The sequence below is a fragment of the Podarcis muralis genome, chromosome 1 (genome assembly GCF_964188315.1).
Source record: "Podarcis muralis chromosome 1, rPodMur119.hap1.1, whole genome shotgun sequence".
In the NCBI taxonomy this organism is placed as follows: domain Eukaryota; kingdom Metazoa; phylum Chordata; class Lepidosauria; order Squamata; family Lacertidae; genus Podarcis; species Podarcis muralis.
The window spans coordinates 62,183,284-62,327,462 of record NC_135655.1 but is presented as its reverse complement, the minus strand read 5'-3'; the positions used below and the strand labels follow the sequence as shown (position 1 = coordinate 62,327,462).

Genomic DNA, 144,179 nt, shown 5'->3' with positions numbered 1-144,179 from the left:
ACTTCTGTCCCACACTGGTTTCTATCTTGTCCTTCAGTGCAGTATGAAAGTAGCTATTTTGAAAAAATCTTTTTATGAAAGTACGGTAGTTATTTTTACTCCTGGATCAGGATAAATTGCCTCAGCCAATCACCCATTCCCACCACCCTTCTGAGTAATACCCCTCCCCACCCTCTCACTATATATAAGGGTCTGGTGACTTCTGTTTCAGTGTATGTGAAGAAGTGTGCATGCACATGAAAGCTCATACCAATAACAAACTTAGTTGGTATACCAATAACAAACTTAGTTGGTCTCTAAGGTGCTACTGAAGAGTTTATTTATTTATTTATTTTGTTTTGTTTTGACATGTAGCATAATTAAACTATGGATTTTGCTAGCTTGGATGTCTTAGAAAGTTGATTAGACAAAATCATGGAGGATAAAGCTATGACAGAGGCAATATGCCAGAGTTCCTCATCCACCTAGAGATGGTTCCATGCGCATTATATTGATTGATTGATTTGATTTATATACCGCCCTATACCCGGCAGTCTCAGGGCGGTTCACAGAACAATATCAACATGAAAACCCCAATATATATAATCAAAATAAAAACAACAACCCAATAACACACACATCCTTTATGGTCAAGATACAGGAGCAGATCACCCGTATTGACTTTGTTTTCCTTTCCCAAGTGTTAGGATGAGTGCAGCTGGTTTCTGCACCAGACAGAATGCCAAATACACCCATTTGTCCCATGATTTCTCTCTTTCCCCAGTGTTTGATCAAAACCCCTCAAATGTGAATTTGCCTTACGAAATATAATTTGTCATTCAACATTCTGTAAAGCTGTGTGCATTTCCAGTGTACTATCTTCATGCCTTTCCTTAGCAGGAGTCTGGTTCAGAACTGAAAGAGTCCTTGGAAAATGGGCAGCACTTCTTCCAACTTTTTCCAGTGGAAAACCTCTCTGCCTTTAATGGCCTGCAACAGACTCAAATGCAGGCGAGGGGAGGGAGGCAATTTCCTGACCATTGGTCCCCACAGTTCAATCTTGTGAGGAATGTTGAAACCCTGCTGAAAGTTGCTGCCATAGAAATCTGTATATTGACATGGCAGGACTCATTAAAAGGGCTTACTTACACTTCTGTTTCAGAGTGACTTGAATACAAAAGAATAGCAATGATGCTGATTATAATAGAGCTCTGTAAATAAATCCCTGCCCTGTCGTGTGTGTCTGGATTCTGTCACCGGTGATAGCCTCTCATTTTCATGACCACTAACATTCACAAAGGTTTGATGCAAATAGCATTGCTGCATTTAGTGGGCTGGGATCAGCCCAAAATTCATGGCTGTTGTGAAGTGGGGAGAGGGGGGAGCCTTTACACACACACACAATTTTATGTCATTAGAAGATTTAAATGATGAAGGAGTCCTCAGTGTTTTCCTTTGGCCAGTTACAGAGTAGATATTGATACTAATTGACTAGCTAATTAAGCTAAACTTTTCTCTCCCTCCGAAGGAAAATAGTTAATCAAATGAGATTCAAAGAATGAACGGAGGCCACACATATCGTTAACATGTCTGGATATTTCTGGGTATGGCATTTCTTAAATTTCTCTAAATTACATTATGGTTGGGTAGAGAGAGTGGTAGGAAAGAAGGGAAGCACACTACCTCCATCCATAAGCTCCAGGAAATATTTAACAATGCACTATTTCTATGAGAGGGACGCGGGTGGCGCTGTGGGTAAAAGCTTCAGTGCCTAGGACTTGCCGATCGAAAGGTTGGCGGTTCGAATCCCCACGGTGGGGTGCACTCCCGTCGTTCGGTCCCAGCACCTGCCAACCTAGCAGTTCGAAAGCACCCCCGGGTGCAAGTAGATAAATAGGGACCGCTTACTAGCGGGAAGGTAAACGGCGTTCCATGTGCTGCGCTGGCTCGCCAGATGCAGCTTGTCACGCTGGCCACGTGACCCAGAAGTGTCTGCGGACAGCGCTGGCTCCTGGCCTCTAGAGTGAGATGAGCACACAACCCTAGAGTCTGGCAAGACTGGCCCGTACGGGCAGGGGTACCTTTACCTTTACCTATTTCTATGAGTGGAGGAGAAAAGGAAGGGGGTAGTATTCAACACTAGTCCTACTCAGAGTAGATCCACTGAAGTTAATGGCTATTACTAACTTGGGTTTGTTAATTCAGTGGGTCTACTCTGAAAAGGACCTTGTTGAATGCAGCCCAAGGTGTTTCTTAGAGAATTTGCTTGTTTACCCTCTTCAGTGACCTGCAATGCATTGGTGTGTATCCTGTTTTCCAAATCTGCTGACCACCTGCAGCAACACCCCTGGCATTTTTTATACTAAGACAAGCTTTTTGCTAATTCAGTGTCCTGGATAAATTTAGGCAACATACAAAATTGCTAGGCAAACATCTAGTACTCTCCCAACAAGCCAATATAGCCAGACTCTGGAACACCACATGTCTGCATTTATAGACCATAATTAGTCTTTTTTTCTTTCTTTTCTTCTTCTGCTGAGGTAATTGGAAAAGAGGAAACTCTTGGAATTAAACCACTACCACCTCTCCTGGCTCTCACACTCATATGTTATTGGCAATGTTTGTCAGAATATAGTTTTCCAGATTATTTCCTTCAAGAGGAAAGGACTAATAGAAGGTATACATCTGTTGAGAAGGAAGCAGATGATCTTTCTGCCTCTGAATCATGACCATAGCAGGAGGGGTGCACTTCGCTTCACCTCTTCACCAACCCCCAACCTATCCACTGTTTTATCACTGCTTCCCTTCTCATGGCTTTAAAATTTCTGTCAGAGTCTTGAATATGGAGTTAAGAACGTAAGAGTCCTGCTGAATCGGGTCAAAGGCCCATCTAGTCCAGCTTCCTGTTCTCACGGTTTCCTACCAGATGCTTATAGGAAGTCCACAAGCAGGATATGAGCACAACCGCATTCTCTCCTCCTGTGATTCCCAACAACTAGAATTCAGAGGTGTGCTGCCTCAGACAGTAGAACATAGCCATTGTGGCTGGTTCTCTGAGAGGAAAGAGTTGTGATTCTGATGCCATAGTCACAACAGTGTGTGCTGAAATTCTAACTGCGCCATATATTTCAGATGGTGACCTTCAGCACATCTCTCTGTGCCGTGGTCAACTATGAAATGACTGAAACAGCTGCACCATATGTTATGGAGTCATAGTCAGGCCTGGGCCAGCCTAGTTATTGTGGTTCCTGTGGGGAGGAAATAGAAATTGGGTGTGGCGACAGGTTCAAGCCAAAAGACACTCTCTCTGCCCTAAAATATATGATAGCAGATGTAAGAAAAATGTTCCTTCCAACCTAATCTTCTGCGTACAACAGGAGCCACACGCTGTGCCTGGGGTGGTCTCCAAGGTCTGAGTTAACCATCAGATCACGTCTTGTAATGTAATCCTGGACTCTGCCACAGGCTCCAGCTGTGCATGTATTTCCCATAAGCAGGGTGTCATAATTCATAAGCTAATAACTAATGAAACTGCCCTGCATTTGTTCAAGGGAGATTTCCAAGCAACACATTGTATAATGCCTCTGTCCAGCCATTGGTGGAATGTAGCCCCCCCCCCCCGCAAAGGGACAACAGCAGCTGTTTGAGCACAGCATCGCACCAGCTTCCAACAGGAAGTGGAGATACACAGCACTTCCAATAAGAGAAGAAACCAGACTGGAAAGATCTGATTAGAGTTAACTGGAAGCGGGTCAAAACAGCTGGAAGAAAATGCCTGCATTTGTGGAAGAAACTTCTCCCCACCTTAGGGATCTCAATATGTGATCTTAGTTTCAGAGGGCACACATTGATGGTCTACTCTCTCAAGGACATATATATATATATATGACATGTACTTTGTACATTCTCATGCAGGATAGGACCCTTCCTCTTTCCCACCTGCCTGCTGCTGGGTGTGATGCTCTGACTATTCTATTGGTCTAGAAGAAAACAGCATCGTGAGCATACTTGAATTTGACCATCCACACCGTATATTATCACTCCTGCTCAGGCATCATCAACCTGGTGCCTTCAAGGTGGTTTGGATAGCACATTCTGGCTGGGGTTGATGGGAGCTATAGTTGAAAGCACATGGCGGCCACCAGGTTGCCCAAGGCTGCCCGAGTTGATCTTAGTAGCACAGCCATGGAGCTTGTGCTCTCACAGGAGTTTTGATCTACTAACTGGGTGAGTTGAAATACTTGGTGCTTAAAGGTAAAGGTAAAGGGACCCCTGACCGTTAGGTCCAGTCGCGGATGACTCTGGGGTTGCGGCACTCATCTCGCTTTACTGGCTGAGGGAGCAGCCGTTTGTCTGCAGACAGCTTCCAGGTCATGTGGCCAGCATGGCTAAGCTGCTTCTGGTGAACCAGAGCAGTGCACGGAAACATCGTTTACCTTCCTGCTGGAGCAGTACCTATTTATCTACTTGCACTTTGATGTGCTTTTGAACTGCTAGGTTGGCAGGAGCAGGGACCGAGTAACGGGAGCTCACCCCCTCACGGGGATTAGAATCGCCGACCTTCTGATCAGTAAGCCCTAGGCTCTGTGGTTTAACTACCATAAATCTTGGTGTTGCGCTCCATCTTAATTGATTTGTTGAATACTCCTGGCCACCAGCTTCTCTTCATAGGACCACGGATGGCTTTCAAACCAGATGGCAATATAAGACATGATACAGTTGAAAGAGTTCACTGTCTCCTAAATTCCAGCAAAGGCTCTTAAAGAATCCAAAACTGAACACTGTGATCCCTCTCTGTGGGTTTCAACAGGCTGTTGATCTATCGGATAATACATTCATGGAGCTGAAAACAAGTATTTATGCAATGAGGTCGAACCAAATGAAATTTATTATCACTCCCCAAGATTACTCATTTCCCCAAACTTCTGTCCTTTGACGCACACTAGCTCATCCTAACTCCCCATTTTCCTGCCGCCTTGTCCTCAAATTAACAAACAACCTTCTTTTCTTAACTCTTTTTCTTGCGTCACATGTTACTCCTAAAAAAAAAAAAAAGGCCCAATTTTGTTTCAAAGTGCCAAAGCTGTGATGCTGGCATTAGTTCAGGATCAGAGATACAGTTGGGTTAAGACTCTGCATTTCCTAAACTCTCTTATGTAATAGCAATCACTCTTCAACCTGAGGCAGCTCTTCTTCAGCGCTCTGAAAAATGTATAGCTTGAGCCAGTAACATTTGTAATCTCTGGGAATCATGTGGGTGAATGGTACTATCCCAAAGTGAGCTCATTCTGCAAACTGTGCTCTCCTGGATAAAATGCACTTATTGCCACACTTGCAATTGCTGGCTTAGAGTCACTTTGCATATTGCTCTTTTTTTCTTTTTAATATGTAAACTTCATATGTTTTAAGTGTACTCCTAAAAATGTGAAATGCAAATATACATACATTATACATCATTACGGAGCAGCGAGTGGCTCCAGTGCCCTGTTGTCATTTTATAGTAAATCCAACTTGGCCTGTGCAGAATGTGTGAAATAGCACAGAGTCTTCTGTTCTGATAGGTTATATTTCTAAAAAAATCAGAGTGCTAAATCCTGGTGTATAAGAAGGTGAGAGGAGATTTTTTTTACCTTGCGGGCTGTTATGTACTGAAGTTCTCACCCTGGGCCAGCAGGGGGATACTGTAGATAGTTTTCACTCAGGTCAACACATGCAAATAAGGGATTGAAAGTGACATTCAGTGATTGGATAGTTACAGAAAGTTGTTACAGTTGCATTGTAGTGGAGCTCTATATAAGCAGGCTGGCTGAACCCTTCAGTTCAGTTCAGTTCAGGCCTGTGAATAAACAAGAGCTGTTTGAAGAATCACTGTGTTGTCTGATATGTTCACCCATAACTTAAACCGGGCTGCATTCATTCATCCTTGGCCAACCCTGGCTTTGGAAACAGCAGTTCAGTCACCTTCAGTTCCCACCACCCACCTACTTTAGAATTTCATCCTTAAATTTTCAAAATACTACCTATTTGCACACCTTTTAATTGACCTGATATCTGCTATTTACTTTATTTAGTAAAAATTTGGTAGGCGTGGACAGAATGCAGAATTAGTAGAGTCTATAAGAAAACAACTATCAGATATACAGAACTCAGAAGCCACCCCCTCGAATGCTGAAGCTTTCAGAAGCCCTTTTCAATACATTATCTGATGAAACACCACAATAACGATGGGTCAGCCAACTTCCAATCTGTGTCAATTTAATTTGCATTTATTCATAACTTTGTTCCATCCCATTCCGCCTGTTTTAATTGGTGGATTAAAAAAACCCTCTACGAAAATGTGCATTTAAATATGTATTCTTAAATGCATGTTTAAACACAAAACATGCATTTAAATGCTATTTTATCCATTTGTGCATTTCTAAAGGTATTTTATGCTAAAATATGTTTTCCAAAAATCAAAGCAGGGCTTCTGCTGAAGGGGTTCATGAGATGTATCCTGGCTGCAATTCCTGTCTGAAACCCTGCAGAACCCTGCAGAATCGGAATAGGCAGTACAGTACTGAGCTGGATTGACCACATGTCTGGCTTGATATTGATTGATTGATTGTCTCATAAATTAAATTGATGAAATGAAATGAAATAATTATCTATATGGCATTCAAGGTTTCTTTAAAAAGACAGCTTCATGTGTTCAAGAGAGAGAGAGAGAGAGTTGATGCATTGACTATTGACTACTAAGGAACTCAGGAACTTGACAGGAGGCCTGGATGCAGCCCTCCCAGACTTCAGCCAGCTTCTGACAAGGTATCAGATAATGGAGAGATACATGCAATTCCTATTGCAAGTAAGCAGCCCCATCAGAGAATCTACCAGAGCCAAACAATTGCGCAGATTCTCCATTGTATTTTCCTATTTACACAGTGCTAATTTATTTGACTGGGGCCTTCTGTGGACAATTAATTGTGGGGAAAGTGCTAACATGTTAGCTCCCCTCCAATATTCTATACTGCTGCAATGGATTTCCTGCCTTTTCGCAGTCAAGGGAAGCTCAGTACTGTGTCTTTAATTAGTAAACAGAAGAAATTAGTCTTAAATGGAAATTAGCTCCTCGCATGCTGCTGTTTTACCTTTCAACCCCTGTATGTGTTTTTCTTTGGTCTTCTTCTTCTTTATATGGAACTCTAGTCAGTTAGCACCAGATTAGTGGTAATTTTATTAACTGCAAAACCATCCAGTTTTATTTGGATGAATCTGCCTCATTTTTCTTCCCCACATCTGCTCAGCAGCTGCAGGCACACCGTTCCCAGGGGCTTGGCCTAATTTGTAGAATTACAGGGGTTGTGCCTGGCAATAGAGAAGGTCTATTAGTGCTGCTCATGTTAAAAATTGCAAGCTTGATGCCTTCCACATGCTTCTGTTTTATTTTCGTAAGCCTATGCATGCTGGAACCATAATTAACCTTCCAGAGCAATTTCTCAATGTGCATAACTTACTTACTCATTAACAGTTGCTAGTTGCTTATAATGTTTTCTCATGAATCATGCAAATACTGTGGGTTTTATTCTTCAAAAAAATAATGTGAATGCTAAATTTCCATTCATCTGAATCGCAAGACTTGCTCAAGCATTCAAAAACTGGGTTCAGTGAATATGTATATATGTGCATGTAGGGGGGGGGGGATTTCAGTTTCAGGCTTAGCTCTTAGCATAAGATCTTGCTGGATCAGGCCAGTTGCCCATCTAGTCCAGCATCCTGTTCCCACAGTGGCCAACCAGATGCCTGTGGAAAACCAGCAAGCAGCATCAAGAACAAGAGCCATCTCTCTTTCTGCGGCTTCAGAAAGAGGCATTACTGCCTCTGCCTGTAGGGCAGGCAGAGGCAAATTCCACCCTCCAGATGTTTGGGACTACAATTCCCATCATCCCTAGCTAACAGGACCAGTGGTCAGGGATGATGGGAGTTGTAGTCCCAAAACATCTGGAGGGCCGAGTTTGCCTATGCCTGCTGTAGGGGCAGAGCAGTTACCATGGCTATGCTCTCTCCCTTATGCTCTTATCGTTTATGCTCTTCTTATCCCTTCTCCCCTTATGAATATTGAAGGCCTCAACCAAGCCCAGGTATACAGTTGTATGTGCGGGGGCTCTGTTCATGCATTCAGGTGAAGAACTGAGGTTAGGGATTAGTGCCTACCATCCCCCATGGATGTTCAAATCAATGTGTACATTGAGCAACCAAAAGTGACTCCAGTTGAGCCACTATGGGGCAAGTCCACTGAAGTGAGAGAAAGAGAGATATTAGTCATCAACAAAGTTTGCACAAGACCCATAGTCAAGGTCTGGTTGAAATGTTTTGATTCCCAAAGCATTAAATCAAAATGGTGTCCTTCCTACTAATCAACCTGGGTCAGAGTCTGCTGGGAAGTTTTCATGTGGAAGCCTAATTGAAATGAAGGGAGGTTTGCAGTATTTCTGTTGTCAAGTGGTCAAGCACTTCTCATTCTCCTGAGTATTTTTATTCTGTCTTTTCTACATATCTATTTTAGAGACTAATGTACAGAACTCTGGTTGGACACTATGAGAATAGAACAGTGGACAAGATAGGCCTTTGGCCTGATCCCCCTGTTGGCAAATGTTCTTTGATGAAGCTCAGTTGGGGAGAAATTCTCACTAGGAGTTGGAAATAATTTATTGTGCTGGATGCTAATTCACAACTGGGCATTAGTAAACAGATTGTATCTCCTGGCCTTGGGTCACATATTTACCATCTGGTTGATTATTCCATTCCATTCCGATTCTTAATTAATTTTATGTCAATATCTGTATCTGTCTATTGCCTAAATTTTAAATCAGCAGAATGGCTATTTATAGACAGATCTTCGAGGGAGGCGGGGAGAGGAAATGAATGATTGATGACTTTTTAATAACTTGCAAGCAGGACTCTTAGCCTTGGTTGTCATCTTTGTTTAACCAAGTTGATATATTATATGTGCAGAAATGAATGTGAAGTAATGGGAACAAGCCCAAACCAGTCACAAGATGTTTGGAAATGTTAATGCGTTTTGGTTTAGGCAGAAGTCTGAACAAATTAGCAGTCGTGAGAAACATCCAAAATGTGTTTGGGGAGGTGTGGGGTGTGTGGAGAGAAAGTCGCATCCTTTGATCTAAGTTATTTTAGTTCTTCCATTCCAAATACTAACTATGCAATATGAAATAAGTACAGTGGTACCTCAGGTTACATACGCTTCAGGTTACATACGCTTCAGGTTACAGACTCCGCGAACCCAGAAATATTACCTCGGGTTAAGAACTTTGCTTCAGGATAAGAACAAAAATTGTGCTTTGGCAGCGCGGCAGCAGCAGGAGGCCCCATTAGCTAAAGTGGTGCTTCAGGCTAAGGACAGTTTCAGGTTAAGAACGGACCTCCGGAACGATTTAAGTACTTAACCCGAGGTACCACTGTATTTATTCACTGTACCTGTCAGTTGCTTAAGAAACATCATTCTCTGGTCAAGTCATAATATAATAAAAACAGTTGAAAATCACAAGTCCATATAATGAAATGCAGCACAAACAATACAACAGGAAAACAGTTATGAAAATCTAAAAATCAGATAAAGTCTGAGTTAATTAAAAAAACAAAAGCAAACCACTAGTGCTTTGGTGCTTAGACCCTGCTTGCAGTTTCCCCACAGGAATCAGAACAGACCTCCAGAACGAATTAAGTTCTTAACCCGAGGTACCACTGTACTGTATAAACCCAATCCACAGCCTTGTGCTGCACTGGGATGTGTGCATGCCATGGGTGGCTTACCGTCCCTGTGGGTGACTGAGGAAATGGGAACCAAACTGGGGAGAGGGAGAGCTCTGGGCGTACTTCAGTGTGCCTGCGCTGGTGAAGGATTGTCTGATTGGGTTCACTCCATACAATAACTATAAACCTGCTGCAATAACTTTTTTCTAAAGCTAAGGCTAGTTTAAACTTGAAACAGCACCATCAACTTGAACAGAGCTATTGGGAGATGCGACCTTCGTCCTGCCAAGATTAGCACGGTTAGTTTCAGATAGATAGGGAGGTAAGAATGGGATAAAAACAGGAGCTCCAAAGTAGGGTGCTATTCGTTTCCTCAGAAGCACACTTACTGTCACTAGCCTTTCAAAAAAAGATTACAAAATATGTCAAATGCATCATCAGGTTTTAATCCTCTGTGTTTATGTTGTTCTTGTTTTTTGAATGACATTGTGGCAGCATCTCTACTTTCAGTATTTTCTCAGTAGTGTCTAAATCATGGGTACGCAAACTAAGGCCTGGGAGCTGGATGAGGCCCAATCGCCTTCTCAATCCGGCCCGCGGATGGTCCAAGAATCAGTGTGTTTTTACATGAGTAGAATGTGTGCTTTTATTTAAAATGCATCTCTGGGTTATTTGTGGGGCATAGGAATTCGTTCATTCCTCCCCCAAATATAGTCTGGTCCCCCATAAGGTCTGAGGGACAGTGGACCGGCCCCCTGATGAAAATGTTTGCTGACTCATGTGACTTCTTTGTTTGCCTTACATAAAGGAAAGGTCCAAACAATGATGATGAGACCCTGAAGCAAAGAGCATTTCCTTTGCGAGTGTTGTTCTCCAGAATTTGTGATGGATGGCAACACTGAGTTTGGGAAGGTAATCTAATCTCTACGAATAAGTAACAAGGAAAAACAGAATTGTTTGCAATTTGGCAGCATCTAACGCCAGCAATCTCTATTGTTATTGAAGGATTTCTTTCCCCCCTTCTTTCAGAGAACCCTGTTAACCAGAATAATTCAGTTTAGGAGAATCTAGTTTTCCATGTTTGTTTGTTTGTTATTTCATTCCATTTAAGAACGGCTCTGTGTGAAACACCTCAGAGTGATTTAACCATAGAAACACATATTAAACAATTTCATATATTTAATTGTGTGTGTGTGTGTGTGTGTGTGTGTATAAACAAAACATACAAAGCAGCAATTTTAAATCCATTACAGACATAGGCTGGTATAAACTTTTTATAAATGTTTGTTATAATGTAATTATTGGACTCCAACTCCCACCAGTGCCAGCTATGTTGGGCAGCAGTTGGAGATTATAGGAGCTGTAAATTTGTGGGGTGCCAGGACCTCCCTTCTAATTCCTCGGTGCCAGATACTGCTGTCTCTTTCAACATTGAATTCGCTTGAAGAGTGCTTAAAACTGTGGGGAAAATTCAGAGAAAAGCAACAATTGTCATAAAACTGATGCACAGAAATATGTTTAGATAAAGACACAAGTGTGGATAGCTTATCCAAAGGACAAGGTTGAGAAGTCATTACACAAGTACCCGAATGACATACATGATTTCGGAAGCGAACTATAGTTATGTGTAGAGAGGTTGCTTTACAAAAGTGCTGGTATGAAGTTCAGAACCACAAAAATATTCTGGAGACTGATTGCATTAAAGCTACTGTGACTAGAGAATGATGGATATCCAACCAGAGCTGAATGGTGAACAGTGTTTCCCTTTGTAGGAGTTAACTTTGGCCAGCTAGATAAGGTCAGATTTGTTAGAGGGGTAGTTGTAACAAACCACTTGAATAAGTCAGACTTTTCTCAGCTCTCTTAATGGTACCAGAAATGACTAGATCCTGCCATTAACCTCTCTACAGAACCAGATTCTGCAAGCTTGAAGCAAGCAGAGTACCTCTTAAATGCTCAGGTGCTCAGGAAATGCCAGGAAGAGCATAGAAGCAGGGAGTATATACCGGTACTGAGGCCCAGGAAAGGAGAAACAAGAAAAGGAAGAGGCATTCAAAAGGAATGAAACTAGAATGACAGAACAAGCTGTTTCAGGCCCTGACACAGCATCACAACACACTCCAGGCTCAGTCAGAATGGAACCATTAAAGACTGCCTCACCAGAACAATTTAATTTCCAGTCCTTTGGAATGTAGTCTAAGTGGATTAGGCCCTTCAACCAATTTGGAGAAGTCTCTGGTTTACATACAAAACCTAGTACTTTAATCTATTCTATCAGGGATCAGGCTGATGAAATCCTGATGTCACTTCTATGAAGTGGTAGAAGCCATTTCATGGGGAAGAAAAAAGAGGATTTATGAGGAGACTCGATGTAATCGCTGCAGTCAAAAACCCTGGGAACCTGGAATTAGCTTTATCACATCTTTTCTGACACTCGCTAAATCCTATGGTTATGGTGTTCTTTAAAAAAAATCTAATCAGAGACCATCCTGTTGTACGGCCTTCCTCAACTTGATATGCTTGGAGGGCTAATGGGAGTTATAGTCCAAATATCTGGAGGGCATCAGATAATGAAAGGCTGCTGCAGTAGGCCTCCATGAAGAAAAATTGTCACAACAATAATCACCGGATTCTGGTTTGACTCTTCAAAAGGCCATTACACAAGCTCATTAATCTAGGTTGGTCAATGAGCAACAAAGATAAATTGAAAAGGCTCTCAAGCCTAATCAACAGATGCCAGGCATAGACACTCTGCATACTGCAGTTAGAAGGTTACAAAAAACTAAACATGGACAGCCATATAAGCAAGCATGAGTGGCTTCCACTGCTTTCATCTGGCCAGAGAAGCAATTTGGCAAAAATGCACAAAGAAAAGTCACTTTGGTAGCATGTTGGTTCCTTGCTGGAGCCCACAAAGGTACAAAACAAAACTATTCTGAAGAAATTTCATTCCTAGAAGAACGCAACAAACCCTCATCTTTCATAGATGTCTTGATGAAAGAGAAACATATCAATCATCTGAGTTACCTTCAAAATAGATATAGGAACAGTTACAGCTGCACCAGAAAATTGCTACAATTTTTGGGTGGAGTCCAGCGAAGTTGCTCATGAGTTGATGACTGTACAACCCTGCCAACCACTACAGCTGATTTGACTCAAAAGCTGTGAATATAAAATAATTTCACTGGAAAGATAAATTGATAAAATATCGCCAAAGGCACAATTTTTGCACAGGAGGAGGCTTGTATTCCAGATATGGGAGCTCAAAGAACTGCCCAGACTAGTGCAGGGACTCCTCGTTCCTTGTGAAGTGGAGGCAATGAATTCTTCATACTAAGGGCATGCTTCAATTTCACACACAAAATATTAGATTTGTAGAACATCTAGATGCTAAAACCTCCTTTTGAATGAATAAAGAAAGAAAGAAAGAAAGAAAGAAAGAAAGAAAGAAAGAAAGAATTGAATACAGTTTCCATTATATTTTTGAAATGTTTTCAGAGAAAGGGAGATGTAGTAGAAAAAGTTAAGTTCTGTCAAGGTAGGTGATGTCATCAGGTAGGGACAGCTTTGTATATGGAGTTAAGTTAGTTGTAATAAAGCACTTGAACAAGTCGGACCTGTCTCAGCTCTCTTAATAATACACACTTCAGTTCAAATGAAGCTGCATTTTCTCCCCAGGATAAACAGAGTAACAGGAGGAACACAAGACTCTATATGTCCAGTATGGAGATTCCTGTTGGTTTAAAACTAGCAATTAGATATTGCAATTAGTGGAATATAAATATGGCTCTAAGACGTAATAGGCAAAAGTTAGGCAGGAAGGAACAGTGGAAAGTTTGTTGGGTTGTGAGAGGCAAATAGAATGGGTTTAGTTTATGCTCAGTCAACTATGGAAATAATGACACCCTGTTTCATCATATGTGCTTAATTTCTGAATTTGGAAGAAATCAGAGCTCCAGAATAGTGGCAGTATTTTGTAAACCAGATTGCAATATAAATTTAAAATATCAACCGGCAATCCTCCCTTGAAACAATGTAGTATGTTTTAGCAGGTAGCCATATTTAACTTTTTCAGTCATTCACCTTGGTTCTTCTCTAATTCAGTTAAAATTCCATAGATTGACCTTGATTAGGTCTGTACGGAAGGAGGTGGGCTTTCGGGTATTTGGGGCCTGAGTCACAGAGGGCTTTGGACACCAATGGGAGCACCTTGAATTGGGCCCAGAAATGAACTGGCAACAAGTATGGACTTTTTAAAGCAAAGGTTATGTGAGATCTAAATGGAACCCCAGTCAGCAATCTAGCTGCTCCATTTTGGACTGAATCATCTTCAAGGGCAGCCCCATATAGAGTGCATTACAATAATCCAATCCCAATGCTACCAGAGCATGGATTATGGTGGCCAAGTTATCTCTGTAGCTGACAAATCGGCCAGAGTTGGGGAAAATGGCACTCCTAGCCACCAAGGCCATCTGAAGAATTGTCAACAGTATTGAAAGCCACCAAGAGATCAAGGAGAACAAGCAGGGTCACACTCCCATCTCACTCCCAATAAATGACACCAACAAGGGCCACCAGGGCAGTTTCAATGCCGTGATCAGCCCTGAAGCCAAACTGGAAATGACATTCCACAGCTCAATGAATAATGTGTTAGAATTCCTGCTCCATGACTGCAGTCATGGGATTGTTGTCTATCACATGATGGTATATGTTTTGACTCCACAGAGTGGGAAGTGACGGAGACAGGATGTTTGTGTTACTGTGTTCCGTGAAGTGGGACTATTGTCCTTTGTTCTTTTTCTCTTTGCTGTCTGATGCTAGAGAGAGATGGAGCCATGTTGTAGTGCTCCGTGTGTGTTTATATGTAAATAAAGTAGATTAGCCAAAATGCTGAGTTGCTGAGGTCGGTCACGCATAATGCGCAAACTCTGCGGATCCCTAAGTGTGCCGGTGTCTGTTGGCATCGGTCGCTGTGATGTTCGGGCTGAAGAAAGCTCTTGAAGCTTCCGAACGATCGACCAGGAGGGAGGGAACATGCCAGTCGGGCATGTGTCTCTACCAGGCTCCTACTCGAGTGTAGGCCTGAGCTCCTGACAACATGAGCATAACAGTAAAATTATGTAAACATTAAATTTATGTAACCATTAAACATAGCTTCCCCAACTCTCTCTGTGCCCTCACAGTAGAGGATCAGGAGACCTATTAGAACAGTATGGGGTGAGGAAGAGAGGGGGAGCATGCTATCAGGCAAGCTGAGACAGCGAGATCCTGAATTTCAGCCATAGAAATGGGTGTTATCAACACACTGATCAAATGGGGTGTGTGCATGGGAGCTTCAGGGGGGAGAAGACAAAGTCCCATTGTATGTGCAAAAGTTTGCTCCTGTAGCACTTTATTTCACTAGTGTCTGCACTGTGGCACCATGCATGGCACCTTGGGTATGATCCAAAGTGAGATGTTTGATATGAATGGTGGATGGTCTATTAGTGGTGATCACTGTGGTGCTGATATTCGGAGTGTGTGTGTCACCCATCCATAACATACAGTTCATGGTTGAAGAACTATAATGAATCTGTATTATGACCATTTTCCTGTGATGGCTTGATAGGAATCAGTGATATGGTACTTGGGCAACACTAGTCTAGGATAATTTCTCTGCCTCTGTGGGTTTATGCCTCCACATTTTCATTGTTTTGACTAAGCTTAGAGGTTTCATTTTATGTAATACTTGATGGCACGGTGCAAGTTCTATGGAAAATAAACATAATTAAATACAATGTTATTTCTTCACTGCAGCCCACCCTTGGGTAAATTTAAACATCACTGTAAGCAATTACAAATTTTGGAATCAATTGTAGGTGGAAAAACCCCCCACCAGCAGTGGGACAAATTTGTTCCCAGTGAAAGTTTCTTCAAGTTAATGATGTCTTGGAAACTGCCTTTTGGGAGAAAAAAACACCTCAGCTTGCATGATTGATTGTGATTGTTTTATTCTATTCATCAGTTCTGGCCTGTTGCAACACCATTTATTTCAGGAAGATTTGCACTGATTAAACTTAGATCGTAAGAACAGCCTAATCAAGCTCACGATGAGTCTGAGCATGTAGAGGGAGATGTTTGACTGACCCTCCCCAGTGTAGCCTGGTGCCCGGTAAATGTGCCATTTGCCTCCCATTTGGAAGAAATGTGTTATGAGTACCACATTATTTGCTTTCTTCCCCTGCAAGCAGCAGGTTCGTAGTCTGGGGACACTTCTGGGTCCAGCATTGTTACTTGAGGCCCTTGGTGGCTAGGAGTGCCTACAGTATTTCCAATTATGGCCACAGAAATGACTTGGTCATGATATTCCATGATCTAGCAACTTCCAGGCTGGATTCTTGCAGTGCACTCTATGTGGGGCTGCCCTTAAAGACGACTTGGAAACTTCAGTTAGTAGGAGGGGATATTCTCTAGGGCAGCCCTTGAGTTGTGGAACCGCCTCCCCACAGAGGCGTTTCTGGTTTCTTCACCATACAGCACCTGGCAAATGCTGAAGAGACAACCTCTTTAGCCTGGCCTTTGACACCTAAGATGTGAGTTTTCATTGTCCACCTTATTCCTCTGTATGTAATCTAGTTTAACTGTTTTTAATCTTGAATCTTAAATTGTTGTAACCTGCCCTGGGACCTGTTGGTGAAGGGTGGGCAACAAATGTAATTATGGTAATGATGGTGCTGATAACAATAATCATATAGGGTGAATTAACAAAAAATTGTGACCCTATATCTTTCAGGAATTTCAACAAGTATAGCTTTTCTCATCCTTGTATGCAGGGTCAAAATTAGCTTCCCTATCATCTGACAGCAGCCATAGCAATGCTACTCCATCAACCCTCTTTTTTAAAGAGACCCAAGACTTTGAGTAATGCCAATTAGTTATATCTAATTTCCCATAATGCCCCTAATCTAGCATCTCTCTGAGGAATTGTGGGAAATTTAAAGGATGGCTTGATCCAGCTGTGCAGCACTGCTTAGCCTTAGAGAGTTGCCATCACAGCCAGGCCCACCTGCCCAGATTCTCTCATTGGCACAACTATTAAAGGTATGTTAGTTATTTTCTCCTTTGTATCCGATCACCTTGTGAATCACAAAACGTAAGTGAAGAGGGCAGCACCAAAAGAAGCAAAAAAAGTAGTGAGCCTTGTTCAGCAAGTACCAAGGAGACATTTTTTAATTTGGCCTGCCAACACGTTTTTATAAAATCTTGGTTGGATAAATCTGTCAATTCCAATTCTCTCAATTTCTCATTTTCCCAACCAGTATTTTAGTGCGATCACCACCAGAAATTCACCAGCATTTTATTGTGAATTTCTGCTAATAAACATATGTTTGTATGCTGTTTTGACAAAGGTATACATTTTTGCAAGCAATTTTGCTTTATTATAATGCTTTTTGTATGCTATTTTCATGAATATATTCAGTTTTATGTATGCTTTCCCTCAATATATGCAAACATTGTTTGGTTGGGGGATCTGTGTCACAAAATTTGGATGTGTGCAGGTTTTGAAGGGAGGCTGTGTTTTGGCTCTCTTTGTTTTTGAAATTGTGATTTTAGGTAGGTTTGCCTTTGAATCCAAACTGAATTTAATTCGTTCATAATCCCTAGTTAGGGATGTCTGGAAATTTGATGAGGTGGTAACATTATTACAAGGACAAAATAACACTTTGTATGATATACTCTCATGTTGTTTAAAAATATGTAAATCTGAACCCAAAACAAACCTAGAATATATAATTATTTCAATAGTAACATGAATGCATATAAAAACCTTTTGCGGAAAAAGCAAATAAACAATTGGCTACAGATTTAGAAGATGAGGATCGTCAAAGCCACATTTATATCCAGTTTATACATGATGTTCAGATGTTTCCCTTTGTAACAAATTTTATGTGCTTTGCTTCCAGAAGAAGAAATCCATGACCTTCTTGAATGGGACAGCCTACATAATGATGATCATATCCCCCCCCACAGGTATGCAGGCTTCCTTTAACTTTATGCTTTTGAGTTATTACATGGTTGGTATGACTCCTCCTCACAGGTGTTATGTTTTAAAAGAACCACACATAGTGACATCGCTCGTACTAGGTGGAGAATTATGGTGATGTCGTGGTGAGAAGTTCTCTTCAAAAGGTCTTTGCTCCTGAGCTTCCACAAGGCCACATCCCCAAACAGGTTACTTTCCAGCCAATGGCTTACTGGTGAATGTGCTTACAAAGAGTTAAAAGTGAGTAGCCCTTTTCCCCTTAAGGAAAGGGTCTGTGGTACCTGATTAGTTTATTTTTCCTGTTGAGTTTCCCCCTCTCCTATGACGCCAACTTGGCGGGGCAGGGCTCCATTGGCAGAAGGTTCATTTACAGTGGCATGCTAGCAGCTGCGCTCTGAGCTCTATTTTGGTTATGTTGTGATTGATGACTTGAATGAGAGATGTGAGGAGTGAATTAACAGCTTTAGTAAAAACACATGGGATTGTCCCTCAGTTTGCTTTTCTAGCAGAGAGCCCCGTCATGCTGTGGTGCCTATTTTGGGATCATTTTTGGTCTACTCTACCTGGGCTAGGCTCACTTTTTTCTTTTGCCTTTCTTGTTCAAGGAGCTGTCTTGGAAATGATGTGCTTGTTCCATTTTAAAAGAAAGAAAGTGGCGGGAGGATAATAAGAGTAAAATGGTCTTTTTTAAAAACCCACCTTGCAGGGAATGACTAAATACAAGGCAATTTATCAACCATGCTGGACCACAGGAAGCAGTTAGAGAGAGAAGCTGCAAGTAGGAAGCTTCTTGTCAAGGCACAGTAGCCCTAAATAGCCTCATTTGTGCTTTGCCAGTCCACAGTGGACATAACGGTGCTGCAATTGCATTTTAAGAAAATATGTGTGCATGTGCAATACAAATCAGGTTCAGGAGAAAAGATCCCAATAGAAAACCCCGGAATGCAATGGGTTGGCAACAGTATCATCCAAATTCTCTATGGGAAAACAGAGAGTGGGCAATCTCAGACAAAACACCTGGGGTGGAGCCAATCTCTGAATGAGAGAGGCTTCTCTCAGAGCAGGTAGTTTTCTCCTGTTTTCTTTCTGTTTATCTGAGGGACAAACAAGGCCCACATTCAAATTCTCACTCAGCCACGATTAGTGTGCAAGACAGGATAGCTATGAGGAGACAATGTGAAGGAAAGAATCTCTACTGCCTTGAGCTCCACAGAGGAAAGCTAGGATATAAATGCAATAAATAAATAAATCTGTGCTCTAATCTTCTGATGCCAAAGCAGATGTGGATTGGGGCTGAGGGAGCGGGGCTGGAGTGACATCATCTTGCAGGTAGGAGAATAATAGCAGAGTTAGCCAGAGTCTGTGTGTAAGTTTGGCTGGGCTGGAAGCTAGGGAGAAAGAGACTTGTTTTTCTCTGTGGGTTGAATTCAAAGCTATGGCCTTTGGGAACCTCCCTGGAAAATAATGGGGATAAAAGTTCTGTTGGGAGTGTTAATGCTGTGAGCTGTTCAATCCAGTGCTCGGGCTGTATATATGTGTAAATAAAACCATGTGTTCTAAAGACACCACAGTCTCCATTGACCTTCATTGCAAAGAAATGGAACCCTGGATAAGTGCTGGTCTCTCACTGCCCAGGTATTAGGGTGAACACAACAGTGTTAATAGTTAATAGTCTCCTAGTTCAAGAAGTTTAATCCATTGTTTTCTACATAGTGCCCTGGCGGATGGGCGGTGGTAAAACTGAGACAGAGTAGCTTACAATCCGTGAAGAGAAATGCCCTCTGGGACAAACATCTTGGGGGACTGGTGGTTTTAATCTGGAAAATAGCACTGTGGGAAAGAGTAAAATGAAACAAAGCAAATTGCTTTCTCCACCCATAGCTGCATTTCATTTAAAGAGAAAAGAATTGGGCAGTCCAGTCATGGGTCTCTCTTGTAATGTGTAGCTTGGCCCTATGTCTAAAGAAATCCTTTCATTGTTTACTTTTTTTGTTTTTTCTTGTTCTTGTTGTAAGTTTTATCTTGAAGAAAAACTCCAACCTTTGAAATGTAAAAACCTACCTACGAGCTGTGTCTGCTGATTATTAATAGTGTCCTCATTTGCCTTTTGGATTCAGGGAAATCCACAAGGTGAGACCACACTGTCTATCCAAGGCTAAACCAACTTTTCCAACTTTGGGTTATAGGGCTGAATTCTTCTGAGACTCCATTTTAAAGCAGGGGATCACAGAGTACTATCATACTGAAGACATGGAAAAAGTAAGATGGTTCACTCTATTATTTGATGACTCCAGTATCAAGTGGTAACTTCGCTCATCTGAAAGATGTGCCTTGTATGAGGAGTTCTCAAACTTTCTGTTCTCAGGGCTCATTTGAGACGGTAGGAAATTATAGAGTCATATCATTTAAAAGAGTGGCTCAGTGCAGAGCCAGTCACACAATGACAGCTGGTGGCAAAGCCAATCACAAAATGGCTTTGCAAGTGCAGATCCCAGCATGGGAAACATGGGGCAGAGCCAGTGATAAAAAGATTACATAGGGTGGAGTCAGTGATAAACGAGCAGCTGGGGCAGTCATAAAATAGGGTGCATAGGATGGAGCCAGTCATAGAATGGTGGTGTGGCAGAACTTCAACATCAGTTCAGACATAGTGCTTTTTCCCTGGAGCCAATTCACGCACTCAGCTTCAAGCCACCCAGTTTACTGTTATGTAATCAAGTAGTGCAAATCAAGTAATGGATATCATATGTGACCCAGACTAAAACCACATGCAAGGTTGGGATTTAGAACCAAGGTATAACAACAACAACAACAACAACAACAACAACAACAACAACAACAACAACAACAACAACAGATGATGATGATGATGATGATGATGATGATGATTATCTATATTCCCCCAGCCACTCTGGATGGCTTCCAACAAATTAAAACAGGTCAAAGAGATGTCCAAACCTATGTCACATTCATGCCATACATTTAAAGCACTATGATACCTCTTTAAACAGCCATGGCCTCCTCCCACAGAATTATGGACACTGTACTTTTTAAAAAATGCTGAGAATTGTTAGGAGACCCTTCCCCCCCCCAAAGGTACAGTTCCCAGAGTGTTTTGATAATCTCTCTTCAGAAGCCATTACAGAAAGTGTGGTTCTGTGGGGGGAATAGGGGTCTCCCGACAACTCTCAGCACACTTAAACTATAGCTCCCATATTTCTTTGGGGTAAGCCATGACTGTATGATAGTACATTACATGTATAGTGTGAATGTGTCCCTCCTCTAAAAAGAACTCTGTTAGATTATCACTCTAAAGCAGGAGTGGCCTTCCAGTTACTCTTTGTCTACAGCTTTCATCACAGCTGACCATGGGTCACACACTCGGGGACTGAATGGATTTGAAGTCTGACAACATGTAGAGACAGCCACAGGTTAGGCACTCCTGGTCCACAGCTTTGAGAACCTTTGCTACAGAATATGACAGTGTCCCTCTGGCTCCATATTTTAAAATTAAATATTGATCTGGCAACTCTGATCAGACCTTGCATGCCAGGCAAATGGTTCACCAGGGAGAGCTGGTAAAGAATGCCTTGAACACTTCCCACAGCCATTCCTGGAATGGATAGGGAGATGCGTAGCAATTAAAGGAATAAGAAGCCTGTTCCTGGAAGAAAACATGTTTCAAATCAAGGTTCTGTTCTCTGGTTACTATTTGTATGTTGGCAATTTCAAGTTCCAAATGTGTGCTTAACTGATATTTCCTCCCCTCAGTGCTCCTTGGCACTGTTTGAGGCACACAGAGACTTGTCCCAGAGAATGACTTAGTACTCCTTGTAAACTACCTGATGGAGAAAGAATTTTCTCATACAATGAGGAGCCAAACAGTCTGGGGAAGGTGTGTGTGTGTGTGTGTGTGTGTGTGTGTGAAGAAAGGATAGTAGGCCTTGATGTTCACTAAACTCCACAAAGTGGAAAGAGGAATGTGAGGTTATCGGCGAAGGAGAAGATATACATGTTTCCAGTGTGACCTCAGCAAATGCTGAAGCACAACAGCACACAACCTTTGTGCCTGTGGTGAGTTTGTGTGGAGACCGCTTGTTTTCCATCTGGCCTTGAAAGGAACTTGTACTAAGCAGGGTTTGTGTGCAGTTCATCACAGATGTTAGCAGTCAGATCCAGCAATCTGTGTGCAGAAGCAGGCTTCCATGCACGAATACCTTTCCAGTTGTGTCCAACATATGCAAGAGAATCTGAATAAACCCCCACACCCGTATGTATGCTGCCAAAGAGATGATTAATTTTTACAGCACTAGCTATTAATACTAATACTAATACTAATACTAATACTAATACTAATACTAATACTAATACTAATACTAATACTAATAATTTATTTTTTATACCCTGCCCATCTGGAAGCTCCCAACAAAATATTAAAAACACGTTCAAACATCAAACATTAAAAACCTCCATATACAGGGTTGCATTCAGATGTCTTCTAAAGGTCAGATAGTTGTTTATTTCCTTGACATCTGATGGGAGGGCGTTCCACATGGCAGGCGCCACTACCGCGAAGGCCCTCTGCCTGGTTCCCTGTAACCTTACATCTCACAGTGAGGTAACTGCCAGAAGGCCCTCAGAGCTGAACCTCAGTGTCTGGACAGAATGATGGGGGTGGAGACGCTCCTTCAGGTATACTGGGCTGAGGCCATTTAGGGCTTTAAAGGTCAGCACCAACACTTTGAATTGTGCTTGGAAACACACTGGGAGCCAATGGAGGTCTTTCAGGACTGGTGTTATGTGGTCTTGGTGGCTGCTCCCAGTCATCAGTCTAGCTGCCACATTCTGGATTAGTTGTAGTTTCCAGGTCACCTTCAAAGGTAGCCCCACGTAGAGCGCATCACAGTAGTCCAAGTGGGAACATAAGAATATCCCTGCTGGATGAAGCCAGTGGCCCATCTAGTCTAGCACTCTGTCACAGTGGCCAACCAGATGCCTATGGGAATCTTGCAAGCAGGAACTGAGTGCAGTTAAAACAAAAACAGATTATTAGGAAAGTGAATTTGGTGCTCATCACATTCTGTACTTGTGTGGAATTCCATAATCCAAATAAAGCTAATCATAGGAGGCATAAAAACGGTGGTCCAAAAGACATGATGAATCGCTTTTATGTTAGTGGTTAGTTCACCAAGTGCACATTTTACATCTCTAGTCTGAAAAAGAGTTCCTCTCAGCCAGGTTTTTGTGTGGACACAAGTAGCATAGGATTTGGGCAGGTTTCCTGCTGCCAATCAAATCGGTACCACTGCTAGGAGGGAGTGGCCAGCTCAGTTGCTCTGCTGGAATTCCCACCCAGTCATTTGGTCAGCTGGGCTGCCTGCTCAGTTGGATCCTGGTCTTCCCTCACCCTGTTGTGCATGCATGCAGGCGGGTGGTGGCAGCAGCAGCTGGGGGAACATGGGAAGACCCATCTGGGCTGCTTGCTTGCTCACTCTGCCAGTCAGCTTACTCGCACCACCAGTCTTCCTGTTTCACTCACCTTGCTGTTGTCACACTGAAGTTTGTGAGGCTGTAGCATAACTTTTTTCTTACAAAAATAATATATAGTAAGACAATGCACCTAAAATACTGCTTGCACAGAAATTTTTAAAAAACAACCCAATCTCTCAATCTAAAAGGCATGATACGAAAGGAAAAAGCAATGGTGTGGGAAGAGGAAAACAAATTTTCATAAAACTCAAACTGGGGTTGGCATAGCCAATTTCATTTTTTTTAAAAAAAGGAAGTTAAATTTTTACCATATATATCTGAGGGTACATCCTGAATTAATGTTATGCCTCATGAGAACGATCCTGAAAATGTTTGTGGATTTCTGACGTGAATTTCTGCTTACGCCTCCATTCTTACTTTTTAACCTTTTGCCTCTTGTGTGATTAATTGTTGACAGTCTAATAAAATATACATTAATCTACTTAGGTGACGTAGGCAAAGTTTACAAGGCAGATGAGATGACAGAATTTGGAGGACTTGCCCTGACCTTATATTCTTTTTTGTTTCGCAATCATTGAGATCAGTTCTTTCATGAAAGGAGCACTAATAAATCTTAGGCCACAATGCCATAAAGAGTTTATCTAACAAATATAATCAGAGCTATATGACAATGTTCCATCTTGCTCTCATCATAGGCTTAGCGCACAGTGCATCCTCCTACCAATTCAAGGTCTGAAATACTCTGTTCCAAGAGATTTCTCCTTAACCTTTCAAATAAAATGATGCCTCCTTTCTCGAGTTGTATACAACATTAAATCACCTGTGAAGACTGAGCAATAAAGATGCTGGAGAGATTAGGGTGACTGAGGTGGGGGAGAGACCTTATGTGCCCAAAACATGCACTGTTTGGATCCTCACTGCTGAAATGCCCTCTAGCTATGCCACTAGCTCACATGACACGAGAAGGGGCCCTAACATGCATGATAACATATGATATGACCATGGAGCTCTTTCATAGTACAGATACAGATTGGCCCAGAATCCCCCCTTGCACGAATAAGCTCTACGCACATATGTCAGTATGCCTGCGGCATCCCTTTGAGTGTGGGGGCAGAGGGCTGTGGCCAGGGGGTATGGTGGCAGGGGATGCGGCTAACCTACATGACCCAGTGATTAGCAGGGGAAATTGCTAATATCAGGCAAACCTATGTACAAAAATGTATATCGTTTAATAAATTTGCATTGAAACTGTTGAATTTTTGCAAAGATTTAAAAATAGATATACCTCAGGCACACTCCCTTTGTCCCAGCTACTTCCGGAAGTCAGTTCTTAAACCGAGGCGTGTTTTCCCTAATGCGTTTGCTAACCGGAACACTACTTCTGGTTTTGCAGAGTTCATAAACCGAATAGTTCATAAACAGGGCTGTTCTTAAACCGAGGTACCATTGTATTTGCAAACTGGTGTGGCAAATAAGGAGAAGAATGAAGTTGAGACTGGAAAAATGAGAAAGCAAGAGAAGCCAAAACTGACATACTTGTCCATCGTTCCTTCAGACTGTGGGGCAAGGGGCTGGGGTGCCATCTGTATTCTGCATTTAAAGCAGGATGTGTCTGATTTTTTTTAAAAAAGAAGATAAATAAATTGGGGTTTTACCAAATTTGGGGTTTTGTTTTTACCAAAAGGGGTAGAGCTGCCACCACCCCAACCAAATTGAAGTGCTTACTATAATTAATTGATACGTTGTTTCACCTTTTATATGGTTTTTAATTGTTTTTACATGTTGTAAGGCACTATGGAAAAATAGTATGCTTTCTTTATTTGTTTGGAAAGCTTTATGGAGACTTTCCTTAAACATTACAAAAAACAAACCAACCCCCACCTAGCATAAAAAGGAGAAGAAAAAAATGCAAAGTCCTCTCTCCTAGGTAAATCTTAACTCTTATCCCACACAGAGAGTGATGAACATACCCAGCTTTCACTTGGGAGCTTCCCTTTCTTCTTCCAGCTTCCTACCTTGGGAGATCTTAACTTCCTTGCCTCTCACACAGCACAGGGTCCTTTATTCTTTTAATGGCAGCATATACCTTCATAAAAGTAGCAGTAGTAGTAATGATAATTGGGGAAGAGGGAGTGAAGTACTCTACACCCAGGACCTTAGCATAGGGACTGGGGACCCTGTTTCATGCCAAGTGCCACAGTTCCTCATGGGAAACCTTCCAGGGGCTGCATAGCAGTAGTGGGTGTGGCCAGGCAAGCTACAGGCATTAGAACAGGTTAAATGGCTAATGGAGGGTGCAGGCCTGGGGTGTGTGGCCTGGGTAGAGTCTCTAGGGCTGGATAGAGAAACCTGCAGGGGCACATTCAGCCCTGCACCTGAGGCTCCCTACTCCTGTAGTAGCAGCTATGGTGATCCATAGTAAAAATAATGAGAAGTATGCAAATAGCAGTTGGAAGTTTAGGGGAGCCCCATTCTGGATCCATCCTATGGGAATAGCAAAGGGCTCAATCCTCTCCCCACCACTGTGGTCCAATCCTGTTTCACATTGGTGATAGTTGTGCATTGTATTGTTCTAGTTATACATTTGTGCTTTGTTTGTTTTGTTTATGCAATCAATGGAAAGTACACCGCAATGTTGTGCTGTCTGTTTCTGAAAATAAACAGCAATCATTAAAAAAGTAAATGACATAGATTTGCTTTGGAGTGATCCCGGGCTCCTAACATTTAGCCCAGACCCTCCTCTTAACAAAATACTGTACTCATTTTTAAATTAGTTTAGCTAATTTACATCCTTCAATTTTTAAGTAAACACTGGAATGATAAAATTGGCTTCCCTCCCCTTAGTATTGTTCCATCTTTGCATTGTTCAGTTTTCATCCGAAAGATCTTCTCACCATGATTCAACAAGACACGTCTTCATCATCCAGGCATCTGAATTTATTGCACTCTTATTCAGTACTGCATATGGTACTGTTTATAATAACTGCATATTAGCACGGAGGGCTACACATTTCCCATCCCCGATTTAGAGGCTCAGATGTATTTTTCCACTGCTTCCCTTTTCCACTAGATGGAGGGTGGGTGGGTGGGAGGGAGAGATGATTTGCTTGACCAAAAAAGAGGACAACTGCTGCAACCCACTGAAGGGGCTCACCTACAAAAGGAGGGGATCCACTGGATCCCACTCGTATTCTCCTGTAGACTAGTGCTTGCAGTCACCAGGGACACAGTTGGGGCAGAGTCCTGAGCCAAACTGCAGTTGTAGGAACTGGGGCAGCCGTATATGAACCACCCACAATAAGTTCACACAAACAGTGTTTTTATGTGACGTGAGTCTGATTGCAAACTCAGCCATGTTCCTATTGTGTATGCAAGGGTTCAAAGCAGCCATCAGTCCTGAGCTTCACACATACTCTTTTGTGAAAGGAGCTGCTCCATTCTCTTCACTAGTGGAAGTAGCTCTTCACATGCAGCCAGGGCCAACCCAATATATTTTCCTGCCTGAGGTAAGAATGAGATGGCATTTCTTGTTGTAACCCAGCAGATGAATCTTTCTTCAGTGCTGGCAACAGGATGGTGACCTCCACCATGCCTGAGGGTAGCAGAGTAGCTTAGGGGGCTAGGTGAGAAAAGTAGGGATTTGCCACTGCCACCCCTCTTTCCAGTTTCCACCGTCTGAGGACCTATCCATGCCACAGCCCTAATTGACTTAGGCCCCAAACATGCTTCTCTACAGGCCCTTTCTAGCATCAAGATCAGCAGAGAGGGCCCTCTTGGTAGTACCACTGCCCTCAGAAGTGTTGGGGGTAGCATTCCAGGAGAGGGCATTCAGTGTGGCTGCCCCTAAGCTACGGAATTTCTGCCCCTCAGAGGTGAATTTGGCACATTCACCTGTCATATGCACCTCTTTGCCCTGGTTTTTGACACCTGAGATGTATTTTTAAGGACCTACCCTATTCTTCTGACTGTAATTTGTTTTAAGTGGTTTTGATATTGTCCCTGGGACCTCACAGTAGAGAGTGGGCAAGAAATCTAATAAAAATGTTGATTTGTGAACTCATGTGAGGAGAGGAGTTTTGTGGGCCTATTTTTTCTCACCTGCAAGGAATCACTGGGTCTGGTTGCATTTTGTGTTGTTATTATTTTTTAAGAAAACAGATACCCTCCAATTCCTAATATATATAGTGGACTAAATGTTGGCTTGATATTATCAGCCCTGTAGCCTCCTGAGGAGGCTGGAGTTGATGTTTCTGCCTGCTTGCTTTGTGCTTTCCCAGTTTACATGCTGGGGAATAGCAACATCCTGCAACGAACATGTGCATCACATTTTCTTAATAATGAAAAAGCACTTTTAAGGCAGCTTAACATTGTGCTCTTCAGGTGTTGCTTCATGAAATCAGAGAACTGTGGTGACACATTTCCACCCCACCCTCTTCCTCACGCACTGACAAATAATTGAGCACTTCAGAATTCATCAGGCTAAAACTGTATCATTGTTTAAAGCTGTTCCATCAGTATCATAGTTCTACATTTGGAGCCAGACAGGGTTTTTTTTTAACCCCCTAATGTGACTTTTAATGGAGACTAGAACTGTTTTTTGAACCCTGCCCAATTCCATTACGATACCATGTAGTCAGTATTCAGTTCAGGTAATCAGAACATAAGAAGATCCCTACTCAGCTCGTTGTGGAATTCCTCAACTGTGGAATTCCATCCCCACAGAGGTGTATCTGACATCTTGATTACACAGTTTCTATTGCATTCTGAAGACATATCTCTTTACTTTGAGACATGTCTTTGAGATATGTATTGTGGGTCGCCACTCCAACCTCCAAGCAGTGTGAGATTCCAGAGGTTCGAGGCACTTACCGTATATACTCGAGTATAAGCTGACTTTTCAGCACATTTTTTTATGCTGAAAAAGCTCCCCTTGGCTTATACTCGAGTGAGGCGGGTGGCGGCAGAGGGACGAGCGACCTGAAAGGAGCCCTTTCAGGCTGCTCCTTCCCCCGTCTTTGCCGCTGTCGGCGGTGGCGGAGGAGGAATGAGCAGCCTGAAAGCAGCCCTTTTGGGCTGCTTGTTCTTCCTCTGCCGCTGCTGCCACCAGCAGGTTTGTGGTGTGCTGAACCGGCTTATACTCAAGTCAATAAGTTTCCCCAGTTTTTTGTGCTAAAATTAGGTGCCTCGGCTTATATTCGGGTCGGCTTATACTCGAGTATATACGGTACCCAGGATTCGTGTTTCCTTTGGAAATGAGGCACAGCAGAGACTGTGGTGTCTTTATGATATATGGCTTATTTGCACATACATACAACCTGAGCCTATGACAGAGGGGCTTCCAGCATTCCAGAAGATCATGATTCTTCCATGGCTGCTGCCTTTGGTTTGCTCTAACCCTGCTTTCTCCAGTTTTCCGCCGCTTTCAAACTAATTTTTCCTGCAGTTTACAGCATCCCAACTGCAATCCCGAAAACAACTGCCCTCCTTCCAACTCTGCCTCCCGCTCTACTTCTGAGTTGGGAGAGGGGCCCCTCCCATTTGCCCTCTGGTGCAGTGCCACTCCCTTTGTCCCAGCTAATGACCCATCTTTAGTGGGCCATCGCCAGGCTGGCTCCCGACTTGTATTTCTAACATGGTAACCTCAGCATCTGGCACCAAGGAATTAGAAGAGGAAGTCCAGGTACCCCAGGAACTTATAATGGTATTTTTAGAACCCACCCTATTTTTGTGACTGTAATTTGTTTTAAACGGTTTTAAACATTGTATCTTATGTTGTTGTAATCTACCCTGGGACCTTGTGGCGAAAGGCAAGTAATAAATTGAAATAATAATAGTCCAGCATTCTATTCTCATAGCAGCCGATCTGATGCTTATAGGAAGCAGAACTTGAGTGCAAAAGTCCTCTTTCCACTTGTGATTCAAAGGCATTCCATCTCCAACAGAACATAGCCTTATATTCCATTAATTACTCTAATATTATTTTTAAGTCCTCCAAGTGGGTGGCCATTTCTACCTCTCGTGGGAGCAAATGCCATAATTTAACGATGATGCTGATAGCTGCTCTAAAGATGGGCCTGGTGTGTCTAAACTCTTGACACCCAGGGGAACTTTCTGAATAGTGCCTACTTCTCTTCAATTATAAAATGCACCTCAGGCTTGAGTAGTAAATCCATTTGGGCATGAGAGAACAGGGTTCAGCTCCTAGCTCAGTCTGTCAACCAGTAACATTATGGCAGTGTAGTGCAGATAAGTGGATTTTATTTTTTTTGTTGAACAAAAGATTGTAGCACACCTTGCACATAAAACGTGATGGGGAAATGAGGAGCAATTATCATTTGCAATTAAACTTTACCTTCTTGGTAACACAGGTAATAAAGGAGTGTCATCTTTTCAAAAGATCTCTGCTATAGATACCGGTAACTCATCAAACTTAAAGGAGTATTATTATTATTTTTTGAAAGACCAGAGAGAAATACATAAATATGTATTTTATGAAACATCAGAGTAATCCCACTTCATACAAATATTGCACAAAAGTGGCAAAAGCTATACACCTACCTCCAATTACATGCAAAGGACATAAATCATCCAGAGAATTGCTGGTATGAAATGCTGTGGTGTATGTATTATGAAATTCTCTCCATATATAAATTCCATAGCTTCCTTTGTACTGATTATGAGAGAGAATCAAGAAATGATTTGTTATATGCATGTCTCTGCTACCACATTCGGCATGAGGAACACAAGGGAAGTCATTGGCAAGGTACATGGATGTTTCTGAATGCTAAGCAATATCAGCTGCATGTAACCTCTCACTGATTCTCTGTTTACCCACTGAGAAATGAATACTAGAGGTTGGTAATCAGGTTAATAGTGAATTGTTAACAACAGCTTCTCAGTGCTGATTTAATTTGCCCAGGAACACCTGTAATACCTGAAATCTGAGCATCTCTTCACCAAAAATGGCCTCTGGATTTCACTGCTCAGTTTGTGACGTGAGCCTGTTTGTTAACTACTTTATTTATCATGCTTATACTTGCAGTACTGAAGAAGGCCCCAACATAGCACTCATATTGGAAAATGGAGAATCAGAACTGACCTGAGGTAAGATTTCTTGTTTTTTTGTGGAAATAGTACAAAGACTGTTAATTGCCCAGTGCTGTGCAAGAAGACCTTGGGGAGCAATACTACTCTTGTGCCCATTCTGTGGTTAGCGCCAACCTATTGTTCTGTAATGGTTTCTTAGGGATGCACACTGTTAAATAATATAAAAACTTACTGTGGTTTCTTAATTTGGCTAAGCTAAAGTAGGTAGAAGTCAAGCTAAAGTTCCTCATAATTACCTCATAAAATTCATGCCGCCTTGCATGGTGTCTTTGAGTTTTGGGAATCAGCCAACGATTGTTATTAAGATTATATATTTATATATATCTTGCCTTTTTCCTTGATAGGGACTCAAGGCAGCTAAAAAAAATAGGAAAAAAGCAATAATTTAAAAAGTAAACATTAATAGAGCACAGAGTAAAAACAGCATGACACCAGCCCTTTCATTAAAAGCAGTCAGTTTCCCAGAGTCAGTTGGAATAAGAAAGTCTTTATCTGGCACCAGAAAGACAACAAGGAGGGTGCCAGTCTAACTTCTCTAGGGAGGGAATTCAAAAATCTGGGAGCAGCCACTGAATTCTGGTGACTTACACAGACACACCAAAGTTGAGCTGTTGTCTTACCTTAATTTAGCCTTGCTTTTTTAACGACTTAATAATCTTTGATGGATTAGATCAAGGGCTTGTACAGCATCCTATTCTCACAGTGGCCAATCACATGCCTATGGGAATCTCACAGAGGAAGGCATGCATCATCTCCTCCACCCCCAATTTTAAGACACTCTCTATTTTATCTAGGATTTACTACTAGTTCATTATCTCCCCGTTTCACTGAATCTATTGGAATTTATTACATTGTTTTCCCTTTGCTTTGCCTCACAGACCTTAAAAGATGAGGTGGTTCATTTTCTTAAGGCTGCTTAGTAAATATCTCAGGAAGTGTGTCTTACAATGCACTCTTATTAAAGTCTACTCAGAAGTAAGTCTCGGTTCTCATTGATATATCTCCATGCAATCACATCTCCGAATATAGTTAGGAGCAATTGTGTCAAAATAAAAAGCAGCTGTTCACTTTTGGTTGTGATAAAAGGTTTTGAAATTAACTTTCCTGCATATTTTAATTAGGAGAATAATTTAATTCCCCCCCCCCAGATCAGAACATCCATTACTATTCAATAATATTCTTAGTCCTGAAGAAACATTGCATTTTTGCATTATCTTGAGTATTCCACACTTGTTAGCACATGTACTTAAAAAAAAAGGAGTCATTTCCCATGTGAAGAAATTTACCTGGTTTGGTTGCATTCCTTTGATACAGTTCCATGCACAAATTTGGTGTATGTGTGGAGGAGGGGATACATTCTTAAAGGAACTTTAATCATCAAAGAAGACATCAATTTTGTTTCATCTAGGCATGTTCTAGCACAAGCAATTATAAGAGCTTGCATTCAGGTGAAGTTTGATCTGTTCACAAAAGTTGAAAGGAGATGGTGAAATTCAAGTGCTAAACTTTGCTGTTGGTTCATCGGTGTTTGTGTGTGACTCTGGTATCTGGTAAACAGCTGAGACATCCTTGGAAAGGTGATACATTTCAGTGTTTTTCATTGCTAGATGAGATGTCTTACCTTTGTGGAGGATTATATAAGTACGGTTACAAATTGCGATGGAGAATTTAAAGGTGTGGACAACTTCCACAGATGCCTTGTCTGGAGATGTTTGGCACCAAGGTCTCTGATTCCTTCGTTTGCTTCCATTCAGATCAATTGTACTTAAGGAGTTTTATGTGTCGTTCACAACCACTTCAGCCACTGTATGTGCTTTTAAACCAGCTCAAATGCCAATGGAACACCCCAGAGATGTAGTTCAAAGCTAGAATACACTTTGCAGTTGTCATGGAGATACCATCAAACATGGTTTCCCTGTGGTGAATCATCCTTGTCCTAGTTGTGACATACAGCGGTGAGTATTATCTGGGTCAGGCCATCTTGGCACCTTTATTTATTACATTCATATGTCACCTTTCCTCTAAGGAGCGCAAAGTGTCATACATGGCTCTCCCTCTCCCCATTTTAGACTCACAGCAATTCTTTAAGCCCAGCAGTCACTGGGAACACAGAACAGAGATATTATTTGAAAACGAAAATGCTAAAGCTGACAAATGTGTATTTACTGACCCTCCTGATGTTTTCACCACTTGGAGACAAGATCTAGGGTGCGGCCCACTGAAAACATGTCCTGCAAAAGATTTATTGAAATGAATGGAAAATATGTAGCTGAATATGCATGTTTACCCATGCAATGGCCTAGCAGCTATAGCTAATTTCAGAGTTCTCTAGGTGCTGCAAAGGGAACACAGAAATCTTGTGCATGTGGACTTTCCTCATTCTTCCAGATGGAAGTAGCTGCTGGATGCATACATCCTTGAGTGTGTTTAGTATGATCAAGTCCAGTGAAGTAAAAAGGGATCCACTTTGCATGTACCCACATTTGCATGAAGCCAACAACACACAAGAAGGAAAGAATCAGGGTTCATTTCTGGATACCTCACCCATGCATCACACCTAATTATTTTTGCCCCAAACGGCAACCTATTTTTTAATTCCTTTGTCTTTTCATTTGCGTTATCAGTTCCAGACCTCGCAGCTACCATGGAATGTAACAATGAAACTACACATGCCTCATTTAGAGATGGCGCTTTAAGATATGTGTAGTTCCCCCCCTCCTTTGTTAAAGTAACTTGAGTGCAGATACCACACCATCCCGGAGCCCTGCAGCCAAATGTTAACTTTTATTAAGTTTTATTATCTTCCTTGAGTCCCTCTTTCCCCCACCACAAATGCTTTTAGGATGAGCACATGCTAACCTTATCATGTGGTTGTACTTGGAAGGCTTAACAGGAGTATCAATCTCAGTGTCCCTAGACTGCTTGTCTTGTGTGAAGTTCTGTGCAGCATTTTCCTGTCTTATTCAAACATGAAAGATGCACTGAGCAATCACTTTTCTAACCACAAGCGGAGGTGTGTTTACATTTAAACGTGTGCTGCACTTATTCATTCTTCAGCTGGGTGAACTTTCCTGTCTTACTCATCAAAAAATGGTTCTTCTTGAAGGCACAGGGAGGGAGGAAAGTAAAGGCTAAGAGTGGTTGTTGCTTCTGCTTTTCATGTGTGCAGCCCCAAATTCCACAAATTGCTTTTCATGTATCCAGCTTTAAATTGGGGGCATGTGGAATTTAGCACTGTACATGGGATGTTCTGACACTTGGGTGGTCTGCAGGTGCTCCTTGAGAGGGCATACGTTTGGGTGCTGAGCCCATTTGCTCTTATAAGGGGATGCCTTGTACCAATGAGTTTCCATACTTTCAACCTTCTCTTAGCCCTTTCCTTGCCTGTTAATGGAGCCTTGAGTTCTGCCATGGATCCCTTACATGTTAAAGAGGGCATCATCTGGGATGCAAACTTAGTTCACAAGGGATGCTGTGCTAAGCTTATTGGGCATTTCCTTTCCTTAAGATGAACTGAGGGTGTACTTTAGGATACATACAAGTGGGATTAGCAGCAAAATATTGCAGTGCAGAGTATTCCTGGTCAAGATTTCAGCCAGCCAGCAACACCTTTTCCCAAGGATACACCATTCCACCTCTTCCTCGTTTTCTGTCTTCCCCCACAAAAGTTTGTCAACATTCTATGCTCAACGAGCATGCTCAGTCCTGTTTGAGCTGTTTTGGAGTCCCCTCCTGCCAATTATTTTGTATTTTTTAAAAGTATATTTTTTGAGGTTTTCAAGTAATTACTGACGAAAATGGTAATGGAAGAAAACAATGACATAAGCACGAGCATAAACTGAACCATGAATTAATGAAACATTTCTTTTGCAAATGGCATCATGAACGAAAACAAAAATGGATGTTGTTGGAAAGAAGTATGTGAGAAAAAATAGGCAAATTTCATGTGAAACTGAAACACCGCATGAAGATTTTGCTAGCTAGGAAACAAAAATTTGCACCAGATTTTAGAGTGTCTGGTTATCTTCTTCCTTGAGGATTTGATGAGACTGAGGATTTGTGATGATACTCCTTCTATATGATTTGAACCCACACCTCCTCCTTTGTAAGTGCTTGGGGCACAATACTTGGAGACTACACTTATCTGATTCCTGTTTAAAACCATTAACTCCCTGACTTTTTAAGGCCTTGGTTTCAGTCTGTGAGTCATACTTGTGCTGTTGATAACAAAAGAAGGTGTGAGGAAAGCTAACACCATAACCTGGGCTTGTCATCACTTCATTTGCCTCAGGTGTGTTTTGAAGAGTGTGGATCAGGTGTTGACAAGAAAGGCCATCGGGAATCTCCCAAGGAAAACTTGATTGCTGAGTAACCTAAAGCAAAGCAAATCTTCTGTGATGAAGGATTTTAAAATAACTGATGGGATAATTTAAAGCCACTTTGGTGTGCTCTGTAAGTTGCTATCAGTTCAGAATGTAATAATCTTGTTTTGGACACAGAGGTGAAGTAAAAAATACCATTCCATTGAGTGGAGAACTGAGGTCTACATTTCACCTTCAACACTACAGAGAACGCGTAACTATAAAATAACTTTAAAAGCCTTTACTGAAGCCTCCTTACTGAGTAACCTCCTCTGCCACATGACTAACTAGCAATGTAAAATGGAATATCTGGTCTCTCTATGAGCAAGGCCTTTAGTAATATGGCACTAACCCTGTGAAATGCTCTCCCATTAAATATTACAGCTTCACTGTTACCCTTCTGGTGCTTACTAAAACCTTCCCCTTCCAAGAAGCCTTTTAAGTAGTCTGCATCTTTGTATTAGAATTGCTTTTCAATGATTTAATTATTTTATTGTTTGTGTATTTGTTTCCCTGGCCTGCTTTGGGAGGAAGGCTGGAGGAGGAGGATGATTTTGAGGCATTTTGATATGTTGAGGGGTCAGTTTCTGTAGTCCAAAACTGCTTGCTTTAAGGCTGTAAAATGAACTGAATTCTTCATTAAATACAGTTGATAAAAAGTGGCTTTAATTAAACGACATGTCATGAGTTGTGTTTTCTGGGTGTGTGCTAGTGAGTGTTTAAACAGAAAGAACGAGGAAGGTGAGTGGAGGTGAAGCATAACTATTTCTTAATCTCTCAGGAATTGAAGGAATAAGCCAACCTGAAATATTATTTGAACAGCTGAAATTCTCAATTAACACAGTGAATTGTCATGCCGTTGGGTACATATAAACTAGGTTGAAGAGTTGGAAAGTTATATCCACAAAAACCTCAGCATTGCTTTGTGCAGGGGCATCTCACAGTGGTCTGAAATATGTAGAACTTTAACGTTTATAATTGAAAATCTTTTATATATGTTGATTTCTACTTTTGTGGGATGTGGAAAAAGACAGTTGATTTATACTGCTTTGGCCCTATAAACAAAGATAAGGAGATAAGGAAAAACAACAACTGAAGAGCCCTGCTGAATCAGCCGAAAGTCCCATCGTCTTCTCACACTGGCCTTCTCACGGCAACTGGCCTCTCCTTCTTCTTCTTCAGAGGCACACTGCCTCTTAGTTATAGGACACATACTTGCCACATTGTTTCTGTGTCACTGGAGTTTAGTTACACAAAGAAGTTGGATCCAACTAAAGCTGCTATTATAGCTCCCTTCCCCTTTTGATCGAAGGGAATAAAGCTAAAGCCATACCAAAATGGGCAGTCTTCAAGGTGCTACAGACTAACAGGGCTACCCAATGGGAATCTAAGCCATAGGTATTCATGGCCAACCTGGACTTAGATTTGCAGTTTACTGAGGTATCCTTCTTGCGTTATGTTCTTGATGGCATGCTAGTTACTGCAGGACAGCTCCATGAAGGATTAACGACAGAACTCCTGAACACTCAGTAGAGCATGAGACTCTTAATCTCAGGGTTGTGGGTTTGAGCCTCACATTGGACTGGGGCATTGGACTAGGTGACTCTCTCAGTCCCTTCCAACTCTACAGTTCTGTGATTCCATGACTGTAAAATATTGGTCTTTCACTTCAAGAAAATGCCAGAGGACACCTTGGGAAATGGTAATGCTTTTCATCAGTCTGTATTTAACATTCAGATAAGTAGATTTCTCTTTCCAGCAAGTTTTTCTTGAATATAAATTCTGTGAAGCAGGCTGTCCAAGGGCAGCAGAATCTCAATTCCCCCAAATCTAGAAGAGTAAAGGTTAATCTTCTTTTGAGGAGTAATCGTCTGTGTGCCATGGCTCTTTAGAGACGGAGAGTAAATTTCTTCTTGGTGTGTGGGGTGGCAATTTCAGCAATAAACAATATAAATATATTTGGTCATTTCAAAATTGTGCCACCCAGAGTTTATTTCTCTCTTTGGTGGTTTCATGACCAGTATATATCAGTTGCACATACTCCAATCTTATAGCGCCAAGTACTATAGCATGAAATAGAGAAGAAATAGTTCAAGGCTTAAGTTACAAGTAATATATGGATGATGTTTTGAAATGCAATAAAATTTTATGCTGAAAATGTGATGTGATCCTGCACTGCCTACATCTTATTACATAAACACTAGGACAAATTGTGGAATCATTATAGGGCTGGAGGGACGACGACAACAACAAAGTCCATCTGTTGCAACTCTCTACCTTAACTTGGCAGGACCACCTATCTGCTGATCTCCCACTGATCATCCTACACAATTTTCCCTGGGCTATGAGCAGCTGCACTGTTGCATGGTGCTTACAAAGGAAGGAGCTCTCATGGTGATCCATGCCACGTTACAAATAAGGCTGCAGTTTTAAAAAATGAACAATCACTGTCCCCTGTGCTTTGACAGAGTAGATCACCTGCTATGCAGCCTGCAGATGCTGCAAGAGCACCAAGCTTAATCCCTGCCCTGCTGCTGCATGCATTCCCCATGCCTCCAGGCCAACAGGTGAGAGCTTACTCTGTATTTTTCCTTTCACTATAGTATGCTCTGTGAAACTTCATAGCGTAGCAGGCTCTTTTCATTAGTTGAGCCTATGCTGTGGGATGCTAATGGTGCTCCACTTGTTGATGCTATATAGCATGGGTAGGCAAACTAAGGCCCGAGGGCTGGATCCAGCCCAATCGCCTTCTCAATCCAGCCCACAGACGGTCCAGGAATCAGCGTGTTTTTACATGAGTAGAATGTGTGCTTTTATTTAAAATGCATCTCTGGGTTATTTGTGGGGCATAGGAATTTGTTCATTCCCCCCGCCAAAAAAAATAGTCTGCCCCCCCAAAAAGGTCTGAGGGACAGTGGACCGGCCCCCTGCTGAAAAAGTTTGCTGACCCTTGCTATATAGCAAGGGTGGGCTCAGTTCTGTGTGATCTCCTGCCTAAATTCAAAAGCCCCCTCTGCAACCAATCAAATCAGACCTCTGGCAAGACTAATCGCTTCCCCTCCCAGTAGCCCACTGGGTAGAGAGGAAGAGAAAGTGAAATAAAGGTTCTGCTTGCTCTGGCCCTATCTATTGCTGTCTTTGCCCCAGAATTGACATGTAGCCCCCAACAGATTACACCAGAGGGGAGGAGGACCTTGAAAGAAAAGGAGTTTTCCACCCCTGTTGAATAGTTAGTGTGTCATTTAATATTTCTTATACTCTGTGGTGGCTGCTAGTTTTTCATGAGCTTTGAATTTGATTTATGCTATGAAATGGTTTTACGATTTATATTCAATATGATTCAAACATATTATGAATAAAAGGGTTTACTTCAGAGTAGACCCACTGAAATTGATGGAGAGGCCCTTTGATTTCAATGGGGCTACTCTGAGTACAGCTTAGTTGGGAAGCACCCAAAGATTCTAAACATTCACAATATGCACTTAGAAGTGGGGCACATGTTTGGAAAATGCTTTCTGTGCAGGGGATAGCTCTGGTGGAATAACTGAGGCGAATGTGCTCCATTCATTACTTCTGCTTTGGGAGAGCACATCAGTGTTAATAGTGCCCATGTCTATGGAATGATTGCTATGCCACCCTCTGCAAGTCATTTGTTTTCCTCCACCTACAGGACTGTCACAGTCAAAGTAGCTTACTTATCTTATCTTGTGGATTATTCCCCCTCCCTTGTATTTATTCTGTCAACTGACACCTCTCTGCTAGCCTGGCTCATGAATGGCCTTTCATTTATTTTAAAGATTTGGTACAGCAAAGAAAAATATTGTGGTCTGAGGGAATTTAAACTGTGGTTGTTTTGTTTTTAGAACCCAGCATTCAACTGTAAATCTCCCTGTGCTAACTACAGATCTAAACGGAAGAAGGGAAAATTATATACAGATTTGATTCAATGACTTTCAGATATTGGGTGATTTCCAGTGTTAGTCATGCTCAGAGAAAGCTCATTGAAATCAATGGATGTACGTAAATTGTAGCTTATTTTCAATGGTTCTGCTCTGAGTAGGACTTGCTTGTCCACCCACTTGCAGAATGGAAATCCATTTGTACAGCAGGGCTTGCCCTTTTCTCCTCTACCTGGAAATGTGCCAGAGTGCTTTTTGGGTTTGTTTTGCTGTTTTTTATTATTATTTTGCAAAGCAGACACATGAAGTGTCATAGGGTAAGCAATTCTGTTTTTCTGATTTGTCCGCTCTTAACCAGAATAACAACATTGGATGATGACTGTATGTGATTAAGTCACATGCACAGAGATTCTAGACATGTATGTTGACTCACCACCAATAAGCTCTTCTAGCATAAACACCTGTTTATAATGCTGTCCTGTGACATTTTCCACTGGGATGTTGCTTAACCAAATGCTTCAAAGTTCTCCCATTGGCTAACCCTTGTTTCAACATGCCCTTTGGAAACCAGGCATAATACAGTGAAGGTTCTGTTTGAGGTTGTGTTTGCTGTGTGTGTGGAAGGCAGAAAGGGATGCTGATAACAAGACCTTGCCTTTAACCAAAACTGCACTTCAAGCATTTGTTTGCAATGGGATCTTCAGCTAGTGGGAAAGTAAGTCAAAAGGTTTCCGGCATACCCTCCAACATTGCTCTGATGAAAATAGGGATGCCTTATTATTATTAATAATAATTTTACTATTTATACCCTGCCCATCTGACTGGGTTGCCCCAGCCATTCTGGGCTGCTTCCAACGTATACAAAAACATAATAGATCACTGAGCATTTAAAAACTTCCCCTTCAGGTGTCTTCTAAAGGTTGTATAGTTACTTATCTTCTTGGCTTGGCAGGGTCTCATAATTCCATACCCTCCAACATTTCTCTGATGAAAATAGGGGCATCCTAAGGGAACATTCCGGGATCAAATAAGAAACCAGGATGGCTTCTGTATATCCGGGATAATCCCTGGAAAATAGGGGCGCTTGGAGGGTCTGTTACAGGGGTATCTCGGGCTGCAGTGGTTTTAGAATTGGTGGGGCCTAACTCCACACATGTATCCCCTGAGTGGGTTGCCAGGCAACTGAGATGAGAAGGCTGGGCTTGGTGCATGTTTTGCATGAATCTCCAGTCTTCCTATCTTCCCTCTCTGCATTGGCAGCTGGAAGACTACTGTGAACTTCTTTATACGCCATGCTTGCCTCAAGCAAAATTTTAAAATGCAGTCTCCTTGACACTCATTTGTGGTTCAGGGTGAGATCACTCTAGGTTGGCTGACAGTTGGTCTGTGCAGTGCTCTAGTTTCTCTCAACTAGGGGTTATTTGTTTTCCCCAACATCAGGGCAGCCTGCAAAACTGTGAAACAAATCTAAGGATAAACTTGAAAAATCTAATATGTAGAACATAAACATTACATTTCTACATTGAAATTTTACCCAGTAGCACTATCCCTATACCGTTAAAGAAGTTTTCCAAATAACTCAGCATGGAATACAGAAAGAAACTTTGTGGAGCCTATGGGACCCTTCCTACAGAAAGCATACATGCTACAAAACACAGAAATTAATCCAGAAACGCTTGGGATTCAGCTGTTCTAAAAAATCCAGGGTAATATAATGTGGCTGGTTGACTTTAAACAGGCTAGTGTTGTGGTATTTCCTCCTGTAGGCACCAGCTAGGCTGTGGAAAGAGGAAAAAATTAAGAAAGAAATTTTAATGTAACATTATTACTTCTGCTTATTTAATGAGATCTGGAGTAACCAGTATTGAAGCATTGTAATAAGTTTCAGTAGTTCATAATTGAACTTAATTAGGATCCAGTGCATTTTCAGTTGACAGAGATAATGACAGAAAATTCAGTGTAATAATAAATGTAACAATATTGTATCTGGAATGATGACACACACCTCGACTTTATGCTTGAGTTTAGCTATGCTAAGTTATGTGGAGCAGAAAATTTTCCATTGCTCTGTTAATGGGGAGAAATGTCCTGTTTCATAAAATGATTGTATTTTTTCGTGTATAAGGTGAGGTTTTTTTGCTTACATTTTTTTAGTAAAAAATTGGGGGTCGTCTTATACACGGAACATGGGCATACAGGGGAGAGATTTTTTCATATTCAAAGAAATGTCTGTGATTTTGGCTTGGGCGGGCTGAGGTCCCTCCTGCCAATGTCCCCTCATTCACTTCCCTCACCCTGGCGCACTCACTGCCTTCCTTGGCTCAGTTTACTCGACGGCATGGTCTGGCACAGAGTGGGCCCTGCCTTCCCCATGCTCTGCCTCAGTGTCCTGCTTGGGAGCCTCCTGCCCATTGTTTACAAGCAGCGGCTGAATAGGAGCAGCTTCCACACCACTGTACGCTAGAAACTTTGAGGGCGATCTTGCCCCCAAATAGCTCAACAACTTTCTGCCCCCACCACCGATTGTCCGGATTTTCACTTCTAATTTAGGGTTTTGTTTTTCTTTTTAAATTCAAGAAAATAGGGGTCATCTTATACACAGGGGAGTATTACGGTAATTAGTTACTTAATGAATGGATATAACCATAGTCAAAATTGGACAGTTTCATATTTAAAATGTGCAGTAATGGCAATTGGCTACACACAAATGTCATGATAATTCTTCTTTGCACAACACATAAACTCTGGAGTTTGCTCCCAGAAGGACGTTTGGTTGACCACTGTGAGAACAAGATGCTGGACCTGATGGGCCATTGGCCTGATCCAGCAGGCTCTTCTTATGTTCTTATATCAGTCTTACTCTCTCAATCACATATGCCACCCATTTATTTGTATAAAGGAGTTACCCAGAGGGTTGAATTAAAGTCCCAAATATGTATCATTGAAATGTGCTAAATCAGATTCCAGTTTGGCCACCACCCTGATGATTTGATTCGATCCCCTGCTGCTGAAATACCCACATTGTTCTGTATACCTCATGACTGTGCTTTTGTGCATAAAATATTTACAAATGAGAACATATTTGTAATACGTACAAATTTTAAAATCACCAGGTGGAATTATTGGAGTACTGCGACATATTTTGCTTGTCGAGGTCCCCAGGTCCACCCCAATAACTCACACATCACACAGAATTTTTTCTTTAAGATTTTTGGCATAATTTTGGCCACAACTTTATTAAAATACAAATTTGTGAGTGGTTGCGTAGACATTGGTTGCGACTATCTGCCCCCACCATGGGGGACAGACTGACATTCCGCACGATGTGAAAGTCAGAATAGGGGTATACATTTGGGGGTAACGCGGAGCAGGGAGCCTGCCCTCACCCCAAATGCAACCAGGAGCTCATTGCTATGGCCCGAGCCCCCTTGACAGAGTGGACAAGCAATAGTTAGCCCCCAATTCCTTTAACGGAATCCCTTGCAGCAGCAGCATTAGAGGGGCAGGCACAGCCAATCCATGCCCCTCAACCAACCAAACCATAAACCAATGCCTAACCGCGAACCTTACAAGTTGTGACGATTTGCTACGCAGTAGGCGAAAACCAAATGGCCCTAGCCAATCAGCCAGATGGACAAAATTCCTACCAGGGCCCCGCTCCAAAGCAGACGACCCCATGACAGGCATAGCAAGGTCAATGCGAACAACCCTATTCTAGGGAGGGAGGGAGGGACGGGCAATCTGATGCATGGGCGAAAAGAGGAAGCCCTAGCCTCGTGCAAGGAGTTTTAGTATTTCTGGCTGTCAATCAACAAATGGCAACATTAACTTCTTCCCAACAACAAGGGAAGCCCCAATCGCATCAGTGGCCAACGATCAATTAGCCCGCCCCCCAACTTTGGAGTGTCCTGGCGGCCCCCACCGCAACACGTGCTCTCCATGAAGGAGAACACGCTTTGCCAGAAGGCAAAATATGCAGGACCATAGTGAGGCTACTTTCAGGCCTATCGCCTGCCTATTGCCATTTGCTTGAGGGCTTCAAATGGAAGTTATATGTCTGTAGTCTCTTAAATGTGTCCACATTATGCTCCATTGGAAAGGGAAAGAGTTCCTTTTTGAATCTAGCTATTTTCCTTTCTTATAAGATTGAGCTTGAGTAATTTTGTTGTGTTTGAGCCGCTTAAGCCAGACCAGTTAAGCAAGTTCATATTTCGCTGCTTGTCATGCTGAAAAATCTTTTTAAAAGCGAGAGATTGAATTCTGTCAAGTACGTGCTGTCATTTGATGACTGTGAGATTTTTGCATTGTGGTCCCCAAACTCCACATTATCTTGAGATGCAATATCTGACTCATACTTAACTCTTATTCAACGTTTCACCCAAATGTTGGTGTTTTACTTGAAAAACATTCCAGTTTCATATTACTCCTTGCCTGGGCCTTTTTTCCCCACCCTTGGGCTAACGCTTTCGACAACGTGAGAGTTTAAAACTTTCCAAGGTGGTCTGAGGAATCAGAAGAATTTTCAGTTTAATGCCTCAAGAAATCCCAATTATTGTGTAATTTGCCCGATGTGTTTAATGCTATATAAGGTGAAGGGCTGTAGCTTAGTGTTTGAACCACCCTGAGATCTTATGATAAAGGCCACTATATAAGTCTAATAATAAAATAAAATAAAATTGTACTTTCTATGCATGTGAAACTCAATGCCCTTCCTGTCTGAAACCCCAAAGAGCTTCTACAAGTCAATATAAACAATACTGCACTAGCTAGATGGGCCAATGGATGCTATATAAGACTGCTTCCCATGTCCCTATTACTAAGCAATGTAAATTCAGCCCCATTTCATTGTGCTATCTGGTTAGTATAAATGAATAAGAAGCCACATTTTGTGCCATTTGTGGTAAGTATATTAATAATTAGATTGGGGCTTTCATCTCATCCAGTCACTGGTGTGAATAATGTGTTTATCTCGCACCCAGCACTTGACTCTGGTGAACTTCTACAGAGCTCTGTACATGATTGCACAATTTGGGATAAGAAACTTTTGCCAAGTGACTGTTGCTGTGGTGATGGGAGAGCTGCACATGCCAGTTTCATTCTGCTGTTAAAAGTACAGGACCTCCATACTGAAAATGGCATCATAGACTTCTGATTTATTTTTAGATTAATGTTGTAATTTTATGGGTCTTGCAGAGCAGGCACATAAATATTACAGATTTCTTACACATAAGTTGCATTCTACTCAATGGGACTGTGCTGTAAAATATGGCAGTTCAGACCCCATGAGTTTATATGTTGTTATGAGAATTATAAGGTCCAAGATATAAAATAAATGTTCATAAATGTACCAGGCAAACACGTACATCAATATATAAACCGCATGTCTGAAAACAGTACAGGAAAATAGTTCTGAAACCATTTTGACTCTCCCAAATTGACCTCAAATGTTTCTCTGCAAGGAGGAAGGAAATGGGAAAACCTCCCCATTGTCTCTTTGCTCACAAATCCTGTCTTAAGGGCACATCTGTGTATCAATAGAGTGAGCCTGTGACCTGGATTCAGGAACTGAGTATTTACCATCACAAAAGAATGGCCAGACTGCCCAGGTAATGCAATCAGAGACCATTATTAGGTACCCTGGCAAACAGGATTTCTGCTGTTGACCGCCTCCTTCTGTGATGTGGTCTTGGGGTGGTGGTCTTAGACTACAGGGTGGGCAATTTCAAAAGTCTATATAAGAGCTTGCACACCAATGTTCTGGGTTCCTCCTCCCTCCTGCGTGGGGGTGTGAGACCCTGTTGCAACAGTTTAATAAAGATCGGGCTTACTAGCCGCTTTGCTTCTCAATATTCTCTGGTTGGCCTCTGTTATTTTCTCCTACCGATAGAGAACCTACATAAGGACTCTATACGGGCTCTTGGGTACCCCATAAGGGAAAGGGAGCAGTTTTTTCTTATAACAATGTGAAATTTGTATTTTTTGTCCGAACAGGCATCACCTTACACTGACTTCTTTACATTAAATTGCATTTGCCATTTGACCTCCCCATTCACAGTTTCAAGAGGTCCTTTTGGAGCTTCTCTCAATCTCTTTTTGTTTTAATGAATGGTATCATCATCAGACTTGGCCACCTCACTGCTCACTCCTTACTTCTATGCTCATTGTGTGTGCCACCAGGAGCAGAGCAATGTGATGTGATTGTTCATGCATATCTTTTGACCTGGCTGTCTGGGTATTGGGGGTAACTGATATATATTTTTTTCCTGTAATGCTTGCCTAATTTCAAGTTAATTATACATTTCCCATATTGCACAACTGTGTATGCGTCCATAGATTTTATTCCAAACATTATACAAAACACAAATGCAGTACACATGTACACACAGGGAGTTGATATTCAGCTTTCATTCACCTGCTTGCCAACACCTGTTTTGATGGAAGTGAGAAAGAGGGAGGGATTTATTGATAAAGTCGTGTTGCAAAGTTGAGCATCTCGTTTTTCTAGCTTTGCAATTGCAGCATTCTTATGTATTTATGTATGAATGAGGTGAAAAACATTCAGCCACTTAACAAAATATGACTCTGGATTGAGGCATTGATCATATAATGGTTATATACTAAATTTGCAGCAATATTTTGGGCAAAAAATAATTTTTCCTGGGGTCATAATGGAGCTTACCCTGACCTGAGCACCATTCAAAATCTTAAACAACAGCGTTAAGTAAGTGCACGGATGCCCCCCAGTGGTGAAAAAAAAAGACAAATAATGACTTCTCTCCCCTCCTCATATTTGCTAGGGTTACAAAGACCAGCTGTTTGATTTGTAGATGCTGAAAGAAGTCTTTCTAATTTTGACTGCTGTGATTGGCCACCGTCCAAAGGCAGGGGTTTTGACTTGTATTTTTTTGCAGCAGAAGTATTCGTAGACAGGGAAATTTTCCTTGGCATAAGGAAAGTTTGTTAGAAGCAAAGGAAGAGGTTTTTCTTTTTTTAAGGGAGGGAAATTAATAAGAACTGTATAGTACCCTAGGTCCCCCCCCCCCCTATTTACAGGATAAATGCCCTGTTTAGGCAGCCCTGTTTAGGGAAGCTTTTAATATCTGAAGGGCTATTGTATTTTAATATTTTGTTGGAAGCCGCCCAGAGTGGCTGGGGAAACCCAGCCAGATGGGCGGGGTATAAATAATAAATTATATTATTATTGTTGTTGTTATGGCTCTCATTTTGGCAGAATACTCACTGAGTGCTGAGGATGGTTGGTTAGGAAGCAGCTAAGAACTGAAAACAAGGCAATAGCCACTGAATATATAAGAACATACAAAGCTATATTATACCCATCTAGCTCACGGACTAGGCATTTGTTCTCCCAGCTCAATATTAACACTTACTGGTAGCAGCTACCCAATGTTTCAGACCCCTTTTACAAGCCTACCTGGATATGCCAGGATTTGAACTCAGTTGGGGAAGGTGACCTCTTCCTCCGTCCCTTATTAGCTTTGTGTGTGAGAAAGTGCAGTTTGGAACAGAGGCAAAGAGAAGACTGTGAGCTGAAGACAGCTTGTAGGGGCAGACAACCCACTGGGGATCTGATAGGAGGTTGAGAATCCATTGCCTTGTAGAAGCCTCTGTATACCCCCTCCCCCCACCAAATGTGAAATATACTCGGAGTCCTGTAGTGATTTCATGCTCTTTATTGCGGCTTGTAAAACAGTGATTGAATTGCCCCTCAAACCTCTGGCTTTTATATACATTATTTACACAATGAGTCCTGTCTGATTGGCTGATTCTGCTTCCCTCCTGGAGCCTGATTGGTCTTTTCCTGCAAGCCAATCAGCTGTTGCATTCTAGGATCCTACTTGCCTATTGTTCTAGGATCCAAGCTTAGTACATAACAAAGTGCCTGTTTCCACACAGTGGTGCCAAAATGTCTGCTTTTCAATCACGATGCATTATACTTTCCTTCTTTGTTTATGTCTCACACATCCTGTACCTTGGCACAGTGTAGCCCCTGGACTGGGAAATAATAATACTAGAAGGGCATGCAGATGTGCTTATTTGTTGACCTGTGGCGAGGATTGTGCTGTGCTTTTTTGTTTGTGTGCCTTGTTCATGTGCGTTTCAGTAGATAAAACTAGTTCTAGAGGGAAGTTTTGTTTTGAGGTCACAACTTCATATACATAGGGCTTTTCAGTTTAGAAGGCGAGTAAAGGTAAGAAAGGAAGGACATGATAGAGGTCTAGCTATAAAAATACAATTGACGTAGAGAATGCATAAGGAGGCATTTTTCTCTCCTTTGCTAGAGCCTGGGATCATCCAATGAAGTTGAATCCTGGGAGATTCAGGACAGACAAAATGAAGTAGTTCTCCAGACAATTCATAGTTAATCTATGGGATTTGCTACCACAAAAAGTAGTGATGACCAACAACCTGGGCAGCTTTAAAAGGGAATGAGACAAATTCATATCCAGAGATCTGCTGCCTTTTATGTCCCCATTCAGAATTCAAGGAACATTATTAGTGGATTTCATAGCTGTACTTACACCATCAACAGCTTATTCACCTGCACATTTTCCAACCTAATACATGTGATCACCTACCCAAAATGCCCTTCCGCTGTCTTTGTAGGACAAACAGATTAGCCTGTATGCAGGACACTGACATATGACGTCAAAAGAGAAACATTTAGAAGCCAGTGGGGAAATATTTCAGTCTTCCAAGATCCTCTGCTGCTGACCTCAAAGATACCATATTTAACCCCCCATCAAATTCAAACATTGTATTTCTGAACCAGAATCTATCAGCAAATGTAATCCATATACTATATACTCCATATATTATCCGGAGGGGGACTTTACCACTGCAATCATTCAATTAGGATACCTCAAAAATAGTAATGCAGAAACTCCCCTTCACTCAAATCATTAATTATGTGTTTCCTCTATGAATGATTACCTTCACCCTCTCCGCCAGGAATTCTAAATTGGATCAAAATGTTTTGTCACCTGTAGATTCTTGCAGTCTTGCCTGGGGACTGTAGTGAGGGGACAGTTAGCAGTTTTCTAAGCATGTCGTTGCCACGAGTTTTGTAGCCTTGATCCCTGATTGGCTGGAAAAACAAGAGGGTGCTCTTGTGCTCAAATCCTGATTGTGGGTTTCCCACAGGCATCTGGCTGGCCATTGTGAGAACAGGATGCTGAACGAAATGGGCTATTGGGGTGATCCAACATTGTTTTCACACGCTCTTAGAATGTGGAGGCATGATCAGTTTCAGTAACACTGACAACAGCACTCTTACCTGCTAGATGGCTGTTCCTGGGACATCCTCTACACATTATCCCCTGGTTCTTCCCATGATTCCCCTCTGTGTGCGCGTGTATCTCTTATCTAGTTAGCGAGAACACTTCTTGTAACTGACAAACTAAGCTCCTTGCACACAAAAGCTTATGTTCCAATAAATATGCAGGTTTCAACATATTCTATGTTGTTCTCCCAAGAAAACTAATATGGCTCAGCTCCCCATTGGAACTTGTGAATTTGTCTTGACTTCAGCGGAAGAGTCAGACCACGCACATAAGTGCAGCTCCTGTTTCAAAATGTAGAGTCATGCCCCCAAATGGGAACAGATTTCAGCCTGCTGTGTCACAAAAAGGCCCTTTGCTTGCCTCCTATGCTGAGCCTTGTAGCCTGAACATCAGAGTGGAATTATAATTGCATGGACTCATTCATTTCTCAAAGCGCACATGGCACTGTAAGTGTATTCACAGGGTGATCAATGGGCCATGAATTAATTAGAATGGGGAGGGTGGACTCTGTGGATGTAAACACAGCTGCTCTTTTCTGGGTATGAATGCAATCAGTGACTGAACAAACTTGCAGGCAAATAGACTGCTCTCGTTGTTTTCATGCTGCCTTAATTTGACTTGACAGAAAATCATCTCAAGTGTGAGCCAAGGTCAATATAGTCTCACTTCCTGAAAAGCAGCACCAAGGATGGCTCCTTCCCAATCTATTTTTGCTCCCAAGATGAGTCCTAAATGTAACACCTGAAAGTCACATTATGCGCAAGAGTCCCCACAAACAACGTGCAATGGGACATTTTTTTGCTAGTCAGCTTCCTAAGAACTGTCACCTGTGTTTGATCATTTCTTTCCCCATTTAAAGTATCTCTTGCTGCTTACCTGGCAATCCCTGCTAGCAAATGCCTAGCTTACATGATGGCTTAATTAGGCCATCTTGTCACAGTTGATCTCCCTGGCAGTGGAAAATCTGCTGGAACACTTAAAATATCTTCCCAGTTGGTGTACACCCTGAAACTAAACACATTTGCTTCAATCTGGCAGTGTGGAAGGAAACAGATTTCTGTGCATATATAATTTTTCTGGGTTGGATTTCTTACTTAGGCCACAAAGGTGGATGCTGGGCAAAACCTCACATTCAGCCTGGCCAGGAAAATATGCTCTTGAATGAAGGAGAGAGGGAATTCTCATGTATTGGAGTGAAGATGCAGCCAGATGCTGCAAAAGACCAACTGTGGATTTTGTGCAAGTAAATTCTATTGAATATCTGTGAGTGTTAGCTCATGTCACACAACTCGCACTGGGAGAATATCACAGTACAGAAGCCGTACTAGAGTTAAACTCATCACAAGTACAACCAGTCTCTGAATGGATGACCTGCTGCCAATGCACTGGGGTTGCCTGCTGGAGGGCAAAGCTGCCTGTGCAGCCTCAAGGATGAGGACTGCTGGGTAGTGTAAGCAGGCATTTAGCAGACCCTGGACTCCTTCCCTTGATGGTGACAGCCCTGGCTCACAAAAGAACAAATTGGTGGTGCTTTAACATGCTGAATTGCCTCTCCACCGTCTAGCCGGAGGTGTCAGAAACTTCCACTAAGTGACATATTTATATTGCTGGAAGCTCTCCTGTGCAAAATAATACGTTCCAGACGCAAATTATTTTTCTGCGGAGCCAAATGGGAAAACAAGAAATGGGGAACCGGGAATTCAGGGACCCAAAAGTCTTTATTTAACCTAAGATGAAGAATGTGTATAGTGTAAAATTATACTCAGCTCTCAATGAGTAGTGCTGCATAGGAGGAATATGTTATACAGTGGTACTTTGGGTTAAGACCTTAATTTGTTCTGGAGGTCTGTTCTTAACCTGAAACTGTTCTTAACCTGAAGCACCACTTTAGCTAATGGGGCCTCCTGCTGCCGCTGCTGCTGCATGATTTCTGTTCTCATCCTGAAGCAAAGTTCTTAACCCGAGGTACTATTTCTGGCTTAGTGGAGTCTGTAACCTGAAGCGTATGTAACCTGAAGCGTATGTAACCTGAGGTACCACTGTATTTATAGCACATAGGACTATACAGGGCAGGGATTGATAGCCTTTCCTGACCACACCCATCCTTTGGGGACCAGTTGGTGTTACCAAAGGTGGAGGGACATGGGTGGTGCTGTGGTCTAAACCACTTAGCCTCTTGGACTTGCCAATCAGAAAGTTGGCGGTTTGAATCCCCGCGACGGGGTGAACTCCTGTTGCTCTTCCCAGGGTGACGGGGTGAACTCCTGTTGCTCCTGCCAACCTAGCAGTTTGAAAGCACGCCAGTGCAAGTAGATAAAGTTACCGCTGCGGCGGGAAGGTAAATGGAGTTTTCATGAACTCTGGTTTCCATTACTGTGTCCCATTGCACTAGAAGCACCAGAAGCAGCTGGCTACCTGACCCAGAAAGCTGTTTGTGGACAAACACTGACTCCCTCGGTCTGAAAGTGAGATGAGTGCCGCAACCCCATAGTTGCCTTTGACTGGACTTAACCGTCCAGGGGTCATTTACTTTTACTTTTACCTTACCAAAAGTGGATGTGGCCACCCTGTGTGCACACACACCAGACACACGTATTGGACACCCCTCCCAGCTGATCAATTCAGATCACCTGGGATGTGTATGTTGCCTCCTCCCTGCACATCAAACAACTGATCTGATGACTGGGATGGGGCAGATCCATATGTTCCCAACCAAGCATTGTAATAGCTGTACACCTGATCTCACCCAGGTTCTCTGAGTCTCACCATTGTGTCATTTAGCTGGAATCCTCCTTGGCACTACTGTATATTGAGTGGTATTATAGGAGGATAGCAGAACTACTGCAATTTTGTTAAAGAGAGTTTTGGACTCCAAAGGTAATATTAACAGGGATTATCTATCATCTATCTATCTATCTATCTATCTATCTATCTATCTATCTATCTTCTATCTATCTATATCTATCTCTATCTATCATCTATCTATATCTATCTATCTATCATCTATCTATCATCTATCTATCTATCTATCTATCTATCTATCTATCTATCTATCTATCATCTATCTATCTATCATCTATCTATCTATCTATCTATCATCTATCTATCTATCATCTATCTATCTATCTATCTATCTATCTATCATCATCATCTATCTATCTATCTATCTATCTATCTATCTATCTATCTATCTATCTATCATCTATCTATCATCTATCTATCATCTCCAGGTATAAAAGCCAATTCTTTAATGGGAGCTGGTAGCCCCACTGACCCAAAACATTGCCTTGGCTACGGCCAAGGCGCATGATACCAATCTGACTTCTCTGTGACATTTCACATTTACAGGTTGCAGCACAGTGTTAAATATTGACTTTTTCAGGCTTCAGTTTAACATCTTGTTCTTCCCACAAAGCTCAAATATTGTCAGGTAAGGTAAAAGGGTAATTTCTGTTGACCTTTCTACTGAACACCCATGTTTTTAAAGTGCAGTGGTCAACACTTCTTTGTGTGTGCAAATATCTGAGTTTGTTGACATAGTGTTAGCTTGAGCCTGAGAGAGGAGAATGGAGTCTGGTGTTGACATAGTTTCAGTCGCAGGAAAAGTTCCAACCTGCAGAGATAACATTTGACAAGAAAAATGACATTAAAATAGGGTTACTTAAAAAAAAAAGTTGGACAACTAAAAGTGTGTTTTAATAAAATAACACTCCATAGGTTCCTGTAAATGCCATCTAAACAAATTCAGTGACTGAGTAAAGAGATGGAAGATGAGGCAAAGTTCAACATTTAGGTCACCTTTCTAAAATATAAAGCAGGTTTAAGCAGATAAAAGGGTTCATGTTTCCAGTCCTCTTTGTGTTGGGATAGTTCATTTTTCTTCAGCCCTTTGCTTAGGAGCCAACCTGTTTCTAACGGCTAGGCTATCAGTGTTTGCTGAGGAAGCGGGAACAGCTAAGTAAATTTTGTTTCTAAGTGACAGGATGAACAGAGGCAGAAATGGGTTGTTTGGTCTCTTTAGTACAACCAGGGCCACCCCAGTCATGAGGGAAGGTGAGGCGACTGCCTCGGGCAGTAGCACCCATGGGGACAGCCGTTCAAAAAATGCATCACCTCCTGCCACTGCCATGGTGGCAGTGACGGCTGTGGCATGCTCCTTGGAGGCTGGCTCTGCCACCTCCTTGCCCCCCCCCACCTCTACAGCAGCCTCTTGGCAAATAGGAGGTGCTGCTGGTTCCCCCTCCCTGTTCCTCATGTAGATCTTTATTCCTACCTTGTTCCTGACATAGATTTTCACTCAAGCTTTCTTCTCTGGCAGCGGGGGGTGTTTTGTGGTTTGTCTCAGGTCAGAGCTGCCAAGTTGAAGAAAATATTGGTGCGAGGCCGAACAACGATGGTGATAACAAACTATATAGCAAAAAAATGTTTTTGAACTTTTAAAATCCAAAGGTAAAGCTGTAGAAAAAAGAAAGCCACCAGTGGTGGAACGTGCTATAGAAGATCTGTTTTCAAAGGCATCAAAGTGAGGTTAAATGTGTGATTGCATTTAACTTGTCTGTTTCAGTGGTGACCTGGTGCTGTGACTTTCGAGTGTTTAGAAGTCGAGAACCATATTGAGAAGTAGTGAAAATGCACTGGATAGCCTTGGAAACTATACACAAAGGTGCAGTCACCCTGTTGATTGATTTCCTGTTTCTCCACTGCTCTGTATATGCCCTAGGCTGGATCCTTAAAACTGCAAATGGGGAAATAATTATCATTGCTAAGAGTTGTGCAGTGATTTGTATGGTGTAATCTACTTTTATGGTTCTGTAGATTAATGAGAAAATGCATTTCCTTTACTTTATTGCACAGGTTTCTATATTTTTTCTTTCTTTAATACCTTGACATTAATAGAAAACAAAGTGAAAATGGTATTACTAAATATCCCATAGTCCTAAATAACACTGTCTTTTGAAGGCCAGTGGAGATTTCCATACTAATTTCCATACTAATAGAAAATCTGGCTGATTTCAAATGTCTCAATGAGACCATGACTAAATACAGTACCTAGGATGCTCCATTTCTTTCGCCTTTGTGTGAATTTTCATTTGGTTTACATGGTGACATCCTCAAAGAAATCTGTAATGTTGTTGCCATGTTCTGAACAGCATGAGGTTTAATGAGCTGGTTCTTCTCTAGTTACCAATATTAGGGGTGTGTGAGAATATTTACTGATGTCATTTTAAGACTTGAGGGCTCTATGTAATACAATAAAGATGGAAAAATTCAGCAGCACTGTACACCCTGTGGAACTCACAACTGCTGACGTGGCTTGCCTTTATCAAGAGGCTTCCTGCATTCATATGGTATAAAGTGTTGGGATTGGAACTTAACAGGTTAAGTTATTCCCATGGTGCCACCATTCTGACATCAGTTTTCGAAGGTGGGAGGAGTTTGGGAGGAGTTTGTCAGTCTCACTCTGTGTTGTGAGGGGAAAAGAGCAGTTTTGTAATGGCTGCAAGCAGTCCTGGATTTTTCTGAGGAAATGATGAAATAAACGGCTGTAAATAGACAAACCTGTGCTCTGTGTGTTCGTCTGCAAGCTGAGCCGAGAAACATGACAGTTTTACACCGCTGTGTGAAACCCTGCTGAGACGTGACTGAGAGCTCCGCTGCGGAAGTGTGCCGGGCGGCCATAAATCGCTAATCGAGGATCGCAAATCAATTAGCGGGAGGCACGTGAGATTAAACAGTCCAATAGGTTATGGGTAACCTAAATCACCGATCGTAAAACTGTCATTGGTGGCTGCCGAAAGCTTTGATCTGCGGTGTAAAGCAGAGAAGCACGGCAGGAGAACGGGAGGCCGGAATCTGAAGCAAGCAAGCAAGCTGGAAAAACGCAGAGATTTGCCTGTGTTGCTGAATGCTGTGGAGCCAAGGAGCTGAGAGCAGCTGGAAAATCGTTTCTCCGGACGGGTGCTGGATAAGCTGTGAGTAAGCTTGGGGCCCCTTGGGAGAACGGGAAAAGATGGCGGACGGCCATGATTCATTCTCCGTGCCTTTTGAAAAACTAAACGGCAAGAATTGGGCAGAATGGAGTCGAAAGCTGAAGGCCTGGCTGGTAGCCAAGGGTCTGTGGGAGGCGGTCTTAAGGCCTCCACTGCCTCAACCAGCCGCCGGAGCTGCAGCTGCAGCAATTGCAGATGCGCATGCCTCGCAGAGGAGAAATCAGAAAGCCCTGGGAGCTATAGTGCTCAGTTTGGAGGGTTCAGAGTTGCCCCATGTGGAGGGGTTGGACACTGCGCATGAAGCTTATGCTGCTCTTGAAAGAGTGCACCACAGGACCACGGCTGGTGCAAAAATCCACACCACCAGGCGTTTGTTTGAGATGAAGCTGCGTCCAGGTGGGGACATAAGACAGCATGTTACAGAGATGCTCTCTGTGTTTAATGAACTGCGGCTGTTGCAGGTGAACTTTACAGATGAGCTGAAGGTTTATATTTTGCTCAGCTCTCTGGACAAAAGTTATGACAATCTATGTCTAACTTTGGAGTCTATGAGTCCGCAGGATTTGACTCTGGCGTACGTCACGGGACGCTTGACTGACGAACAGGAGAGACGCCTAAGGGAGGGCAAGTCTGGCGCAGGCAGCTCCGCCGGAAGCAAGGGGGGGGCCAGGCCAGATGAGAGCTCTGTTCAGGCTTTTTCCATTCGTCGGTGTTATACGTGTGGGTCCAACAGCCATCTTAAAAGAGACTGCCCACAAAGAGCGAGGACAGCTGCACAGGAAGGCTTCAAGGTCAATCAACTGAACTCTCATGGGAACCAGTCGGGTTTCCATGGCAACAGGCCTGGGAAGACAGGCAGGCGTGGAACTGAGGCTGGTGGACGTGCCAGGAGCCAGGAGGAGACTTATCAGATAACAGCTAGTCTGGCTTTGTCTGAAGACAGCTGTGGGACAGAGCTAAATTTTGTTATTGACTCTGCAGCTAACTGCAATTTGATTCCAGAGACACCAGCTGTCGAGAGGTGGAATTGCAAGGCAATTCCGGCTGGGAAAACTGTACTTTTTGCGAATGGACAGAGAGGGAATGTCAATAATTATGTAAATGTGCATGTGCTTGCTTTACAGGAGACGATGGAGTTTTGTACCGTTCCTGGGATGCACCACTGTCTTTTATCTGTGCCTTATTTACTGAAAAAGGGATTTAAGGTTTGTTTTCAGGATGATGTGTGCACAATCTCCAAAGGAGGGAGGATGCTTGCCAAGGTTAAAAAGGGGCAGAATGATCTCTTCATTCTTAAAACGCCTCTGGAGGGTGATGGGAAGGTTGAGAAAGCACAAGCACTGCGTGCTACAATTCCCAATCATGATTCATGTGTCCATGCTTGGCATACACGAACAGCTCATGGTTCTCTAGAAGAACTACAGGTGCTGCCGGAGGTTTCCAAAGGTTGTCACATCGCAGAATGTGGATATGCTATAAATTGTGAAACTTGCAAACTGGCAAAGGTAAAAGGATGCAGTTATCCAAAAGTGGAGAGGGTAACCACGAGACCTTTTGAACTGGTCCACATAGATTTGTGGGGTCCTGTAAAGGAACCAAGTCTGGGGGGGGCCAGGCATCTGCTGACGGTGCAGGATAATTTTACACAGAATACATGGACCCATGGTCTCAAATCCAAGGATGATGCAGCACAGCTGATCAAAGGATGGATTGAGGAGGTGGAACAAAGGTTTTCCACCAGAGTGCAAGCGGTGACCAGTGATAGCGGAGCCCAGTCAACAGGTTCTGCTTTGCAGAAGTTCTTTCGCAAGAAAGGGATACGTCACTCAGTGACTTCACCCAATCAGTGGGGGGTGGCAGGGCTGAGACGCCAGGCTCTGGTTCAGGCTGCACAGGTGTTGCTGAAAGATTCTGAGTTACCTCCAAGGTTTTGGCTGGAGGCAATCAAGTATGTGAGCTTCACCTGGAATCGTACTTACAATACGCTAGTAGGTGACACACCTTTTAGATTGTTGCATGGCAGGAAACCCCAGATTCATTTTTTGCGTATGTTTGGTGCAAGTGCATCTGTGCCGGTACCTACTGCTTTGCAGGGGCCAGATGGATCCAAGTTCCGGAAAATGATCTTCTGTGGGTATGAGCCAGCAGCGAGTGCATGGAGGTTCGCATTTCCATCAGGTGATCAGAGTAAGTTACTGATCAGTAAGCACGCTGAGTTCTATGAGCAGGAGAAAAGGTCAAAAACTGCTGTCCAGCGTGATCTGCTCTCAGAATGCCTATCTGATTCTGAGGAGGAAAGAGAAACAGAGGCTGATCCCGATGATGAGGACCAGGTACACGATCAGGGTTCAGAATCCGATGATGATGATCAGATCACGGGCCAAAGTCAGGAGCAAAGTCAGGAACAGGAGGAGGTATCTGTAGTTTCTCCACAAGATGTAAAAAGAACACCCAAAAGCGAGCCCAGTTCTCCTGTGAGTGTAATGGAAAGGATTCGAAAACGTTTTAAGTCAGAGGGGGAATCCCGTGATGCTGAGGACACATCTTCTGGTGGCAGTGAGTCAGAGGTAACATCTGAGTTTGTGCCCAGAAGGTCTAGTCGCTCAACAAAGGGCGTTCCACCTGAAAGATACCAGGCAACAAGTGCGTGGGCCAGATTCGCACAGTGTGATTCTGGAAGTGTTGAAGGGGTTCAACAGGTGCCTGAGAAAGATGCCGAGAAGGGGCACAAGGCAAAGGGGAAGGTGTTGAACTCAAAAAGGGTCTTGTCAGAATGGGCGGCAAAGGGGGGTGTTGGGATTGGAACTTAACAGGTTAAGTTATTCCCATGGTGCCACCATTCTGACGTCAGTTTTCGAAGGTGGGAGGAGTTTGGGAGGAGTTTGTCAGTCTCACTCTGTGTTGTGAGGGGAAAAGAGCAGTTTTGTAATGGCTGCAAGCAGTCCTGGATTTTTCTGAGGAAATGATGAAATAAACGGCTGTAAATAGACAAACCTGTGCTCTGTGTGTTCGTCTGCAAGCTGAGCCGAGAAACATGACAGTTTTACACCGCTGTGTGAAACCCTGCTGAGACGTGACTGAGAGCTCCGCTGCGGAAGTGTGCCGGGCGGCCATAAATCGCTAATCGAGGATCACAAATCAATTAGCGGGAGGCACGTGAGATTAAACAGTCCAATATAAAGAAATCACCTTTACAACTGCAAGAAGCCAGTAGGTTCAGAAACAGGCAACCAAAATGACTAAAGGGCCAGAACAAGTCTTGTGTGAGAGAAAGGTTGCAGTATTTATGGCTTTTTAGTTTGGAAAGAAAAGTGAGTAAGGGTGGACATGCTAGAGATGTATAAGGTTATGCATGGTGTTTAGAAAATGGACAAGGAGACGTCTATCTCTACTTACCTCTCGTAACACCAGATCCCAGGAACAATCAATGGAACTGACTGTTGTAATGGGAGGCAAAGCACTTGTTCACGCAGAGCATAGTCAGAATGAGGAATGTGCTCCCATTAGATGACTTTAAAAGATTAGATACATTCATGGAAGATGTCATAGGCAGGATGCGTCGGAAAACCAGTTACTGGGAGAAGTTGGGAGTGTGCTGTTGCCGTCAGGTCCTGCATGCAGGATTTCCATAGGCATCTGCTACTGTGTGTGTGTGGATGGCAGCTTGGGCCTGATGCTGACTAGTGTCAGTTGTGCAAACAACTTGGGGACCAGTTGACTCCTAGCCTGGCTCAGGTGCATCCTCAACCCACCCTCAGAATGCCCTGTTTGGGGGCTTTCCTCCAGACTGGGAGGGATACCACTAGTAGACCATCAGTCAGCAGGTGGAGGTCTGCACTGCTGGAAAGCCAGCTGAGCTGGGAGGGGTGAGCAGAGGGACAAGCTGAGCATTGATTGCAGACAAACTTACTGGAACAAAAAGAGGATAAGTCAATGCACTTCTCTGCTCCCCCCTAGAAAAGAGGTGAGAAGGAGAAATAACTTTGCTCTTAAACTGCTTTGTTCCTCTGCAGAGACAGAGGAAGGGAGTAGTTATATAGCTCTCCACTTCCTTCGACACAGTAAAAGGAGAGTTAAGCTTTCTCTAGAGTCCCTCCACAGTTTCTTCACAGGTATCCTATAAATTGTGTACAATTACCTTAGGAAGCCACTAGATGGAAACCCTTCCTTGCCGTTTACAGACCCGAAGGAAGGCAAAAGGCTAGCGCTGTATAGTACAGACAAAATACCTGGGGTTAAGATCCAGGCATGTGTAGGATATTCAAAATGTTTTTATCATCAGTATTTTGGAAGTGTATTTATGCTGACAAGCATGAGTTGCACTCCTCAGAATGCTCCATGGAGATTCAGACTAAACTTTAGGAAGAATTTGCAACTCAGTGGCATGATGGGAATAACAGAACAATTGCCACATTGAGTTCCCATTTGTGCATATACAAAATAGCATGGGAGCTGTTTGTCCGTGGTGCAATCCCAAACCCATGAGTACCATGACCATGTTGGGTATGGGGTCATTGCTTTGCGTCCCCAGTTTAAACTAAGATAGCAAAATGCTTCAGTTGCCTGGCTTGTCTAGTCATCGGGGTGTAGCAAGCAAGTTCTATGTATATTCCCATTCTGTTATTGTGATTTCACTTGAAAGAAGGGATGCATAGGGGCATAACCTGTGACTGGGTGCAGAGGTAACCAGGTGTGGGCTTTTGTGTGGAACAACTGTGAGCTCAGCTCAGTTCTGGTATCAAAACAAATTCCTGGATTCATAATTTTTTTATTTTATTCTAAGTGTATCTATTCTGCACCTGGCTCCTGCTGGTGGATGTTAAAATTCTAGTTAAAAAACAAAGGAAATGCCTCAAGCCTGACGTCTGCCCTTCCCTGGGATATAAAATATCAAGACAGCTGCTTGTGGGAAGAACTGTGTGTCAAGAGAAACTGTGTCCTTCTGATCCAGACATTGGTATTTACTCTGCTCCTGAAACAGCTACCAAATCAGAAGAGTCTGGGAATGGGGGGAGAAATTCACTTCAGTTCCCATTCAGGGGTGAATCTACCTAATTCAGAGTTTCTGAACCCCAAACCCAACCAGCCTACAAAATTCACACCATGTTGTTGCTGTCATTGTTGACTAACTGGAAATCACAAATCCATTTACCTCAGATCACTTAAATTGGCAAATGGGGGCAGGAGAGGATGTCCACAGGCAAATGCCACAGGGTAAATTTGCTTATCTATGCCATGAAGTATATGGAAAAACAGTCCTACTGCACTAACATTAGTAAGACCCACTCTGAAGGAACACCATTCTTGCAACAGGGGATATGCTGCCAAAAGCAATCCTCTTATAGATTTGGCTGAGCCACAATTTCCCTTCATGTAGCCAAGCAGCTTTCTGTTTAGAACAAATCAAAATCTTATCTCGGCAGTGCATATCTACAAGTTTAGAGGTAATCATGGAAAGCCTTTTTGCTAAAGTAGTCTTCCTCCAGAATTATCTTTATTTTAGCATCTGTGCAAGGCACGATTATAGCGAGAATGGGTTTTTGCAAGTAGGCAAGAATCCAATCGGATAACTGGTTCCAAAACTAAACTTTATTAATGCATAAACACACGACCAAGTGGTTTTCAGGAAGCTTTGGGGTTGAAAGGCTGAATCAAACTTAAGAATTTTTGGTTTTGCTGTAGGAAAGCACCATCTTAACACAGTAAACACAGGAAAGTTGACTTGCAGTTAAATGAGCAAGACCACTGGAAAATTGTTTTAATACACACAGATTAGAAAACATAAAACTGTTTGGATGGAAAATAAGAAAGGAATTAAGGGGATCGAGTAGCAATTAGAAGCCAATGTTTATGTTATGTCACATCAACTTGTGCTGTATTACATCAAACTCTAAAGTGATGCCAAAATTCAAAGCAGGAAGGAAACGCCACTATTTTGTGTTGCTTGGGGCTAAGCTTGCATTCTCAAATCCAGATTTCAGTGTAAATCTTAACTGTAACTTCAGCTCATTCTACTACGAAAAGGAGTGGGGAAATAATAGCATTTATTAAAGCCAGTCTTGAAGTTCTCACATTTAGGAGAAGTCTTTTGGGGCTGAATAGATGCCTTACACTTCTGTTGGTTGTAATCAGCCACAGCTGTACTGCCAGGTGAATTCAGGCGAGTTTGCTCAATGCCCCATCACAGCAGCGGTGTGTCAAAGAGAGCAGGGTGGCAGTGGTGCCTTCTTGGTGGAGGCACTGCAATGATCGGGGGGGGGGGTTAAGGAAGATAAGAAAGCAGTGAGGTCAGGGGAGATTTGGGTTGGCATCCTCATTTTCCTGCACATTCACATATACTTTTAGGATGTCACTATGCCACCAACACAGAGGTCCTCCAATTGTGCTGTTGTCTCGTTCCATCCGTCCTGATGAATGCAGCATCTCCTCTGTTGAGAAGGCACTGCTACTTCTGCCGCTGCTCTGTCCCCATCCTTCCACCCCCATCATGCACTGCTGCTATTCCATCAGGCTGAAAAAGACTGGGAGATGGAGAGCAATGCCATTCCACTGGCTCTGCTGAGAAACCAGCTCCTTTTGGCTCCTCCTCTCCCTCTAACTTTAAGAATTGGTACTGTTGTTTGCTTGTTTTCCTCTTCCTATATCAACCCAAAGCCATTTTGACTTTGGTGTCATGCCTTTTAGATTGATTTTATGGCAAAAGAGCAGGGCAAAAATGCTTCAAAACAATAAATGAAATAAACAGAGGAAGCGCAGCAGCAGTACTCAGTGGATCACAATGGGTTTTCATCTTTCTTTTGAGTGAAGCTGAGCTAAAATGCACCCCCTGCTTTAATTTCAGTGATTTTTCAGGGAGGGAAACTGAGGCCTTCCCAGAAGTGGCAGTGTTTCTCTCGGTGGCTGACAGAGTGTCAACAAGAGGTTGTGTGTGTGGCCAATTTACAAAAGGCAGAACCTAGAAGGGGGGACTGGATAGGGCTCTTTTTATGACAGAACCTCCGGCTGTGGGATGCCTCCATTATGAGGCCAGATGGGCGGGGTACAAATAATAAATTATTATTATTATTATTATGAAGAAGTGCAGAGCCACTGAGGAGGCTGAGATGGAGGTGGTTGCCTGCCTTTTTAGAAGTAATGGAGAAAGAGCACCAGTTGGCAGTCCAGTCAGGAATCTCCAAGCACATTACCATAGTAATGTCATAGACCCACCCCTTGCTGGGAGTATCAGTTGTTATTTGCTAGTCTGTCCATAAAAGGCTAGCTCTTCAATTCTGTTACATGTTGGGGGGAGACCACTGCAAATCAGGCCTTAAAACTAAACCAGGAGGACCACTCAGAAAACATTGGCATGTAGTGGACTAGCAATGACATCATCTGGATGTCTCTCTTTTAAAAAACCAGAGTGAACAAGGGATTGCAACTCTGGACCAATATTGGTCAACAGGGCTAGAATGAAAACAACCAGAGTCAGTACAACAAAAACAATTCACCCTAATTCTTCTAAGTCCACTTCAGTAAGAAGAGCAAGGCACAAGCTCTCAGTTTCATCCAGCAAAGAAACATTAATACGAACAGGGTTTAAAAGAATGCCAGCATCACTGATGCAATAGTGAACTACTTGAAGTGGGAAACATGGAAGAAAACAGTTGCCAGTTCTGTACGTCACAGGAATTCCATTATGGTAGCATAGCCAAATGGGAGACCAATGCAAGACATTCATTTTTCACTGTCATACTTTCTGTATGGTTTGCAGTCACTCTGTGTTTGTTTATTGTTACTATTTTAAAAGAAAAGCAGTATCAATTTGCCTTTCAGATAATCTTTTGGGACTTGATTAGAAGATAAAACGTGTTGCTCTCCATGTAGCAGAAGATAAAACGTGTTGCTCTCCATGTAGCAGAAGATAAAACGTGTTGCTCTCCATGTAGCAGGCAAAATACATATTACTGTTGTAAAAACCTGATAACTGGTGGTGGTGGTTGATACCGTTGTCACCAACACCATTTTTAGCCTGTCTTTCTGTCTGTAAGAAGTTTAGAATAATAATAAACAGTAAACTCACAATGGTTAACACAAGAAAAATCAACGTTTATTTTTCTAAAAACCCACCCAAATCAATAAAACATTTTAAAAAGTATAAAAGACAAAGCCAGATGAAAACAGTGAACAGTACCCTTCAAAAGCCCGCTGAAACAAAACAGCTTTGCTTACAGACCAGCAGTGATATAACTATGTGGACTTAAATGGGAAGGGTATTCCACAAAGTAGACACCATTACCAGAAAGCCCCCTGCCCATTCTGGTTTCTTTGGCAACATCATTGGCAAAGCATAAGCTTTCAGATGGGCTCCAATACTTGTTGCAAATTCTTCACCACTTCTGCCCGGTCATCCTAGTTGCTTCCTTGCCCGTAAACCTCTGGGGAAAATAGGAAGTTTGGCCAGGCTGTTGTCAGCAGGAAAGGCCGTTTACATGATGTTATGCTAACCACTCACGTCAACCTTGTTTTAACAGGGGAGCAAGAGCTAAGACAGCCAGGAATTCCCTGAGAACACTGAAAACCTAGTGGATCCGTTGAAGGCTACCCCACACCTGCTCAGGCTGCAAGTCCCCAGTAGTCAAACTTTCAAGGGTTACTTTCTGCTCAGAACGTTCTTTCGCAAAATTCGGAGCCTTGACATCACCACATCCCAGTCTGCATAAGCCCCTTCAAGGTGACGGGATATCTCTGTTCCTGCTTCGTAACTCTGCCGACCGTGAAGTAAACGCCAGTTGTCAAACACTACTATTTCACCTATAAATAGGAAGAAGGGTGTGTTTTAGAATACAATTAGTAGTAAACGTGTATGGAGTTTTCGAAAATGTGATAGACCAGGAGAAGTGAGAGACCAGGAGAAGGCCGGCCCAAGACATTTTGGCACCTGAGGTGAGCCTCCCTCCCTACTAGGGAAACAAGGGTGAGGGAAGATCTACATCAGGAACTGTGGGGGGAGGGAGGATAACATTGGGGTCTGCTGCCCCTGTGGATTCTGCCACCTGAAGCGGTTACCTCATGAGTGGGTCGATCCTGCTCATAGCTGACAATGTTTTGTGTTAGTGAAGCCCCATCAAGGCATTTTTTAAAATTGATGTGGCAATGCATATATAAATAATTTAAATTTGTTGGATTTTATTGCACTAGCCAAATAACATCCAAAGAAGGAAAAGAAAGGGGAACACACACACACACACACACACACACACACACACACACACACACACCAGTCGCTACATAGCTAGAGAAGAATGACAATATAGCTTTGAGCAGACCCAAGAGTAGGAATGTTGGAGAAATTCACTGCAGTTCACATTTTTAAGGTGAATTTTCCCATTTCATGGGAAAAAAATGCAATTTGGGGAAAAAAATCTCTCTTTCAAAATTCAACCTATTTTTGGGATTCAATTCTCTCAAGAGAATGTGTACAAAATTGTATATATTGGTGAAAATGACATAAAAATGCAAGAGAAATTCATTGCAAAAAATGTATGTAAGTCAAAATTGCATGCAAATGTGTATATTAGGAGAAATATGCACTAAAATGCTGGTGAATTCTGGAGAGGACTTTTTTTTAATTGCAGCCTATTGAGGAAATGCAATGAACTGCATTTAAGACTTAAAAAAAATGGGAAACAGAGAAACCACAATTGGCAGATTCTTCACTCCTGCATAAGAAAATTGCTATTCTTGCTACGGAAAGCATTTTGGCTTATTATGCAGTTACTTTACTTACCTGGTTTCATTTTGTAGATGCATTTATTATCTTTGCTGTTTAATAAATCAACATAGTCCTTGAGAGCAGCATAAAATGGCTTTACTTTCTCAGCAGGTATATCAAATACTGTGTCTCTGGTTGCATTGTTGAAGTTGATACGAACCACTTCACCTTTCTCATCCACACTGTTGATATATACATAGGGAGAAAAATGTGATGTCCTGAAACTATTTCAACAGGTTTGGTGTAAGAAAACATAATTAGTAATTATTTGAAATTGTTTTGTCTTATAAGGCTCCCATAGCAGCAGTTCTTCACTACCATGCAGTGCTTTGCTAAGGGTTATGGTAACAAAAAGCAGAATTAAAGATATAAAGATAAATTTCTCCTCCCCCCCCCAACCCCGCAACTCTCCCCACCAAAGTATATTACAACGTGATACATCTAATAGTACAGACTTTTTTTTGAAAAAGCTGCTGTTTTTTTCTTGTCCACAAGATGGCAAGCTCACTTTTTGTTACTGAAATGGTGCAAAATGATAGCTGTTGCCTGTAATTCAAGATTAAACAGCTAGGCAGTGCCATCAGTACAGGATGAGATTGGTACGGTATAATCAGATGCTACTTTGTTACTTACTCTATAATTTTTTGTTTGGACTGCATGGAGAAATCGCAGTAATCAACCCCAATATCTGTGAAGTCCACGTAGGTGGAGGTCAGGATTTGGAAGGCTTGAGGGTTTTGTTCCTTAAGCTGGTTTGCTACATGAAATCCATCCACAACTTCACTTTCTCCCCCAGTAGGAGTCTGTTTTATACAATGGAGTAACTGAATCTGTAAGAAATTAATGCCACGTTATAACAGGCACTGATCTAGAAATGTCCCCTTTCATAGTCATCAGTTTATTGTTGTGGACTACATTTTTATTTTAGGGACGCGGGTGGCGCTGTGGGTTAATCCGGACTTGCCGATCAGAAGGTCGGCGGTTCGAATCCCTGTGACAGGGTGAGCTCCCATTGCTCGGTCCCTGCTCCTGCCAACCTAGCAGTTCAAAAGCACGTCAAAGTGCAAGTAGATAAATAGGTACCGCTTTGTCGGGAAGGTAAACGGCGTTTCCGTGCGCTGCTCTGGTTCACCAGAAGCGGCTTAGTCATGCTGGCCACATGACCCAGAAGCTGTATGCCGGCTCCCTCGGCCAATAATGCGAGATGAGCGCTGCAACCCCAGAGTCATCCACGACTAGACCTTTACCTTACATTTGTATTTAAAAAAATCATTTCAACTCTGAATTAGCTTTGCTTTTGCCTATTGCAAACCACACCCTAGGCCTTCAGGATGGGCTGGACTAGATTTTTTTTTAAATTGAAAAAGGTTCTGACTCAGTACAGTTTTACACCTGTTTTCTACCAGTATTCCTCCAGTGGCAAATGGTTATAATACTTATAATGAAATCTGGATCAGGCCTAGATCATCCGTCATATGCACAGATAAGTATGTGCCATTACTTTATCTCTATTTCCTGGCAGGAGAGATGCCATTTCAGTGCAAACACAAAACAAAGCTGGCTAATAAGGGTAATGAATGGGCCTGCTGACCAATAGCCATTATACAGCTGCTTGATTCGATTTTTGCAATTGCTCCTGAAAAATGTGGGGGCAATTGTATTCAGGCAGTTGCAATTACTCTAATTAAAACTAAGACACTGGGTATGTTTATGGTGCAAAAATTATGGGGAGCTTTATAAAAGACTTTTAAGTCTAATCATACTGTAAAACATCGGGTTAAGTGAATATAAAACTGCCTAAGCACTGATTTCTGCTCACTTGATGTTCCTACAGGTAAGACTATGAATCACCTTTATCTGCAAGACTGTGGAAGGAAATCAGTGCTGTCTACCCACGACTGTGGCAGTAGCAGTTAAGGAGTAGGACTGACTGTGTGTGTCAGCTTTCATGGCTTCAATCCTTTCAAACCAGCAGGGATAGAACCCAAACCTGTACAAATTTGGGGCTTTCCCATTACTTACTAAAGTGGGGCATGATATAGAGGAAGGGGTCCAGAGGTAACAGAGCCTCGTGTTTGGTTAAGCCATGGAAAATGTAGTTCCATTTTCCCCATATCTTTAGGTGCTACTGTGAGAATGCACAGCAGCATCCAGTGACAATGGGAAAAGTAGAGCTACGTTTTCCATTGTTCCTAGTGGCCATGCTCACTACTGCTTTCCTTGTGGCAAGGAGTTCCATGGGTGTGCTTTCCTCAAGAACTGACCTTTGCTCTCGAGATATTGTGACTCAGCCTTTGGGCAGAACTTGCTGATCCAGAGACTCTAAGTCAAGAAGGTTTTTAAAAATATATTTTCCTCCTTCTGAGCCCACCCCACTGTAATCACCTTCTGTAAATTCTTCTCCAGTTCTCTCTTCGCACTCAGCTTATACTTTATTCCTCCTCCAGCTGCCAGTTTCGTTCATCCCTCCTCCCCATTCCTTTTACATTCACTTCTTCCCCCTATAACTGCTTTCCTTTCTTACCTCTTTCCTTTCGATACCCAGTTTATTGATTTATAACATTATTATTTTGCTAATAACAATGAATGGTTAATATCTATTACATTACGTCACTTTCTAATTTCCTTCAGCACTTTCTCAGGCCCTTTCTTCCACCTCAGAGGAGGGAGACCTCCCTTCCTCCCTTCCTTCCCAACTGGCTTTACTCAGCATGCAAGGAGTTCCTGGTGCTAGCATTGGCTCAGCCAAAAGACCAAAGTACAGCAGGGCAGGGCAAGCAAGCAAGTGAGGAGGCACTGGGCAGGATGTGGCCCTGAGGCCCACCTTGCAGCAGCCCAAGGTTCACTGGTGAGTCTCAGCCCACCGTCCGAAAAAGACTGTTGTGAAGGTGGGGCAGGAGAAACGATATTTTTGGAGTCACTTTGTGCTACTCTTTGCAAAACATTTTGGCGACATTTCAGAAAGCATCATAAAATTAGGCAGACTGAGAGAGCATGTAGATGGCAGATTGCTTCCAAAAATGAAAAAAAAAGACAAAACAAAACACCATTTCTATTTCCTAAAAGTATTTCTGAATTGAAAAAAGATTGTGGCTAACATCATATGGCAGTGTGTGATTCTTGGCACATGAGACAGTGAGCTAAGCTTCTCACATGAGGGATACCCCTCTGTTTCCACGCCATACCCGCTTTTACAGCATTGAAATGAATTTTCAAGGTAGCGCAGTGAAAGATCTGGCACCTCTTTAGAAGCACATGATGCTGGCCTGCTCCATTCATTAATAACATGATTGCTACAAATCGTCTGAGGGCCTTGAGCAAAAGTTTCCGACAGCATCTGTGGTCTGCACATTAATCTCCCGCCTGTGCTAATGCAGACAGAAAGGCAGAGCTTTTGTCACCATGTCATAAGTTCAGTAGGTTATTCAAGCGCTGGACAGACATGTTTTTTCCATGTTCTCCACTGAAACGCCTTTGCTTCTCGACAAATGGATGCTTTCTTGTGGGCAAGGGAATTTAAAGGCTGTCCTGCCCCCAATGCACATTTCTCAAAGCTACAGGTGAATGCTGAGTAGCCTTTGATTTAGGAGAGTTGCTTTGTCTACATGAGCCTTCCACAACCTGGTGCTGTCCAGATGTTTTGGAGTTTAACTCTCATCAGATCCCCTGGGGGACACCAGGTTGTGAAAGATTGGTCTACACCAGTGTTTCCCAAACTTGGGTCTCCTGCTGTTTTTGGTCTACAACTCCCATCATCCCTAGCTAGCAGGACCAGTGGTCAGGGATGATGGGAATTGTAGTACCAAAACAGCTGGAGACCCAAGTTTGGGGAACACTGGTCTCTACACAGAGAACTTGTTGGAATCAGTATAAGCTCCACTAGAAGGTGTATTCACACTGTTCAATTTGCACTTCTCTAGACTTATTGGCAATCAACAGGGGATTATAAGACTCTATTGAATGTTGATTGGCATGTGGCTGTGGGACCTGGTTAAGGTCACGTGAGACCACTCTAAAGATCTCTCACTTTTTCCTAGTGGGAAAGCAATGTTCAGTGATGTAGGTGCTTGTTCCTCTGAAAACTTCTCTGCAAAGTGTCACAGAGCTCCATATTCTTCTCAATCCTGTTCCAACATAGATACAGGACTACTGGCTTAGACCATATGAAGATTCAGCTGTTGAAAAGATCTTGTAGTTGTTGCTATTGTGCAATTAATACTGTCCTCATTTTACTTACAGATGTCTCCCCATCTCTCGCAGTTTGTAAGATCTACCACCCACTATGGCATCAGAACTCCAATAATACAAAGCTGAATCATAATTTATTTAGAATCTAAACTTCTGTTTTCTGAGGTTCTCATGGGTAGCCAACATAGTGACCTCCAGATGCTGGTGGACTACAGTTTTCATAAGCCCAGCAAAAATGGCCAATGCTCAGGGATGATAAGAGTTTTAGTCCCTCAACATCTGGGGGCCTCGTGCTGTCTACCCCTCTTGTAGATTGTTGAGACCCAACGGAAGCTGAATCCAGAAAGAATAACATAATGGGTGACAGGTTGTATGACGAACTGGTGGGATGGAATAGCATCTGGAAATAAACTTTGGTCACTGAGAATAAGGGAGCAGCAGCTTGATCAATAGCTAAGTGATCTTTTCAACAACTAAATTCTGCCTGAGCTTACAGGATAATGATAGGTAGAAAAGTAAATAAAAAGCATTGACAAAAACAGGTTTCAGATAAGATGGTTTTGGATAGTTCCTAGTTTTCTCCTTGCCTTACTAGACAGCAACACTGCATGTAGGAACATTGCTTCCTCTTACCCCAGGTGGAAACTGAAGAACAGGGTAATCAGTATGAAAACTCAGCTTCTCAGTTGTGTAAGCCACATTGTTCGCGTCCGCTTTGTCTTGAACTTGCCATGTGGGCCTTTATAATGAGCAAGAAAGAAAAAAGAGTGGTTGGAGAAAAACGTAATAATCTACCTGTAAATCTGGCGACTTAAAAAAATTGGTGGGTCATAAAATGTGAGTCATCATTTTTATGAGATGACTATTTTAGAACCACCGGGACAAGAGGGGAAAGGGTTAAAGCTTTTCCCCCTGCTAGCTATAATCTTGATAATTACCAATTCCCCAGCAGCTCCCATTTGCATTTACACATTCAATGTCATGTTTAGAAGAGACATTCCTCAGTCTCTCTTGCATAGAAGGGAATACTTTTTAACACTACACTTGTCGATATGCTGTTTCTGGAAGTACTTATAAATTTATTTTCATTAAGCGGTTAAAACTGTTTGATCAATCTAATCAATTGAGTGTCTAAACACCAAAGCTCTAAGCATTAAAGCATTATAAGCACTCATTTGGAGTGTCTAGATGCCCTGCATTTTTCAGTGAAATTTGTTTTGATATTGCTTGGGACATCAAAGGGCTTCTTTACAAAACTTGCCTTTCAAGATAAAACAAATGCGCCAATCATAAATATTGAGCTATATACACATCTCATTCGTTCCCCTTCGAAGTTAAGAGCAGGCTGCACAACTAATGCTCCCTATTTCCCTCTGCATTTCCAAGGATTAATGAACTAACATGAACAAGAAAGAGCGCCTTTGCTGGCAACAGGGACAGATTATACAGGGTGAAATGGTTGAAATACAAGGGAACGTAGAAGACAACAACACATTGCAATGCAGCCAAAATATGAAGCAGAGGCCAAGACTGAAAACCACATTCTCTGGTTCAAATAAACTTTGGGTGATGGAATCCCATCAATATCAAAAGCATAATACATAGATCAGACATTGTTCAGGAAGTGCCTGTCAATATACGCAACCCATGTCGTAGCTCAAGAAAATAATTTAAAAGGAATTATTTAACATATATTTGGTGTAGAGCCAATATTCAAGACATTGCCCACTGAAAACTGAGAGAGAATGTTTATTTTATATCACACCTCAAATAAATATTTATCTGTTATTATTTATCTGTTGTTATGTGTTCAAGGATTTGAGTCAGACTAAAATCTGCAAGCAGAAATTCTAGAAAGATGTGAATGGTAGTCACAAGACTATTTAAATGTCATGGGGAATGCCATATGATTGTATGGTACATTATGTACTCAAGAGAGTGTGAGCTCAATTCTGAAATATGACAACCTCAACCACATTTCCACCCTGCTCAATTTGTATTATGTCATCTGGGCTTGATGGTACGTTTGGCCTCTTTAATTAAAAAGGCTCCAAAACAATTTACTGGTTCCCAAGAAATTTAACCCTTGTGACTTGGTTGCTTCTGAGGAAAGCTATTTAAAGAGGGTGATAGCTTTCTTTTGTTTTGTTTAATCTGCTTGCATCCCGTGTGATTAATGCACTGGAACATTACACCCATGCTGGGGGATACAAAATTAAATGCAGCCCAGTACAAACTTGGAAGATTAACAGAGGAAGCTGTAACTAAGAGGCAAGGAACCCAAAGTAAAGATGCTTGAAGAAAAGAGGAACGAAGTAGTGGAGGATACAGGAATTGAAGGAGAAGGTTGGAGGACCCAAGGAGAAAGGAAAACTCCATATTAGAGGGCTGAATAATGCTGGTTCATAGTGGGTGAAACACCAAGATGTAATTATTAGGGATATTTTCTTCCAAGGCAGTTGCTTTTTCCTATATCCTAATGCTACTTATCTTGGGTGCTGTAAGTCAGGATCACTTATTGTACTTTCACCCTCTTCTGCACAGAATGAACTGGCTCTCAAGATGACCAATGATAAAGTGCAATATATAATGTGTCCCATACGTTAAAAAAAAATATAAACAGCAGAAAGACCCACAGATATGTTTTGTTTATTGCCCTATTTGTATCATTGTTTACTACCTTTTATATATGCTTCCAGAGTACACCATAGTTTATTTTTGTATCTGTGAGTCTGTTTTTTCTTGTCTAAAGATGATCAGCCAGATCTTCCTTGCAAGTATGATTTATTGTATAGCGACTTGTTTTGATTTTTGAAATTTAGGAACCCAAATCTTGGGTTTTGCTTAAGCATGCTATCAAACACAGGTCATCAACTGGTGTTGGCCTGAAAAAAGGTGAATTGCCACAGGAGCACTGCCACTGTGCAAAAGTTGTCCACGGGTCTGCTAGGCTATAAAGGCAACATTTCACAGTTTGGCTTCTATCTCTGTCCCTTTTCTTTGGCGCAGAGGGGCAAAGTCATCTCCAAGAACCAGCTTTTATTATCCACACAGGCCCCTGATTTCATCATGTGTCTGGGATTCAAGTTCTCTGGCCTAACAATTACTTGTATCTAAAGTGCTTGTAAAATTTAACTACAATTCCACAGATCGGGAGGGTATGTTTTAAAATAATTCTTTAATTTCCCCCTTTGACTTTTTTATTTTTAAAAAAGACAGTTCATTTGATCCACATTGAAATTTGGCTGTGCTAAACTTTCCCTTTCTACAAATTTGCCAGCCTAATTAAATATGCAATTTATAGATTAGCAACTGCACAGTGGGTGTGCCATTGTTGTTGTTGTTTAGTCGTTTAGTTGTGTCCGACTCTTCGTGACCCCATGGACCAGAGCACGCCAGGCACTCCTGTCTTCCACTGCCTCCCGCAGTTTAGTCAAACTCATGCTGGCAGCTTCGAGAACACTGTCCAAACATCTCGTCCTCTGTCATCCCCATCAACCCTTTCCCAGCATCAGGGTCTTTTCCAGGGAGGGATGTGCCATAGAAGAGTGCATATCCATTGTCAATGTTTGTTTAGTGGGCCACTGGGACTAATTATCTGTTCTTTTTTCATACATTCTGGAAATGGCAACATCCCAAATTTTATTTGTTGTCAGTGACCAGATAATTTCAGCCTAGCAAGACGAAGGTTTTGTTTTCCTTCAGTCATTCTCTTAGTACTTGGCTGAAACATTTACTTCCTCTCTCTTCATTAGCAAGCGACGGACTAATGAGAGAGAAGGATCTCCTCCACAATTCTCAGCATCAGAGTTGGATGGCCCTATTTCCTCCATCCACACCATACTACGCTTAGCCAACCCTGCATACACCAATACAGTATTCATGTGGCCTTGTACAAAAACATTATCGGGGGAAGCAAATCATTGCTGCTTCTGGAAGGAATGTGACTCTTCTAGCCAAGCCTTAGGAGTATTTTTCTTTCTTCTGTTTATTTTAAATAGCTTCATCCATAGAAGGGAGAGACATTTGTTGTTTATCACACTGTTAACTCTCAAAAGGAGATGCTAAAAATAAAAGAGATGTTTAGCTGGAATTGTTATTATCCAAGAGGCGAAAAACATGAAAGGTATTCTTTGGCTCCCTCTCCCCGATGTTCTGGATTTTGTGTCTAAAATAGTAAAATCTTTAACTAACAGAAATGGCAAAATTACAGATGGTAACATTCAAATGTGGCATGCCTTTTCTCCTCTGCTTTTCCCCACCCCATTTACAAGTCATCAGAGAGAATCAATCATCAGAACTGTAGATATTAATGATGGTTGTACGCTTCACAATTGTTGCTGTCTCCTCGGGAAGGGCTGCTGCTTGGCCTGTGCTAAACGGCGAGATCTCCTTGTGGTGGACAGCGAGGTCTGACAAGTCCTGACTTGAAGAAAATGTGTGTGCAATGGTGAGGATGGCTGGCGCGGTTGCGTTTGAGCAGCAAGCCACGCCCCCGCCGAGCTTCCCTATTGGGTGCCCAACCGGGGAGGGGCGTGGCGCCAGCCCTGGAGTTGAAGCAGGGGGCGGAGCGCCCCCTGCATGACGCGGGAATCGTCTCCCGCTCACAACCCCTCCCCTCCTGGGAGGAGGAAAGGCTTTGTAGAATGCTTTCCTCAGGGAGGCTGGTTTGACGCCTTTCTTACCTATCTTACAAGGGCCTGTAGATTGGCAAAAAGTAGACCATGACAACTGAATAGGCTAGGGCAGCTGCGGAGAACCTATGGCCTTTCAGATATTACTGAACTACAACTCCCAGCCTCCTGGGCCATTGGCCATGGTTACTGTGGCTGATGGGAATTGCAGTTCAGCAACATTTGGAGGGCCAAATGTTCCCCGTTCCTGGCCTAGGGTCAGAAGGCCAAATGGTTGAGACTGTTAGGGATCCACTAGTCTGAATTATGAATGTCTAAATGATAACATTTTCATGCCAAACATTTTCTAGTGTGGTAGAGAGCTTTTAGCTTAGGACAGTGTTTCACAAACTTTTCTCTCTGGGCCATTTTCAGAATAAAAATATTCTCACGACCACCGAATTTCTTCATAAGAAATACATTGGAAAACAAAAATAAGTAACTTCTATCAGTGCTTGATTTATATAATAGAACACAGCTATGTTAGAATATGATCATGGGACATCCCGAAAGTATAAATTCAGCTACATGAATTATCTGCAAACTATAATTATACATGTGTCTCTTACATGTGTACCTTAAGTATGTATACAAACTCAATGAGAGGTGTGAGCTTGCTTTTGCCAGGTAATATCATTTATATTAGGTCTAATTTGAGACAAAATCTCATCTCCTCACCAACAAAAGGAAACCTTTCTCTTTTCTGATCTTTCATATTTGTCAAAATTGAAAATCCCTGTTCATAACAATACAACATGGGGAACTATAGAAGAATAGTCAATGCTATTGAAGAGAGGCATGGATACTTTCTGGTTGTATATATATAAACTATACTCTACCACACTGAAATATTTTAAATGTTTCTTCGATTGTCCATGAATCTTCCTGCCAACTAATTGCACTAGTTGCTGGTTCAGTTCAGGACCAGGCCCCATTTAAAGCACTGTGCTGAACTTTAAAGCCCTAAACAGTTTGGGATCAGGTTACCTGAAGGACACATTTACCTGCACTCTAAGTTGAACCTTCAAGGCCCTACTTGTATTCCCTACTTGGGTAAGTGCAATCAGGTTGGTAGGCAAAAGGGACAGGACCTTTTCAGTGGTGTCCCCAGGACTGTGAGACTATATTTCAGCTAAAATTTGTAATGCCTTATCTTTGCAGGCCTTTAAATGGGCCCCTAAATTAAGGTTAACAGATGTCCCTGTTTCCCGGGGACGGTCCCCGGATTTACAAATCAGTCCCCTGACAAAATCCTATCATTCCTACTGAAGTTGAAAAGTGTCCCCGGATTCATTAAAAAATAATAATAAATAATCTGGTAACCACAGCCTAAACTGCCTTCTCTTAAATAAGGATTTCATTGGTTTGCTGCATAAATTTCCCTGAATTTCTGGAACTGCTATAAATTTGTATAATTTTATCATTCTAACCGGGTTGAACGTTTTGTGATTAGATGATAGAATGGGGGGAAACAGTACACAACAGAAACTAGGATGCAAAACCTTGCATTTCCGTCATCTCTGTAAAGTATCTTGCTAGAATCTTGTACCACTGACTATCACTATGGAGAAAAATTAATGCAAACTCATTCTGTGCCAGTGTATTGTATACTTGAAACAACTGGCTGGAAAGCTTTTGTGCCAAATAAATTTATCTGGCTACATAACTATCACTAATGCAAAGAAAATGCTGAATTGATAGTAAAAGAATAAATTAATATCTCTCTACTCCCACCCCTGGAGTGATGTCAAGCAGCAATATGGGTCATAAATTTGACAAGAGCAAGCATATGTAAAAGCTTTAACTTACCCATAAAATGTGAGGCGAAGGAATCCAATACGTTGCCCAAGTTTAAGCAGCTCTCCCTGTCTGCTGGCAGCTCCCGTTAAGAGCACGATCCCTGTCCTTTTAAGGGTGACCAGCCACTTGTATGCACTTTCATCACTGTGCAAGACCTCTTCAAAGGCCAGAGTTGGCAGCTGAAGATCAGAACCCCAGTATTGACGTTCTGTAAAAGCCACATTAAGAAAAGGGAACACATAAAGAAGTATTAATGATTATTAGATTGTTAATGAAAAGTACTAATAATAAGTACTAATTAATGAGAAGTATTAATAAGATCTACTTATTTCAGTGTTACAAACTGGAGTCTATCATTAGGACACACAAAGCTGAACAACTCCATTTAAAAGAGGACTCTTTCAACCCATCACAGTGCTGCTGCTGTAGCATTTTATTAGCCTTGCATGAAAACAATGCAGCCAATCTTTTTTTGTACGGCTTCCGAAGGGCATCTGCATCTGCCAAAGGGGAAAACGTCCCTCATTATTAATGTATAGGGGGATACTAAGTTCAAAAAGTAACCCCTGGGACATTTCCCAGGAAAGGACTTTGCTCTTTTACAGTGTGTGCAGAATGCTGCCTATTGTATAAACAGACACAAGCTTTAAAAGCAATTCTAAGAAGCCATTTGCCTCTTGCGTTATGAACCCACCCAACTAAAACCTATCCAGTCTAGCTGAAGATATTTTTCTTTGTGTGCGCAGCACTCCAAATCTGTCTTGTCTCAGATGTTTGCAAGTTGAAGGTTTTCAAGCACTAAGTTAAGAGGCAAGATGCTCCAGGTTCAGCCACTGTTACTGGAGCACGGGGAATGCAGGGGCTCAAAGAGTGGGTGTGGGGGGTACTGCTGTCTTCATGCTCTGCCTATATATGCACCCCAAAGCATATGGATTGTCATTGTTGCAGACAGGATGCTGGATTAAAAATGGACCCTTCACCTGATCAGGCAATGCTCTTTCTATGCTCCCATGGAGCAAAACCCAGGCACTTTCCCAGGGTTATTATTATTGTCTACTTTACTTTCAGCGATGCATGTGATGATCCAAGATTTCCCCTGGAATTCTTGGTTTACCATCAGATGGTTTAATTGCTGCCTGATCATGAATGGAAGAAAAGAGCCTTTACTGCAACTATCCATACAGCAGTAGCATAATGCAAGCAAAGATAGACAGACCTAACAGAAGCAAACAAGCTAATTATGAGCACACTGTGCGTGGGTGTGCCAGCACATAAGTACATACAGACCCCCCAAATGACTTGACTTCATTGGAAATTTTTCTCTATAATAAATTCAGGCAGCCAAGGAAACTTGCTAAGCATCTTTTGCCAATTACTTGATTGCTAAGCAGTTAGATTATGACAGGGGAAATATATTTCCTACTGGTCTTCAGGAGAAATGAAGGACAAATTAAGACATGGCAGGGCAGTTATAGTTGCCTTAGTCACGCACTGGGTGAAGATTAAGCCATTCTCCATTTACAGAGAAATCAAAGCTGTCTCCTCATGGTTTGTCAAGCCCAAACACCTCTTCTCTCAACCTGACTCTGATACCAGAACTGATCTTGATTGGGAGGAAAAGGCTTGCATGGCAGACTGGAGGGGAAGTATGGGGTGGGCGATTCACTCCCCTGACTTGCACTCCCACCTCCTTCTTATACATGAATAGAGAAGGCAATCAATCAATCAATCAATCAATCAATCAATCAATCTAATAATAATTTTATACTCCTCCCATCTGTCTGGGTTTCCCCAGCCACTCTGGGCTGCTTCCAACAAAAGATTAAAAATAAATTAAAACATCAGTCAGGACGATGGGGGTGGAGACGCTCCTTCAGGTATACTGGGCTGAGGTTGTTTAGGGCTTTAAAGGTCAGCACGTACTGGGAGCCAATGTAGGTCTTTCAAGACCATTTAATTTAACTATTATGGCTGTCCCCAGGGGAAATGCTGATTGGCCCAGGATGCCCCACTCACATGGAAAAGCTCTGTGAGCATACATCAGAATGCATATAGACCTCTCTCTTGCAATTACTGAATATGTATCAGACGGGGAGTGTGGCACATAACCAGGCTCATGAACACTTGCCCTGTCATATCGTGCAAAATAATAAGTATGAAAATGGTGTCTTCTGCTTCTTGTAAAAGTAAAAAAAAATAATTATTGAGTTAAACTAGTTGAAGCAGATGAAAGACTAAGGAAAAGGAAATTAATTAAAACGACCCCACTATTCATGGAAATTTCCCAAAGGATCATCTCAGAGCCGGTCACTGAAAAGATGATCCACAATGAAAAAAATGTGTTTCAAGGATGTAGGAAACTACCCTGGATTATTAAAAAGGAAAAGAAAAAACCCTTAAATGACAATGGCTGTTACTTTTGAAATAGCTATTCCAAGCTGCCATGTGGAAAAGCTAAAGGAAGGCTCCAAGAACCATCTGCTTAAAATTGCTTAAAAGTAGAACCTTTCTAATCACAAAATTAATAATTATCCCCTGGTAAAAAGTAGAGTTTGCACTGCACATACGAACACCCTGTGGAATATTATCTGCTTGTTATCATCACTATCCTCTTGCCAAGCCAAATAAGATTAAATAATTAAGGATATTCTGTGAGTTGATTCAACTAAACAACAAGGAAAGACATCATTTAACATTCCAACTGTTACTGAGAAGTTACAGTTTGTGAAGACTCAGAGTGGTGGTTTGTAACCTACTGTGAATGGCTCCTCCCACTCCCTACACCAGCTCCTACCCCTTGCTCTGGGGCAGGTAAGGCCTGACCAGCATAATCAATCACAAGATGTGGTGCACATATACCATTTGAATGGCAATACCCATCAACTGGGGTAGGAGGGCTCAAATATTTTATTGGGGGGGGGGACAAAGGGACCTTGGCCTCTAGGAGTTGGCTTCTACATTCTGGGGGCAAGGGACCTTCTCTCAGCCCTATGCCTGCCCTGGGATCTTCCCCAAACTCAGACCCAACAGCCCTCAATGCACTCAAACCACCTCCTTGGAACCTCAATCCAGTTCTCTGCCCTGCTTGCATGTTCAGAAGACAACCTACCGACAAGTGGAAAATCCACAGCTGAACTACATGGCAGGACCTTTTCTGCAGAACATTCCTAAATCTACAAATGCTGTGGCAGACAAAAATGGTCTCCAGTTCAATTATTAAACGTAGCTATTAAATTCAAGTTCTGTTTAGGAAAACAGACCAGCAGCAATAACTCTGCAGGCGTTGTTTGAGCCCACCATAAACTTAAAAGTGGTGGGTACTCAAGATTTTAAAGTTAACTTGGTTATTTATTTCACATGCTGTTTCTTGTGGCAGGTACGCATCTCAGTGTAGTCAGCAAAAGCTGCCCCGAGCCGACGACTGCAAGTAGTAAGAACAATTTTCTCCATTTGCAAGGTTTGCACTTTCCAACCACAGCTAGCATGTCTGATTCCTCTGGCTTAAGCCTGTTAGAGGGAGAGTCCAAGAAACACAACGCACACATCCTAATGTAAACCATCCACACAAACCATCTTTCTATCTGACTTTGTGTTTCTAAGAAGCTGCGGCATGACTGACAAGTTGCTGATTCCCCCCCAAAATATTCCTAAAATGAAGAAAACACAGTGTGGTCCTTGAGGAGAAATGTAATCACACCTTATTAAATTCCTTAGCAAATCTGCTCCAACACACATTTTGCTTAGTGCTGGACTCAATAAACGGTGGTTGCTTCATTATAAACAAAGAATGGCTCTTCATGAGGGGAACGGAAGGTTGCTTCCCAGATTAAGCCACTCTGACAGTAATAATTAAATTACAAAGCAAATCCAATAAAAGATAAATGCGTTTGCCTGGTGCATAAGTCCTGTGAAAATTGATGGGTTCCACTGTACACTTTATTTTCTAGTTTTTCTTGTCTTATTTTTTTGATTTGGCTCCTGAGGTCCCAGCAGCAGAACCCCATTCAATGGGATGCTTCCGCTGGTGGGAAGGGAAATTATTTTCATAGATTCCACCTTCTCCCTGCAGTTGCTTGAAGACTTACTCCAGAGCACTTGAGGACCCTCCAGAAGAGTGTGTGTGGCTACAGGGAAAAGAGGAATGAGTGAAAATCACCTCCTTCCATGAGATGGCGCCTTAGCTGGATCAAAGTCTCTTCCACAAAGCCATTGTAACAAGGAGAGTTGGTTAGGCTTAGATCTGTAGTCCTCTCTACTACTGAAAAGGGGCCAGCCCAAGACATTTTGTGGCCTGAGGTGAAGGACAAGATGGCCTCCTCTTCTAATCCATGTACAGAAGCTGACAACTGGTAGCTGAATATTACTTTAACACCGATGGCAGGTTAGCTTCCATTCTCTGCACCCGAGGGTAGCAGGCTAGTTTAGAGATGGCAGGCCTGGCTATATGGCACAAACAGCTCTGTCTTTCCACACCTCACCTTACTACTATTACCACCACCACTCTTGGGTAAAGTTGTATTCATTTTCTTGGCCATTCTTTGTTTGCAAGCGCTCTACAAAATGAAAAATTACTACCTGGAAATGAGGGAAGAAGTGGTTACATCATTATGTCCATACTGTGACATTTCTAACACTCATGTATTATTGCTTAGAATGTTTCTATAAAAGGGGGCATAGCTTTCTTGACTGGTGACTGAAAGGCTTCCACACTGAGCACTGACTATGATATACCAGGCTTTGTTCACTCATTTTTAACAGGGAATCCGCATGTTTTTCTTCTCCATTTTTCCATACTTCAGAAAATCCAACTTCATTTTTTAACTCTATGATGATGATGATGATGATGATGATAATGATAATAATAATAATAATAATAATAATAATAATTTATTTGTACCCCGCCCATCTGGCTGGGTTTCCCCAGCCACTCTGGGCGGCTTCCATAGAAACCAAATATACACTAAAACATCACACATTAAAAACTTCCCTGAACAGGGCTGCCTTAAGATGTCTTCTGAATGTCAGGTAGTTATTTACCACTTTGACATCTGATGGGAGGGCGTTCCACAGGGCGGACGCCACTACCGAGAAGACCCTCTGCCTGGTTCACTGTAGCTTTGCTTCTCGCAATGAGGGAACTGCTAGAAGGCCCTTGGCGCTGGACCTCAGCGTCCAGCAGAACGATGGGGGTGGAGACGCTCCTTCAGGTATATTGGGCCGAGGCCGTTTAGGCCTCTTGATCCGAAGTGATGACCTTTGCACTGTCATTCTGGCCTGTATTGATTCCTCTAGCCATTTTCTTCTTGGTTAACTGTTTTTCCTCTTGAGGAACCTTTAATCATTCCTTTTCCAAATAGCATTATTTTTGTATCTGCTTCATTTTTTCTGCCCCACTCCCAATGGCAGTGCAGGTATAACCATCACAGAAAGCGCATTGAAAGAAGATTGCAGAACAAAATTATATCATCCCCTCCAAAAAAGCAACAACAGCTGGGGCTGGAGAAAGGGGACTGTCCATTTGGCTGCAAAGTGTTAGAAGTCAGGAAACAGACTTACTATTCTACTTCCAGATTAAAGCAGAACAGTGATGACTGGAGGCTGCTAAATGGGTGCACATCTTGAACAAACCTCAACAACAATAAAAATCATAACAATTGAATCTGCAGCTATTTTCCAACAGCAGAGAAGAATAAAAAACACAGCTGACACAAACATCCATTGTAGCTAGTCTAAACAAAATGTCTCAACAGCATGCCTCAATGGGCCAAGCACTTCAAAATCTGGCAAATGACAAATGTTAACCAATTCCATAGACACAGGCTGAATGCAACAGAAAGTCATGATAGCACCTGAGTGGCTGACAGGGTTCATAGGAACATAAGAATTCTGCAGATATTCTTCTAGAGAATGGAAAGTCACCCTCCAGCATGGATGGAGTTAAAGATGATTATCCTTCAGATTTACAAACACTTTTATTGAAAATAACTCAGCAAATACCAGGTCAAAGCAGTATGTACAACATGCCTTTGTCTAAAATGTTGAAATAACTGGCTGTCCAAAAGAATAGCTTTGTCCCACAGAACACTATATGAGATGTAACAATATAATGCTTTCTAAATTGCTTAAACGCTTAAACATTTGTGCCTAGCTATGCACCATTCTGCCATAGGGCTTTTCTAAATGACAGACTGGATTTGACTTTACCTTTGAAACTGTTGCCAAATTATTAATGTTTAAAAAGTTTCTTATCTGCAATTCAGATAATTATATACAGAAATGAAAGAATTTACAAAAAACAAAGTCCTTATGTATGTATATGCATAGTTAATAAATACATTTGAAAGGTAATAAATAAATATATAACTTTACACTCAATGTAAACTAACAGATAAACATATCATTATATGCACATTACGATATACCCTCAATAAAGTGTATGGCTTTAATGAATTCTGTGTTATACGGTTTCAATATTGAATAAATAAGCTTCATTTTTCAATAAACTTTTTGGCTTTTTGTCTTCCTTCTCTTATCCAGTTTCACCATATAAAGCATATCTCATGCTTTAATCAGCCACAAGTCAATAGATGGTGAAGCAGAGTATTTAAACAGATGCCAAATTAAAAGGGCATTCCATCATCTGTCACCAAGAAAGATTTCTGGAATAGAGTTTGCATTTGCAAAGAAACACGCAATTATGTTAGCTTTGTTCTGCAGATTTGCATAACAAGTGGAAAATAGTGTCACATAAATATGCAGTCACCACTTATTATTGTTCCGATAATTTTTGTTGCTGTTAACTTATGAACCATCTAATGACTGGCATTGTATACCACCCAACGGCTGCGTCAACTCAGTTTTCACTTTGCTTTTTAATTTCCCCCCAAAAGATTGCTATTCTAATCCTGATTATTACCCTCTCTCATACTCAAACAGACCTGTCTATCCATCAGCCTGTGGAATTTGATCTCAACAAATTTTCCTTCCTTCAATGAAGAGAGTACATTATTCCATTAAAAAAAAAAAATCAAGAGTAGCTGCAGCTTGAAAATCTATTAAGCAGCAGCTCTAAACAGGGATTGTGTTCCATGCCAGCGTTCCCTGCTGGTAAACCACCCCATTCACATTATTCATTATTCTACCATTTCATCATGGTACATATATTGTTTCCACTACTTAACCACAATCAGTAGAATTTCCACTTTGCTACTGTAGCACAGGGTTGAAGGTTACAAATTGTGGCAATGGAGTTGCTCAGAAATGCTAAAAAGACAGGCCATGAATGCTCTGACAAGCTTACTTCTCACATCCAAAGCAGCCTTCAAATTGTTGCAGTGGGGAAAAACCTGTTTATTTTTCATACAATTTGCAGGAAACTTTAATAGCTTAGATTTCAGAAGGAAGTCCAATAGTGCTCATTCATGCCTTCAAAATTATTTTTTAGCATTGCTGATGAAAAACAGATCTATGTGCTATGAAGAAAAGGAACGCACACTTTCCAGGAGACTGCATGGACCATAGGCTTATCAATGAGCTATAACCGCTTTTCATATTTCTCAAGAATGTGTCATTCATTAGATGGACTGATAATATCAAGGTTTTCCCCTACGGACACTATCAACTTGATATTGATTGAAGTAGACATGCAAAGACTAGCATATTAAGCAGAAAAACTCTTTTACCCAGTAGTCTAACCATTAAAAAAAGAGAATGTATTGGGAGTTTTTCATATGAAGAGTGCATTCAGACATTTGATTCTCCCACTCTATTATCTTTTTAGATGCCTTTACGTTGTCCGAGTATCATATGTATGCAGTGCAGACGGTATAGACACAATATACTGTAACTTTCTTTCTATGTTTAGGTAAGCGGACAAAATTCAGTGTTGTAAGGCTGGAGAGGAAGGGCCCCACGACTCCCAAGAGACAAGAAGTGTTTGGTTCTCTCCATCTTACAAAGATAATAAAAAAAAATCTCCCTTGAACTACATAATTCAAGCTTCCATCTGTGTATAAAATCAGAGCAAAATTCCAAAAAGCTGATCCCTTTCAGCAACGATTTCCTTTCCTGGAACTCATTTCAAGAACATTGTGTTAATGCACAGGTTAACAGAGGCAGTTTATATTATTCAATTAAAACATTTATGAACAGTTTTCTTCATCTCTCTCAGGAGAAATCCAGATTTCTGAATTGTGAACAGCTCTGCCTGGGGGAATAAAATAGCTCCTGTGTTATGTATTTTCTCTGAGTCCTCCCCACCCCCATCTTTTGAGGATTGAGCAAAACAAGAATGCAGAACTGCCTCCAAATAACAGCATGGGATCTGTTTACTAATTGGAGCATAATTCTGCGTAATGTGTGTGCACGCTGCCCAGAGCAGCAGCCTTGCACTTTTCTGAGAAATTTGCTTATTTCCAGTACTAACACTATTTTATGTAGTCTGCCTAGAGGTTTTCATTGATTAAGTGATATATAAATCCTGTTACATTCATATAATGATGACATCCTAGCCAACTCTCTGTGTATAATAAAGTGCACAATGCAGTCCCTTGGTTAAATACTAGATCAAAAAGATAGGAGGAATGATCAAGTTAGATAAAATATGGGAAGCCCTTTATCACTGATATATAAAATCCTGTTGTTATTAAAAATGGATTCCAGATCGATTGAGAATGGGGTTCCCTTAGTGTATTTACTACAGAAATGGTACGAATCTCTACCTGATAGAAATAATTCTTCCCGCATTTTTGCTCTTGCTTGTTCAGAAAAACATCTCTTCTTCAACCATTCAGCCTCAAATTCACTGGTGTGGTCATCTGGCCATACAATGCATACCTTAGTCCACAAAACAGAAATAGAGACATACATTGAAAGCAGACCGGAATAATCCAACAAGCATTTTATTTGCTTTGCTGTTTTTTCTTCTTTGTTTTGTTGGATTGGGCTTTTTCCACATAATGGAAGCAACTGGCATGTGGTCTTGTTACATGTGTGCAATCCTACACATGTATAATTGGAAGGCAGTTCCAGTAATATAGCAGGCCTTTCTCTCTACTAAGTGTGCTTAGGATTGCAGCCTAATAACCTCTTTCACTCTGAAGAGTTTGTATAGTGCAATGCTATGCATGCTTATTCAAAACTAAGTCCCACTGTGTTCAGTGAGGCTTATTTCCAGGTAAGCAGCATTAAATCACTGCAACAAAATGGTTCTACACATGGAGATTAATATATTATATGAAAACAGCCTCTCTCTCTCTCTCTCTCTCTCTCTCTCTCACACACACACACACACACACACACATACACACATTACCTTTTTCTCCCTCTGTGCCAAAGTGACATTCTTGGCCCCAACATTGACATCCAGATTTTCAAGAAGCAGTTTGCGTGCTTTAGCAGAGTGCAGGAAGCACTCGGGGCACTGGCAATTGTCTCGCAGCCACACAGAAGGGTAAAGGCTCTTGCTCCCATCTTCCCAGTGGACACAAATAAACTGATTTGCCTCCAGAGCTTCCACTTTATGGATGGCTGCACTCGTGTTGAAGGCCTGAGCCGTCTGCATTGAATGCTGCCAAGGCCTCCTGCTCAGGGAGAAATGTTTTTGATGGCTGTGCTTGCCGTTTTGTGCTTGCAGCAGAGTTCGAGAACAGTCTTGGTGGACTTTGGTTCTTAACAAGTATTTAGCGATTGAAGTCCACATCTTTCCTTTTCCTTGTTTGATCTTCAGTACAGAAAGGCCTTTTCACCCTGTGAAATCTCTCTCCGGGTCAGTGCTGTAAGAATAAAGCATACTGATGAAAGGCAAGAAGGAAGAAAAGGGATTCTGTTCAAAAGAATGTTACTTCTGGTCCCTGTCATCCTTTCATTCTGGCACATAATGTCTCCATTTCCTCCAACCCCCTTGAAGTTCTGATCAAGTGTTTTTGGGGGGGGGGGGGGAAGAAAAAGAAAAAAGTTTTAGCTTTGTATTGTATGCCTCAAAATTTGGACCCCAGTAGAAGAAGTCTGACAGAACCATGGTTTTGGAGAGCAACAGATGGTGCAATACCAAACAATTTTAAAGGAAATATTATTGGCTGTTCCAAAAGAAATAACTTGCACCCACTGGTTCCTCTCCATGCCCATAATATTGGATCAGCTGACATGTCTGGCAAGTGTGGGTCCCTCAATGATCTGTTCAACCACTTTTCTCTCACAGATCTACAGATACTGCACTTGAACCTTAGAAAACGAGGCTCTGTTTACAGTGGGTGAGATTCAACTAATGAGTCGTGTCAGCCAAAGCCCTATTCTAGGACTTCTGCTTGCACAATGGGCTTTCCCCCCTCTCTTCCTCCTGTGCCCCTGAAATTGTCTTAGGGCGTGGGGTGGAGATAACTCATGGGGAGTAACACACAGGGGTAAGAGAAGGGAGATAATCTGAAATGTTTGCTCTGATCGATCAATATAGGCTTAGTACAACAATGAATTCCTCCTATTGCTGCTCAGAGGAATTATTAACCAGCAACACATTTGTCTATAGGTGCTCTCACTCCTAACACCATTAGGCAAGTTAAATTCACCCACTTGCAAAGCCACAATTAATAGTGCTTCTGTGAGCTTACAGATACACAGATAGATTCATTTTTGAGATGCGAAAGCGATCCAATCTCATGAAGCATCATCCAAGTGCTTGTGGCCAGGGTCACGGTGAACATGCCATTTCAGCCATCCCTTATGACAGCCTCTGCTGACCTGCTGCCCTCCATCTGCAGAAGGCTACAACTCCCAGCAGCTCCAGCCAGCACAGCTGGAGTCTACAACAGCTGGAGGGGAACCAGGTTGGCGCAGACTGCCTTATGAAATGGTTTAAAAGCACGGATTCGCTCAAGAAGTGGTCACAATTGACTTTATATATTCATTTATTTCATTTCATTTATGAATCACTTCCCATGAAACATCCCAAAGTGATTAGCAACAAAAACGTCAACAATAAAACACACACATCAAAACAATTCCAATTCCAATTCAGATGCAGACTGGGATAAGAAAGTCCACTTATGTTTTTCCTTGCAACACCACAACATAACCACATACTATATTATTATAGTATATTACAATTATACTACTATTATTATAGTCAATATATTAAGCATCCAGAAAACAATCCCCTTGTACACATGTCCTTCCATACGGATGAACAGGTAGTCAAAACATGCACACATAGACACTCTTCCTCCCCCTTTCATATGCACATAGACAAGGACCATGCAGATGCAGACATGCACAAAGGATGCTCTCATCCCCAAGCTGGCAACTGCAGCAGCTGCTGCTTACTTCAGGCACCTGTGGCTGACAGTCAGTAGGTTGGAGCAAGGGAAGGAGCTGACCATCTGGGCACCTCCTTGCTTTTTTCAAGAGTAGCCCAGGCTAGGAGACAACAAACACACATGGCATGCAGCAGTACGGAGCTACACACATCACTGCTGCTTCAGAGACTCCCCTGACAAAAACAATAGCAATACCTATATTGAGGGGGGAAATGAATGGAAAACAGGGCAAGGAAACCAACTTTCACTCCTCTCACCCTACAACTGGGGGATTGCAGTGGCAGCAGCAAAAGCCTCAAAACCAGTCAGGCCCATAGTTTTCCAGATGGCTGGCAACTCTCTCCTGCTGCTGGTTTCTCAATTAATAACAGATGGGGGAACACACATTTATAATGCTAGTCTGTCTAAGGTTCAAAGGAAGAACCATTTTTTCCTGGAAAAATCACAAGGTTGAACTTTCCAGTATCCCCTTACCCCAGTTAGCTGGGGTGACCAGGAGCTGCCAAAACTAAAGGATGGGGCAGGGGAGAGAGAAAAGCTTAAGAATGATGAGATCTGAAAACATAATAAATGTAAATTCCTATTGGCCTCATGGTTATGCAGCCTGTCGGAGCCAATAACTTTAATTTTTCATGCTTATCACTGCAAGCCGCAAAAGAGAACTGCTGACTGCATGTAAGTGGCATGTTGTTTACCCGCATCGTTCCATAACAGGGAAAGTATGTGCTAATATCTGCGCTCTCCCTGGGATGAAGCATTGCACCTGGTTGATTCTTTTTGCTGTTGTTCCCATCTGAAACCCTAAGCCAGCTCAGTCCAGTCATCTTCAACTTTTTGTGGCCTGAGCAAGATAGAACATGGCAGCTTCCTAGGTTCCTAATGGAGAAAATACCTTTTCACAATACCAAAACAACAACCATCTTGTGGTATGTAGGGGCCATTTTGTGTGTGCACAAGGGGTTCACTGGATCAGGGCCATTGTCTAAGATCCTCAGCTATCTTTTCACAGCAGCATAGTGCCTTGCATGTCCTTAGGTCCTGGGCAATACCCCCAAACCCACCTTTTCACTCAGCCTTGCCAAACCAATTCTCTGTTCTATCTCTGTCTCTTTTCTCCAGGCCTTTGCTTTCTCTGCTCCCCTTGTGTTTCCCAATATACTGCTTCCTTCTCCTGCAATGACTACTCAACATAACTGCCTATTTCCCCTTCCTTCTTTTAGCCTCTTGGGATCCCTGTATGCTGCTTCTCTAACCTCCCAGGCCTTCTCTACTTTCGCGTTTCGCACCTCTGCGCTTCAGTTTGTAGTGACCGAAGAATCCCAACTTCTACTGCGGGGGTGAGGAAACTTTTTCAGCTTGAATGTCACATTCCCTTCTTGGTGGACACATGCCAAAGCTGGGTGGGGCCAGAGGCTAAAGCAGGTGGAGCAATAAACGCAAATTTAATCTTTGTACAGTAGGCTAGTTTCCATACACCTACATGCCACTTTCTAGCCTCCATCCAGGGAAGCAAGAGGCATTATCAGAATTCTAGGACACACATCAGCCATACAAAAAAAACCCACACTCAAGAAGAGTGCAAAGCAAGGACAATGAAGGGTGTGGCATGGGAAGAGGGGGTGTGGTTGAAGAGACGAAGCCGGGAGAAGAGTCCCAAGGGCCTGATAGCGAGGCTTGAAGGGCCGCGTTTCCAAGCAAAAGTCTTTAAAATGCTTTGTTTCCAGACCTTTGCAATAGACTTGGACCTAGGAGTATACCACGTTTCAGCTTTTTATTTGTGGCAGAAATACCAAGGCAGGAGCATCCTTGTACATGTAACTAGTCCAAAAAATATTGACATTTTTGCAGCTGTGAAAAGGAATAAAATCCAGCTCTCTGGACCACATTTCTATTGTGTCTTCCACTGAAACTGGGCGGAGTGAACATCAAAGGAAAACCATTGATTTCTTCCAGCTGAAGAATGGCTCATCACACAGCAAGAAGATAATTTGTGACCAAATTTTATATTACATGTTTACTAGGCTATAAATTCTTAAAATATTCACTGATGCTTAGATAGTTACATTTGAAGCAGACCGCAAGTACATATTTTCATACTTTACCATAATCCTGCTTCAAATCGTTGCACAAAAATTTAAATCCTTTTAAGTGGGGCAAGCAATTAATGCTCCACCCACCTTCCTTGTCTATTTGACGCAAAACAAATGCTCAGAACAAAATTAATCTACACCAGACACAAGAACTAGCTTCAACTAATGGCAGTTTCAAATAAACCAACACATTTAATTCTCCAGCGTGGTGTAGTGGTTAAGAGCGGTAGTCTCGTAATCTGGGGAACCGGGTTCGCGTCTCCGCTCCCCCACATGCAGCTGCTGGGTGACCTTGGGCCAGTCACACTTCTTTGAAGTCTCTCAGCCCCACTCACCTCACAGAGTGTTTGTTGTGGGGGAGGAAGGGAAAGGAGAATGTTAGCCGCTTTGAGACTCCTTCGGATAGTGATAAAGTGGGATATCAAATGCAAACTCCTCTTCTTCTTCTTCTTCTTCTTCTTCTTCTTCTTCTTCTTCTTCTTTTTTATTTCCAATCCTGGTGCTGTAGCTTACTTCCAAGGACAGCTGCTTGCAGGTATGCAAAGGATGATCTTTGCAGATGAGGGATGGCTGGAGTACTACCACAAAGTTTCATTAGCAGCTCTTATTCAGGTAGCTTTGGGGGGGGCATGCCGATTTTGGAGGGGTTGTTGTTGTGTTAATCCCTTTATCCACAGTCCAAATCCTGGTCAGCTACTCACTAAAAAATAACAGTGCATTTAGCCTCAGGGTCCATAAAGAGAGAAGGAGCAGTGATGTGGAGTTGGGAATTTTTCCTGCAGAAAATTTTCCATTTCTTAAATTCATTAGTAGCAATAAATGGGTGTGAATTGCAAATGAATGGGGCTGTCAATATCTTAGTCAAGTTTGGCAGTTCTAAATTGTTTGTTTCAATTTCTTAAAATACAGTTGTATCTTGGATCCCAAACGCCTTGGTACTCGGACATTTTGGCTCCCAAACGCCACAAACCCGGAAGTGAGTGTTCTGGTTTGTGAACATTCTTTGGAACCCAAATGTCCAACAGGGCTTCTGTGGCCTCTGATTGGCTGCAGGAACTTCCTGCAGCCAATCTTAAGCCATGCTTTGGTTTCCAAACGTTTTGGAAGTCGAACAGACTTCTGGAACAGATTCCATTTGACTTCCAAGGTACAACTGTACTTTTACGGGTTAGCAAGGGGGCAAGGATCCTCTCAAATTCCTGGGTGCCAGGTTCTCCCCATAATTTCTGCAATTAGTAAATGTGGGCTTTGATCAATGGATTTAGCAAGGCCTAAAAAGATTAGTCAAACCAGCTTCCTAAGGAGCTGGGTTTAGAGACGTGCCATTCAAGAACAAAGACAGGTAATAACAAAGTCATTACCTGGACAAAAGGTGAGAGATTCAGCATCAGGCTGCCTGGATTACAGGGGGTGAGATGTCACCACAGGAAAAAGTGCCTTTTGAAGGAGACTTTTGAAACAGAGGTCGCCAGGGTAACGGGGAGAGGATGCTTGAAGCTGAAGGGAAGGAATTGTTTTCTGCAAAGGCTGCTGTGAAGGAGGAAGCAGGCAAAACATGCATGCTGGCTGAGAGAGGCTGCACCAAGAGACCAGGGGCTATGGCTGGCTGATGCTTTGGAACCAAGCTTACTGAAGCTATGAGAGGAGCAATGAGAGACACTCTTGGGGTGTGATATTCTGCAACCCCCATACCAACATTCAGGTGTAAATATATATATAAACCATATTTTTTAAAGACACTACTCTCCACTGTACCTTGATTTCCCAATGGATACACAACTCTTAGAGGGACGCGGGTGGCGCTGTGGGTAAAACCTCAGTGCCTAGGACTTGCTGATCGTATGGTCGGCGGTTCGAATCCCCGCGGCGGGGTGAGCTCCCGTCGTTCGGTCCCAGCTCTTGCCCACCTAGCAGTTCGAAAGCACCCTTAAGTGCAAGTAGATAAATAGGTACCACTTTATATCGGGAAGGTAACGGCGTTTCCGTGTGCTGCGCTGGTGCTGGCTCACCAGCTGCAGCTTCATCCCGCTGGCCACATGACCCGGAAGTGTCTTCGGATGGCGCCGGCTCAGGGCCTCTTGAGCGAGATGAGCACGCAACCCTAGAGTCGGACACGACTGGCCCATACGGGCAGGGGTACCTTTACCTTTACCTTTACCTTACACAACTCTAGTTAAGAGCCATGACCCCTGGAACCTTGCTACCACTCGACAGAGATTGGGGTGGCCTATAATGATCCATATAAAACAGACACGCTCACTGAGGTCACTCTAGAACAGGAATATCTAACCTGAAGCCTGTGCCAAACATATGGCCCCCAGTGTTTTCAGTCTCCCTCCCAAATCTGTCATTTAAAAAAGAAGTTTTAAAAAGGATTTGTTTGTTTTTTACTGTTCCAGTGGGTCGCCCACTGTGACATCCCTATGCCAAAAAGATCTTTGGGGGCTCCCAATTCCTTTTTAAACGTTTAATTGATTGCTCCTATATGTGCCCCACTGTGACAATGTGATGTCAAAAGTTTAGGAAGAAACTTGAAAAGTAGTCCTACAACTCTGCCTTTTAATACATATTTTAGCAATACCCGTGAGACTGGATTGCACATATAAACACCCAAACCACCACACCATTCAACTTCCAACATTATTATTTCGATCCCTTATGAATGATCACACAAGGTATTTTTAATACCTCTTTTGAATGATTAAAGGCTGAAAAGATAAACTTTGCAAGCTTACAGAAAAGAATGGTTGTAGCCTGAGCAATGCATCCAAGCAGTAAAGATGTTTTGCATTTTTGTTCACTGAAACACGCTCATGTAAGCATTCAGTTGATGGTATCGAAAGACAGCAGAACCAACAGGGTCACACTCTCCTTGCCTAGTTCTGGACTCTAGTTCCACCCACCAAAGCAACCAAGCCTATTTCAGTCCTAAAACCAGGCATAGCAAAATGTGCCTTAAACACAAAGAGCAGGCTGCACCTAACTAGTCCTACTAGTGGAAGCCTGCACAAGGGCATGCACTAGTGCAACAGGGTTTTCTTCCCCTTTCCTTCCCCTGCAGCCCCCACAATTGGCACAGGGTGGGGGTGGGAGAACCCCCAGCACAGCATGGGGGTGGGGTTCTGCCTGGCAAGCTGATGGAACAACTGCCATAGCACTGCATTACATTCACCCCAAAGTAAAATTAGAAGAAAGAGGACGGGGTGGGGGGGGGGCAGGGGGAGAAAGCAAGGATGCCAAGATCTGACCATTAAAGGAAGTGGGAGTTCAAAATATATGAGGTGAGATTTAAAATGTCTAGCTGAAATATGCTTTAACTACTCCTTCTTTACAAGGCAATATTTGGCACACTTGCGCTATTACAGTATTTCATACTTTTACTAGATTAAAACCATACTGACCTGGAAGACCACCTATGCCTGGGATATGTAGAAGCAACCCCGTCAAATATTCTTTTATATAAGAGATCAGAGAAGGGTCAGTTTTGTTAAAAGGATGGGTAACTTTATTACCAGTAACTCTGTAGTTAAATACAAATAAACCGAATTATTGCATTCTAGGGGATTAGCCAATTGCTGATGAGGTCAGGAAAAAGAAAAATCTCCGTATTACAAAGCCAGTTACAATTCTCTTTCATTAAAAGTTTTTGGAAGAGAAACTTAGGCTATGTACATGTTACCATTTAATTCAGATCAAGTGTGCTACCACCCCCGGTGTTTGAAGCTGAGTAAATGTAACAATATAGCCACAATCCATATGTATCCTGTAGTGTCTTGTTGCAAGGATATGGAAACAAATTAGGTAATGTACATTGGGTGAAAATGTGCTAAATACCCCGTGATCCTAGTAATATCCTGTATGGATATAATGCAAGCTCCAGCCCACTTATTCTGGAACACTAACATAGACATTGGCAGAATTCCTGCTGAGTAAAAGAGTTGTGCATCACAACCTCACTTTGTAAAGAACTCACCTTAAGCAACCTCTCGTCCTAAGAAGACACCAAACCCAGGGTCTACGAGAAATCCCTTCACATCAAAACATAACTGGCAGTAAACACATTCCATGCATTTTATTCTGATAACCATGTTTACCAAGGAATAGATGAATTCATGGTGGCTGGAAAGTTTTTAAGACCTGACACAGACAGCTTGTTCCCAGTCCTGCCCTGTCCTGCCATATTTCTACCCAATTCAGTGCTAAGGAACAGCTCTGTAAGATGCTAATGCTGTTTCAGGCACAGGAGGAAATTCTGAACTGCCACAAAAATCCAGTGTTGAGATGTTGTGGTGGGCTAGCGGTAGTGATGCCCCATCAACCGTCCTCAAAGAAGCATTTCAGAATCCTAAATTTAATTTATAAGTTGAGAGGTGCAGAGGGCTTGCTCAAATTTGATTAGAAGTCACACCTCATGACCTGGAAGCCTTGATCTCTGCTTCTCAGTAACTGAAATGATGAGATTCCTGAGAGGTGAAGAAAAGCTACTTGAAGATGTTCATTTATAGTGCAATCTTAAGTACAGGAAGCTGGCGGGACAGATACCATTTCTTAAGTCAGCATCCCTGCAGTGAAATAATTTTGATCTACACATTTCTCAAAAACCTTTCACAGATCAGTTACATGACCTGGCAAACCAGGTGAAATGTACACTGCCAAAAGGTTTTGTAAGTCTCTCCTTGTCCTGTCCACAACTCTGAAACACTAGTATTGGGGAACTTACACTGGCATGTGCTCTGGTGGCTTAAGTTCTGCTGGCTGAGACCCAGCTCAGCCAGACTGAGGGAGATACACAGTTGTATCCCTGGCGGAGTTGGGATGGGTGAGTTATGCTGGCGTAGCTGAGCCAGGACAGCTGAAGATCCACCTTTTCCAAACTTGCTCATCCTGACAGGTCTTGGGTTTGGATTGCACTGTTATTTATAATTGCATTGCATGTTCCAGGTTGGATCCATGACAATGATTCAAAACAAACACACATGAAAACAAGGCCCCGCCATTTCCCACAGCTATCATACCATATGGCTCTCTCGCACAAGGGTCATTTGGCTACCTGCATCATTGTGCAAAATGGAGAGGCGTTTACCATACACCACATATGTGCAGCATAAGCCTGAATACGGGACTCATTGTTTTAGTCTGAAAATGATTCACTTGCTTCCTATCATCTTGTTTACTGAATGCAAATATGTTCACATAGTGTGGTTCCTTATGCACCTGCACACAAGTAGCATCAAGTCTGGGACAGCCCAAAAGTTTGCGTAAGTGCAAAAAGGGGGGGGCACTGAGGAACCGAAGTGTGGAAGGGGGGATACCCAAAAGCAGAACAGAGAGTACTGAAAAAGTTTTGTATGGGCTGGCTGACTAGGACAGGGGGAATGGAAAAGGGGGGAACGTACTGGTGTGTGATAGAGGGCAAGGTTGGAAGCTGGCCAGGCCCCTGAGCATGCACACTCCATTAGCAACATTTTGCGGCACCCCATGCCTCTTCTACGGCTCCCTCTGTATATGGAGTGGATTTGTACCAGGGAAATGCCCATGGCTGCCTCAGCCCAGCCTCACCCATGGGAGGTTCCTATCTCCTCACAAGCTTTTCTGCAAGGTCTGTTGTACAAGGTTTTCCTCTACATGCAGGTCCCGATGCCCCTGAAAGAACCCAATAGTGGGGGTGGTGGGGGCTTCCACTGGTTCCCCCACCCCTTTCGCAGGAGTTAAGACTGCAAGCCCAGCTGCACTTTATTTGGGAATAGGTCCCCGTTAAATTCTGCAGGACTTGCCGCCGAGTTAACTTTCGGAGAGGACTGTGCTAGCAAGCAGTTGAGGAATAGGATCCTCCTCTCTCCGTCCCTCCCTCCCCCCACCGGCGACGAGGCCAAAAAGGAGGAGCCACCCATGAACTCTGCCCTAAAGCGCCTGCCAGAGGCGACGCAGCCACCTTCGGCCTCCCGAGCCACAGGCTGGGCTTTCCAAACAGCGCGCGCGAGCTGCGGCGGGTGGGAGGGCTCCTTACCTGCCTGGCGCTACAGCTGGGCAAAGCCGGCCAACTGGGTCCTCCCACCGCCGCCGCCTTCGGCTGAGGCAGGGAAGGAACGGCGCAGGCGGGCAAACAAGCAAGCCGCGGCAGAGGAGGCGAAGGTCAGTTCGCCGGCTCGCCTTCAAAGAGCAGCTGCAAAGGCGGTAGGCGGTGATTCAGTTGCGCGCGCGCGCACCCCTTCTCGTTTGGGAAGGTATGCGCGCCCGGGAGAGAAGCTCAAAGCGCAGGGCATGCCGGGATATATTTTTTGAGTGCTGCCCCCAGACCTGTTGCTTGGAAGGAGGTGCCGTCAGCAACGATAGAGTTAAAGATAGACACCCTTCGAGGTCGCATCCCGCGGGCCAGGAAAGCCCGCGGGCGACCGGCTGGATGATTAGAAATCTACCCGTTCCTTGACAGGGCTTTTCAGCCCCGGGGCCGCATTGCCTTCTAAGCAACCTTCCTCGGGCCATATACCAGAGGGGCAGGGTGGTGTAGTGGTTAGAGCATCGGACTAGGATCTGGGATCCCCACTCGGCCGTGGGGTGACCTTGGGCCAGTCGCTGCCTCTCTGCTTAAGCTGCCTCGCAGGGTTTGTTTGCGAGGATAAAATGGGGAAGGGGGAAACCATGAGACCACCTTGAGCTCATTGGAGAAAGAGGTAGGGTGTAAATGTAATAAATGAAGTAAAAGGGCCATTTTTATCTCTGTGCAATAGACTGGTTTTGTACCCAAACCCCTCTTTCTGGACAAGCAAGAATCCTTCTCGTTCAAGCACACAGGGATAGGGGTGTGTGGTATGTGGAGAGCCAGATAGAGAGGCTTGAGATTTGGCCTTGGGAAGGTCCCCCCTCCTTTGTACAGCAAGAGCGCCTCAACTCACTCTGGGTGGCAGTGAACAGGCCTGTGAATGTGGGGAACATAAAATGATTGCAGGGAACAGCTGCCCTCTCACTTTTCCTCTGGAAAGGGAGAATTGGGTCTGCTGTAGTGCTCAGCAGGAAAGCGCAGCTCACAACATGGAAGGCTGGTATCCCCCCACTGCTATACTTCCCAGTAGCAGAGGCAATCTCTACAACTTTCTCTTGTTATGTCTTTATACCTGTATTCAGATTGCACCATGTGTTTAACTAGATAGGATCTAAACTTCCAATGTAATTTCTATGTAGAATTGCAGAGCCTTCTAGGTTACTCACTCTAGCCCCCTGCTAGAGGAAGGTAATCCAGAACTAGAACAACCCCCACAGATGAACATCTATTCAGCTTGAAGATATATAACAACGATAACCCATAAGATCCCTAGGTTCTATTGTTCAGTTGTTTTCCACGAAGAAGTTTCTTCTAGCATTCAGCCATAATCTAGCCTAAGTTCGTATAGTAGAGCTATAGATGTGCAGAGCAAATCTTCAGTAGATGTCACAAAATTGGAAAGTGCAAAAACTGTCTTCTCTTTTTAACACAATACAGCCAAGATAAAGAAACTGGTAATTGCATGACTTTGCAATTCAGTGTTTAGCTCTTGCAAATTCATAATTCATTGCTCCTCAGACGTACACTAGGTGATTTCACAGCCAATAAGACAAACAATTATGGCTTTGCATAAGTGCAGAATTAAGGAACAGCACACTGTGGAGTTGCAAGTAGTGAAATCAAGCTCCAAGTATCAACACCGCCAAGTGTAAAGCCTATTCATCAGTGTTACACCAGAAATAATGTATGGAATATCTCCAGTGTTTTAATACTGTCAAGCCAACGTCTTTATCAAAGACTGCAACATTTTACTTGGATTTAAGAATGGGTAGTGTGATTGATGGAAACAGGAGCAGATGTAGTAGAGAACTTAAAAGACTGTTTTGTGAATTAGATTTTAACAGCCATTTTGGCAACAAGACTGGAAAATTAATTCATACTCAGTTTTGTTATGTATAGGAAATTAAATATTTGGGTTGGTAGCTCTATTCTATAAGACTCAGTGCTGTAATCTGTTCATAATATGTCTTAATTCTGTCCTGTAAGTCACATATAAAAAAGGTAACTTTATAAAAAAAGTTGACTTTACCTAAGTCATATATAGGTATAAAAGGTAACAGACCCCTGGATGGTTAGGTCCAGTCAAAGGTGACTGTGGGGTGTGGTGCTCATCTCGCTTCAGGCTGAGGGAGCCGGCATTTGTCCACAGACAGCTTTCTGGGTCATGTGGCCAGCATGACTAAACTGCTTCTGGTGCAACAAAACATGGCAGAAGCCAGAGCGCATGGAAATGCCGTTTACCTTCCCGCCACAGCGGTACATATTTTTCTATTTCCGTTGGTATGCTTTCAAACTGCTAGGTTGGTAAAAGCTGGAACAGAGCAACAGGTGCTCACCCCATCATGCGGATTTGAACTGCTGACCTTCTGATTGGCAAGCCCAAGAGGCTCAGTGGCTTAGACAACAGCACCACCTACATCCCTCTAAGTCACATATATAGATGGCAAAATGCATTGGAAAATGTGGGATAACGCTTGCTTTGATGCAACATCATCTAACCTCCCCACAACCAAATCTGAATGAAGGCTCATTAAGTAGCCATCCACTCTAGCAAATAAACCGGAATGAATGCTCAGTAATCAGGTCGTATGGAAGTGCCCTGCCTTTCTATATACCATGCTTCCTATAGCACACAGACTACACAAATTGTCTACTTATAGGGGTGGAGACAGTGATAATGAAACAGCAAGGAGGGACTTCAACCCATTCCAGTCTAATGAAGTATTGCCAGCATTTCATTTTAAATTCTCATGAAATACACTCTCAAATTGTAGTAATTAATTCGGGGGGGGGGGGGGGAATGAAAGAAAATATTTCAAAACGAATTGAGTGAGGATAGAAATCTTGGAGTTAAACATTTCTGCAGCTGCAGATGTAATTCTGAAACAAATTTAAGTCAGCAGTGTTTGCTTGATTGATACATCCTATGGAATGTATAATGGGTGTTGCATGAGATCCAAGTGGAAAAGAATCTTATCCAACTGAAATAAAGCACACTCCTTTCTAGATTACATAATAACTCAGCAAAACTATGACTCATTACCATTATCCTTCTATTTTCTGAATGCTTGTAAAATGGAACTTTAAAATAGAAATATCCAAAGTAATGTGTAATGAAAATCTGGAACTCGTTTCCTTTACAGTGCACTACGTGTTTTTGTTACTGTCACAATATCATTTTACAGAAAGGTTAATTTACTTATTCCATCCAGCCCCACGTTGGCCATCATAACAACCCAATTAAGTGGGAGTGCTTCAACATAAGGTTTTGTCCCATGTGCCTGCTACAGTTGCATGTAGCAACTATTTATTATATTTTTATACTGCTGTTTCTTCAGGGGTCTCGGGACAGTGCACATGGCTTCATGCCATGTAGTAGTAGATTAAGCAGGGACCTGGCCCTGCCATGGCTGAGCAGGGATCTGAAAACAGCATTCCCTAGTCCAGCATTCCCCAACCTTGTGTCCTCCAGATGTTTTGGGCTGCAACTGCCATTAGCCCCAGCTAGCATATGTTGAGTGGGACTGATGGGAGATGTAGTCCAAGGCATCTGGAGGGCACTAGGCTGGCGAGTACTGCTCTGGTCCCTATCTGACATGCTACATCACACTGGCTCTCATGACAACTTACCTGGCATTACTTGCCTCAGTTTCCCACTCACACATTTTCAAGCTGTGGAAATTATGAAAATTGCCACCTAGAAGCTGCATCTGTATCTGGAGTTATGTGTCACAGAGGAGCCTTAGACCATGTGACCTGTCCCATGGGAGAAATAAGTAGGCGATTAATGTTAATCGTCTGCTACACAGGGCATTTCTTAAGAATGTGCTCCTGCATGGTCACAACTGGATGGAATTTACTGTGCCGGAAAGTTCTGCTTCTAAAGGAACAAGTGCCACCCTGCTGGGACACATTTAGAAGAAAAACGTTTCATATGAAGACTTGCATGGAAAAACCATCTTACAACAACTTGGCTTTGTAATCACACCTGAGTATTGTCCACTAGTCATGCAACAGCTTTGGTAAAGCAGTCAGTTGCCATGGATGAGCAAAGGATTCATTTTGGAACATGATTATTCTTACAGTTAACCTTTTTAGAACTATTCTGTGTATGATGGATCTTGAAACTTTGAGAAAAGGTTTTTAGAAACAAGCAAAAATTGGTTAAGTGTTAGGAAAGTACCATAAGATTATGCGATCTCTGAATTATGCAGTGATTTGGCTAATAGAGATAAAGAACTTGCTAAATTATGAGATATATGTAGGTGCTGTTTCTGTATAGCTCTATTCCACACTTTTCCCTGGCTTATGTAGGACTCATATGGGAGGAATCATGCCAAAGGCATTCCCCTCAGCAATGCTAGGATGCTGGTGTGGTTCTTGCTCTGTGATCTTCCTCTTTCCAAGCAGTTTCTACATTCATGTGTTGTCACAGTAACATGGAATAGAATAAGAGATTAGTTCTTCAGGCACTTCCATGGCATGAGAATCAGATGAATAAGACAAGATTTGCAGGGAAGGTTTGCAGTATCCACAATCTAGCAAAGTGAAGCACTTATCAATCAGCTCCACTGATTTCTCTCTACCTGAAATCAATGGAACAACGGTGTTTAACTTGCCCAGAATTAATAGTTTCCATATATGAAGCAGTCTTGAAAAACACTGTCTGGTCCACAGTTTTTGGAAATGAGGTATCTCCATGTTTCAAGAAATAAATTCAGCCCCCGTTTTCTTCTTTGGTTGAATAAAGATCAAAGTAGGGAAAGAGACTGAAGAAATAGTTTTCTTTAACTGTCTTCAGGCCCAGGCACATTTTTCCTGTTTGAAAAACACCAGACATTTCTGTCAAACTTTAAGAACAGCACTCTTGCTTCATTGTTCAAGATCATAGCTTCTATTTGTACAGACTAATAATCCTTCAGAGCTGCATGAAAATGTATGTATGTATGTATGTATGTATGTATGTATGTATGCATTTAATATTTTTGTTTCAAAAGAAAGTTCAAAATTAGATGTCATGGGAAGAGTTATTAAAAAAAACCCCACCAGGAGTGACATTTAGGGGATGTTAAAATAAAGATAAGGTTCTCACATAAAACCCAGCATGAAAATACTTTACAGAGTTAATAAGATTCAGAATTTTGGTCCTCTTTTTACTGCCCAGTAAAGGATATATAATCTGTAGCACATGGTTTAGAACAAGTATCTACAACTTTTTTCAGACCGATGACGCACTTTTAACCCAGACATGCATTTTGGGATCCATTTCTTAACCTTGTAGCATATACTTGTATGGTAGTAGTGCTCCTGTTGTAACCCAACTTGGATTGGGCCACAGCCCACTGATCTACCAGTTGAAGACCAGTGGTTTACAACATATTTTACTATAACTATGTGGGGGGGGGGGAGGGTAGATAGACAGACAGACAGACAGACAGACAGACACATAGACATATATACATATGTTTGCAGTTTAGCTTTCTAAGTAGCCACCTATTCCTTTCCAGACAACCTTTCCAGGAATAGGAGTCCTTTCTAGACATCCAAGCATTTTTTAAAATGACAACAAGATTTCGTTGCATGTTAAATAACTAATCTGAGGCTAGTACCAATTTTGATGGGTCATTAATTCATTAGGACATTGCCTGTATGGTTGAGTCAGCCTTCAATATGATTTCTTGCAGCACCTGATAAAACATTCCTGCTAAAAGCCTTTCTTTCTTTTAATATGAAAATGGCTAAGCCACGAAAAAGTTGAAGTTGAACTGTTTACTGGAAAAGAGTCTTTTCAGATCCCAGAATGACTTCAGTGACAATCCAATGCATGTTTTGCTTTTAAATATGCAGACAGAGTAATATGGAAATGCACCCTCATGTGGTGGAAAACTTGAGGAACCCAATGTGTTTTGTGTGATATATGGATTTATGTGACAATAATGGGGAGCACTGAATCATTTGCAGCTTCCATAAAGACCTCTGTCCTGACTGAAAAGTGAAATCCTGTGCCTTGATAGATACGATTGCTAAGCCTCTGAGGACACTCTGCCCCCACCCCCGCTCCCCAACCTACCACCTGTAGAGCTGTGGCTGACTTGGTCATCCCATTACACAGGGTAATCAGCAGGGAGAAAAATGAAGCACCTAGATTTCCCAACAAACAAAGGATTCATCGTGTCCCCACTGATGGCAAGGGGAAGTCCCCAAGCCTCCCTTGTCTGCCACCTTGAGCATAGCAAAATGTAAAGAGTGGTAGATGGTTCGGGGCTCACATTTAAATCAAGCAGACAGATGAGGACTCAGATATAGTATAAATGATGAAAACTAGCTTTCACTATATCACAATCTTTAAACAGGACGTGACACTTATTGTCAAAAGATGTTAAAGGTGATGTTTCTCCACTAGCATTTGAACACATCTGCTTTTAAATGTGTTTTTTTTTTTAAAGCACCAATATTCAAGGTGCTGCCATCCTTGATGCCCAAATGTTAAAAGGCAACTTAGTTCTGTTTGCCAAGGGACATTTTCATATGTGAAATTTAAAAACGTCCAACCAATTTGTCCTTTAGAGACATATGTCCCGTACGATTCTGCTTGATAGCATGAAGTCAAGCGCTGTAAAGATCCCCAGCTCTTTGTTTAGAATGTTCAAAGTGCTTTGTTCCTTTGAAAGGCTGGAAAGTGCCTGTTCACTCCTGAACAGTGAAAATAAATACAGCTGCAGTGCTCACGGCATTTGTTCCAGAGTACGTTCCACTGGAAAGAATGAGATTACCCCAGAGCAAGTGCCTAGGTCTTATGTTGGCACTGACATGGTTTTAAATGGACATCAGTTGTTTTAAAAACTTCCAAAACATGAACTTCCTTGTTGTTTATGTAACATAAGACGGGGGAGGCATTAGAAATGTTCTTGAGGAAAGGCATTGGGAATTAAAGGTTGGCAACTTTCAACCATCCATTGTAGCTTGATCTGCAGACATTGGCAGCTGAGAAGGTCTCTCTGCTTTACTTTCTGTAGATCAAGTTGCTAGGGCCTTTTTTCTGGTGAGTTCACAACCTTTGTTGAGAAACAAATCCACTTTGAGTTTTATCAAATGTTGATGCTTGTGACTTCTTCACGCTGCTGATTTAAGAGGGCAAAGAGCTAATTTATTTTTCATTTCATGCACCTGTTCTTTTACAGTATGACATTTCTGTTGATCATTCATTCTGATTTGTTTGCACAAAGCCTGCATGGAGGATAAATGATGTCTGTTTACTGAGCATGCATTCTGATTTGTTTGTACAGAGGTTATACAACTTCCTGGCGATTGACTATCTTAAGCTTTCAAGTGCATGTTCCCATCAATTTCCTTACTGCAAAATTTCCCATGTTTTTAAAGTGTGTTCCTTGCACAAGAGTACATGAGCACTTTAATCCACTTTCATTGAGGAAGCCTAAATTTGTCCATATTTGATTGACACCCTCCCACAAAAGTTTGGAAGTGGTCTGAATGACAAGGACAGGAAAATTACCATTATGACATTTTCTTTGGCATGCTACTTTGCAATCTGCCATCATAGTTATATTGAGCTCTTTCCTAACTACATGTCACAGTTAGATATATTTACTGCTTCCCATTGAAGTCATTGGCATTTCCAAGAAGGTATTTGAGAGTGTGAAATTCTCTAACCTATAATGCATCTTACTGTGTTATTTTAATGGTAGCAACTGCCAAGTATGGTATCTCTACATCTCCCTTTTCTATTCTGTGTACACTTGAAAAGATTATAGACCATGGTCCTGATATCAATATGACCTAACAATGGAATGGCACTATGATCGGGTTAGCTTGGAAGCATCTGAGAGTGCCATTTTATATGGGAGATTCTGAATGTGTGCCTTTGGCATAGGAGGAAAGGGTTAAGTAGGCTGCAGAATATTGGGTTTAACTCCTATCAAGCAGCAATTTGCTAGAGAAGATCCACATGTTGTTGTTGTTTAGTCGTTTAGTCGTGTCTGACTTTTCGTGACCCCATGGACCAGAGCACGCCAGGCACTTCTGTCTTCCACTGCCTCCCGCAGTTTGGTCAAACTCATGCTGGTAGCTTCGTGAACACTATCCAAACATCTCGTCCTCTGTCGTCTCCTTCTCCTTGTGCCCTCCATCTTTCCCAGCATCAGGGTCTTTTCCAGGGAGTCTTCTCTTCTCATGAGGTGGCCAAAGTACTGGAGCCTCAGCTTCACGATCTGTCCTTCCAGTGAGCACTCAGGGCTGATTTCCTTAAGAATGGAGAGGCTTGATCTTCTTGCAGTCCATGGGACTCTCAAGAGTCTCCTCCAGCACCATAATTCATAAGATCCACATAATTCATAAGATCCACATAGAGGACCATTTTCTTGCTGTATCAAAGCTAGCCCAGCTTCCAGTATAGTTAAACCAAAAATGGTGGTCACTATTGGAATGGAAGGGTTAAACATGCACTTAAATTTCTCCTAAACATACATAGGTTTTAAGTGTGCTTGACTTTGGCTGAATAATATCAGGGGTTTCTGTAGGATTTGAATAAACTTTGGTTTTTTAAAGAAACCATTGGATGGATTCAAGCCAAGAGTTCAACATTATTTTCTTTAAATAGAATTTACAAGTTACATTTTGGCCAGAGTCCTGACACTTAAGTAAATTGACACTCATGTTTTACCACTGTTTTTCAGGAAGCTGAAAGAAAAAAGTTCATGCTCTGAGCTCTGAACTTTAAAAAAAGAAGTCTGATACTTTTATAACCAAAGGAATGGCAAAATTCATTACCATTGTAACAGAACTGTAAATGTTTGTAATCAATCAATTTTATTACAGTATACTATTATTGCAGAAGGATTAGCCAAAGGAGGCAAAGTGTAAATGGAATGCTGTACTCTAATTATAAGTGTCAGCAGAAAACTTTCAAGTGCACTTTGTCCTGGTATTCATCTTCCAAAACAAAATGTTGACTTTTGAGACAAGGTGCTCATCAGTGAACACAAATGTAGGTGGAACAGTGCTGTTTGGCAATACAGTGGTGCCTCGGGTTACATACACTTCAGGTTACATACGCTTCAGGTTACAGACTCCGCTAACCCAGAAATAGTGCTTCAGGTTAAGAACTTTGCTTCAGGATAAGAACAGAAATCGTGCTCCGGCGGCACGGCGGCAGCAGGAGGCCCCATTAGCTAAAGTGGTGCTTCAGGTTAAGAACAGTTTCAGGTTAAGAACAGGCCTCCGGAATGAATTAAGTACTTAACCTGAGGTACCCCTGTACCATCATGTCCTACTGAAACAAAGAAAACAGTAGTCATGACAAATCTAAGTTTGAGAGGTTATATCATAGGGAAAAAAGGTAAAGGACCTCTGGACAGTTAAGTCCAATCAAAGGCGACTATGGGGTGCGGCACTCATCTCACTTCAGGCCGAGGCAGCCGGCGTCCGTCTGGAGACAACTTTCCAGGTCATGTGACCAGCATGACTAAGCCGCTTCTGATGCAACTGGACACGGTGATGAGTACCAGAGTGCACGGAAATGCCGTTTACCTTCCCATGGCAGTGGTACCTATTTATTTACTTGTGTTGGTATGCTTTCGAACTGCTAGGTTGGCAGAAGCTGGGTTAGAGCAATGGGAGCTAGTGTTACTCCACACTTTCCAATTCATTTTACCATCATTTTCATTACCACAAATGATGGGTTGGGAGCAGTGGGCTTGTTTGCACTAGAGCACCAAATCCACTTTAATTTTGCAATCTGAATTTGCTGGTATGCAGTTGAATCCCAGCGCCAAAATACTGAGTCTGGAAGTGGCCTATATTTTTAAAGCACTACTTTATAAAAAAACTTTATTGGCTTGGAAACTTTTACATTCAAATTCAATTAAATCTTATGTTAAATGAAAGAAACCCCTTGATAGGTTGCTGCTCAGATTTTTGCAGTGCTGTCAAAGGGGCAAAGGAAACTTCTAGAATGACATGATTAAAATGCCCTCCAAAACAGGACTTCAACATGTTTCTTTAAATATTTATTAGAACCATACAAAGACAGTATTCCTTCTTAAATGTAGCTCATATTAACTTCGATTCTGAATTAAATAGAACAGTTGAAATTAAAATAAAATCAAAACCAATTCCCCACCATGCTCTTTTGCTATTGTCTAGGGGCACAAAGGATTCTTTTTTTAAAAAAAAAAAGCTAGCAAAAGTATGGCAACATGAAAGTTACTGGTGTATTAGAACAAAAAAACTTAACCAGGTTTAGGCTGCAATACTAAGCATGCTTACATGACAGTCTCACAAGGAAATACGTTTAAAAGGAGGAGGAGAAATATATTTAGGAGCTGATGTTGTTATAAAAGAAATAAGGTTATGGAATAAAAAGAAATGTGTCCTTACACTGTGAACAGAACAATGGGAGAAATAATCCTTATTCAGGTGGTCACACACATAGATAATTGCTGGCTCCAGCTTCTGCATGTGTTTCACACGTCCTTTGTGGGTACTGATGGTTTACAGCAGGGTGGGGAATTTTTTTCAGCCCAGGGGACACACTGCCTTCTGGGCAACCTTCCATGCGCCATGTGCCAGTGGTGGGTGGCGGCAAGATGAAAGTGGGTGGTGCCTGCGAATGCCCTTCTCCACCCAGACAAGCCAGAGGCATTATTGGAGCTCAAGGGCAACCCGCCCCTCCAGCCAAGTGAAAACACTGGGGGTCAGAAAGGGGTAGGGTCTGGGAAAAGTTCCATAGACAGAAAGTCCTTGAGGGCCACATTTGGCCCCCATGGGTGTTTCCTCATTACTGGTTTGCAGGTGACCATACAAAATGTCCTGCTTTTTTATTACAAAAGAAAGAAAAATCACAGCTTTTAGTTTGAGCTACAAACTGCTTGTTCTGGAATAATCTCAGCAAAATGCTGTTTGCGTTCCAGGCATACAACCAAAGTTGCAAATTTGCACGGTTAAGCTGATTAAGCCCAACAGACCAACTATATGGAAGAACGCAGTCCAATTTAACTGCAGCCTACTTCACGATATGACAAGATGTATAAATTATAAGCACACATACCATGGATCTTATGTCTTGCGTAAGTGTGCACAGGACTGCAACCCATGCCAATTTCACACGCTGGTTGAAGTGAGCTGTGGGCCATGCCCATATCGGAGTGAATGAGAAAACAAAAGGTAAACCAGGGCAAAATGTGTGACCACATATACACACCTCAGTGTGGATTTAAGACTCCTTGTTTTATCCACATATGGCTGTTGAATTTGTATTTAGGGGTGTGTGTTTTTAGGGGGGCAGTTTCTGGTTGAAAACAGCAATAGAAAGTCCAAATAAGAATACATTATTAAAGATACACAATGGAATACAAAATAGTTGTTAAATATTAGAATGCTTAACTTAATATGTCAAGATTTCATTTATATTTGTTGCATACCATTTACAATGTATACTTTCAAGAAATAGTAAATTTAATAAATACCACCTTGAAAAGCAAACTCTTATTAGAGGGTGTCTCATACCTCTCTAGGGTATCAGTGGAAATGAAGCTAAAGTAGGCCTGCTTCTGGATAACCCAGTATTATAATATTTTTCTCACTATGTGATTTCTTACTGCTTTGTCACATTGTTGAGGACACATAGCCAGTTTCTGCATAGGTAAGAATAGTCAGATGCCTAGGGTTATAGATTGTTGTTCAATCAAGCGGGAGCACAATGTGACCAGTGCTGCTGGTTTACACATAATGAACATGGTATGGGGCAAGCCATTGCTGGACCACTCATGCCTGCAAATTCACAAGCAATCCTTCAAGAGTCACTAGTGAAATCACAACATGTTTCAGAACTAGATGACTGAGCACTGCCCAGGTTAATTAGTTGACTTGACAATGACAGAACTTCTGATATAAGGGTTATCTTACAGTGCAATCCTATATTTTTCTGTTCAGAAGCCACCCCCATCGAGTTCAATGGGACTTAACTTCCAGGTTAAGTGGGTGGCAGTGCAATCCTAAACTCAACTCTCCTAGGGAAAAGCCCTTTACTTCTAAGCTGACATGTAAATAAATATATATAGAATTAATGGCTAACTTGAAAAGGTACTTCCAATATTTGATATTTAATGCAGTGATCTTAAAAGAGCAGAATCAGGTAAGGGCTAGTATTATGCAAGGTACTAGGAAAAGGAATAGGTGAAGGAATGAACCATGCACTGAGAGCACTGAGATGTGTTTGGTAAAGAATCCTGTGGTCTTTACAGCACCAAGCTGTTTATTCAGAAGCAAGTCTCACTGAGTCCAATGGGGCTTACTTCCAAGTAAGTATGCACAGAACCCATAGCAGGGTTTTCTTGTAGAGAGATGTAGGTAATGAAATGGCTGGAAGACTGGAATATTTTTTTTTTTGGAAGGGTAAGAGTGCCTGCAAATTCATCAATAATTTCCATCAAGCATGTGTTACATTCAGTACTATGAAAGTACAGAAGACGGAGAGTAGTATTTTAGTATCTGAACAGATGTCTTAGGAATGCCTTTTATTCCAGACAAAATAGCCCCCTTGTACACAATACATCCAGTTATTTCCAAATACCTCAGCTCTGCAGAACTGTGTCACAGGCACTGCAATTGCAGAGCACCTCTTATTGTTTAACATGGCAAGTGAAATCCCTACAGTGTGAGCAATTAGGAAACAGAACCGCTAGAGGAAAGAAGTGTGGTGGTAGTGATGATGTAGCAGCAAGGGGAAAGGATTTGCAGCAATGGAAAAGACTATTGCTACTTGGAGTCAAATTACTGCTGGGAATTCATATATCCCAGGTGGCTACACATTGAAATAGAAAGAAAGTCTTCTACTGCCCTGCTGGCTCCAGGAGCCTTACTCTCATCTATTGAAAGCCTGAGGAATTAGATTCTTATTGTTTACCTGTACAGTACCTGAAATTCCTAGTGCAAAAGAAGAGTCAACAGGATTTGTCACCTTCTTTTAGAGTGGGAATCTGACTACCTCCGTTCCATTTTATTCTTAAAGGTTACTTGGAAGCGTTCCCCTGTCTTTTTTTCAAAGGGTACAGAATTACCTGTTCTGAGCTTGGAGTAATGTTGCCAGAAAGCCCTATTTTGGTTTTAAGGACTGCCCCTTACTATGGAGCACTGCCATTCCACATAAGAGAAGAAATGTTTTTTTGAAATCTTACAGCTCCACTAGAAAACCACTCTGCGGACACCATAGCAATTACTTTTTATATTTAGATCTGGCAAGTTCGAACTCTCGATGAAGGGAAGGATGGCTCAGATTCCAATCTCTCACTGTTGCTGGCATTCCAGCTGGGCTGTCTCCCAGTGGGCAGGAAATTTACATCCTGGAGGGAGCCAAGCTAGACTCAACAGTAGCTTCCAACTACGCTAAATCCTTTTACAGAATTTAAAACAATTCTTGCACAAAAGGAAAGAGGAGGAAAAGGATGGGAGTCACTGCTTCAAGTCTGGCAGAGTTTTTCAGGCAGGCCCTAGGGTTTCGCATCTTAAAGACTGTCACTTGTATTTAAAAGTGCCTAAGACACAAATCCACATTTGATAGAACAAAACCCTTGATATCAGAATGTTCACAGCTCCAGCTCACCTAATTTTGAAAGTTTAGAGGAATGCAATCAGAAGTACACTAAGCACACAGTTGTGTATTCTGCACTGAGTAAAGGTGGAATAGGAGAAATGATGATGGCATGGGAGAGATGAGATGATGAAGCTGTTACTGCAGATATTCTCCATACTCTATGACTGGGATAAGTGTTAAATATGATAAAGAGGTGGGAATTTCCCCCTCATCTGGTGAAGATAACCCCATATTTTTTTTTAAGAGAGAGAGAAGGCTATATTCTTGCAGTCTTGTGTGATATGGATGAACACCACACCCTTGTACTTTGCCAAATAAATAGTTTCCACATTCTGGCTCCATACAACCTCTAATGAGTATTTGAATTCCTGTTTTCCCCAACACACACTGAAAGGATGGGAAACTTATTCTCTTACTTCTCTTGAGGCCTCATACAAAAGTTTGCAGCTACCTCTCTGGAAATGTTTACAAAAGATCACACCCTTCTGCTCCCGATTATGGAACCTAAAATAACTCCTTGATTTCATTCTCAGAATCACTAATCAAGATTTTAAAAAACCTCCATGTCAGCTATCAGCTGTGAAAGAGTGGAATGAAACTTCTCTTTAGCTATCCTTAATTAAGTCTGACAGGCTTACAGAAGGGGGTAAGGAGCAACAAATTCCCCAGTTGGCCAGAGAATATGAGGATTGCAACATGATTTAACAACTATAAGTTGACGGACAATTAAGACTTATGACCTGGGGTGACCCTTGCAATAGTCTTGGACAGGTCACTCAGCTTCATCTCTTCCAATATAAAAGGGGCAAACAGTGGTCTACCTCACAGGTTTGTTGTGAAAACACAACCCATGAACAACTGGCTGCAGTTGGGAGGAAGCTGAGAGCAAGGTCCAAAAGCTATTAGCAAGTCATTATCTTTTGGCCTCAGCGACTTATTTCCCTGGGTTACTGACCACAACTGGTTTCAGAGTGCCTAACTCTGCTGAATTGGGACTGATTGCAAAGTTTTCCCGTATGTCCAGGACTATCTAATAATATAAATACTAGTAAGACTCGTGGGATAGCTGTACAACCCAGTTATCCACAACTGAGCTACTCTTGGTTGTGCAGTAGTGCAGGCTTCAAAAGCTGCTGACAAGTCACACTCCAGCCTCCATATCCACATCTGGAAAATGCATGCATAAGTAATCCACCAATGGGTTTTTTTTAGCCAGCAAGGCTGCAGTTCGATATATGCCTTCATGGGAGCATGGCTGGCTGGACTCAACAGATCTTATTTCCAAGCAGGTAGGTATAGACTGCCCTGTTAATTACTTGCACCTCCTTTTTACACATTACCCTCAAAGCAGAGGATGAACACAACACAACCAGCTTGTAAGGCACCTCTCCCCCACCCACAGGATCCATGTGCATTCAACAGCTGTGTGACAGGCAGAAACCCAACAGGTGCAGTTCTTTTCACACAGAGATGTAACAGTCACCTGTTGAGTTTCTGCACGTCAGAAAGTTGGGAAGGGCACAGGAGTCTGTAAGCATTATTATTATTATTATTATTATTATTATTATTAAAAAAGCAAAACAAAACAAGTGTTCCAAGCCATTTGAGTGCCTAAGGCAGAAATGGCACCCTCGGTGGTGGCAAATAAAATAAGACAGCCCAATTAATTGCCAGCTTGCTGTCCTTTAATATAGCCCCACAACAACCTGTCCCCTGAGGAGAACCGCCGCCTCCAGGGTTCCTTTGCACTTTCAAAGTGCTACGCGGGAAGGATGATATGACTGACAAATCACAGCCGCCGTTTCGAATAGCAGGAGGGAAGGCGCGCAAATTACGCGCGCGGAGGCTTTCCGCGCCTTGCCGAGCTGTTGTGGGGCGGCGAAAGGTCCCAAGTGGAGGCGTCGTCGGCGTCCTCCTCAGCCTTTGAGGTACTCGGTCTTGAGGCGGCTGAGGCGCGTGCCGTGGCTGCGCACGGTGAGCGCGAGCAGCTCGTACTTGTCCCGGAGGCCCGCCGAGACGGCCAGCGTGTCCTTGAGGAGGGCGCGCGCGTGCACCAGCATGCCGGCGAAGTCCTCGCTGAGGCGGCTCCCCTCGCGGCTCTCCTGCTCCTGGCCCTGCCGGAACTTGTTTTCCAGCTCGCCCAGGGACTTGTCCGAGTTGGCGTAGGCGTCGCCGATCTGCGTGGCCTCGCGGCGCAGGTACTTGCCGTAGCTCTCCTCGCCGTCCAGGTCGTACGAGATGCTCTTGCGGATGCCCTCCAGCACCCGCGCCGCGTCCTCCACCTGCCGGCCCAGGACGGTGAGCTCCTCGCGCAGGGTCAGGCCGGGGGCCGCCGCCGCCGCCCGCTGCTCCTCCTCGGCCGCCCAGCAGCGCCGCCGCTCGCTCACCCTGAAGAGCAGCTGGCACTTCTCCGGGTCGTCGTTCTCCTCGTAGTCGCCGTCGGGCACGAAGTAGTGGTGCAGCGTCCCGTTGGACATCTCCGGGTACAGCGGCCCGTCGAAGTAGCCGCGGCACACGCTGCCCAAGCAGCCCAGCAGCCCCACCAGGCGAAGCCCCAGGGGCAGCCCCATCCCGGCCAAGGGGAGAGGCGGAGAAGCGGCTCCCCGACGGCGGGCGAAGGCAGACGGCGGCGCGCGGAAGATCAAGTCCTCTCGCCCTCCGCGCGGGGCTTCATTGGGTCTCGCCGTTTGGCTTCTCCTGAAAAAGATCTCTCTCGAGTCCCGCACGAGATCGTCTCTAGTCCGGGAGGTGGGAAGTTGTGTGCGCGGGGAGAGAGCGAGCGAGCGAGCCCTAGGGAGGAGTTGCTTTTTATTTCTTTCCCTCCAAGTTCCCTATGCACCTCCAGCACGTTTTCCCTCCTCCCTCCACTCTGCCTTCCAAGTAAAGAAACGTGCGAGCAAAAGCAGAGAGAGAGAGAGAGAGAGATTCTAGCTAGACCTGCCTGAAGCCGCTTGGTTTGCTACTCTTTTGCTGCTGCATCTGGATTGGTGGTGGTAACGCGGGATCTTGGCTTTTGGCCGTAGGATCTCTCTCTCTCTTTCTCTCTCCCCCTCCCTCTCAAATTACAACCACCGGTCCCGTCACTTCTGCAAAAGTCCAAATGCCAAGTTTGGAAGGAAGCCTTTAGACCTCGGTGCCATTGTTAAAGCTACAGTGTCATCCCTTGTGGAAAGCTGGACTTGGGGGGGGGGGGAGCGGTGGGAGAAATAAAGAGGTGAGGGGAGATCCCCAATTAGTTACGCTTGAAGAAGGCAAAATGCATGCCAGGCACAGCAAAAGTCTGGGAGAATGGCAGCAAGATTTCCAGCAGAAATTGCAAGCAAGCCCTGTCAACTTATTTTGAAGACAGACATCTGCAGAAACGGCAGTGTTTTGGGATGCTTGCACTAGGGTTGGGTACTGAGCACTTTGTAATGTCTTGCGCCATGCACACACCACACCACGACTGCAACCCCTTTGAGGGGAGGAGGGGTTTGTGATGTCATGAAACTGAATGAAGCAATTGCCACATGGTTCCAGATCAACATGACAGCTGCTTGTGTGACTAGGTCTCACCTGAGCCCTGCTTTTTCAAGTTTTTAATTAAAAATTAACCCTGGCCCAGGGTTTCCTTTGAAGGCACACATGGCCACCACCTTGCTGAAGCTAAGCACACACAGGTCTTTTTATTTTGCCAATATAGCTGGAAGAAAGATGTAAAAACACCACTAACTGACATTAACAATAACCGTACTCCATCAATCCTAACCAGCATATGGAATAATATGTGCAGTAGGTATTTCATCAAAGATCAGCAATTAGGAAAGGGCAGTGTGAGATCTTCAGACTACTGAGTAGTAGATGCTGAGTTCTTGTCCTTCCTTGCAGGATCTACATTTATTGTCTATCTGTTAGTTCCCACATCACAGGAAGATAATTTAAGAGTGTGCGAACAACTTCAAAAATATAAATGATTTCTCCAAAACATAGCTCACACAAACAATAATTTCTGACCAGAAAGCTGACACCACAGGACACACAGGACATGCCCACATCATGTGGCTCAAAGAGGTGTTTTTAGCATTACACTGCCAGCATCAACATAACCAGTTCCCTCTTTTAAAGGCACTGTGGAGTCCAAAATACCCAGAGCATCATTTTTTGTTGACTCAACCTTGATTTTAAATCTAAAAATGGTAAAGCAACTTCCCATGGACTGAGCTGAATGAAACATTCATTAAGTTCCTGAGCATCCAATTTACAACAATTCAACAAACATTTATAAACAGCTAATATGACTTCAGCTTTCTGCAAAGATTTAATTGTTTTCTCAAGCAATGTAGGGAATGTTGAGGCACACAAAGCTGACGATCCATAAATAGATGCTAAAAGGTATTGCAGTTGAAGAAGATACAGTGCTGGCACTCAGCACTAGTTGGTAAGTAGTATCTGGACCACAAAATGAAAAATGACAAAAATTCTCCATCTGATCCTCATGAATATATCCCACTATCAACCCACTTTTTCCACAATAAGGACTGTGTCTCTATTTTCATAGTTTTCTGCTTTGCACTCCACAATGGAAGAAAAGTGAGGTATACGTTTAAGAAAATACGTAAATAAAAAAATTATTTGCCCTATATGCAAGAAAGCACACAACACCAAAAATGAGAGTAAGGGAAGGAAAGAGCAACAGTGGTGGTGTAGTTTTAAGTGGTGTGTTATGATTGGGGAGACCCAGGTTCAAATCCCCACTTTGCCATGAGACTGTCAGCCATTGAGACCTTGAGCCATTCAGTATAATCTACCTCACAGGGTTGTTGTGAAAATAAAAAGTCAGTGGTGGAGAACCATTCCTTCTTAGGGAGGTCTATACATGAAATAAGTAAAATAAGGCAGTAACTATACATAGCTAGAAAGATCTTAATTTGTAGGTAGACTGTCATGAGAAAGTTTGGCACAAGTTGCTCAATCTAAACAGTTTGTGTTGCAGGGTTGGGAAGGTGCCATCTATATGCAACCAAATGGGTTTTAGGGGTTTAAGCTTAACCCCATTGGCTCTAGAACAACCCTAAATCATATACCCATTGATAAGTCCATGGATTTCAGTGGATCTACTCTTGAGTATGACCTAAAAGAATGCCACCCAATTATTTAATGCATGAACTTATTCTTAAGCACAAAACCAAAATGGGATGGTTTTAGAAAGACTTTAGTGGAAGGTAGTGCTACAACCAAGAAATACAAGGCACACATTGCAGATAGTTACATATCAACTTCTCCATGACCCAGTTCTCAAGGGGCATTAATAATGCTTTGCCAGTTTACATGGTCCAGAGTGGCACTGCAATTGCTGCCCAGTTGGTGCTGACATGTGACAAGGCTCTTTAATTGGTGGTTCCTGGGTTGTGGAATCCACAGTCAAATGCAGACCACCAGCCATGTATATTGGTCTCTAAAAGTTCAATGATGTTTTTGTTGTTTGCCTGGGACTGTGAAAAGAAGGTTTGCTAAGCACCTCGAAGGTTGATGAATCATAAGTTGTGCAACCTCCATAACCCATTCATTTCTAACTGATTCCTCACCCTTTGCTTGGACTTTCCAAGACTGGTTAGAATATCAAATGTAGGGAAACTCAATTAAGGACAAAGGTCAGTGACAAAGGAGCAAACAAAACCACATAGGAGTTACTCATAGAATTATAGAGTCTTAAGTAACCTCAAAGATAGTTCAGCCCAACCTCCTGCTGACACAGAAAACTCACTATGAAAATGGGTTATAGGAAACTGCATCTCTTCTACCAGGGCAAGGAACACTGGCAATACATCAATAGGAGGAGACTAGATGTGTGATGACAGGTAAACAGTGGAAGCGTTTAGGTGTCTATCAAATGGATGTTATGTGACATCAAGAACAAACTCATGGGTTAGGTGACTAGAGACTTAATTGCCAGACACACACACACACACACACACACACACACACACACTCTCTCTCTCTCTCTCTCTCTCTCTCTCTCACACACACACACACACGAAGAGATACCAATGACCGTCCCCAAAGAATTATAATTGAATTGTTACTATTCATTACCTACCAAAGCCAGCTAGTTTTTGTGTTGCCTTTTAAACTGAACTTGGACAAAGCAAGACATAGCTCTGTTCTCTTGAAAGCATGTGGAGCAAATCCTAATTCTGTTTCTGATAGCAGGCACGCTGTGGGGTTCCTTTGGCAGATGTGATGCAGAGTCCTGTTCTGTTAATAGCTGCATGGTGTGGAGATGTCTGGCTGTTGAGACATCACCCAACACCACCAAAGTGATTGCGTTCAGCACTACCAGAGTGACTGCAAGCTCAATGTGTGCTGTGATTTGAATATGTTTGGGAACTGCTAGGGCACTTCTCCTTTGACAAACAGAGCAATAGCAGAGGAGCGTGCACTTAGGAAAAGAACAGCTAAGTAGCTGGCATGCTAAGTCTGCAGTTTATACAGCAGTGTCTCAGTGTTTCTCTGTGCTCCCCATCTGTCATAGCCACCTGTTGTGTCTTGCATTCAGTTTAGATTAGGAACCTTTTCAAGACTCGGAGTGCCAAACATTTTTGCGCCAGTACGGTGGGACCCTGGATAAAGTGTCTAATCCCTATGGCAATAAAATTGCTAACTATTGCTACTACTGACTCCCATGAAGCTCTGCAGCTGCACAAATATAGACCATGGAATAATACAAAGGCCCAGTTCTTTAGCCTATTACATAAATTCATAGAACGGCACAGCAGACTCTAATAAGGAGTGGGTGGCTAAAAGTAGCTGTCATGGCATAACTGAAGGTTGTTTTTCTTTTTAGAATTCTTCATCTCCCTGATGGGGTTTCTTGGAAATAATAAGCACCTCAGAGCAAACACTCCCCTCCCCACATATAATTAATAGGTGTGCATGCAACAATATTTTTTTTTTGTAGGGGGGTGTTGCTTTATGGCTCAGATTTACAATGCAATTTCCACAGGGTTTAAAAGTAGCTGGCTTAAGTGTTTTGTGAATCACTTCCACTTCTGAGGGCATTCCCGGGAAGATCAAGTTTAAACCAGGCTCTGTTAAACCTTGACTGGCTTTGAAGAGAGCCCAATATAGATTTGCTTGCCAATGGAGACAGATGTTCATGGATGTTATTTGTACCGCTTGAGAACTTTGTGTGTGTGAAAATACTGCATATATATAAACAGAAATCTGCATATCTGATTTGGACGCTAAACACCAGCATGCAGCTGTTTGGGTATGCACAATTACATCATGCAAATGTACTTTTCTGGCACATACACAATGGAGTAGATAAGAACCAAATTTGCTCGGTTGGGGTTGGTTTGTCCCCTGTGTGACACCAGTGAAGTCGATGCCCAGCTTTTCTCCTAGGACATGATGTTGCTACTGAAGTCAGCGGAAGCTGCGTGTGCTCGTCTGCCAGGAAAAGTGACCTCATGCTTCCTTATATTTAAAACAGTTCTTCTTGACTGGAAAGATGAAAAGACTGTGTTGCTCTTCTGTCATTTGTTCATTTAGAGTCATGGTAGTTTGACAAAGACTCTCTTCAGAATAAACACTTCTGTTCCAGTGGCTGTGTTTGAATATATTTACTCTCCATAAGGTCCTAAAGGACTCACAGGCATTTAGGGCAATATTACTGTTACTATTATTACTATTACTATTATTATTATTATATTTATCAATTGCTCTTTTTTTTTAACAGAAAGGTGAACTCAAAGTGGCTTACAGAGAAACATTAAAGGTAAAGGTACCCCTGCCCACAGAGAAACATTAACACAGAGTAAAAACTTCCAAAATTGCTCACCAATAACACACATACACACACACACTCGAGAACAATTGGAGCCAAAGATTAACTTGAGACCTATCACCATTGGATCACCACAGCATTATGGGTGCCATTAGATAACATAATTAAATGCCATTTACTAAAGTAACAGAAACCTCAGATACAAGTCTTGTCAAACCATAACAATGTCTGGTTTGTTCACCTTGTAGCAGTTTCCCTTAAACTAAGGTGGGAGGGTTACATTTATGAATGTTTTTATATGAAGAACCAACCCCCCCCCCCCCATTATGATAAGGAAGAAGTCCAGGTCAAACCTTTCTATCGAGTTTTCAACAGGCAGGGAGATTTGATAGGAGATAGAATTTTAGTCACTCAGTCTCCCACTTGCAGTGATAAGTCCAGGGAAAGCTTTACCACTTGACTTTGAACATTGAGTGCCCTTCAACATCATTTCTCAGCCACCAACTCTTGTGTTCCTATGACTTCAGTGGCCAGCACTGGAGCACATCATTGGTGAGATGATCATGGAGGATATTTGTCGGGCATTCCTAGATCTATGTTTGTGTGTTTTCGATTAGCATATTTTTCTCTGTACATGCCAGCTACTGTAATGTTTGATGTCATTTGTTTGATGTCGTGTTGGTGTTGTGGAGGGTGGTGGTGTGGTGGGATGTATTGAGGCTTGGTGTTTAAAAGAATAAACGGACTCTAGAGTTTAATGTCTCCAGTTTCTAATGCAGGCTAATAGCCTAAACAGTTTCATCCTTCTTGCTTTATCTTTCTAGCCCCAGTGGCAGATGGTCTTGCTCGCTGCTGTTCAGGAGAATACTCAAGGCTTGGATAATAGAATGGATCAATCAGAAATACTATGATTTTCCCTGTTAAGATTTATTAACTATCAGGGACAGTGTGTCCCCTTTTCACTGCTTGAGGCAAAACGAGAAGTGCCACCAAACATCCCACTTCTGCTGGCATCTCTGGCACCTTTGGCAAAATCTTTTGCTTTACCCCACTTTGTGGGTGGGGCAGCCTTGTTTGCTATGGATAGACACAGTGAAACTGACACCCTCATAGAAACCATTTAAATTGTGTGGAATCATTAAACACAAGGCAAAACATAGAGCTTGACTCACTGTCAGATGGTCCAATTCACTCTGGAAAGATGAGTTAACTTAGGGAGCAATTCAAACGCAAGATCCGCTGGGATGAGTGGAGTTTGGAGTAGGTGGGCCTCTGGCTGAAAGGGGGTTAACCCCCTCTTCCAGGCTCACCCAGAGATATGCCAGGGCTTAGTCCTGAAAAAGGGGTGTTTGAGGGGAATGGTAGGGGTAGGGTTGAGGGTGGGACAGGGCAGGGTAAGAATGACCCCTATTCCTATGTTTGACTTGTTCATGTCACCTAGCAACTTAACAGAATTTACACTGGCAGAAAGGGTGGTGTAAGTCAATCTCTATTTTAAAGGCTTTTCCCTCTTCTGCTAGGCTTGGGCTGGCTTAGTCAGCAGTAGCCTCTCTCCTGAATGGAATGTAGAATGGGGTAAATTGCACTTGCATAATTTACCATAATGCTGGCTTCCTATAGTTTGGATTGCTCTAACCGCCAGCTCCTATTTCCCTGTGATTTCTGAATTTCCTCAACATCGAAATAGGCCTGGGAGTTCCTATGTTAGTCTGAGCTATCAAAACTAGTGTTTTTCTGACATGTGAAATTACAGGTTGGCTACATGCCACCAACTGTGTCTGCTCCTGGACTCATCCTTTAGACTTCCATGGGATCTTTGTGGGAGATTAACTGCTCTGGAGTTAAGTGCTTTGTGTGTGAATCATGTCCTAAGATTGAATCAGCCTATATACCATGGATATACAGACTTTTAGTAATGCTTGATTTGTTCCACATGCTTACCCACCCTGCAGCAAAGTATGCTTTCCTAATGCAGCAACATTTGTAAATCTCACGGTGCCAAGACACAATGGTACAATCTGGAATGGAATCAGTTTATAAGTGTAAAACAAAGTGCTCCACAAATCAGCTAAGTAGGGGTTCTTGGGCAAGACTTCTGGTCTCTAGTGAGAAAGTTTGAAAAGTCAGCATGGTCATGAAATCCTTGAGTGCTTCCCTTAAATTTCTAGCTCTGTCTTTAATAGACCGAAAAGTCGGTTTTAGTATATCTGCCCAAATGGGTTCATTCCGCCATTTCATTCTTGTGTGTTTTTACAACAAATTACTTTAAAATGGTATGCATTTTGCAACTGAACAACATAACCACCAAACATATGGTTTCAATGGAAAAATACTAATAGTTCTATAAAGAAAAATGACTCCCCTACTTTAAAAAATATGATAATCAAATTCAACATAGTGGAAGGTCAACAAAAGCAGGCAAAGAGATTGTACCTATGGCCAGCACTATATTTATTTTCTCAACACAGTTGATCATTCCACAGCTTTTTAATGACTATATCCAACAGTGATTTCATTCAGCACCATCAGCACTGTGTTATTCTTCTCTTCTCAAGCTTGAGTGGAATATAATGGAGAATTAAGATTTCCTGGTACAATTGACTATTTTTACAAGCTTGCACTGGGAGTTAATGCATTATATGAATTGCTTCTGTATTTGTAGACTGAAAGTTTCCATGCTGATTAGTAGCCATTTGCACCCTCTGCATCCCACATCAGAAAACAGAACTAGCGGCATTTGATGGAACAGAAAGTTAAGTCTTAAGGCATTACAGCACTTTTTATGGATTTGGCAACTTTTTTGCTATTGCAGACTTAACTGAGCTACTGTTTTGGAACACCAAACAAGAATATATTTTACAGTGAAATATCATGGGCCCTTTTCTTTGCTTAGCAAACCAAATCTGACTTCTAATAATGAAGCATGGGCCAGGTTAACTAATATATGGTTCAATGGAGGGAAAGATTCCTTTATGATGACAATAGGAAACTAGAGGATTTATATACAGTATCTGTTAATAATTCTGTAACTAACAGCATGCTACAAAGAATACATTTAAGTACTTTGAAACAATTTATACAGCTTTTAACCTTCTGAACTAGGTCTTGTAAGGACTTAGGTTTATAGCAGGGATGACTAACCTTCCAGATGTTCCTTCATTACAACTTCCACATACCTGACCAGTGGCTGTGCTGTTTGGGGCTGATGGTAGCAGGAGTCCAACAACATCTGGAGAGCCATAGGCAAGGTAAAGGTAAAGGTAAAGGTAAAGGGACCCCTGATCATTAGGTCCAGTCGTGACTGACTCTGGGGTTGTGGCACTCATCTCACTTTATTGGCTGAGGGAGCCGGCGTACAGCTTCTGGGTCATGTGGCCAGCATGACCAAGCCACTTCTGGCAAACCAGAGCAGCACACAGAAACACTGTTTACCTTCCCACTGGAGCAGTACCTATTTATCTACTTGCACTTTGACGTGCTTTCGAACTGCTAGGTTGGCAGGAGCAGGGACCGAGCAATAGGAGCTCACCCCGTCATGGGGATTCGAACCGCCAACCTTCTGATCGGCAAGACCTAGGCCCAGTGGTTTAACACACAGCGCTCCCAAGTTATTGGATCCCATTATCAAGAATTTGTCTCAGAGACTCCCATCCAGCAACCAAATCCCAAGACCATCCATCATCACCCAGTACTGCCAACTGGGCATTAGAGTCATAGCCTGTTTACCATACTCTGATGTGACATTTCATCAATATCTAGTGTGAGTCACTTGGTCTGCTTTTTCTCCTGGGATTGCTTCATTTCATCTCCACCATCCTGCATGGTTAGTAACCTGCCATGTCTGTCATTTCCATCCATTTCCCTCCTCTAGACATGACTGAGTCGCTGACTCAGTCCTCCTTCTGCCTTTCATGTTGCTCTGGTCCTGCTATTGTGTGGAGCAACAAATTGCAGTCTCTTGCTCTCTTTCTCACCTAGCACCTGTCTCTCTGAAGCAGATGCCAAGCTATTCAGAATCCAAAAAATTGGTACCACATTACCATGTGAACAGCAGGAGTAACGTTTTCCAAAATAATAATTTGATGCACGTAGCATTCCCCCTCCCTCTCTCTCATCTGTGACTCATGTGAGAAACATTTCTTATGAATCATCTGGAGATCAGTCCTGGTTTTGGCACTTGGATATCCTACACTCATTGCTCCACACGTTTCGCAGACTGTTGGCTATGTGCTTATCATGGACGGGCTATTGTAAGGTGAAGGGATACCTCAACATTTCACATTGCGTTCAGTCAAAAGTGTACATTGGCACAAAGTGCTTTGAACCACCCTGGAATCTATGGATGAAGGGTGGTATACAGATTTAATAGAATAAATAAAAAGTGAGGAAAGAACAGGTTACTTTGTACCCCTGTATCTCTTAAAGGTAAAGGTAAAGGGACCTCTGACCATTAGGTCCAGTCGTGACCGACTCTGGGGTTGCGGTGCTCATCTCGCTTTATTGGCCGAGGGAGCCGGCCTACAGCTTCTGGGTCATGTGGCCAGCATGAGTAAGCCGCTTCTGGCGAACCCGAGCAGCACACGGAAATGCCGTTTACCTTCCCACCGGAGCGGTACCTATTGATCTACTTGCACTTTGACGTGCTTTCAAACTGCTAGGTTAGCAGGAGCAGGGACCGAGCAACGGGAGCTCACCCCGTCGAGGGGATTCGAACCACCAAGCTTCTGATCGGCAAGTCCTAGGCTCTATGGTTTAACCCACAGCACCACCCGTGTCTCTTGGCCAGTGTTAATTGCTACAGTTATGTATAACACAGGAAGCTGTCTTATGAGGATTGGTCTATCTAGTTCATTATTGTCTACACGACTGGCAGCATATCCTCGGGGTTTATGGCAAGTTTTCTCTCAATTCTACTTGGAGGTGCTAGGGATGTCTGCATATCAAACATGTGCTACCACTTATCAACGTCTCTTCCTCATAATTCAGCTTCTTATTTAGAGAAGGGATTTTAAGCACATCAGTCCAATCAAAGGTCTACTATGTCGATCGATCAATCAATCAATCAATCAGGGAGCCACTGTTAGCATGTTGGACTGAGACCTGGGAAACCAGGGTTGGAATCCTCACTCAGTCACAAAGCTCACTGTGTGACCTTGGGCCTTACCTACCTCACAGAGTTGCTGTGAGTGTAAAATTGGGAAAAATATAACTATGTACACCACCTTAAGTTCCCTGGAAGAAAGGTGGGCTATAAATGTAAGAAAATACTAATAACAATAATAATAATAGGTGGATGAATAATAATTTCTTCCCGTATGTATGAAATGATGCAAATTATTTCTTATTCTTTTATTACTCATCATAAGCCATTAACATGTTCTTTTAAAAATCAATGAAACCAGCATGATGAACTTACGGAAAGTGTCTTGAAAGACTTTTTGTACTACTTGATCTGGCCTGATAAGAACACTGTTAAATCAAATCTAATTTTAGGACAGAACTATAAACAATATGCTCTACTTCTGGCCTGAGGTTTTCCTACAGACTCAGAATCTCATAGTTATCCATTTTTTAAAATGGAAAACATCTGGGCTATAAGTGATTGCAGGTGAAAAACACACAGATGGCTAACACATACCGAGACAAGGAAGCAACCCCCTTCAGGGATCATAACTTTATCTTAGTTAACTTCATTGCTTAATCAACTGCCAATTCTCTTCGCCCCTCCTCACCTTGGACAAATGTTATAAGTGGACTACAGTGGAAGATAAATGTGAAGGATGAGATATACAGTACCCAAATGCAATGCTGTCTGGGGATTCCCAGTTCTCCCCTTAAAAAACCATTTTAGTAAATAAATGTTTTACTACTTTATCTAGCTTTTTAAAAAATGCAATGTGTTTTACAGTCTTTATTTTTATTTTTTTGGTTTATTTATTCACCACTACCCTGGGTGATTTAAATAAGATAAGTCAAAACATAAAACTACTAAAATATCTTTTAAAATTTAGGTGGTTTTAAAAATGTATTTTATATTAAATTTTGTAAGGTGCCTTGGGAGGGCAAGACTCTAAGGTGGAATGTACACACATATAAAAAATGCTGTGGAATTATTATAAAAAAAAACACATTTTGAAAAATACATTGAATTTTGCATAGCTCAGTGTCACCATCTAGTGTTACATTTGTATATTGCACTTTACAACCCATTTGAAACGTTTTATTTGCAGCTGTATAGCTGAGTTCTAATAGGTCACACACACACACACACACACACACACACACACACATATAACAAGTAAATAAATAAATATGCTTGCCTTCACAACAATTCTACGAGGTTGATCAACATGATTCCCATTTTACAGACACACCAACTTTCTAGTCATGTGAATTTTGACTACGTTTGTATCAGAGACACACCTGCTGGATCATGTCTCCATCCAGCTGCGCATTTTACCTGCCTCACACCTGACATCATTTATATCAGGTGTGGGATAGGTGGGTCGTGCTCAGCCAAAATGGGCTCATGGGCCTAATCGGGAGGCCTGGGGCAGGGTCTAATGAGGCTCTCGGGTTGGAGGTTCCCTATCCTGGGGATAGATCATTATGTGACTTTTGGGTTAGCAAAAAAGTGGGAAGAGAGATACTTAACAGCAAAAAGGCCCCGTATGTGATATATATGATACCACTTTAAATAGTTACAGTTCTCCCCACAGAATCCTGGGAAGTGTACTTGTAAAGGGTCCCGAGAGTTGTTAGGAAACCCCTATTCCCATCACAGAGCTATAATTCTCAGGGTGGTTTAACAGGCGATCCCTCTTCCCATGGGACTGTGGGAATTGTAGCCCTGCAATGGGAATAAGGGTCTCCTGACAAAACTCAGTGTGCTTAACAAATGACACTTCCCAAGATTCTTTTGGGGAGGATGTCATGGCTATTTAAAGTGGTATCATAGTGCTTAAAATGTACATTGTGGATGGGGCCAAAATACAAATCTCCACACGTATGTTTCCTATGAAGTGTGGGAGGTATTAAGGACCTATTGCCAGAATCCATATACAGTGGTACCTTAGGTTAAGTACTTAATTCATTCTGGAGGTCCGTACTTAACCTGAAACTGTTCTTAACCTGAAGCACCACTTTAGCTAATGGGGCCTCCTGCTGCTGCTGCGCCGCTGGAGCATGATTTCTGTTCTTATCCTGAAGCAAAGCTCTTAACCTGAAGCACTATTTCTGGGTTAGCGGAGTCTGTAACCTGAAGCGTATGTAACCTGAGGTACCACTGTACTGTACCTCAGATAGCTGATATAGTATACTCCTGAGAAGGCCTTTTGTTTTAGCATGTAATAATTCATCATATTGGGTGGTCCAGCCAGCGTGGTGTAGTGGTTAAGAGCAGTGTACTCGTAATCTGGGGAACCGGGTTCGCGTCTCCGCTCCTCCACATGCAGCTGCTGGGTGACCTTGGGCTAGTCACACTTCTCTGAAGTCTCTCAGCCCCACTCACCTCACAGAGTGTTTGTTGTGGGAGAGGAAGGGAAAGGAGATTGTTAGCCGCTTTGAGACTCCTTAGGGTAGTGATAAAGCGGGATATCAAATCCAAACTCTTCTTCCTCTTCTTCCTCCCTCTGTGTTATTTGTTTCCTCTTCAGTTCATTCATGATCATGATTCCTCAAGTACCAGCAGCATACCAAAGAACTACTCAGCATAAAATGTGCTGCATTGGTACAGTCAAGGCTTGACCAGAAAACAGACAGCACACCTGCTCAAAGGTTAGGTGGATATGAGCATTTGTTGCCTTATTTTTTGACTCTTTTAATAAGAGACACCAGCATGCAGTTTTACACCCGGTTACACATACTTAAGTTCGCCAAGTTCAACAGAACCGAATGCATTAACTGGATACAGTGTCACAACTTTTGCATCTCTCAAGAAGGATCTGCAAATTCTTAAGAATTGCCATTTGCCAATCATCTACGGATCCCAGCAACAGGAAGGGAAGTGTTCATAAACGGGGGGGGGGGGGGGGGGGAGAGACAGATCTCTTGCTTGCTTCCTGTTGGTTTTCTCACAAATGATGGATGGAATGTATTTCCAGGCAAACTAGTAACAATTTTTGTGGTATAGCAACTTTGGCAAATAATTGCAATATTGTTCAAATAAATAAAAACCAAGTGTGGGCTGTGCAGCAGAGAATCGGATTTTTTAAAACCTTAATAACTTCTGATATTGCTCATAAATTATGAACACAATCCAGCCAAAGCTAAGCATCTTTAAATCCTACTGATTTGAAGTTAAAACATGTGCTTCGATCCAGTGAAATCAATGGGACTTTGAAGCTGGGACTTTGAAGCTGACCATGCCCTGTGCTTTTTAAAAAGCTGATTTGTCTATAACATCCCGGCTTGCTTTCCATGCAATGAATCTGTGATGTTCTCATGAAAGCTTTATTGGATCCCAAGGCACATCTGGATGCTGCAGAACTGGAGCTGGAGAGATCTAGCACAGTACCTAACTGATCCGTTAATTTGTTGTCCGCTATTTGAGCCCGCAATAAAAAAATGAAAAGGCTTATTCTGAGGCTTTGTCAGAGGCCCTGGAAAGAATACTGACTTTAAATAGAAATGTTCATCTGATTGCTGCTATCTTGGGACCAGAGGGATATACTCATCCTGTAGGCTATATATTTTGTAGCAAATAAGCTCTATTCAGCACAAATTACAAGGGAAAGAATGAGGGGGGAAGTTTGGCAACACAGAGTGTTTTGCAGATAAGGTCGGCAGTTCAAATCTGTGTGATGGGGTGGGCTACCGTTGCTCTGTCCCAGCTTCTGCCAACCTAGCAGTTCGAAAGCACACCAGTGCAAGTAGATAAATAGGTACCGCTGTGGCGGGAAGGTAAATGGAGTTTCCGTACGCTATTGTTTCTGTCACGGTGTTCCGTTGTGCCAGAAGCGGTTTACTCATGCTGGCCACATGACCCGGAAAGCTGACTGTGGACAAACACTGGCTCCCTTGGCCTGAAAGCGAGATGAGCACCACAACCCCATCCAAGGGACTTAATCATCCAAGGGTCCTTTACCTTTACCTTTTACCCTATGCAGACAAGCACATCTCAGTTCTTAGTGGACTGTTTCCCTGAAGTCCAGAATCATTATAATTATGTTGTTATGTTCAAATTTAACAAAGATAACAAATAAATTTAAAAAATAATAATGAAAAAGAAATAATAAATGAATAGCAATATATGAAAACTGATTCAGAATCTACAGGGAATGTTTCTGCAGATTTGAAATTGGGATTGATGAGCAAAAAATAATGTTTCAGGTATATTGGACTCTACAACATTTGAATAGGAAAGCACTCTCCAGTACATATACCGTATTTTTCGCTCTATAACACGCACCCGACCATAACACGCACGTAGTTTTTAGAGGAGGAAAATCCGTAGGCATGCCACCCGTAGGCATTTCCTCCATAACACGCACAGACATTTCCCCTTACTTTCTAAGAGGAAAAAAGTGAGTGTTATGGTGCAAAAAATATGGTAGATTTTGAAAGTGTAATGCTGAAAATGCCTCCTTGAGGCATCAAGATTGGGCTTGTCCAATGATGTGTTGTTTTTGGTTTGAAGTAGTCATCTGTATCAATTTTGTATTGGTGAAATCCTTGATACTTGCAGATGCTCATGTACTTTTCCATTATAGTTATATAGCAGGACAACAGAGCTGGATTTTGTAAGCCCTTATGGTCACTATGAGATTTGTACTTTGAGCCTCTGTTGCCATCTATTTGTCATTTTAGGTTATCTGTGATTGTGAGTGTTTCATGGCGTGCGGTTTTTGAAAATGGTTGTTGCAGCTTGCACAGATGATACACACATGTGTGCATTTCCAGTAGCGTTTCTTTGTTTATATTTATTTATTTGAAATTGATTAATGCAAAAATCTTTATTGAGCCATCCAAACCACATTTAAGATGGGGGCAGTCAAGGTGTTGTTGGACTACAACTCTCATCATCCCTGACCATTGGTCATGCTGGCTGGGTCTGAAGGGCATCACATTGGCAACCCCCTGATATCAGATCTCTCTCAGTCACCCAATGAATACGACACATATTATTAAAACGTTAGACCAAGAATAAACTCAAGGGACATTTAAAGATGCTCCAACACAGCTAAGGCTTAGGCAGTCAGGAAATCCTTCCTAATGTTTCACATCCTGCTCCCCCCCTCCCCCGTTGACGCTGTTTCACGCCACTTCAGTACGCTTTATGGAAGTGAGAATTATAAATCAATAAACTTTTATTGGAGCCACAGAAAACAAATTTGCTCCATCATTTATGTAACACCCCTTCAATACATAAACAACACTTGGAACAGAACTGTAAATGATATCCATTTAAGGTATTTATTTGTTGCAACCAACCTAGAGAACTTGTAGAGAAGGACGGAATGTAAGTTATAGAATAATTAGAGCAAATGACTGTTGTTACAGAAGTGAGCCGAAATTTCTTAGACTTAATTTTTTTCCCCCTCATTCCTCTCGAAAAAGAAGACAGTTTTGCAGGATTTCATCCACTGTGTGTGTGTAGACCACAATCCCCCACTCACAATGCCTTAACTCCAGATAAGAAACATTGTGGAGAATGGGAAAGTGTGGCCATGCTGCTAAGGCACTTTTTCTGCTTGGGAGGAAGGGAAGAAGCTGTGGGATGTATCCCGTTAAGCAGTTCCACTAGTGCAAAAACGTCCTCTGTCTCCCCTCTTTCTAATGCCTTTTGCATGCCCTTGAAATACGTCCTGCAGCAGCTTTAGGGGCAGGGGTGCCAACTTGAATAAAATATTGGAGGGCAGGTAAGCCCCGCCCTGCATAATTGATCACATGATGTGGTGCATGCACACCATTTGAATGACAATTTGTTTGCCCACAACTAGAATGGAAAATTTCAAAATGCCATTTATGCACAGTTCTAGTTATGATACATCTTCAGGGAAGTGGATAGCAGCTTTGAAGAGGAAACTCTTTGACTGAAGACATTTTCTTGGGCTACTTTGAAACCCAAATGAGATTAAAGAAGAGAGACACTCTCAGCAGTGACATCATCGTTAAATATGCAACCAACACATATTGCTTTGGCTCCGAGCCTCGCTATCTCCTTATGCTTTAAAAGCACAATGCATTCTCTCTTTCCAAAACATCTGCAGCTAAGACAATGGCCAGGCTGCTTTTGATGCACAGTTATTGCCTTAATAACTTCTAAGCAAATGTGAAGCATTAAGCTCAGGATGAAGGAATGTAGTCTTTTGGTGCACAAGACAACACACTGAGCACAGCAAAGTTATTAACAGCATCCCTTGAGACAATAATGAAGTGTACAAAAAGCAATTATCTGTTTGAAATAGCAGTAGTGGGGATTAGGACCTTTGCTTGCGTTTACGAGAGCTCAGCTTCTGCATTTGTTTTCCGGCCAGGACTTAACCCTGGAACAAATAATGTAAGAAAACATTCAAAGCGCGCTTAGTAACTGTGGCGTACATTCCTCTAGTAACTGCGTAACTAGAGATTGTCCGCACAGGCTGGAGGCATTTTAGACAAACCAAAGAGTTCCCAGGCCAGTGTACAGAGGGCTGGGAAGCTCCCCTTTCCATTTCAGTAGTGGGACTTCCATGTGCAATTTCCTCTGATTTGTCTAAACCTCTTTTAAAGCCATCTAGGTTGTGGCTGTCAACTAACATGCAGTAGCAGGTCTGCCACTCATTGTGTGACAGACTTCATTTTGTCTGTCCCGAATCTCTCATCTTTATTGTATGACCCTGAGTTTTCAGGGAGAAAACTCTTTTCTATCTGCAATCTAGACATTTTTTTATAAGCCCAATGTTAGGAGTCCATCTTGTGGCCATTACTCCTGTGAATCCTATGAGACTGAAGGAACAGATCATCCGCACTAATTGCTTCTCAGCATTTCTACCCTCCAGCACGTTTTCTTTTGCAGTCCAGCCTTTACTCAGGAAAGAGGGGTGGAACTGCATCACAAAGTTTAGCTGTTTTATTGGTAATATGCTGAGTCTGCTTTTTAAAAATGATGCCATGTTTTTCCAAATGGTCCGAGGAAAGGAAAAAGAATCCCACTTTGTGCAAAATACAGTGCTGTAAAATTGAACATATGGGGCACATGTGTTGTGCTTGAGTGGAGCCTACCTGCTTTTCAAGTGCTTATTTTATATTTCTCACAAACAACAGCAGGCCAGTTTATCTGATGCCATCAAAGGGGGGGGGGGGGAGAGAAGATTCCTGGCTTTATTGTGTTTGGTATTATTTACAGCATCTGTCAAAATATGCATGGAGGTTGTGCATCTGTTCATTCACCAAATCTGCTCTGTGAAACATTGGGCCTGATTGCGCTGACTCAGTTGATTTATGGTTTTTTGTTTTCGTGGTTACTAATGATGGAGGGAGAATACCATGACTGTTTATGTGATCTCGCATCCAATAATAATCCATGAGTGGATGAAACAACAAAGACCGTAATCTTTTTTGAGAAAATGAAAATTGCATACTTCAGCAGAAATTGGAAATGTTTAAAAGTTTGGCTCCTAAACTATATTAAGGATACCATCAAATGGAGATCTGTTTTTGCTCGAGATGCCCATTTTTGCATCATAATCAATTACCTGGAGAGTTATCACCCTCTAGCATTAATCCATTCTGGTAGAGGTTTGTGCTGTACAGTGGTGCCCCGCAAGACAAATGCCTCGCAAGACGAAAAACTCGCTAGACGAAAGGGTTTTCCGTTTTTTGAGTCGTTCCGCAAGACGAATTTCCCTATGGGCTTGCTTCGCAAGACGAAACGTCTTGCGAGTTCTTGCGAGTTTGTTTCCTTTTTCTTAAAGCCGCTAAGCCGTTAATAGCCGCTAAGCCGCTAAGCCGTTAATAGCCGCTAAGCCGCTAATAGCCGTGCTTCGCAAGACGAAAAAACCGCAAGACGAAGAGACTCGCGGAACGGATTAATTTCGTCTTGCGAGGCACCACTGTATTCTCTATAAGACTGGAGAGACCCATATAATGGACTTAAAAGCTGCTTCTAGCATTGTCTCTGACCATGCTTTAATATGGTCCTGTATTTCAGGAATCTATGGGCTGAATTCAGCCCAAATGTCAACATTTTTATGTCCTGTTGATTTCATTATGAGAGCTAGGCATCTGTTTAAAACTCCCATACTAAAGTCAGTAGGACCTTAGAATGTTTGCGTGGCAGTGAACACCTGAATACAGCTTGAGCCTTTAAACCTTTGGATAATGGCAAATTATGAATTGTGAGGGATTTTAATGAATCACATCGATTTCTGCTTCCTTTCTGGGTGACTAGTATATCTAAAGGCAAAGTAGGACAGATAGGCACAGCTGGCTTTATTTATTCCATAGCAACACACAGTCAATGTTTTGGAAAGTACTATATTTACTATTTAGATGGTTTGGACATACTGATGATAGCAACCAGCAACTCACAATCTGTGTAGCCCACCACTTAATACAGTTGTCTTCCAGACAGAATCCTCCTCTGAGGTAAAAAAAAGCTTCCAACAAAATACCGTATTTTTTGCTCTATAAGACTCACTTTTTCCCTCCTAAAAAATAAGGGGAAATGTGTGTGCGTCTTATGGCACGAATGCAGGCTGCGCAGCTATCCCAGAAGCCAGAACAGCAAGAGGGATTGCTGCTTTCACTGCGCAGCGATTCCTCTTGCTGTTCTTGCTTCTGAGATTCAGAATATTTTTTTTCTTGTTTTCCTCCTCCAAAAACTAGGTGCGTCTTGTGGTCTGGTGCGTCTTATAGAGCGAAAAATACGGTAATTATGCACATGTTTTCACAGAAGCTGTCTCAAATGTATTATTAATTCATTGTGATTCACCTAAACTCATAGCATATTAATATCACTGGGACCTTATGGTGATGGGCAGGCAAGAAATTAAATAAATGACTGATAAGATTAACACTGAATTCAAACACTGAATGACTTTTGCCCGTGTGGCAAGTGATCAGCAGTTTCCACAATGCTATCTCGAATCTATGGAAATGAAAGAACTGTAATACATGGAGAATATCAGGCATGGAGAGTGGTGTGGAGAAGACCCTTAAGCAGCTTCGGTGACAAAAAAAATATGTTGTACCTCCAGCTCCCAAAGAACCATTCAAACCAGGCCTTAGTGATCAGAAAAGCTGCTGGAAGAAATATACTGTGATTTGGAACTGATGATGGATTCGGAGGCAATCCTTAGTTAAGCCATTGGAGGGCGGCAGGGATAGACCATAGCTATGCATGGAGATGGGCACCCACTAAGAAAATAATCATTTTGGCTGCTTACCAGGCCATTGCATGTGTGTGTTCTGCTTTGGTAAATTCTACAAACTTTCTACAGTTTATATATGGAAATTTTGGATTTTCCTAACACCCTGCCTATAAATTTGGAAAAAAGGAAGTCTTTACACCGACTTCTATGGAAAGTATTTTATAGACGTGGTCACTGTTATATTGGCTATGAATGTGGATATCTCATGCCCCAATCTTGAAATGTTAGCCTTGGCAAAATTCCCATTTACTTTAAACCACGTTACTGCTATTACAATGGAAGCTTCAAAAAGAGATTGTCTGAAGAGGCCGTTGTAAACTTTACTGCATGCAAATTACTCTCTCTGGGTGGTTTCTACCTACACTTAAATAAGGCATTGGAGTTTCTGTCAGTTTTAAATGGCACATCAACTAGCCCCACAGATAGAAAATAAGGCAGACCTGGAATGAAGTTCCCTATTACTGAATTAGACCATGGGCATATCTAGCTCAGCTCTGTTGACATTGCCTGGCACTGACTCTCTGGGGTTTCAGGCAGAAAGAAAATAAATTTCCCTACATGGAAATACCCAGGATTGAATCTCGGACCTTATGCATGCAAAACTTGTAATCTACCATGTAATCTACACACCTTTTCCCTATGTGTGACCTGGGTTCAAGTTCCAGTTTAGGATAGTGCAGACAGGATTATTAAGTTGCCTCATACATTTCAGGCTCATTTTGCCATCTGTAAAATGGGAACAATCACAGAATTATTGTTAAAGAGGAATATTCCTGGATCCTGACCTGTCAATCTAGATTGCCCCCCCCCTTCTGTTTACTATGAATAGACCAGTCATGTACTCACTAATAGCATCTCACCTAGTTCAAGCCCTTAGTTTCTGGTTCAAGTGCTGGGACCCTTAAACAATAAAAAGACGGTAACACACTCTGCTTTATAAACATTATGTAGACGTAGAGTAACTGCAGGCTCCTAATGTAGGACTTCTGTTTGGTGACCCTGCCCCTCCTCTTACTCTTTCTGAATAAAACATACTAAGGCTGTGTTTACAGTCTTGAGAACTGTAGTTTGTTAAGGGTACTGAGAATCGTAGCTTGGGAGGGGGATAAACTAGGGTTGGGAGGGAAATGTGTTTTAAGAGAATGATATGTATGCAGCCTGTGTCAGTATGATGGTAAAATGAATAACTGGGCGTGAGGAGTAGTCCCATGAAGTCTGCTGAGAACTCCTAGGAAGGATGCTAATATGATAAATAAAATAAGCCAATACATTGCTTATCCTTCTTTTTCTTTATCAAGGCACCCTATTATAGCTGAAGACTTTACAAAACCTTCCCCATATTTTATTTTACTTTCTGAGCAAAACACTCTCAGCCTTTCCCCCTCCTATTATCTGCCCCCTAGGCTCATTATCCCATTTTTAAACCTGTTTTCATGTTCATTTTTAATTTATTAGCACCTCTATTTAATTATGGTTTCTAGAACTGAGGGTCATGCCCCAAATGAGGTCTTGCCAGTGCTTAGCTTTACAAGCTCACAGTGACAATTAGGCCAGCCTAGCTAATATTTCTTCACAAAATTAGAACTCAGAGAAACTAAACTTTTATGCAAAGATTGTTAATTAAGCCTGTCTCTGGTGAAACCCAAAGGAATGACTCAAGTAGCCCCTGACTGATTTTTTTGTTTTGTTTTGTTGTTCTAAAATGCATGCTCACATCTGATTATGGAGAGAAAACAAGGAACAAAAAAGGGAGGGGGGAGACCAGTATGGCAGGCAGAAGAATATTTTCCTGTCAGTTCTACAATATTAATAGAGTTTGTTGCCTTTCTTAGTAATAAATAACAAATCATTCTTTCAGGAGCCAATGAAGCAAGCTTATACCTTAGCCAGAAACATCCCAAGGAACGACGCCAAGTTTCCACAAACGTAAGATAGCATTAATTTTTTATGACGGTTGAAAAATCCACAGGGTTTGTAAAAACAGGTTTTCATTACAAAAAGCAAAAGGACTTCTGTGTGCCTTGGTACATTTCAGAGCTGATAAGAAAACATGCTGTTGTTGCTATAAAGCAAAGAAAAAAGTTACCGGAGAAGGTGAGACCTTCAATTTTGTCCCTGTTTCTTTGAGACTGGCAACTTGGCAATTTTGGCATCCCTCCACTGAGTTTATTCATAGTTTTGTGAATTAAGCATGTCATGGTTTAGTGAAATATGTATTTAATTAAAGCAAAAACTAATGTACTGGTCTCATCTGATTATTTTTTAATCCTGATACAGCTGTAGAACTTATAGGAATGGATTCTTGTCAACTTGCTTATACAATGACTTCACTTTCCCAATTGCCTTCGGAAGATCTGGCATGCAAAACAGCTATACATAGCTTTAAATAAACATTTACTGCCAAATACTCATTGTGAAATAACTTTTCATGTCTGCATTGCATCAGACATGCATTGTTTAGTGAAAACCTTTTAAAAGCTTCAACTGGCCATGAGAATGGTCGTCCAAGCAAATTATCTCCCTGGTGTCAAATATGAAGTGAACTGTATCTTTTATGTGGCTTATTTGGTCGAGGAATCTTAATGAAATGCTTCAGTGCTAAATTTTGAAAAGACACACAATGGTAGCAGTTGTCTCCATCCCCTCCTAGTAACGGGGTAGTTTCCCTTCTGCAGTTTCCAGGATGTCAGAGATGATCTTCAGAAAGGAGCAATTGTGCCAGGACTCAAAACTGAGAACCTTCCAGTTTGCATGCAGCTGGCTGTCCTTTGTGGTGAGCCACTGAACTGTGTGTTACAATACCTGCCTAGGCAGCATAGTGTTGTTCTCAGGCTGCTGAGTGGTCCCACTTTCTCAAGTGGGCCATTAGATCCTCTGTACAGGATGAACTATAAGAGGGAGGGGGGAAGCTGCAGCCCTTTAGCTGAACCACCTTCATAATTTTCTATCTAAATCACAAATAAACACAACAGAAGGAATCAACATGGCCAAAGGATGTCACGTCGAGGCATTTAATTCAGAACATGATACCATATGAGGCACCTTGAAAAGTTTCGCTGGTTTCATGAAGGCAGAAAGGTTTTGGGGAATGCTTGGGAAATGGTTTCATTTATTTCCTTCCATTCATATCCCACTATTCTTCCATTGTGGAACCCAAAGCAATGCACCTGTTGATCCTAGGCAGTCACCTGTACAAGCACTGATCAGGCAGAGATTGCTTAGCTTCAGCAATATGGCAGCTTTGTGTGCCTACTACACGTACCTTTGGGTCCTGTGCATGGGGGTTCTGGTGGGAGACAGGACTGATGCCATCTTTTCTATAGCTCCTATAACCTTCCCTATCCAGCTCACAAATGTACCCATTTGTGTTGTCCGAGTCAGTAATTTGACACCAGTTTGAATCAGCTCACCTCCTGCAGAATAAATATGCTTGTTATTTTCAGATTATGTGCCGATAGGAACACAGTGAAAGAAGGTCACTGCAATTGCCTCTTGCCAGCGAGTGATCCATAAGTTATTTTGCACTTAATTTGGTTTGTTTCCATTGATGTCAATGGGGCTAAACATATGCACAGATGCCCTTTTTTGACTCACCGATGCAACTTTGTGTTTAACAAGGCTTAACAGCTCTAAGACATTGTACTTCTCAAAACACCTAATTGCTATGAAGTGGGAAATCATCACAAGTCTAGTTTGCCAATTCAGGGCTTGTTTAATGTCCCAAGGCACAGTGAAATGGTGCCAAGACAGTAAATTTAATTTTATTGGAGATCTCATTCCTACACTTGCTTTGGCTGTTGGGATACAAGTAGAGGATTGTGCCACGGCAGCCATGGCACCACACAGTGCAAGGCAAATGGACCTGGTCAGCTGGACATGCTCTCTAGGGATGTTGGAGAATTTTGACAGCAACAGAAATGGAAGCAGACATTGCCAGTGGCTGGTTATTCATCCCATTTCTAGAATGGAAATCAGTCCAGCAAATATAATCAGCATTATGGTAATTTTTGGCTCCCCACCCCCGCCACACACATTTGCATTCACAAGAGCACAACACCAAAAGACAGATGTCTTTGGGTGCCGTGCAAGCCAGCTAACTAGCAGGGCAGCGCAGCACCAAAGTACATGCATCCTGATTTTCATCAGAAGAATGTTGGAGGGTATGCAAACAGTTGTCCACCCAATTGTGAAATTCAGAAAAGTGTGAATTCAAAGAGTAGCCCTAAAGTGTGCACTAGATAGGTTCACCTTTAAATATGAACTAAATTCAATTTCTCCTGTTCCCCCACCTATCTTTTCCTAGCATCTTCACTGTCAGCTAGCTCAAAGACGGCATTCAAATGTCCATAGCACTCTAAGCTTTGTAGAGAAATATCCCAAATCATTGCCCTAAATTGCACCCTCAGACTTTTAGCCTGCCTCATGATTAAGCTGGCTGTGTATAAAAGTGTCATGTATTGTGTTTCTAATACAAAGGGTTCACACTGGCACCACTCTAACAGGATGCTATTATAATAATCCAAGAATCCATGTAAGATAAATAAGGAAAAGCATATTTTGAAGTTTGTGGTTTGCAAAAGCCAACAGACCCATAGTCCGGAATGAGTTGCAGTTCTGGTTTCCAAATGCCATCAGAGCAATATACAATCCATCAAAGCACACCATCTTAATACATATTTCTGGAGTGAGACATCTACCAATTCAACAAAATAAGTTTTCTCTGCTTATTTGCCATCTAGTTTCACATGGAAACTGAAAACAGATTTAATTAAATACTGACTGTAGTTTTCAGTGCATAGGATCATTTTAAGGGTGCCTGCTTCTGTATGAATCTCACTGAGATGGATCTGCAAAGCATCGCAGCAGTACTTGATATTGTTATGAGGATTTTGGGGCAAAGGAATTAGGCTGAATTCCTAGGCCCCTTTTAATTCTTGGAATCACCAGGTGAGCTTCCTGGTGAGGTGATCGCCTGGGTGATGAGCCATTAAGGGGAACAAAATTAGCAGAAATGTATAGGATAAGTGACAATCTAATGTAGAGGCAGCAGTGTAGAGTACATGTACAGTCAATTAAAAGTTGATTTTATTCCAGAAAAAACATGCCACTTGTCCGGAGCTCTCTGCCCCCGTGACTTATGGCTACCCTGATGATGACTCAACAAATCCTCAGTGTTGTTCCTCTTCCTCCAGAAACAGCGAGTGAAAACGAATCTCTTCCGTCGCTTCTGTGATGTCAATTTTCCCTTTTCTTGTACGTTCTCTTCTGCGTTCTTGCATGCTGAGAGGTTTGCAAACTGGATTGGACAAGCTATCGTCTGCTAAGTCCTGTGTTTCCCTGGGCTGCGAATTCCCCCCTGTCCTTTCCTCTAACCTCACTTCGTCCCCTGGGCTGCCATCCAAGTCTGGCAGCTGCTGCTGTTCGCTTGCTGGCTCCAGCCTGACATCTATGTTGGAAATGTAAAGAAAAAGAAGGGAATTTCTACCATATGTGGTGGACTTGTCCTAAGGTAAAAATTTATTGGGATATGATATATAATGAGATGAAGAAAATATTTAAGAATACTTTTCAAAAGAAACCAGAAGCTTTTTTGCTGGGCATATTAGGTGATGAAATCTCTAAGAAGGATTATAATATATTTCTTTATGCCTCAACGGTGGCAAGAATTATTTTAGCCCAGAAATGGAAGCAGCAAGAAATTCCAACAGTAGAAGAATGGCAAACTAAGATGGACTGAAGATGCAGAACTGGCAAAACTGTCCGGAAAAATCCGTGACCAGCGAGACCAGCTGTTTGAAAAAGACTGGAGCAAATTTATTTTATATTTGAAAGAACATTGTAAATCTCTGACAACACTAACAGGACTGATTTAAAGGTTTTTGCAGATTAGAAATTGAAACTTATCTACAATGAGAAGGAATTTTAAGGAATGAAAATAGGTAGATAGGGGGAATTGGAAATGCAAGGAAATGATGAAAAGAAGATAGAAAGTCGGTTTTGGGGGGATGGAGGGAAGTTCGAGGCTCAAAAGAGTCAAATTATAGGTGATGAAAAGATATATTATAAATGTTTGGTTGAAAAATGAAAACTTAATAAATATCATGAAAAGGGGAACAAAGGAAGTGGATTTCTGAGAGGTGGCAAATAAGTGGTGCCCAACTCACAGGCAGTTAGAAAGAGAAAGCCAGACTTGAGAGCAGAGAGTTGATGTGAGCTAGCAGTAAAGCAGCAAGGGAGAAAGCAGAGGGAGAGAGAACAATGCTTGATTTCTGTTTCAATCCAAGGCAGAGGCTATGGGAAAAACAAGACCCCTTTGGGGGGTTAATGCTGTGAATCCCTCCATTGTAGTCTCAGGTTCTTTATGTGTGTATATAAACCACATACCATAAAGACACCACCGTTCTGTGCTGCATGTGTATGAAGGAACTGCATAGTTGGAGTCAATGTATGTGTATGTATGTGTATATATGTGTATGCACACACACCAGTGGCATAGCGTGGGGGGTGCAGGGGGGGCCGGCCGCACCGGGCGCAACATCTGGGGTTAGGGCAAATCCATAGGTTAGGGGGCGCAAATCCACGGGTTAGGGGGCGCAAATTACTTGCCTTGCCCCGGGTGCTGACAACCCACGCTACGCCACTGACACACACACACACACACACACACACACACACACGGAATGCTGAGGAAAGGAAGGAAAAGCAGAGTGAGGGTAATAGGAATGGAACAGAATAATACAGTGGTACCTTCGTTCCAGAGGTCAATTTTTAACCTGAAACTGTTCTTAACCTGAAGCACCACTTTAGCTAATGGGGCCTCCCACTGTTCTCATCCTGAAGCAAAGTTCTCAACCTGAGGTAATATTTCTGGGTTAGCGGAGTCTGTAACCTGAAGCATATGTAACCCGGGGTACCACTGTATGGATGTGGGTTTGGCTGACTTACTGGCACCTTGGACAGGACAACTCCATGCTGCAGCATTTTGTTGCAGATTCAATTTCTTTTGCATTTAGGGCACATTGCTTCAAATGGTATGTGTGTGGTATGCACACATGTGTGTTTCAAGCTGCAACTATCTTGTGCACCACCTGACAAGAGATCTTTTTAATGCTGGACCGCTGGATCCTGTCCTTGTTCAGACTCTGGTATTTTAAAAATTATGTGCCAGGTGAAAGCTGTACCTAGCAGCCAGAGGGTCTGGGTTTGAGCAGTTTCAGGATGTGCGAATATAAACAAAACGAAGCTGATCTCCAGCCAACAAGCTAGGCGTTGTGCTGCAGAAACTTCTTTAATAAGACAGTGTTCCCCCTCGTCTCTCTTCCCTAATACAGCCATATGAATTGAATCCATGCTCCTTCCATTCAGGGAATAAATTCATGCGCTTCTGATTCCTTTACCTGGATATATCTAAAAATATTATAGTTGAATATGTGGTGCAGGTTGCTTTGCTACAAACCAAGTACTTCAAATCAATTCCAAAAAAACATCAATCAGAGAAACCCATGAATTGGCCTTCTTTGTATGGAATGAAAATAAAGCTAAGACATGAAGATGAAGGGAGGGTTAAGCAAGCTGGCATCACTGATGGCGAGGCTGCTCTAGTCCCTACAAAGTTGTCAGGGCTATCAGAGAAAATCTATTTAAAATGGGCATGCTAACATAAAATATACTTCTATCTCTTTTTCAGAAATCTGACATGTGGGACAAAGCTTACCTCTTTTGTGCCCTCTGCCCCAATACAGTCATACCTCTTGTTATGTTCGGTTCAGGTTACGTCTTTTCATGTTGTATCCCGCGGCAACCCAGAAGTACTGGAAAGGGTTACTTCCGGGTTTCGCGAAAAAAATTGCAACCCACACACGCGCAGACGCGGGTTGCATTCTGCTCATGTTGCAAACGGGGCTCCGGAACGGATTCCATTCGCAGCCGGAGGTACCACTGTATTTTTATGGTGCCATCACAGCATTCAGCAGACTGCAATCCTTTCTCACCAATGATCAAATGCAAAAGAGAACAAGGTCCCTGGATCCTTAATAATTGTGCAAATGGAAGGGAATGCCATTGTGAGCACCCCTGCCATTCAAGCTGTGCCCATGGAAATGTGCTCTTCCACAACTATCAGAGCAGGAGCGGCTAGGCTTTTTCAGCCTGAAGGGCTGTGCTTGCTGTTAGCCAACTGTCTTGAGGGCCACACACCAACAGGCAGCCTGTTCTAAGTGAAAGCAGGAATCACTGAAGGGGGAACAACTACCCCGCACCTGCTTTCTCTCTTACGCATCTACATAAACTGGAGGATATGCTCGTCTGTATATTAGCAGAGGCACAGTGAGGGGGTATTGCTCTATATCGTTAGAGGTCAGTCTCTGAAGAGTCGAGATAGGGATTTTGTCTCCATCACAGCCCAGCACTGCAATGGGAGCAATCCTTCCTGTATCTGGAGCACTCTGACCTGGTTTCAATGGTGGGCAAGAGGAAGAAGAGGCAACTCCGCTAAGTTAAGTTGAGGTCAGGTCGGCCACTGACAATGTGTTGGGTGGCCTAAGCCAGTCCATGAGTTGCAACAAGTTCACCATCAGTTAGTGTGGGAGACTCCTCCTCCTGTGTGTGACCAGTTAGATGGTCATGACTCTAGCAGACCCTGAAAAAGGGCTAGTCACACAGCCATCTTCCTCTTTGCTCTTTGCCTCTCTTTTGCTCTTTGGCTCTTAGCCAGCAGCACATCCTTTACAGAGGATGGAAGCCACAAGGTAGAAAGTCTGAGGCGTAGCTTGAACTTCTTTTCTCTACAAATGAAACTGTAACCACAAGTTGAAGTCTGCCTTCAGAATATTACTATGAACTGAATGTACGTCAACGTTACCCTTACTTTTAAATAAGACTGTCATGCTATTATTATTTTAAGAGGGAAATAAAAGGGGAATCTTACCAGGAACAATCCAGACTGGACAAGGCAGACTGGATTGCTTAGCTTAAATGATTCTGACAAATCCAGCAACTTGCTTCCAGCAATCTGCAAGGGAATGTGCTCTGTTGCTTGCTCACTAGCGTGAGTGAGGAGGGATAATATTTAATCAATATATCTACTCCTGCTTTCCTCAACATTCCCACAGATTCCATGCCTGAAACCTCTGCCAGTAAGTGTAGACAATACTGAGGTAGATGGACCAATGGCCCAACTCACTATAAGGCATCTCCCTATGGCTCTGTGTTGATCTGCCACCAAGGATCTTCATTTAAGAAAACAGAAACCAAACAGAAAACCAACTGTTGACATTCAGAATTGGATGAGGCCAAGGCTGTTGAAATATAACACTCTTCTGCAGAATTACACAAAGACTGATGTTGTTTCCCTTTCACAACAACATTTTCATGTGTGCCTTGGTTGCAAAATGTCTGGCTGGATGTCTGGCCTGGAAGACAAAAGGTTCACTGGCAAGTTGGTAAAGCATTTCTGGACTGTCTAAGAGCAATGAAGATGGATGATCCATTGATTGATGACCTTAATGGAATGCAGGTTGCAGTGTGGGAGTCAGCCTCACAGTACTGGTTGCTGGGAAGGAGGAGGAGGGCTATTGTCTTCAGGCCCAGTTTGTTGGTTGCCCTGTTGGCTGCTGTGAGGAAACAGGACATCGGACTAGATGGACTTTTCATCTAGTCCAACAGGGATCACCATATGTTCTTTCATTAGGGGTTACACAGATTTATTACTTAAATGAAACTGCACTGTACAGAAATGCAGACAAATAATAGATTAACTCAGTAAGGCTTACGTCTGAGTAGACACACAAAGGATCATTATTTTATTTTCGTACATTTCTACCCCACCCTTCTTCCCATAGGCACATTGGGTGGTTAACAGCAAAGTGGCAAAACTAAAACAAAGCCACATGTGAAAACAACTGAACATTTAAAAGCATTAAGGACATCTAAAAGCATGGGCTGTGAGTCCTTAAAAAAAGGGTTTTCTTCTCCATACATCCCAGTATCAACTGGTTAATTATAATGATAATAAACATATGGACATCAGGATATTTCCTACAAGTCTCTCCCCCCCCCCTGCAGACTGACTATGGTGCTCACATAGGGACATTTGGTGACATAGTGTTACATCTGTGCACTTTGCTGGTTTCGTTTCGTTACGCAGCGTCTAGATTGCACAAGTGTAAAAGAAATAAGTTAATCTAGGATGTCTAGACTCTCTTTCCCACATGACTCCAGCATGGAAGATTTTGACCAGCACTGTCCCAGCTTTCATAATTTATACATCTGCAGTGTATTTTCACTGTATGGAAGCCAAGTTCCTATAGAGATCCTGCCAAGGAGCTTTCCCACTCGTTCTTGTTTGATCAGCCAAGCTACGTTTCGAATGCTAACTTCCTTTATGACCAAAACCCACGAAAGAAGAACCGAGTTGTTAGATAGCCCATTTTCCATTAAGAAAACATAAAACAGAGCAGGCAGGTAACCCTCCTATCAGCTCTAGAGCTATTAATTCAAACTAGCAATGAATACTAGATTTCCTTCCCATGCAGAGTGTTAATTGTGTTAATAAAACAAATCTGCTTCCGTTGTGGGGTGATGTGTGCTGCCCCCACCACATATGCAATAATTTAATTTGCCTTCCCTCTGCATATGCATCTTTCAAGCCAAGCACCTGGATGTGGCAGCCAGAACACACTGGGAACACACAAAGACCATGGTGACCTCCCGGTAGATGCAGTCCTGAGAGGGTGTCTCTAACTCTCTCTCTCTCTTTTTTGCACAACTTCTGAATGGTGGCATGATTTTGCAGCAATTGGCAAGAATATCAGCAAGAAATGGGTTTGATCATTTCTGGATGTGGGCTAAAGGAGCTTGCCTAGATTCTGAGCATGCTCAGAATCTAAGTTAGCATTTCAAGTCAGGGAAGGATGGACAAATGGACAAAACTGATCATCTTCAGCAAGATCACCATGTGGCAGTAGCTTCTGTCAAGCCATACCGCTTTGCTAAAAATGGGAGATCTGACTGCTTCCCACCTCCATAGTAGTCCACTGAATACATAGTATTTATTTTGCAGAGCAGTCGTAGAATCATAAAATTCTAGAGTTGGAAGGGACCCCAAGGAGAGCCAGTGTGATGTAGTGGTTAAGAGCGGTAGTCCCGTAATCTGGAGGACCGGGTTCACGTCTCCGCTCCTCCACATGCAGCTGCTGGGGGACCTTGGGCTAGTCACACTTCTTTGAAGTCTCTCAGCCCCACTCACCTCACAGAGTGTTTGTTGTGGGGGAGGAAGGGAAAGGAGAATGTTAGCTGCTTTGAGACTCCTGAAGGGGAGTGAAAGGCGGGATATCAAATCCAAACTCCTCCTCCTCCTCCTCCTCCTCCTCCTCCTCCTCCTCCTCCTTCTCCTCCTCCTCTTCTTCTTCTTCTTCTTCTTCTTCTTCATCATCATCATCACAAATCTTTTTCAATGTGCATCAATCAATCATTTTATTTGTATGCCACATTTCTAAAATTAAAACCATGCTCAAGGCTGCTTACAACACACAAAAAACAACATAACTACAGGCATAACGAAAGTATCATTAGCAAGAAACAAAGCATCAAAAAGTGCACAACCAAATTGAAAACTTTCTATCTAAATAATAAGATACAAAATAAAGATATGAAAAAATAACATCAATAACAGCAACAACCCTAACCCCCTAAGCAATACTCAGACCAAGATTCTGTTCCCCAACCTCAGTCAGTCAGGGTCCTGCCCTCCCAAGGCCAGGAAGAAAAAGGTCTGCAAGGCAGGGAGCATGTCTTCTAGGACTCATAGCCAAGATGTGCATAATGCACATTATATAAAGTTCTTCAACACCTGTTCATTGCTTTCATGCTTTACATTTGTAGGCACACCTCATTTTTCAACCTTGTTCCCATAGAATCTAGAATAGACTGCTCTAGTGTGTTAGATCTAGGGCAGCCTTTGAAGACCGACTGGAAGTTTCAACTGATCAGATTACAACAGTTCATCCGTAAAATGGGATGGGTAGATGGGAGTATATTTCACCAGTGTTTAAAGGTTTGCAGTGATTGCCAGCTCGTTTCCAGAAACAGTTCAAAGTCCTGGTTTAGACCTATAAAGGAATAAATGATCTGGGGGGCCAGGCTACCTGGAAGATTGCCCACGCTTATAAACTTGTCCATTTGTTAAGATCTTTAGGGAAGGACCTGGTCTTTGTGATTCCACTTTAGAACTGAGGTGGGCTGCCTGCAGGTTATAAACTCCTTCCCCAGACTGATTCATCAGGTGCCCTGTAAAAGCTCTTTAGTCTTTTGCCAGGCATTCAGGCATAGTTAATGACTGCTGTCCTCATACCCATCTTTGCCCAGTAGATCTTTAAATTGTGGTTTAATTTGAAATTTTGCATGTTAGAAATTCTTTGATTTGCATGCTACCTCAGAGATATTGTGGTTGAAAGGTGGGATAAACAACAATTTTTTAAAAAGCTTTATATATATATGTTTCAGGAGTCTTATAATGGAGAACATGATCAATGCTGTGCTTGTTTACTCAGAAATAAATCCCATTGTGTTCAGTGCAACTTACTCCTAGTTTAGGACTGCGGACTTAGTTCTTGATGCTACATTATTTAACGAGGATTCTACTTGTTCTCATTTCAGACCTGCAAATGTTGTGACATGTTGTATCAAGAGAGAGAATTTTCATCTTAATCCTCCGGATAACAAGACTGACATCTGGAACACTCAGGCACACGCTCTTCCAAGAAAACGGTGTCAGCTACATGCACAGTCTCTCTCTCTCGAGGCTCATTTCGAGTTCCAAGAGGCATTTTGGAAAACTTGTGCAATTGTGATACTATCTACCTCTGAGAAAGGCATCAGCAACGTTCAGGTCTAAGTTAAACTGGGCAGGAGGAACTTGTTGTCCTCCAGAGGTTGCCGGACTTAACTTCACATCAGTTCCAACCAGCATGGCTAATTCTTAGCGATGAGAGGAGTTTGAGTCCAACAACATCTGGAGGGCCACATGCTTCCCAGAGCCTCATTCCCCATCCTCTGTCATAAGTGCCATGGATTAACTAACTGCATTTTTGGAGCATTTTTCTGAGTTTGTGGTTTTCCTACTAATATAATATAATTCACTGTGTATCAGCCAGCATAAGTATTTCCAAAGGCTGGATTGCCCATTGGCTGCAAATCAGTCCTTTAGTACTCGGAAAAGATCACCCATCTTCTTATCTTCCAAAGTACCAAACTCCTACTAAGGTCAATAGAAATTATGTGAAAATGCTGACTGGAGGTTCTGACTCAGGGTGTAAATTCTAAATATTAATTACAGTACTTAAAATGTCTGCAGAGCACACAGCCTGCAGAAGATAAGAAAACAGTGTATGTAACAACTCTGGAAAATCAACAAGGCTTTACTAGCTGAGAATCCTTGCTTCAGTTTGAACATAAAACAAATAAATCTACTCTAACGATTAGATTTGTTCCAGTATGATTTCTAAAGGAATGTTGCAGGCCATTGGTCTGAACTATCAGGCTCTTAGATTATGATGTTCATATGTCAGCCCCCCCACTGTCTCATACAATCAACCAAAGGACAATGTCTTTGCCCAAAGTACAACTTCACATCAAATGACTATTAGTCAATTATATACTCTATCTGCAGCTATAATTTAATATCTGAATGCATATAATATTGAAAGATGTGAGTTGAAAGTAACAAATATTCATATATTCCTGACCCTACAGAAACTGGTTATGTACACCATCAACCCGTAACACAGCAAAGGTATCAATTTGTAATTCAAGCCACATACCCTGCAGTGATACTCAAAAAGAAATAATTTTGCTTAATATTTACAAGGTGTTGCACCTTGACTTTTTGTACACTGCTAAGCCTGGCTAATCCAAGTAGCTTGGAATTTAGTAAAAGGATACAGCTGCAAGAAGTTTGAGTTTAATTGAATTTGACTAACATTATTTAAGATTGGCTTGCCGTTGATTGGTCTATATTTTCAGTTGCAAATGGGTGGTCACATGGGAGTTGCAGACCAAACTCATACCAGTAGTCCCATACCTACTCTTGTGTATATGAGGAGTTCCACTCTTGCTTATGAGTATCTATTGTAGACCTCTGCCTCAAAGTCAAAGCATACTTATAATTTGTTCACAGATGAGATTATGAAATGTGCAAAGACGTTTTAAATAACCCTATTTGACTGACTGAACCCAAAGAGTACTCGCTAATGGTTCCTCATCATCCTGGAGAAAAGTGTCAAGCGGGCTGCTGTGGGGTTCTTTCCTGGGTCTGGTTTTGTTCAATATCTTTATAAATGACTTGGATGAAAGAATTGAGGGCATGCTCATCAAATTTGCAGATGACACCAAACTAGGAAGGATAGCGAATACCTCAGAAGATAGAATCAGGATTCAGGATGATCTCAACAGAGTATAGAACTAGGTCCAAATTAACAAAATTAATTTTAATAGGGACAAATGTAAGGTTATACACTTAGGAAAGATCAGATGCACAAATATGGGATGGGGACACCTGGACTGACAGCAGTGCAGGTGAAAAGGATCTAGGGGTCTTAGTAGACCACAAGCTTAACATGAGTCAACAGTGTGATGCAGCAGCAAAAAAATGCTAATGCAGTTCTAGGCTGCATCAGGTATCCAGGTCAAGGGAAGTA

The 144,179-nt window shown here is 42.3% G+C and overlaps 3 protein-coding genes across 4 annotated transcripts; 1 reads left to right on the top strand and 2 right to left on the bottom strand.

The window, feature by feature from the left end:
* Positions 1 to 59,472: 59,472 nt before the first annotated feature.
* On the bottom strand, positions 59,473 to 93,852 carry BBOX1 (gamma-butyrobetaine hydroxylase 1). 2 transcript variants are annotated; one of them, XM_077929737.1, is made up of 9 exons: positions 93,723 to 93,852; positions 83,630 to 84,089; positions 83,037 to 83,151; positions 74,326 to 74,524; positions 68,477 to 68,582; positions 64,289 to 64,485; positions 63,671 to 63,837; positions 62,493 to 62,694; positions 59,473 to 60,141 (listed from the first exon to the last, which is right to left on the bottom strand). In XM_077929737.1, exons 2-8 carry the CDS (start codon positions 84,014 to 84,016, stop codon positions 62,534 to 62,536), a joined length of 1,332 nt encoding a protein of 443 aa, XP_077785863.1. In that variant the 5' UTR covers positions 84,017 to 84,089; positions 93,723 to 93,852; the 3' UTR covers positions 59,473 to 60,141; positions 62,493 to 62,533. The 2 variants fall into 2 exon arrangements, with proteins under 2 accessions (XP_077785863.1, XP_077785855.1); XM_077929729.1 differs by lacking the exon at positions 59,473 to 60,141 and adding an exon at positions 61,648 to 61,924.
* LOC114583989 (uncharacterized) lies at positions 85,564 to 143,837 on the top strand. The gene is made up of 4 exons (XM_077933642.1): positions 85,564 to 85,657; positions 93,483 to 93,847; positions 131,345 to 131,412; positions 142,141 to 143,837. The coding sequence occupies exons 1-4, from the start codon at positions 85,564 to 85,566 to the stop codon at positions 142,376 to 142,378; spliced, it is 765 nt and encodes a 254-aa protein (XP_077789768.1). The 3' UTR covers positions 142,379 to 143,837.
* On the bottom strand, positions 102,563 to 110,729 carry FIBIN (fin bud initiation factor homolog). The gene has a single exon (XM_028729348.2). It carries the CDS (start codon positions 109,932 to 109,934, stop codon positions 109,281 to 109,283), a length of 654 nt encoding a protein of 217 aa, XP_028585181.1. The 5' UTR covers positions 109,935 to 110,729; the 3' UTR covers positions 102,563 to 109,280.
* Positions 143,838 to 144,179: the final 342 nt, after the last annotated feature.

Coding starts and splice junctions, on each gene's coding strand:
- LOC114583989 (XM_077933642.1), top strand. CDS start 85,564: ATGCAGATGCAGACATGCACAAAGGATGCTCTCATCCCCAAGCTGGCA. Junction 85,658..93,482: donor GCACCTGTGGCTGACAGTCA/GTAGGTTGGAGC, acceptor TAAATTCTGCAG/GACTTGCCGCCGAGTTAACT. Junction 93,848..131,344: donor CCGCGGCAGAGGAGGCGAAG/GTCAGTTCGCCG, acceptor TCATTCTTTCAG/GAGCCAATGAAGCAAGCTTA.
- BBOX1 (XM_077929737.1), bottom strand. CDS start 84,016: ATGTGGACTTCAATCGCTAAATACTTGTTAAGAACCAAAGTCCACCAA. Junction 68,583..74,325: donor CTTCGCCTCACATTTTATGG/GTAAGTTAAAGC, acceptor CTCATTATAAAG/GCCCACATGGCAAGTTCAAG. Junction 63,838..64,288: donor TCCAAACAAAAAATTATAGA/GTAAGTAACAAA, acceptor ATATATCAACAG/TGTGGATGAGAAAGGTGAAG.
- FIBIN (XM_028729348.2), bottom strand. CDS start 109,934: ATGGGGCTGCCCCTGGGGCTTCGCCTGGTGGGGCTGCTGGGCTGCTTG.